This window comes from Urocitellus parryii, chromosome X (genome assembly GCF_045843805.1).
Source record: "Urocitellus parryii isolate mUroPar1 chromosome X, mUroPar1.hap1, whole genome shotgun sequence".
NCBI classification, from domain to species: Eukaryota; Metazoa; Chordata; class Mammalia; order Rodentia; family Sciuridae; genus Urocitellus; species Urocitellus parryii.
The window spans coordinates 71,185,303-71,329,481 of NC_135547.1; the positions used below are offsets into that span (position 1 = coordinate 71,185,303).

General features: G+C 37.9%; 1 protein-coding gene across 10 annotated transcripts; it reads left to right on the forward strand.

Annotated features, from left to right (window-relative positions):
• Positions 1 to 41,992: 41,992 nt before the first annotated feature.
• On the forward strand, positions 41,993 to 110,375 carry Heph (hephaestin). Of its 10 annotated transcripts, none has more exons than XM_026411923.2 (20): positions 41,993 to 42,159; positions 45,433 to 45,677; positions 48,313 to 48,525; positions 49,932 to 50,114; positions 51,278 to 51,532; positions 54,528 to 54,696; positions 56,482 to 56,618; positions 58,077 to 58,208; positions 62,165 to 62,376; positions 63,399 to 63,546; positions 66,432 to 66,644; positions 75,357 to 75,570; positions 77,458 to 77,597; positions 78,375 to 78,506; positions 97,960 to 98,066; positions 99,027 to 99,252; positions 101,998 to 102,137; positions 103,130 to 103,292; positions 107,361 to 107,405; positions 110,143 to 110,375. In XM_026411923.2, exons 1-20 carry the CDS (start codon positions 41,993 to 41,995, stop codon positions 110,373 to 110,375), a joined length of 3,474 nt encoding a protein of 1,157 aa, XP_026267708.2. The 10 variants fall into 10 exon arrangements, with proteins under 10 accessions (XP_026267708.2, XP_026267705.2, XP_077650036.1 ...); XM_026411920.2 differs by having other exon boundaries at positions 110,146 to 110,375; XM_077793910.1 differs by having other exon boundaries at positions 58,083 to 58,208.
• Positions 110,376 to 144,179: the final 33,804 nt, after the last annotated feature.

Below are 144,179 nucleotides of genomic sequence, written 5' to 3' on the forward strand. Positions count from 1 at the left end.
AGGATCTCATGAAAGGCAAAAGGAGATCAGTAGAGGAAATGGATTAAGGGATGATGAGTGGGAAGGGAGGGGGGAAGTGCTGGGATGTGATATAGGCCAGATTACATTGTTATGTTGTGTGCATGTATTAATATTTAACAACAAATTCCTTCATTACCTACAAACATAATACACCAATAAAGATGTGGAAGGAAAAAAAATCACATCTTTTTAGAGAATAATATCAATGAATATACAGAAGGGTTTAGCAAGAAATACAATTCTGAGACTTGTATCTTAGGATAAGTTGTATCTTTTCAGTTTTTCAAGTCTTCATTTATACTCGCTTGCTTGATTTTAAAAGTTTTCTTCATATAGGTACAAATGTTTATCTTTATATATCATAGAAAAAAGATATGTAAAGAGACTCAAATCCTGAAATCTTTAATTATTCTTATCTGGTCCAGACAGCTCTGTCATAAGCTGTCTGTAACAGTGATACCATCCTTGTGTGACTGAAATAAATGACTAGTGTGTGATGAAATTTTTTTTCTAGGTTACATACACATAGAGACTCGCCTTTAGTTTGCAGCTACAATTATTTGAAGAGGCTGTTGTTATTCATACCTTTTCTTATTAGTTTCACATTCTGTCATTCTTTCCTGTTATCCATGTTTACATGGACCATTCCTAACATGATATACTGATAAAGCATTTATTAACAGTGGGCTTTGGGGGAAATCTCTCGGGGCTCTAGCTTCCTCATCCATAAAGTGTTCTGTTTTATATCTAGGGATGTTGTGAAGATCCCATGAGTTAATATGGATAAGTGAATTTGATAAACAAAAGCATGATATCAAATTCCAGGAATTCTAATAAATTAAATTAACTGCATGCATGCATGCTCTCTCTGTAGCTGTCAATTTCCAGAAATTCATAACTATTCTGCGTCATTTGAAGTTATACTTCAATGTGTCTTTGAAATGTTTTCTTCTTTTCAAACTGTTCTCATCACTCCCACTTCCCCGCAGCACTCTGCTGCTGATTGCTCCACTTGCTTCCACCCACTGTTTCAACACCTACTCACAGTTTAACCTCTGCATCCAGATTTTATTTCTTCCATTTCCTGGAAATGGCTCTCTCTGGGCTCACCACTGGCATGCTAATAACCAAATCCAACCTCCTCTTTTGTTGTCTTCATTTTGCTTGCTGTCTGTTGCATCTGATTTTTCTGATCAACCCCTCCCTCTTCAAACTTTCTTCTGCCTGGCTTCATGATGCTGAAACTTTGTAGCTCCACCACTTTCCTTAGTGCTCTGTATCTCCTTCTCTGAGACAGGTGTGTTTGCTATTTTGTTTTTTTTTTTCCCCCATGATTCTTGACACCCCATCATTACTTAAAATTCAGCCTATGATCAGTCCCACAGCACTATCTGGACTGTCTCACTTAGTAACTTTATTCTTTGGATAACCAATTACTCAGATTTATAATTTTTCTTAGGGGAGTATGGGGGATTGAACTCAGGGGCACTCGACTTCTAAGCCACATCCCCAGTCCTATTTTGTATGTTTTTAAAAAATATAATTTTTTAGGTGAACACAATATCTTTATTTTGTTTCAATGTGGTGCTGAGAATCAAACCCAGTGCCTCATGCATGCTAGGCAAGCGTGCTACCACTTGAGCCACATCCCCAGCCCCTCTATTTTGTATTCCATTTAGAGACAGAATCTCACTGAATTGCTTAGCACCTCGCTTTTGCTGAGGCTAGCTTTGAATTCTTGAACTTCCTCCCTCAGCCTCCAGAGCTGCTGGGATTACAGGTGTGTGCCACCATACCCACTTCAGATTTGTAATTTTGAAGTTAAACCCTCCTTTCTTTTCCAATCATTTAGCTCTGTCAATTGTTTCTTTCTTTTTTTATTTACATATGACAGAAGAATGCATTACAATTCTTATTACACATATAGAGCACAATTTTTCATATCTTTGGTTGTATACAGAGTATATCCACACCAATTCGTGTCTTCATACATGTACCTTGGATAATAATGATCACCACATTCCACCATCTTTCATAATAACCCCATGTCCCCTCCCTTCCCCTCTAACCCCTCTGCCCTATCTAGAGTTCCTCTATTCCTCCCATGCTCCCTCTCCTTATCCCACTGTGAATTGGCCTCCTTATATCAAAGAAAACATTAGGCATTTGGATCCATTTACCTGCACATGCCATGATTTTATTCTCTTTTTGGTGCTGAGTAATATTCCATTGTGTATATATGCCACATTTTTTTATCCATTCATCTATTGAAGGGCATCTAGGTTGGTTCCACAGTTTCACTATTGTAAATTGTGCTGCTATAAACTGTCAATTGTTTCTTTAAAATCTTTTTTCTTAAAAAATTTTGTTACATGGGGCTGGGAGTGTGACTCAGTGCCAAAGCACTTGCCTAGCATTGGGAGACCATGGGGCGCATTGGGAGACCTTGGGGAACATTGGGAGACCATGGGTTTGATCCCCAGAAAAGAAAAATAATGTATTATATGATCTGTACAATATACAAAGAAGTACCAAGAACAGCTGGACATAGTGGAGCACACCTGTAATCCCAGCAGTTTGGGAGGCTGAGGCAGGAGGATTGCGAGTTCCAACCCAGCCTTAGCGCTAAGCAACTCAATGAGACCCTGTGTCCAAATAAAATACAGAATAGTGCTGGGGATTGGCTCAATGGTCAAGTGCACCTGAGTTCAATCCTTGGTACTCTCCGCAAAAAGTTCCCAAAACAATCAAGGAACACTTACCTCCCAGTTTAAGAAGTGTAACATAACTAGAACTGTCAAAAATATCTAAAATTTTAAAAAATCACTCTGATTTTATCTCTTTTCCTCACTAGAGGCAAATGTTATCCAGAATTTGATGCATATCGTCTCCATGAGTTTATTTATTCCTTTACTATCTAGAAGTACGCAATGTATGTAGTATTGCTTTACACGTCAGTAAATTTTAAATAAGTTATATTATACTATATGCATTCTTCTTCAACTTGCTTTAAATAAACAAAATATCATGTTTTTAAGATTCATTTATATTGATATGATTATATATGTATATAAGTACAAATAAAATTATAATTATTTCATTAATATGTGAGATTCCATTATGCTGTTCCATAGTCTAGTCTCCTGTTCATAGTAATTTGGGTTGTCTCTAGTTTTTGCTATTACAACATTGCTTGTATATGGGCAAGAGATTCTTTGGAGTCTATATCTAATAACTGAATTGCCAGATTGTACAATATGTGCACATGCAACCTGACTAGAATTTGCCAAACATTCTACAATGTTTATGCCAATTATCATACCACCAGTAGTGAAGAAGTGTTTTCTATTGTTTTGCATACTTGCCAATATTTATTATTGTCTGTTTTTTATTGTTTCCTTTTGACTTTAAAAAATATACCAAAGTGTATATGTAACAGCGTGTTAAACTTCTATGTAGAAATTACAGTATTTTAGGGCTGGGGTTGTGGCTCAGTGGCAGAGCACTCATCTAGCACATTTGAGGCACTGGGTTCGATCCTCAGCACCACATGAAAATAAACAAATAAAATAAAGTTAAAAAAAGAAATTATACTATTTTACCAATCATTAATACATCTATATGCCTTACCTACCACACCAATGACATTTATTTGTTTGTTTATTTATTTATTTGCATTGCTGTGGATTGAACCCAGAATCTTATGCATGCCAGGCAAGCACTCTACTACTCAGACAGTCACATGTATTTAAAAGCAAATCTTAGATGTCATATCAATTCATCTATAAATATTTCTATAAGCATCTTTAAATAATAAGGAATTTTTATTTATTTACATAGAATTTAAAAAATATATCATTATAGTTTCTTAAAATAAGCAGCACCCAGCCACTGAGCCCCCTCTCCAGCACTATTCTGCATTTTATTTAGAGACAGGGTCTCACTGAGTTGCTTAGTGCCTCACTGTTGCTGAGGCTGGCTTTGAACTCTCAATCCTCCTGCTTCAGACTCCTGAGCAGCTGGGATTACAGACATGCACTACCGCACCTCATACAACATTTTAATTATAATTTTTTATATCACAAAATATCTAGTCAGTATTCAGAATTCTGGATTTTTCAATTTTAAAGTACTTTTTATGATCAAATCAAAGTCAAAACAAAGTACAGTAGGTTGAATTGTCCCCTTTTAGTCTTAAATCTATAACCTCCTTTCTGTTTTCCTTTTCCAGTAATACATTTTTGAGTCTAGGTCTCACTATATATTAGGCAGGTTGGTCTTCAACTCTTGGTGATTCTTCAACTTCAGCCTCCCGAGTTGCTATGACTCTTGCTACCATCAGGATTGTTTTTGTTGTTGTTGTTGGTTGTTTTTCCGTACTGGGGATTGAATCCAGACTTTACCACCAAGCTGCATCCCTGGCCCTTTTTAAAATTTTGAGACAGGGTCTCCTTAATTTGCTTAGGGCTTCCCATAGTTGCTGAGGCTGAAGTCAAACTTGAAATCCTGTCTCAGCCTCTCAAGTCATTTCCATTACAAGTGTGAGCCACCATGCCAGGTTCCACGTGGTTTTTAAAAACCGGGTCTTTTGTAAAATTTTACATATCATGTATTTTATCATTTGCAGTGTGTGTGTGTGTGTGTGTGTGTGTGTGTGTGTGTGTGTGTGGTGCTGGGGAATGAACCCAGAGGCCTGCCACTTGCTAGGCAAATACTCTACTACTGAGCTATACCACCATCCCCTACTTAATGCTATTTTACATATTCATTTTTCTTCTGCCTTGCCACTGAACTGATTATTTAGGTCTAGAGGCTTATCATTCTGAGACAAACAAGTCACACAATATTTGATTGCTTTTTTTTGGTGATTAGAAGGTTCTTGTGTTTTGACAGACTTGAATATTTTTGCCAGGCTGCTGGGTGTGAAATAAAATATCACTGTGTTCTTTTTTTTTAATGGTGCTGGGGGATGGAACCCAGGGATCTGTGCATGCTAAGCACATACTTTACCACTCATCTACATCCCTAGGCCACCTCAGTCTTTTTTTTCTCTTTTCTAAGTGTACTTTTAAATGCAATATTTCTTGAATCCTTTTTGTCCATAATCACCTCTCATTAGATTTATAATTTTAATATTAGTATGTGGCTGTGGCATTATAAATCATTGTAAGACATCCAATATATCTGATTAAAATCATGTAGTTATGACATAAAAATATTAAAGGTTACCACATGCAATGGCACATACCTGCAATCCCAGTTATTCAGGAGACTGAGAAGTTTAAGGCCAATCTTGGCAATTTAGGGAGACCCTCTCTCAAAAAATAAAAAGGGCAGGGGTTGTAGCTCAGTGCTAGAGCAATCCCCAGTAGCACAAAAGTAAGTAAATAAGTAAATAAATAAATGCTAAAGATTTAGCAATTATATGCTTTTTAAACTAAAAGTAAATTTTATTATATTTATTTTCTGCTATAATATTTAGAGACTCACAACTTTGAACCAACTGACAAAGTTGAAATATTTAATATTTAATATATTTTAATATTCAAAGCCATTCAAATTTGTCCTCAATCTCACATGTCAAACTCACTTTTCTTCTTCTCCACCAAATCCCTTGGCCATTGGAATTCTCTGCATGTGTTAATTTCATCTCCTAATGCTTTCCTTCCCTTCACCATTTCCTTTACTAAACCCTAGTCCAAAATTTAGCCCATAGTTTTTGTTGTTGTTGTTTTACAGTACTGAAAATGGAACCTAGGGGCACTTTACAACTAAGTCACATTCCCAGTTCTTTTTATTACTATTATTATTTTGGTAGTAGGGATTGAATTGAGCGGCTTTCAACCCCCGAGCCACATCTCCAGGCATTTTTTTAATTTATTTTTTGTTTTGAGGCAGCGTGACCCTAAATTTCTGAAGATCATGCTATATTGCTGAATTTGACCTTGAACTTGTGATCTGCCTGTCTCAGCCTCCCAAGTCTCTGGGATTAGAGGCATATGACATCATGGCAGTCCTTACCACATATTTTAAACTTTCTCTAACAGTGATATACCACAGTGTTCTGACTCACTTATGTGGTTCCTGTTTACTAATTTTAGTCAGGAAATATTCATGAAACTGGGAGTGAGTCGCCACTCTCTTTCCTTTTAGAGGATCTTTTGTTAATTATTTGTTAAACAAGGTATTTTTTACTAAACCGTCACTATTTTTCAAAGGATATGTTTAAGTCTTAGTTAACAATCAATATAAAAGGCAATTTATTAGGTCATTATAAAATATTTGGTGAGTGTTTTGAAAACGAATGCAACCCGTCAATGAATCATAACCAGGGCATAAACTTGGGGAATCTATAAAGATGAGAGAATCCCATGGACTCTCATGTAAGGGCCAACAATTTTCAATGTGATATGAAGTTTATATCAACTCAATTCACAATAGTTAAACTATGGAACCAACCTAGAAGCCCTTCAACAGATGAATGAATAAAGAAAATGTGGTATATGTACACAATGGAATATTACTCAGCCTTAAAGAAGAATGAAATTATGGCATTTGCTGGTAAATGGATAAAGTTGGAGAATATCATGCTAAGTGAAATAAGCCAATCCCAAAAAACCAAAGGCTGAATGTTTTCTCTTATATTCAGATGCTAATCCATAATGGAGAAGTGGCTAGTGAAGAATGGAGGAATTTTGGATTGGGCAGAGCTTAGAAAGGGGAGGGGAGGGGTGTGGGGGTGGGAAAGAACGTGGAATGAGTGGGACATTATTACCCTATGAACATATATGATTGTATGACTGGTGGGATTGTGAAGCATATACATCCAGAGGAATGAGAAGTTGTGGTCTATTTGTGTACAATATGTCAAAATGTATTTTGCTGGCATGTATAAGTAATTAGAACAAAAATTTTAAAAGAAGAATAAAAAACAACAAAGTTTTAGTGTGAGAAACTTAGGGATTGGTGTTAGACCAGGACTCAAGAAAAGACCACTGACTCCAATCAAAATCAAATTAAAGCAAGCTTATTATTTCGACCCCTGGGCTGCCTCTCCCACCCAAAACCGCGGGGAAACAAGACAGCAGCATCTTTCCTGCAGCCCAGCTTTATAGCCCAGAAAGTTACACAAAGGGGGGTTACAGATAACAGAACTCTGACGAGCATAACACTAATGGTAGTTTACATTTTTTGCTGGCCCCGACATCAGAATTTATGAGGACCATTAGAGCCTCAGAGAAGGTCAGTATCTGGCCAGGGAAGGCCAAGATTTGTGAGGCATCACTAAAGTTTCAGAGAGAGCTGCTATCTGGCCAGAGAGCCAGGCATGGGTAAGTTCAAGGCACGGGCAGGCATTCCAAGCAGGTTCAGAATTTGCAGTAATTTATAGTAAAGCTGAAATCAGCTTTTCATGGCTTTGTGGCAAGATGGCTCCCAATTTTAAGAAAAGATCAGGTTGGGTCTATCAATTGGAATTAGCCTAGGACTTTTATCCTGGCTGACTCCTTCTTGGCTGTGTGACTTTGGGAAAGTCACTTGATTTTTCTGTCCCTAGTTCCTCAGCTCTTTAACTGGAACATTAATACATGCATGACTGGAATCTTCTGAGGATTCAAAATGCTGGCAATTGTGTGAGCTCTTGGCACAGGGTTCAGCATGTTGGGGACCCTCAAGAAATATTCTTCCCTTTCTCATCTTCCCTGCAGGGAAATTTTGAGACACTATCAGCACATGGTGCAAAGCAAAAGTCAGAGGCAGTGCCCTGGCATAGCTGGTGCCCTGCTTTATCTCAGGACCCTTGGATGAGCTTGGGCTTAGCAGATCTTGAAAAGAAGGCCTCTGGGGGGGAAAGGTGGCGGGGCATGGGGAAGGGGCTGTGCCCCAGAAACCTCACCTCAGACTCCACATGTCTGAAGCCACAGCCCTCCCTTTTCACGCCCCATCACCACTCCTAGCCAGCAACTCCACCACACTCTGAAAAGGCTGCTCTCCATGGCTGTGATGTGTGACTCTCCTGGGCTCCTCTGGGGACCCTGGGGACACTGTGTGGTGCTAGAATTCTACTTGCAGCTTCCTCCAGTCCTCTAAGGCAGTGGGTCTCAAACTTGAGGGTGCATCAGATTCCCTCCAGGCTTGTGAACACTCCAGGCTCTGCTTCAGTGGATCCTGGGTGGGGCCAAGCAATTGCATTCCTCACAAATTCCCAGGGGCTGCCTCAGCTGCTGTCTGAGGACCTTGCTTGAAAGGCCACTGCTCTAAGGGACCCTGGCTCTCAAGCTGCTCACTGCATCTGCAGACTGACCCTTGAGCTCCACTCTTCTGGCCTTCAGGTGTCCGTTCTTTGGGCTTGGGTCCAAAACACATTTTCTTCAGTCTCCTGGTTCTTCATTCACGGGGAGTCTCCCCAGGAGTCCTCCCTACCCCCTTTGGCCCAGCCCTTCTGGCCTGCCTGAGTGAACCCCTGTGAAGCCCTGCCTGTTCAGTGGCCATGTCTTCCTTTCCAGCTGCCTGCCTCTAGCAGCTCTCTGAATCCCTTCAGCTCCTCTTTCCAGCTCGCCTCCACTTTTTTATCTTGCTTCCCGATGGTGGGTTCTGGCCATGGCAAGCCTGCTTTGGAACTTGGCTCTGCCTCCCCCTAAAATGTGTGAAGTAGGGGAAGTCACAGGGTTCTCTGAGCTTTTGTTTTGTCATCTGTTGAATCCAGCTGTGAACATAAAATGGAAGAATGTCTGTAAATGGACTGGTAGGGCACATGTCACACAGTATGTGATCAACAAGTGCTGGTGTTTTTTCCTCTTCTTCCTCTAGTTCCCTTTCACCTGCTTACCCTCCCTCCCTCTGCCACACCACTAAAGAGTTCACAGCATGCACACATGATAAACAATGCACAGTACAGGGTTTAATTAGTATATGTAGACATGGAGGAAGAAGTCATTTAAAATGTACATTAGAATAAGTTTTTGGATGACTGAATCACATCAATATCACTCTAACTCCCATTTCAGAAACCTGTTACCGGAGATTACTGCCTTCTCTCACTCTCTCCCCATTTCATTGGCAAATCCTATCATATTTTATTCTAAATATCTTTTGAATCTACCTACTTCTCTCTGTCTCTGCTGCCATACCTTTGTTCCATCCACCATCATCTGTTAATTGGAGCATCATAATAGCCTCTTCACAGTTCTTTGTGAATCTACCCTTATTTCCTCCCATAATGTCTTTTTTTAAAAAAAATAATGACCAAAGCTATTTTCCCCAAAACACAGATGTAGTTGCAAATCCTTCTGGCTGAAATTCTCCAGCAGTACTTACCTTATTGACTGAAATGACAGTAACATTTTCTAGCAGGGTCCTTGGGTTAAGATAACATTCAAATTGGTGAGATATTCCTTTTGTGTGTACATGAGCACAAACATGGTAATATCAAGAAGTATTATTAAATGGGGGTGTTGCTCAGTGGTAGAGAACTTGCCTTACATGCTTAATGTCCTTGGTTCTGCTACTGACAGCCTAACTCAGGGACCCTGCCTGAATTCACCCTAGTTGTATTTTGTTTTCCATTGGCATAGCAAATAGATGGTAAAAAGAAAAATGAATATTTCTGCATATTTCATTGGTGCATTATAGTTGTACACAATGGTGGGATTTATTGTTAAAATTTGTACATGTACACATATATCAATAGCATTTGGCCCATTTCATTCCTCAGTATTTCCCCTTTCCCTACCCTTCCTCCTCCCTCAGGTGTGTTTCTCCTACTTTACTGATCTGCCTTTGATGAGAAGCAGTTAGGTTTTTTCTTTACAGGTTCCATAAAATTTATCAAAACAAAAGCCATGTGATATACATATGCAGATTTAACTAAACTGGGCTAGCCACCCTGGCAGAGAGCAACATGCACTGTCCTCCCCTAGGGGATGGGGGTGGAGGTTGGGGGGAGGGGGTGCAGAGAGGGCTTTTGTTCTTTACTCTGAGAAAGTTGCTGTCAATTTCAGAGGGGTTCTTAATTCCTGCCTGTTTGAGTTCCATCCCTAACCCTGTAAATAAATAAATAAATACATACATAAATAAATAAAGGCTTATCATTTCGCTAAAATAAAGATCAAACTTCTTAACATGATGTACATAACCCTTTGTGACCCTGTCCCTTCTGTTTTTCTAGATTTCTGCTTGCCCTTTACTCCACACTCTAATCTCTGCTCATACTAGAGGGTTGTCAATTTATTGGTTTCCGATGTGCTATGTGCTTTCTCTTACCACTACACCTTCTTACATGTTCTTCCTTCTGGCCCATTTATTCCCTAGTCCTCTTTCCACTCAGCTTATAAGTGTCAGTTTAGAAATCTCTTCTTCCATATTCCCTGATTTCCTGTGCTTCTGAGGTAAGTACTCTTTCTCTGTGTTCCTGAGGCACTCTATATCTAGAACCACAATTTTTAAAACTTGCTTTTTAGCTACCTCTAGCCATAAATTCTAATCAAAGCTCTGTGGGATCAGAGGTCATGACTTTCTTGCTTCCCACTGTAACCTCAGAACCTATCACAGCATTTGATACAGAGACAGTGCTCGTTAAGTATTTATCTGATGAACGAGTGCATGCATGATGCATGAAAAAATGAATCAGATTTTGAGCTGGTCTTCATGATTGGAAAAATCATACTAGAAAAGAAGCTGCATTTTTAACTGTCACCTTTGTAAAGATGGCTTAGGTGAGGTTTTTTTTTTTTTTCATTTTCAAGATTCACTTCATTGTAACTGATAGTTTTACTATTTTACCGAGTCCATTTCTAAAAAGCCACTATGTATGTCACAATGAGCCCCTGAATTGTTGAAATCAATCCATTATAATTGACCCAGTCTCTTTCTCTAAGCATCGAATCCCTGAAATCTTGTAGGCCATGTTGTTTAGAAGAATAGAGAGCAAGACTAGCCATGAGCATGGAGGCATTTCCTTTTAGATTAAGTTGCCTCACAGAGGCTGGATTTACCCATATTGCATTCTGGGTCAGGCAACCATGTAGTAAATTTTCATGTGAAGAAAGAGTTATTAGCAAAGTAAATCTAAAAACTACTAAATATAGGGCAGGGGTGTAGCTCAGTGGTAGCATACTTTCTTAGCATACAGGAGGCCCCAATTTGATCCCCTGAAATAGAAATAGCATTAATTTCCATGTACCTACATTGTTATAGTTACTGTTCTTGTCCCTGAGGCATTGGGGATTGAACCCACTGAATTACATTCCAGGACTTCTTAAAATTTTGAGATGGTCTTGCTAAATTGCCCAGGCTGATCTTAAAATTATAATCCTCCTCACATTACAGCATTTTCAAATGACTCTACAAACTCTGCTTGTATATCTCTAGTAACTGAGACTTCATTATCTCCCAAAGCAACTCATTTCACTTTCAGATGATTTTTCCTTATAGTAAGTATCCTAACACATGCCTTCTCTTACATTTTGTTCATTATACCTCCCTCTTTTTCAAGTTAACTCAACACTCCTCTGCAAAAATGCCAAGCAGTGTCACCTCACTCCTCCCTATTTTTTTTTCTTTTGGTATCAGGGATTGAACCCAGAGTACTTTTCCATTGAGCCACTTTCCCAGCCCTTTTTATTTTGACACAGGATTGCTTAGGCCCTTGCTAAATTGCTGAGGCTGGTCTTGAACTTTTGATCCTCCTGTCTCAGCCTGAGTTGCTGGGATTACAAGTGTGCACCACCATCCTCAGCATGGTGAGATTTTTTTAATTGTTCTTTTTTATTTGTTTTAATTAGTTATACATGGCATTACAATGACCTTCTTATATCATACATTTGAATCAGATGGGATATAATTTCTCATTTTTCTGAGTGTACAGGTTGCAGAATCATATTGGTCATGCAGTCACATATATACACACAGCAATAATAATGTCTGTTTCATTCTACTATCCTTCCTATCTCCCCAACCCCTCCCATCACTTCTTTCTACCTAATCTAAGGTAATGCTATTCTTTCTATTCTTTTTTTCTCACATGTTCATAAATGTATTTTGTATAACAATGAGGGTCTCCTTCCACCATCCAAGCAATTCCCCTTCTCCCTCCCTTTCCCTCCCACCTCTCTTCCCTATCTAGAGGTAAGATTTTTAACAGCAAAAGGAATAACTCTCTTGAGAAGTGTGTGTGTCTTCTTTGGGGCACCTACATTTTAGTGTTGGTTCCCAAACTTTTATAGGTAACCAAGCCCAGGAACCCTGCTTGGATCCCAGCTGGCTGGATCCAGACATCTGCCTGCATAAAAAATAAGCAAAAGATGGAAAAAGTTAAAAAAGGATTTTTACAGTTTAACCAAAATGGAGAGAAGCAGCTAGATTGCTTCCCAGACAGCCCCCCCCCCCACCAGCATTCGCAATTTACAGAAACAAAAGCCAGGTTATGTACATATGTAGATGGAGTTAGCCAGTGTCAGACAGGCCTCCCAAGGGCTGTTTCCATTCTCATCTTCCCTGTTGTTCCCCAGGCCAGAGGGGTAGGTCTTTAGCCTTTGCTCTCAGCATGAGGTAGTTGTCTTCAATTTCAGAGGGGTGCTTAATTTCAGTCTGTTTCAAAGCCTCTTCATTGTTTTGTGTTCAAGCCCAATTCTGTTTTCATTCCCAGAGAGATGTAGTAGAAAACACCATTACAGTGGCTGGCCTAACCACAGCATGGAGGAAGTGGTCATAGAGGAAGTAGCTATGATTTAAGAGGCAAACAACAACATCAAAAACCCCACAAACACACACCCACTTTCCTGTCAAACTGATAGTTTGCTTTGATAAAATTGTATCCAGTAGTGAGAAATTCATTCCAGTCAAACTTCTGGCACAAATCCTTGTGTGACCTGAGGTGGGCTGTATCTTTTTTGGGGGGGGGCGTGGGTCAGTCTTCCCACTGGTGAAATGAGATCCTTATATTAGCAGATCTTTGAGGCCCCTTCTAGCTCTACCACCCCATGATTCTATGACTCAGGCTTTTGGATTAGAGCCCACAAACATCCAGAAGGCATAGGCAGGTGTCTGAATAGAATTACAGGCTTCCTATGTTGCATGAGTGAATTTATGGCATGTTTACCATTTGAGAAATGAATTGTGCTGGATTTCAAACTCTGACTTTCTTTTTCATGTGCAGAAAACTCAGATAGTCTTACAACTGCTCTTCCATGAAATGAGAATACAATGAAAGCTCGGGACATGCCCCAGGCAGTGGAAGGTGTGTATCTTCTTAGCTTTATTTTCCAAACCAATTGATCTTAACTCTACTACTACTCTGGTAATAAGTCTGTTAAATGGAAAAAGAGAATGGATTGGAGAGTTGAACTAGGCAGAATAATGCCTCCCCCAAAGATTTTATGTCCTAATATCTGAAAGCTGTGAATATATTACATTACATGGCAAGGGAGAATTAAGACGCAGATGGAATTAAGATTGTTAATTAGCTGGCAGTAAAACAGGGAGAATACCCTAGATTAAATGGGAGGGTTCAATGCCATCACAAGGGTCCTATAAAGTGGAAGAGGGACACATGGGAGAAAATCAGTGAGGAATTGTGAAGGAATCAACTGATTATTGCTGCTTTTAAGATAAAGGAAGGGGCTGTGGTCGTGGTTCAGTGGTAGAGCACTTGCCTAGCATGTGTGAAGCACTGGGTTAGATCTCAGCACCACATAAAAATAAAGTAAAAGTATTGTGTTCATCTATAACTAAAAATATTTTTTAAAGAAGGTAAAGGAGAAGGGCTATGAACCAGAGAATTTAGATCTCTAAATTGCAAACAAACAAATAAATAAATAATTTTCTAGAGCTTCCAGAAGAAATAGACCCCTAATGACACATTGACATTAGAATGGTGAGACCCATTTAGACTTCTAACCTATTAAAATTGTAAAATGAGTAGTGGGGGGGGGCTGTGGTGCACCCCTGTAATCCTAGCTGCTCAGTAGGCTAAAGTGGGAGGATCCTGAAGTTCAAAGCCAGCTTCAGCAAAATCAAGGCATTAAGTAACTGAGTGAGAACCTGTCTACATAAAATACAAAATACAGCTGGGGATGTGGCTCAGTGGTCTAGTACCCGAGTTCAATCCCTACCCTCCCAAAATAGTAAGATGATAAATATGTGTTTTTTAAATTACTAAATTTTTGCTAATTTGTGATAGCAGCAATAAGAAAATAATCAGGGTCAATAGCCCTGATTCTACCTGCTGTTTTTTTTTTTTTTTTTGCTACCCAATAGGTTTCTTTACCTTTCTTAGATTTGGAGTCCTAATCTGTAAAATGGGCATAAAACCACCTTGTTTGCTAATATTACAGGTAGCTGGGAGGATTAACTAAAATAAAAGTGCCATATAAATGCAATATGGAATAATTCTCTATGACAAACATACCTAAAGTGGAAGAGTAACAATACACCAGGAAAACTATCTCCCATATAAATTACAGACAAGAAACTGGCTCTGGTGGCACACACCTATAATCTCAGTGACTTGGAGACTGAAACGGGAGGATTGCAAGTTTGAGGTCAGTATTGTAGCAATATCTTGCCACAAAATAAAAAAAAAAAACAGAGCTAAAAAGATAGACAGAGCTGGGAATATGGCTCAGTGGTTATACACCGTTGGAGGTTAAACCCCAGTACAAAAAAAAAAAAAAAAAAAACAGGTAAAAAAATGCTAATAAACCAATATTATGGGCTGGGTGCCATGGCGCATGCTTGTAATCCCAGTGGCTCCGGAGGCAGAGGCAGGAGGATCATGAGTTCAAAGCCATCCTTAGCAATTTAGCTAGGCGCTAAGCAACTCAGTGAGACCCTGTCTCTAACAAAATAACAAAATAAGGCTATGGGGATGTGGCTCAGTGGTTGAGTACTCCTGAATTCAATCCCTGGTACCCCAAAACAAAAATTTTTTAAAAAACAAAATTATGCCTTTTCTTTAAGCAAAACATATATACATACTTGTTCAATTATAAAACAATATATATTCAAATATATGTTCAAATATAAAACTGTATAATTACATATTCTGTCACAAAAGACAAATTATTTATGTAATACACACAAGCACACAGAGACAATGTAATAAAATCATATCAAGACCCTAAAGGGTATGGGACAGTGTATATATACTAGGATTGAGGTGGTAGTCAAAGAGGACATTGTCTCATCTGCAATGCTTTGATATTTTTTTTTCAAAAATAATGTTGTCAGAGATTACTTTAAAATAAAAATTAAAGGCTGGAGATGTATTCAGTGGTAGAGTGCTCACTTAGCATACAGGAAACCATGAGTTCTATCTCCTATAGTACAAATAAATTAAATGAATTAAATAAAAATTTAAAATATATTAAAATTATATTTATAAACATCATTCTCCCCTTTAAGAACCCAAGCTATCTGTGGCTGGTGTAATCTATGAATACTTGTTGCTCCCTAACACTGAGCCTTCCCTCAAGTATCCCTCTCCTTCTGAAGCCTAACACATGGTCTCTAGCCCTTAAAGATGAAAACTTTGTGCCTTGGTTAAGAGACACCAACCTGGAACTGAATCTTTTAATTTCACTTTGATGTTCTGCCACTTCCTAGGTGTGGACTTTATGCAGGTTTTTTACACCTCATTTTGTGCTTCAGTTTCTTCATCTATAAAATGGACATAGTAGTATTACCTATCTCAGAGGATTGTTGTGAGGATTACATGAAGAAATACTTAGAAGGGACATGTAATGTGTGCTAGCACACAGAAATTTCTCAACAATGTTAGCTGACATTATCTGTGAAATCTGCCATAATTTTGACTACTAGTTCTGACTGCTGTGTTTTAGTCAAAAGAAGCCATTGTTATTCATATGATTCATTTTGGTTTTATGAGAAATTTTAGCCAGGTGAGGTAACACATGCCTGTAATCCTAGTGGCTTGGGAGGCTGAGGTAGGAGGACTGAAAGTTCAGGGCCAGCCTCAGCAACTTGAGGAGGCCCTAAAAGACTTAGTGAGACACTGTCTCAAAAAAAAAAAAAAAAAAAAAATTTAAAAAGGGCTGGGAATGTGGCATAGTGGTTAAGCGTCCCCTAGGTTTAATCCCAGGAACCAAATTAAGAAAGGAAGGAAGGAAGGAAGGAAGGAAGGAAGGAAGGAAGGAAGGAAGGAAGGAAGGAAGGAAGGAAAAAAGGAAATTTTAGAACACTTTCTTTCTTAGACATTGTTTATATATAAAAATAGTGTAAGTAGTTCTGGATGTAGCTCAGTAGTAGAGTGCTTCCCCTGCATATGTGAGGCCTTGGGTTTAATTCCTAGTATCAAACACATATTAAAAAGTATAAGAAAATTTTATATATAAAATATAATTTTAATACTCAGATCTTAACTTAGTGGTGTAAATATCTTTGCCCTACTATATCCATCCCACCTGAAATGCTTTTCCCCTCAATTTCTACTAATCCAAATCCTTTTTTTTTTTCAAGAATAAATTGAAGTCCCACTTTTGTTCAGAAAATCTGATTCCAGTCTTCATTACATGTTTCCTTTGTCAAATTCCTAGAACAAGGCTGGGGATGTGGCTCAGCGGTAGCGCGCTCGCCTGGCATGCGTACGGCCCGGGTTGGATCCTCAGCACCACATACCAACAAAGATGTTGTGTCCGCCGAGAACTAAAAAATAAATATTAAAAATTCTCTCTCACTCTCTCTTTAAAAAAAAATTCCTAGAACATTGTGTTTTGTTTTGTTTTGTTTTGATGTGGGGTCTCACTATGTTGCCCATTCTGGTCTCAAACTTCTGGGGTCCTCTGGCTTTGACTCCCAAGTAACTGGTACTACAAGTCCAGGCCACTGGTCACTTCCTAGAGTATATTTATTTATTTATCTATCTTTGGGGTGCTGGGGATGAAACCCCAGGTCTTGAATGCAAGGCAAGTGCTCTACCTCTGAGCCACATTCTTAAACCTTTTTATTTTTATTTTGAGACAGGGTCTTGCTAAGTTGCTGAGACTGGTTTCGACTTGGAATACTCCTGCCTTAGCCTCCTGAGTAACTGTGATTACAGACATGTACTCCTGTGCCTGGTGCTTCAAGTCTTTAAAATAACAACTTTTTAGTAGGGCATGGTGGTGCACACCTATAATCCCAGCAGCTGGGGAGACTGAGGTGGGAGGAGTGAGAGTTCAAAGCCAGCTTCAGCAACATAGTGAGGTCCTAAGCAATTCAGGAAGACCCTGTCTCTAAATAAAATACAAAAAAAGGCTGGGGATGTTGCTTAGTGGTTAGGTGTCCCTGGGTCCAATCCCCGGTACTAAAAAAGCAAACAAACCTCCACCACCACCAACACCAACAAAAATACTTTTTAGTAAATAAATATTTATATAGAGAAGTTTTTGATCTATAGAGTGAAATTTCTATAAGTAAGGCTGAATCTCAACACAAGGATCAACACAAGGATCTTTCTGGAATGAAAGGACTTTTATATGAAATAGGAAGGATTATCAGTGTAAAATAGAGAATCCAAATTCCCATCATACACAGAAATGAAAATACTCAACAAAACACTTCATTTCATTAGAAGACTGGAGAGAAAAACACTGATGTAATGTATAAATACATATAACAATGACTTGCATTTTTATACTAGTTTTTCTTACAAATCCTCTGTGAATTCACTTTTTCTTTAAGAGCTTTCAACTGAAAATAACAAAAGGAAAAGGTTATAAACTCTCGGCACTTGAAGTAAGTAATTTCTATGAGATAATGTGTTTGCGGGACTTTGTAAATTTAAAAGTGATAACTTATAGTGATATATAGACTGAAGGGACTTTTGTTAGTATTTTTCCACTGTTCACTACCCCTAGTCACCTATATGCCCTTTTGTGGCCATGGTTATAAACAATAATTCAGTGCCTGATTACATAGCTCTATGTCTGAAATGCATTAAAAGATAAAAATAAAAAGGACCAAGATGACCTCCTTTTTAGTGTTTCATTTAATAAAAAAAAACTAGTAAGTAGTTCTCTTACTTAAAAACATATTTTCTTTTTTGATACTGGAGATTGAACCCAGGGTCACTCACTTAACCACTGAGCCATACCCCTAACACTTTTTATTTCTTATTTCGAGACAGTGTCTCCCTAAGTTGCTTAGGGTCTTGCTAAGTTGCTGAGGCTGGCTTTGAACCTGTAATCCTCCTGCCTTAGCCTCCCAAATCACTGGGATTATAGGTGTGTGCCATCACACCTGCCCCCATCTGCCTCTCTTTTTCCCCCCACTTATTCCTCTCTCTTACTTTTATTCCCTACAGCATTTTCTTTCTTTATTTGTTTTGGTACTGCAAATTACCAGTACAAAACCCTGGGGCATTTTACCACTGAGCTACATCCCCAATCCTTTTTGTTTATTTATTTTTTAAATTTTGAGGCAGTCTTTCTAAGTTACTAAGGCCAGCCTTGAATTTATAATCTTCCTATCTCATTGTCCTGAGTTGCTGAAATTACAGGCATTTGCTACTGTGCCTATATCCCTGTACCACTTTCTATGTACTTTTTCTTTTTTCTCCATTTTCTCTTTCTTTTCTCCCTGGATTCTTTGTGTGTGTGTGTGTGTGTGTGTGTGTGTGTGTGTGTGTGTGTGTGAGTGTGTGTGGGGTGGGGATACCGGGGATTGAACTCAGGGGCAGTCAACCACTGAGCCACATCCCCAGCCCTATTTTGTATTTTACTTAGAGACAAAGTCTCCCTGAGTTGCTCAGGGCCTCGCTAAGTTGCTGAGACTGGCTTTGAATTAGAGATCCTCCTTTCTCAGCCTCCCAAGCTGCTGGGAATACAGGCATGTGCCACTGCAACTGGATCTCCCCAGACTCTTTTTTAAAAATATTTATTCTTAACTTTTAGATGGACACAATATTTTTATTTTACATTTATGTGGTGCCGAGGATCAAACCCAGTGCCTCGTGCATGCTAAGCCAGCACTCTAACCACTGAGCCACAACCCCAGCCCCTCCCCGCACTCTTAATTCTCATTTTCTCTTTCTTCAACCTTGTTTGCTATCTCAGTTCATGCTATTCTGTCATCACACAACTCTCTTCTTTTTCTGTCTCCAGCTTTTGTGTGTATCTCTGCTTCAGTTTCTTTGTATCTCTCTTTGGTCTCTCTGCTCCAGTCTTTCTTTATCTGTCAATTTCTCTTTAACCAAACCAGTATTAATATCTCAAATACTAGAATACTTACTATGAAGTATGTACTGTTCAAGACTTTTAAAATTGTAATTTTTTTTCTAATATTCCACAGCAATGTCCACACCTTAATAGCCTACTTACTTTTACTTATGGTGATTTCATAAGGATTTCTCTCTAAAAAATTAGCTTTATATTTTTGCAAAGTTTGTGACACTAAATGGACTTGCTCTGGGTGTTGACATGGGAGGACAACAAATAGCTGCCCAAGATGCAACAAATCATTCGGGAAGGCTGCTTCAGGTGACTAAGCAGACTTGTTTCAGTAGTGCAAGCCTGTAATTCCAGTGACTCTGGAGGCTGAGGCAGGAGGACTGCCAGTTCAAGGCCAGCCTCAGCAAGTTGATGAGACCCTGTATCAAAATTAAAAGGGCTGGGCATATAGCTCAGTGGTAAAGCACCCCTGTGCTCAATCCCCAGTACTCTATCCCCTGTCCCCCCCCCCGCCAAGAACAAACACAATGAAACAATGATTTAAGGCATTTCTGCTTCATTTTCCATCTTTTGTGACATCACACTGAAGTAGAATGTTGTGGGTCTGTATTCACTTCCTGACTTTGGCATTTTTTTTCTCTTTCATTTTGACTTTTGAATTTTTTTTTTTAAATCAAGTGCAAACTTTTATTTATTTATTTTTTAGTGGTGCTGGGGTTTGAACCCAGTGCCTTGTACTGCAAGGCAAGCACTCTACCAACTGAGTTATGCCCCTAGCCCATGACTTTAGAATTGAATAGCAAGAGCCAATGAGGAATAACAAACCCTGGCTACCAGACACACATTCTAGGATGTCTTAAAGTCAAATGAAATGATGGATATGAAAGTGTTATGAGAAAACAGACTTTTATATAAAATTTCAAGATTCTTGTGAACTCGAACAATTTATAAAACTTAGAAAGTTCCTAGGATTCTTACCTAAAAACTTGAAGTTCAGAATGGAAATTTAGCTCAATGGTAGAGTGCTTGTCTGGCATGCGTGAGGCACTGGGTTTGACTCTCAGCACCACAAAACAGAAAAGAAAAAAATGAATGTTCACCATCTGTGAGACTATATGAAAGAATTTTGAAATAGAGAGAATGGTGAACTCTGAGCTGAGCATATTTCCAATCCTGAATCCACACCCACGGATGGAATGCTGAAAGTCTCCCTGGTGACTGACTTTGATGAATTAGCTGATGGTTAGCAAATGGCTTTCTTAAATAGATACTTGGAAAGTAAATAAGCCTTTGCTCTTTTTCCTTCATTTCCCTGAATGTGTGTCACCATCATCATCATTTAAAGGTAGCAATTGTATTACCTTGTTCTTCCTGGTGCTATATCAAGCCTAGTACAAATGAAAGTGTCCTTTGATTACTTATAACCTAAGAAAAAATGAGTTTTTGAAATTAATATATTTGCATTTTAAGATAATAAAGGGCAAAGATGAGAGAGGCAGAATATATTAGTGTAAAAGGGCTAGGAATTCAAATGCCTGGGTTCTAATCACAGGTATTGGGGAGGCAGCTCAGTACCATTCCTCTGGCATAGATAAGAGATTGATCCCCAGCACTGAAAAAACCAAAGAAATAATAATAATAATAGAAGGGAGCTCTGGAGAATAGAGCAAATGAGCACATGTGGATCACAGGGATAGAAGACAGGAGAGAAAGGCATGGTATTGGCAATGAGATTGAGCAATTATGTTATATACATGTATGAATATGGCATAATGAATATCACTATTATTATACTTTTAATGTACCAATAAAAATTAATGGCTTGATATTCTTTTTTTTTTTTTACAATACTGGGAACTGAACCTAGGAGAATTTATTACTGAGCAACATTCACAACTTTTTTTTAAAATATATATAGCTGTCAATGAACATTTATTTATTTATTTATATGTGGTGCTGAGAATCAAACCCAATGCCAAGCAAGTGCTCTACCACTGAGCCACAACCCCAGCCCTCCACAACTGTTTTTAATTTTTATTTTGAGAAAGGATCACACTAAATTCCCCAGGCTGGCCTTGAACTTGCCATATCAGGCCTCAGCCTCCAAAGTCTGGAAATTTGGGCCTTTTTGTGAAGGGGGATCTGGGGATTGAATCCAGGGTCACTTCACCACTGAGCCACATCCTCAGTCTTTTCTATTTATTTATATTTTAAAATTTCAGACAAGGTCTAGCTAAGTTGCTTAGGGTCCACTAAAATTGCTGAGGCTGGTTTCAAACCTGAAATCTTCTTACCTCATGTTCCTAAGCCTCTGGAATTATGAGGGTGCACTACCACATCAGGGTACTTTATTATTCTTTAAAAAAAAAAAGCAAAGGGAGATCTTGAGTCAGACCTTGGCCCAGATAAAGGATATTAATGAGACAGTTGACAAAATTTGAATATGATCTATTTATAGAATTATATCATTATTAATTCCTGGTTGGATAACTGTACTATGGTTATGCAAGATAATACCCTTAGGGAAAACTGGGTGGAAGGTACAGGTACATAGAAACTTCACTTAGTATTTTTGAAAATCTAAAAGTATTCTAAAATTAAAATAAAAAAGAAGAAAAAACAATTGAACAGATGAGGCATGTATGAGCCAAACAATACCAAAGACTGCCAGCAACCACCTGAAGCTTAAACACACAAAGGAGGATTATTCCCTGGAGCCTTCAGAGACTATATGGCCCTGTTAACATTTCATTTTCAGGTATCTAGCCTCCATAACTGTGAAAAATATATTTATATTATCTTAGGTCAACGATTTCATGCTACTTTGTTATGACATCCCTAGAAAACTAATATATGCCACTTTCTCAACCAACAACAGCGTGGAAAACAAATTTACTTAGTGTCCTTGGTAGTCTTAGTGTTGACAATAGTTTACTTCTTGACAATAGAATATTCAGTCAATTTTTCTTGCACTGGAAAGGAGAGAGAGAGAGAGAGAGAGAGAGAGAGAGAGAGAGGGAACACACATTTGTGTGGCTGTTTGTCACCTCAATCACTATTATGGAGAAATATTTGAAAAAATGATGATTAAATGCCTGAGAAATATTTTTGTGGTACTGGGGTTGAATGTAGGGCCTCCCACATAGTAGTCAATTGCTCTAGCACTAAGTCATATCCCCAGCTTAAGTACCTGAAAATAATTCAGACTATTGTAAAAGTGATTCTTAATTTTTGTCGTTATAGATGGACAGACAACATACCTTTTTTAAAAAAAATTATTTTTGTTTAATGTGGTGCTAAGGATCAGACCCAGTGCCTCACACGTTCCTGGCAAGTACTCTGCCACTGAGCTACATCCCCAGCCCATAAAAGTGATTCTTAAAAGATTTTTTAAAAATATTTCTTTTAGTTGTAGACAGGCACAGTACCTTTATTTATTTATCTGTTTTATGTGGTGCTGAGGAAAGAACCCAGTTCCTCCCACATGCAAGGCAAATGCTCTACCAACTGAGCTACAAGCCCAGCCCTATAAAAGTGATTCTTGATCATTACAAATGATCTGTATGAATGGTTCTACACATGTTCATGGGCTGAAATTTTATTGTTTAGCTATTCATTGCTTTTGCCAATAAAAATTAGGAAAACACGAATATTACAGGTGAAATTTGGGAAACTTTAGGCCAAATCTGAGTGAAAGCTATTAATTCATCTTGTTCCTCCTCCTCCACTTGCAAGTCCTGCTCTAACTTAAATCAGGGATAAAAGAAAGGACTGAGGGCTGCCTGTGACAGCTCTATGGTAGATGAGTTATTGTAAGAAATATCCAACTAAGGGACTCAATGATGACAAGTCAATTAAAATACTGATATAAAGACATTTATGTTTACTCTACAATAAATGTAAAAGGGAAGATCTCTAGACAAAAGCAGGATGAGGAAAATGAAGTGAGAAAAAACACCCTGTAATGTAAAGTTAGAGGAACTGTATCTAGCATGCAGGAGGTCCTGGGTTAAAACCCCAGTAGGGGGTAGGGGAAGGAAGTGGAATTTTGTTTAGTTTTTGTGTTTGCAAGGAATTAAACCCAGGGATTTATGCATGCAAGGAAAGTACTCTACCAACTGAGCTATATCCCCCACCAGGCAGTGGAATTTTTAAATCTTTGTTTTTGTTTTCAGTGCTGATGATGAAACTCAGTGCTTGAGGCATGTGAAGCAAGTGCTCTACCACTAAGCACTACCCCCATCCAGAAGTGGGATTAACATAAATAGAATGGGACACTTCTTTACTAAGGACCCAACAATAGGTAGTTGGCTTATCTGGAAATCAAACTATTTAGACATTAAAAGGACTTTTCTGAGAACTAAATACTGATGGATATTTGCAAATAGCAAATATATATACTGAATGTGTAAGATGAATGGATGGAAGGGTCATTGTACTGCAAGTGAATGAAAAAGTTCACTGGAGAATTTTATGAGGAGACATCAGGAGCACCTATGAAATGATTACATAAAGCTTACTAAAAAAGAGGAATGGAGGTGTAGCTCAGTGGTACAGGACCAGACTAGTGCTTAAGCAAGCCCTGGGTTTGATCCCCAGCAATAAACAAACAAAAAACGGATCCCTGGCTGGGTGATGTGGCACAGGCCTGTATTCCCAGCAACTCAGGTGGCTAAGGCAGAAAGATCACAAATTCCAGGCCAGCCTCTGCAATTTAGTGAGACTCTGTCTCAAAACAATAATAAAAAGCGCTAGGGATGTAGTTCAGTGGTAAAACACTCCTGGGTTCTATCCCCAGTAGTGGAGTTTGTGTGTGGCAGGGAATCTACAGGGAGAGGCCTTAACAGATTAGCCAGCTGGGATCCAGGCCCTATGCCTGTAATTCCAGGGGACACAGGTGCCTAAGGCAGGAAAATCACAAGTTCCAAGCCAGCTTCATCAATTTAGCTAGGCCCCTAAATAATGTAGTGAGTCAGGAGACCCTGTCTCAAAATAGAATACAAAAAAGGATATGGCAGGTATGGTGCTGCACGCCTGTAATTCCAGAGGCTCTGGAGGCTGAGGCAGGAGGATCAAGAGTTCAAAACCAGCCTCAGTAATTTAGCAAGGTCCTAAGAAATTTAGCAAGACCCTGTCTCTAAATAAAATCCAAAAATGGTCTGGGGATGTGGGTCAGTGGCTAAGCATCCCTGGTTCAATCCCTGTTACCAAAAAAAAAAAAAAAAAAAAAAGTATCAGGGAGCTCAGTGGTAAAATGCCCTGGGTTTAATCTGTAGTACCAAAACAAAACAATACAACCAAAACCATCCAAATGTAGGTTACCTATTGATCACAAACTCTTTGTACTTGGAAAAAGAAACAAGCCCCCCCCCCAAAGGAAAAGAAGTTGATCTCTATAGAATGAGAAGTAACCATAGGCTCTGGGTTTCCCATCCACTCTTTTTCACTCTGTATTCTGCCTCTCTCTGAAAAAAAGTAACTGCCAAAGCAAGTTGTTCTTATTTAAAAAGTCTTTTAATATGTCACATCTGTATTAAAGCATCCATTTAAAAATCAATTACCTACTTTCTTTTTTATTTTTACAATTTTTATTGGTACATTATAATTATACATACCAGTGGGATTCATTATGCCTTATTTGTACATTCATATATCTTTGTTTCTTTTTAGTTATATATAACATTAGGATTCATTTTTACATACTTAAAAGCATGAAAAATAATTTGATCAAATTCAGTCCCCTAGCCACACATGGTGGCACAAGTCTATAATCCAAGCAACTTGGTAGGCTGAGGCAGGAGGATCCCAAGTTCAAAACCAGCCTCAGCAACCTCGTGAGTTCCTAAGTAACTCAGCTAGACCCTGTCCCAAAATAAAAATAAAAAGGGTTGGGGATGTGGCTCAGTGGTTATGTGCCCTGGGTTTCATCCTTGGTACCCCCCCAAAAAAATTTAGTTCCCAGTACTTCACCTTTCCTACTCCTCTCCCTCTGTCTGTTCCCTTTCCTCTATTCTACTGATCTTTCTGCTATTTGCTTTAAGATTTTTTTTTTGTTTAGTGTCTTGTGGATGTATATGATGGTGAGATTAACTGTGGTATATTCATATATGTATACAAGAAAGTTAGATTAGATTCATTCCTCTGTTCTTTCCTTTCCCCATCCCCTCTCTCTACCTCGTTCCCCTTTATCTAGTCCACCAGTCTTTCTTCTTTTTGATAGTTTCTCCTTTCCTTTTTGTCATTATTCCTTACTTATTTTGGACTAGCATTCGCAAATCAGAGAGAACATCCAGCCTTTGATATTTTGAGATTGGCTTATTTCACTTAGCATGAAACTCTCCAGTTGTATACTTATACCAACAAATGCCATAATTCCATTCTTTCTTAAGGATGAGTAATACTTCATTAGTATATATACCATATTTTAAAATTTTCTGCATCATTTAAAAATTTTTGTAGTTGTAGATGGACAACATCCTTTATTTTATATTATTTTTTATGTTGTGCTAAGGATCCGAGTACCTCACAAGTGCTAAGCAAGTGCTCTACAAACTAAGTTACAGCCCCAGCCCTTTCTGCATCAATTAATTGCCTTGAAAACAGGTATCCTTCTTGATGATATTTTTTTTCTGCCTATAATTCACATACAACTTGAAAGTATCTATTGAAAGCAGTAAGGAATTATAAGTTGGCTATAACAATGCCAGTTGTTTGTCAAAAGGAACAGAATCCCAAAACACATATCTGACTTAGTAACCTTACTGTTATCCTTGCAATTTAAGTATTCAGAGTACACAAGAGATGTTTATATAAGGTAAAAGACCACCAGCACTTGTTGATCACATACTGTGTGACATGTGCCCTACCAGGCCATTTACAGACATTCTTCCATTTTATGTTCACAGCTGGATTCAACAGATGACAAAACAAAAGCTCAGAGAACCCTGTGACTTCCCCTACTTCACACATTTTAGGGGGAGGCAGAGCCAAGTTCCAAAGCAGGCTTGCCATGGCCAGAACCCACCATCGGGAAGCAAGATAAAAAAGTGGAGGCGAGCTGGAAAGAGGAGCTGAAGGGATTCAGAGAGCTGCTAGAGGCAGGCAGCTGGAAAGGAAGACATGGCCACTGAACAGGCAGGGCTTCACAGGGGTTCACTCAGGCAGGCCAGAAGGGCTGGGCCAAAGGGGGTAGGGAGGACTCCTGGGGAGACTCCCCGTGAATGAAGAACCAGGAGACTGAAGAAAATGTGATTTGGACCCAAGCCCAAAGAACGGACACCTGAAGGCCAGAAGAGTGGAGCTCAAGGGTCAGTCTGCAGATGCAGTGAGCAGCTTGAGAGCCAGGGTCCCTTAGAGCAGTGGCCTTTCAAGCAAGGTCCTCAGACAGCAGCTGAGGCAGCCCCTGGGAATTTGTGAGGAATGCAATTGCTTGGCCCCACCCAGGATCCACTGAAGCAGAGCCTGGAGTGTTCACAAGCCTGGAGGGAATCTGATGCACCCTCAAGTTTGAGACCCACTGCCTTAGAGGACTGGAGGAAGCTGCAAGTGGAATTCTAGCACCACACAGTGTCCCCAGGGTCCCCAGAGGAGCCCAGGAGAGTCACACATCACAGCCATGGAGAGCAGCCTTTTCAGAGTGTGGTGGAGTTGCTGGCTAGGAGTGGTGATGGGGCGTGAAAAGGGAGGGCTGTGGCTTCAGACATGTGGAGTCTGAGGTGAGGTTTCTGGGGCACAGCCCCTTCCCCATGCCCCGCCACCTTTCCCCCCCAGAGGCCTTCTTTTCAAGATCTGCTAAGCCCAAGCTCATCCAAGGGTCCTGAGATAAAGCAGGGCACCAGCTATGCCAGGGCACTGCCTCTGACTTTTGCTTTGCACCATGTGCTGATAGTGTCTCAAAATTTCCCTGCAGGGAAGATGAGAAAGGGAAGAATATTTCTTGAGGGTCCCCAACATGCTGAACCCTGTGCCAAGAGCTCACACAATTGCCAGCATTTTGAATCCTCAGAAGATTCCAGTCATGCATGTATTAATGTTCCAGTTAAAGAGCTGAGGAACTAGGGACAGAAAAATCAAGTGACTTTCCCAAAGTCACAGTTCAGGACACAGTCAGGATATAACCCCTGATTTTTCTGTGTGTGTGTGTGTGTGTGTGTGTGTGTGTGTGTGTGTATTTACACATAATAATATTTGTACATCAAATGTGGTATGTGGTGTAATATGATATTTGATACATTTATACAATGAGTAATTACCAAATAATGGTAATAAGCAATTTCCTCACTTTCAACATAATCATTTTTACATGTTGGGAATTTTGTACTCTCCTGTTATCATTTTCTTATATCTACTTTTTAGTTTTAGGTGGACAGAATATATTTATTTTTTTATGTGGTACTGAGGATCGAATCCAGTGCTTCATACTTGGCAAACTCTACCACTGAGCCACAACACACCCTCTTATCTTTTTTGATCCTTCTCCTTCTCCTTCTCCTTTTTCTTCTTCCCAGAAATTGAACCCAGGGGGCGCTAAAATACTGAGATACATCACTTCCCCATGCCTTGTTTTAAAATTTCATTTTAAAAATTTTGAGACAGGATACCTCTAAGTTGCTCAGGGTCTTACTAATTTGCTAGGCTAGCTTTGAACTTGCGATTCTCCTGCCTCAGACTCCCAAATCGCTGGGATTACAAGAGTGTGCCCCTTTGTCCAGTTTCCCCTGGTTATCTTGAAATAAATTACAAAAGGCCAGGCTTAGTGTTCCATGACTGTAATTCCAGCTACTTGTGAAACTGAGGCAAGAGGTTCACAAGTTCATCTGTCTCAAAAGAAAATATATTTAAATGACATTGAGATGTATCATAGATTGTTGTAACCAATAGTTACCTTACTATGTTATAGAAAATTAGAATTAATTCCTCTTCTCTGTGGTTTGATGCTGTTTATCTAACTTCTTTCTGTTCCATCTCCCCCTTGCCTTTTGCAGTCTCTAAAGACTATTATTGCTCTCTATTCTATGAGATCAACTTTTTAGTTTATATAAATGAGTGTGAACATATGGCAACCCTAGTCTTTCTAACTCCAAACCCCATACTTTTCTCACCAGTCAGTGTTGCCCTAATTATGAAGTTTCTGGGATCATCTTGTCTTTGAAGTTACCCTAGGGCCATGCCCTTCTGATGGTCCATACGGGAGTAACCTGGAAATGTTGATTAAATAGATGAATAAATGAAGGCATTGATTAGTGACAGACTTAAGACTTGAAGCCCCGTTAAGAACCTTCTGATCTTGTGCTTCTCATAATGTGCTTTCAGTGTCCTGGAGGTTTATTTTTGGTGCATCAAGTTTAACCACATTGTCTCGGAGTGCAGGCCTACCAAGTATGCTGCTTACCTGGGTCCTTTTGGTCATACCCATTTCCTCTCTCCCTCCCAGGTTACTAGAACAACCCTACTTTCATCTATTTTGTTTGTTTATTTACTTTTATTTTTATTTTTATTTTTAGTAGTGGAGATTGAACCCAGGGGCTATTTACCACTGAGCTACATCTATAGTCCTTTTTAATTTATATTTTGAGAAAGGATCTTTCTAAGTCACTGAGAGGCTTGCTAGTTTGTTGAGTCTGGCCTTGAATTTGTCATCTTCTTGCCTCAGCCTCTTTAGTTGTGGGGATTGCAGGCCTGTGCCATCACGTTCAGCTACTGTGGGCTCTTTAGTAGCATAAGTAGAATGCAAAGCCAACATTCTTAAATCATTCTTCCTTTTAGTCATAAATTACAATAACTTGCATTAATAAGGAAATGATAATTTAGATTTATTTATTTATCATCAAAAATTAAGCTGGGTGCGGTGGTGCACACCTGTAATCTCAGTGGCTCTGGGGGTTAAGGAGGAGGATCACAAATTCAAACCCAGCCAACGCAACTTATTGAGGCCCTCAGCAACTTAGTAAGACCCCATCTCCAAATAAAAAATAAAAAGGCTGAGAATGTGGCTCAGTGTTTAAGTACCCCTAGGCTCAATCCGTAGCAAACCCCCACAATATTAAAACAACTCCAATTTTTATCTCTTTATTGTGCCAGTCACTGTGTTAATATGTAATAGTATGTGTATAATTTTATTTGTTTCCTCAAAATATTCACATGAAATAGTTATTTTTATCCCCATTTTACAGAAGTTATAATTGAATTTAGAGAGATAAACTACTTTTCCAAGGTTGTAGATTCAGGAAATGCCAGAATTGGATTGCAATCCAAGATGTCTCATTCCATTTTATTTATTTATTTTAAAAAATATTTTTAGTTGTAGATTGACAAAATCCTTTCATTTTGTTTATTTATTTTTATGTGGTGCTGGGGATTGAACCCAGGGCCTCACATGTGCTAGGCAAGCGCTCTGCCACTGAGCCACAACCACAGCCCCCTCATTCCATTTTAATGATAGTGATGTCATATTTCAAATGGCTATATTATAAAAGAAGTCTATGAGGAGCTGTCAATTCTTGCCTGATGCTTGTTTTTTGTAGTGAATTTATTATTATTATACATATATACTTTATGGGTTACACTGCAGATTTGAGTAATTATGACATATAGAAACTTTATGTTCTCCAAATAAAATATTTACTAAACTACCTTCTACAAGAAAAATTTTCAACCCCTCATCTACTTAAAAATGCTTTTCAAGTGACTCCTGAGATCAGGCAACAGACATGTGCCTGGGATTTTCAGAAGAGGTGGGCACCATGTGTCCTTTCAATGAAATTGGTGAATAAATAATACAAGTCCGGAAATCTGGCCTAGCTGGCCTTCCGCAGTCTTCACTGTGTTGACTCAAGAGCGTCTATAATGACCTGTTTCTTGTTGTCTTTCATGAGTCAGAGGAGAGGCCTTATCCCTTCCCCTCCCTGTCATAAATGCCTTAGAGCCTGGACTTGGATCCCAGGTTAATGGGTTTGGTTCTCTCCTTCCCTCTTCAGCTTCAAGGTCCACATCTGTGCCAGGCAGAGATAATCCCAGGTGCTGCCGTGGCCTGATTCAGCTTCCTTTGACTGACCACTGAGCTTTTCTGAGGGCTGAGGCTAGTGGCTCCTCCCTTTTCTTTACTGGAGTGTTCACTTTATTTGGCCTGGGCTGCAATCCATGGGGCAGCTCCTAAGTGTCTGAGCACTCTTAAGAACTTCTAGAGTTTTATTACCCAGACTTTGCCCCACCAGCTCAGTCTTCTTTCTGAAAGTCCTTTTTCCCTGGACCCTGCTCCAGACTCTTTAAATCTGGGAGACGAAAATGTGTCGGCTTATCTGAAGAACAGCATCTGTTCCTAGCCAAGATCTCTTCATTACAAAGTAAGGATACGAGGTGGTAGGACTACCATTATACCTGTCATCTTCCTAGACCTGTGTCTGGTGAGTAAATGCTGTTCTTTCCAAGGAATGGGGTATTCCGGCTTATCTCCATGAATTATTCCCCACCCATTCTTTCCTTATACCTTGCATCTTTGTACACTGCTTTCTCTTCTACTCTTAATATTTAGAATGTGCCTTCTTTATGGAATCTGGGATATTTAATTTTACAGATCTGGGAGTCTCCATATCTAATTCAAAGCCTTCTTTATATAAATAGAAATAGGCTCAGAGAAGAGAAGGTCCTGGGCCAAAACCACATAGCAGTATTGCCAAAGCAAGATCCCAAAGCAAGCTGGGACCTAGGTCATTTTATTTCAGGCCAGTCATTTTTCACTAACTTTTCTTTCTAGCAGGAAGAGGGATGACCTCGGAGTTTAAATAAATTCAGATTTCAGTTTCACCCTAAAGTTTAAAAGCCTATTTTCTTTTTAAAATTATTTATAATTTTATTGGGATGTCTTAGTTTTCAGGCTGTTGGCAAACCTATTAATCTGGGATATCTTCTAGTTCCATCTGATTCCATCAGACAGAAAATGTTATTAAACAAATCCAGTGGTGACTGGTGGTCACTCAATAATTAAGTAAGCCACCTCAGTGGAGCTATTTCTCTCCCTAGTAGCACAGTATGGTAGTGCCAAACCTAAGAGTCTAGTCAGATTCAGTACAAGTTCCCCCTTTTACTTCTTAAATGTGTGACCTTGAACAAGTTACCTTTCCTCTACAAGCTTCATTTACCTCAGTTGTAAAACATGGAGACTTACAATACCTAGTTCACAAGATAATTGTGAGACTTAAATGAGACAATGCACATATATTGGACCAGCTGTTTGTTTTCTTGCTAGTTTTATTTGTATCTATTACTAACCAGCCATGACTATGGATAATAGACAGTGCTGTTAATTGTACTTCTGAGCAAAAGGGAGTTGAAGCTGATGGAGATTCTTCCCATATCTAGTAATTCTTATAAAGGACCCATTTCTCTTTTTCTATCTCTTCTTGTGTTAGCTGGGGCTTGAACCGAGGGCCTCCAGAATGCTAGGTAAGCACTCTCTCATTGAACTATATCCCCAGCACAGCCTACTTCTTAAATGGGACTGTTGGAATCTGCCTGCGGGCTTGGCTGTCCCCTCTGACTGTGCATTCCCTTCCTGGCTCAGCAAAAACCAACTAGTAAACTGCGATAACAGAATGCAGCCCACCTCCTTGTAATTCCTCTTGTTCAGATCCTAACCAGGATTTGGAAAACACCCGGATATGGTCAAAGAACCATCCCGGGTTTTGTACCAAACCAGGCCCCGGAACAGGACATTCCTGTAGTTTAGTTTCTGGAAAAGAGGGCACCCAGCTCTGTCCCCTCCCCCATTCCACACACCCCAGTAATCCCCGCCAAACTGGAGTCCCGGACTTAATTTATGAGAAAGGCCCTGTAACCCAGGATACTGAGTGAACAGGGCTGGCAGGCTCAGGCTGGGGTCTGCAGTTCAGCATCAATGGGCCGCTGACATGAATATGGAAGGGTTTTCTCTAGCAAAGGTAAGCTTTCTTTCCTCTTTCCAAACAACCTCATCCGTCTTCCTATGCAAAAATCCTTATTCAGCTGGGGTTAGGGAAGTCCTGGGCTGGTGGAAGAGAAAATCAGTTAGAAAGAAGTTAGAGGAAGTTTGGCTGGGTGCAGAGGGAAGTTACAGGAGACAATAGGCTCCTTTTGTCTCTCAAAAATGGCCAGGATCACACTGGTTTGACTGTTTCTGGGACAAGTCTGGAGTCATACAAAAGAGATAATTTTCCTGTCGAAACAGCTTGCTCATCTTTTGTCTCCTAGGTTGGGGAGACTTTTTTTTTAGGGGAAGAACCTAAAGACTACGTAAATGGGAGGTGCAAACCCTTGAAAGCATTCATGCTTGGTTTCATATTTTAAGACCAGTTAGTCACAGAGTAAGCCAATAACTGATAGTTGAACTAAATTAAAAGTCTGAATTAATTTTTCACTCTTACTGTCTAAATAGCAGGGATCTTTTAGTAAACATGGGTTCAAATTCTGGCTTTGCTAGTAACTGGCTGTGTGACTTTGAACAAACCCCTTTATCACTCAGTTTTCTATATATATCACCAAAAAAGATGGTTTCTAAAGATTTATTTGAATGTGTGGATCTATAATGCATTCAGTTTCTCATAACTGAGCGTCTATTATATGACAAACAAGTCCTTTGTTGGGGGCTCAAATATCCATTATTTTGTTTGAGCCTCAAAACTACCATTTTTGGGATGAGAAAACTGAGCCTCAGATAGATGAAAATAATTTATTGAAAGATCATATAGCTCTTATAGACAAGAGATGATATTTGAATTAAGGTCTTTAAATTCAGTATATTTTTTATCACAGGGTGAAGAAAGAGCAACAAAGAGTTAAGAAAGCAGAGAACCAAAAGGTGAAACTTTATTTAACTTTTTTAGTTGTAGATGGACACAATACCTTCATTTATTTATTTTTATGTGGTGCTGAGGATCCATCCTAGGGCCTCACACATGCGAGGCAAGTGCTCTACCACTGAACCACAACCCCAGCCCCCCAAAATAAATCTTGATGGAGAGTGTTATTAGGAAGACTTCTGAGAAATTGGAGACAGGGTCCCAAGGGTACCTCAGCCTTCTTATTTACTTGAGTGGTCTTTTGTCTGAGATGAGCCTGTTTAGTCCAGTGTACCCACCTTAGAAAGGGAAATGGAGAGAGAGGGAAAAGAGAATTGTCACATTAAAGGAACAACTTGCAAATTCTAGGGAAAACAGTGATGCAAATCATGATGAATGATGATGACCAGGTCCAGGTGACACTGAGGATGGATGACAGGAAGGAAAAGCTGGGAAAGGCTTGACTTATTGTGGTTGACCTTCTCTCCAGGTTGAAATAAGGTCTCAGTACACATTATTTAAACTTATGTCCTATTCCCAGAAGCCCAGAAATTCTCTTTAGCTTTTCCTTTCTTTGAATGTCTCTTCTTTCTGCCTTCATTTTGAGTTTAAAATTTTTCCTTTTACTTTTTCTGAGGATTCTTGCTCACCTTACCTATTTCATTTTTCCTTTTCTCTTGCCCTTTTCCTTTTCTAGGGGTTTAGAAAAGAATAGTATGCTTGCCCAAGTGAAAAGTTTGGACACAAATTTCTTTTTTAAAAATATTTATTTTTTTATTTGTAGTTGGACACAATACCTTTATTTACTTTTTAATTTATTTTTATGTGATGCTGAGAATCCAGGGCCTTGCACATGCAAGGTGAGTGCTCTACTGCTGAGCCACAATCCCAGCCCAAGGAATTTCATATCTTTCATCTCATTTGAACTTCATAACCTTCTAATGAGGGGCCTAAGGTAGATATTATCCCCATTTAAGAGATGAGGAAACTTAAGCTCAGAAAGTTAGATGACTTGCTCAAGGTCATATAATGAATAAACAGTGAATCCAGAACTGGCACCAGTATATTTTCTGGTACCTGAACTCTTTCCACTTTACTATGAAATAACCAAGTATTTCTCAAGGAGTTTATGTATTCTTTCTTTTTTCTGCTCTTAAAGTGTATGATTGTATCAAATTAAACAACAACAACAACAGCAGCAGCAGAAGCACCAGCAGCAGCAGCAACTATGACAAATTCAGCCTTGGGGAGAAGAAAGGAAGTCATTAATTAGAAGGAAGAAAAACCAATATTTATCAGGTGCCTACTAAGTCCTGGTTACTGTATAAAGTTACCACATATAAACACAACTGAAAACAGTACTCAAACCTAAGTTTGTCTGAATCAAAAGTTCTGGCTTTCCCTCCTCTTCCATACTGAGGATTGAACCCAGGGGTGTTCTACCACCAAGCTACTTCCCCAGCTCTTTTATTTTACTTTTGGTACCAGGAATTTAACCCAGGGGCACTTTATCACTGAACCACATCTCCAACCTTTTTTAGTTTGAAGACAGGGTCTCAGTAAGTTGCTTGGGGCCTTGCTAAATGGTTGAGGCTGGCTTTGAACTTGCAATCCTCCTTTCTCAGCCTCTGGAGCCTCTGGGATTACAGGAGTGCATCACTGCACCTGGATTAATTAATTTATTTATTTTTTTAATTTTGAGACAGGATCTTGCTAAGTTGCTGAGGCTTGCCTGGAACTTGTGGTCTCCTGCCTCAGCCTCACAAGGCACTGGAATTACAGGTATGAACCACAGTGCTTGGCTTGATTGTGTGTATTTTTATACCCATATTCATGTGCCTGTATGGCTAGAATGTTTCACTGTATATCATAAATTAAAGAGTATGTACATATTTGTGACTGTTCATAAAATGGCAAAGCTCTGGGCTAGGGTATATAGTTCATTGTCTAGCATGCACAGACCTTGAGATTGATTCCTAGCACCACAAACCAAACCAAAGCAAAACAAACAAAAAGGTAAAGTTTTTTTTTTTTTTTTTTTTTTTTTTTTTTAGCTGTGACAGGTTCCATTTCTATATCTGCTCTGTCTCTCTCTTCCTCTGTTTCCCTCTCTCCCTTTCCCCCACTCAACCCCATACTGGAGGGTGAATCTAAGTATGCTTTACCACTGGCTACATCCCTGTCTTTTTATTTTATTTTATTTTATTTTAATTTTAAGACAAGGTCTCTCTAGTAGCACAAACTGGCCTCAAACATAGAATTCTCCTGTCCCAGACTCCTGAGTAACTGAAATTATAGGCATGTGCCACTGTGCCTGGCTATTTTCTTATTTGTAATAGTAACAGCCACTAAAAATTTTTGGCCACTTGTGCACTTAAGCACTTATTTGTGTTTTGTGCCCTTAGAGGTATTAATTCATTTTATCCACACAACCTTATGAAACAGCTAATAGTATTAAAGATGAAGACTTCTATGGCTAGAGTAATAAACCATAACTAGGTCACAGTGCTAGGTAGTGTGATTTTCAAGCCTGTGTCCAGGATACAAATGTGGACTCCTTATCTCACAAGATTTTGAGAATTAAATAAGATGGCAAATATGAGGAACATTGTTAAGTGGAAACTGCTAGGTGAATGCTAGGTAGCATTTTCCCCAGGTTCTATTGCCTAAGCCCTTTGGACCCTTAGTCACCACCTATGAATGCTTTTCCATTGTATGCTGCAGGTCTGTACTAGTTTCTCCTGGGAATATTTCCAAGCTTACCATGTGCTTCTCCAATTGTGGAACTCTTACCTGGGCCAGTTTTCTCTCTAGATAAGTAAGTTCAATGCACAACTGTCTTGCTGATACCTTTCTGAAAAGGAAGCTTGAATATGGTCATGTTGCATTCAGATTTATAATGAACAAACAACACTCCTTCCTGTTGAAGGTTCCAAGGAATGGCTATTTGTGTGACCATATATGGTCCTGTATGTAGATGCATGTGAGTATATCTGTATTTTATTAGTGAATATGAGTATTGGCATCATGTGAGAGCTGGAATAACTCTGAGAACTCATTCTATATTATGTTATTTTTGTACTGGAGGTTATACCAGGGGTGCTTAATCACTGAGCCACATTGCCAGCCCTTTAAACATTTTTTTTTTTCTAATTTTGAGACAGGGCCCCAAAAGTTGATGAGGCTGGCCTCAGACTTGTAATACTCCTGCTTCAGCTTTCCTAGCCACTGGGATTACAGGCATGTGCCACTGTGCCTGACTAGACCACATTTTTTATATTTCTATATTTGTGCATTTTTTTGTGTGTGTGTGTGTGTCGGGGGGGTACTCGGGATTGAACCCAGGGCCTTGTGCATGTGAGGCAAGCTTTCTACCAACTGAGCTATATCCCCAGACCTCATTTGTGCATTTTTTTTTAGATTGTAAAATTTTGATAACTCTCAAAAAATAAGAACTATGTTATTTAGCTATATATATTCCATTATTTATTTATTTATTTAAATTTTGAGTCAGGATCTTACTAAGTTGCTGAGTCTGGACTCAGATTTATGATCTTTCTGCCTCAATCTCCTGAGTTGCTGGGATTATTGGCATACACCATCTCACTTGGCTATTGTATTATTATTATTATTATTATTATTAGTTTTGGTACCAGGGATTGACCTCAGGGGCACTTGACAACTGAGTCACATCCCCAACTCTATTTTGTGTTTTATTTAGACAGTGTCTCACTGAGTTGCTTAGGTCCTCACTTTTGCTGAAGCTGGTTTTAAACTCGTGATCCTCCTGCCTCAACCTGCTGAACTGCTGGGATTACAGGTGTGCACCACTGCACTTGGCTATTGTATTATTTTATAGATGGGAAACTTAGCTTCATTAAGGTGAAAAAACTTGCCTAAATTCACTCTTTAAACTAGTGGCAGAACTTGGACTAGAGCCAACATTAGCAATAGTTGTTATGGCCCACTACTGGGCCTTCATCACCACATCTGGCAATAAATACACAGAGATCTCTATGACATGATATCCACTCTCAAAGAGTTTGTAGGCCAATCTAGGAGATGAAGATATTTATCAGGCAGCTCAGAAATGTAATGATAGAAAGTCTGGTTTAATTCAGTTAAGTGCTATACAGAGTAAGTAGCTTTTCAAAGGGCAGTGATATGGATTGGAGAAGCTGGAGATGACCTTCTGGAATAGTTGAAAAATAAGTTAGCTCTTGAAGTAGAAATACAGAAATTATGGTTTGTGGGAGACAGTAAGGAAAAATTAATAGACTGTATCCAGGATTGAGAAGGTACAGAAGGAAACTAGTAGTGACTATCTTCCATGTTCCAAACTGATTTCACCAGGGGCCTTTCATGTAAGTTTTCTGATTTGTTTCTCCAAGGTTGATATTATTATACCAACTTCACAGATGAGAAAATAGTTTCAGAGTTGTAAAATAATACCCAAGGCTAGAAAAAAGAATCAGTTCAAGAGCCAGATTTTAGAAAGAATAACCCCAAAACAGATCCTCCCTTACATTAAGGGCTTCCCTCCTTCTCTTCCTCCTCCTCCTCCTCCTCCTCCTCCTCCTCCTCCTCTTCCTCCCTCTTCCTTCTCCTTCTTCTTTTTTTGGTACTGGGAATTGAACTCAGGGGCACTTTACCACTGAGCTACATTCCTGGCACTTTTTACTTTTTATTTTGAGAAAAGATCTTGCTAAGTCGTTTATGGCCTCGGGAAGTTGCTGAGGCTGGCCTTGAACTTGCAATCCTCCTATCTCAGCTTCCTGAGTTGCTGGGATTACAGGTGTGTGCTACTGTGTCTCGTTCATCAAGGACTTTCTGAAAAATGTAATTTGGAGACTATGGAATAATACTTGTATGATTGCTGTATATGGAGAGACCTGAGAGTTTGTAAGGAAGTCTATTTTTTTTTTTTAATCAAGGTAAATAAATGGGCCTAGCTGGGGTACATTTCTGGGACTTTCCTATCCATATGTAAATCAGTGCATAGCTTTTAATTTCTTTTTTTTTAAAGAGAGAGTGAGAGAGGAGAGAGAGAGAGAATTTTTAATATTTATTTTTTAGTTGGCGGACACAATATCTTTGTTGGTATGTGGTGCTGAGGATCGAACCCGGGCCGCACGCATGCCAGGCCAGTGCGCTACTGCTTGAGCCACATCCCCAGCTCCCAGCTTTTCATTTCTTATGGTGTATGTGTGTGGTGTTGGGGATTTAATTTCTATTTAATAGTCACTATTTCTGGGCTGGGCAGGTAGCTGACTCTCATGTATAAGGTCCTGAGTTCCATTCCCAGAGCCAGAAAAAAAAAAAGTCCCTCTTTCATGTGCTTGAAGATTTAGTGAAATAATTTTTATAATCCACTGAACATGGTATTTTGTATGTGGCAATCTTGCAATGAATGGTAACTATCATCATCATCATTATTATTATCTCTATGTATGTATGTCTCTTTCTAATGTGATCCCAATCACATGTAATTGTGTATTTTAGAGGGTGTGTATTTTTTCCTAGATATAGCTTGGATTTGGGCATATGCATGTTTTCTGTGCATATACATGAGTGTCCAACTATGTTTTAATGGAAGGTAGTATGGCATGGCAATTAAGATCATAGGTGCTGAAGTCATACTCCCTGGGATCAAATCCCAACTCTACTGATTGTTAACTAGATGGCCTTGGGCAAATTACTTTACACCTCTGTTCTGCAGTTCCTCCACTGTAATATGGGGATAATAATAGGCATCTATTTCATAGAGTGGTTGTGAGGATTAAGTGATTTAATCTATGCAAAACACCTAGAATTGTTGTACCATGAACACACAAAAATACTGATTTATTATTATTATTATTATTATTATTACTCTGAAGGTGACTAAGTCTCTGTGTGACTGTGGTTCTATATATGTATGCAAATGTCTTTATCTCTACCTTTAAGTAATACCACATATGCCTGTGTATGCAAATATGTGTATATGTGTGTTTATGTGATGTTGTTTTTGTTTCTGAGTTTGACTAGCTGTGAAATGATATGAAAGCTTTATTCAAATATAATATATAATTTTTTTCAAAATTTGGTTTTGAAAAAAACCAAAATATAATTTTCTGGTTTATAATGCTGAAATAAAGGGTTAGGAAGCTTGGGTCTAATTCTGAGTCTGAATTGGACCTGTGAAATGGGTTTATACATAGCCTTTGGGATCAGCAAAGAACATTTCTTCTGAAAAGTTCAATATATTTCCTGCATATACTCTTACTTTTTTGTACTAGGGATTGAGCCCAGGATTGCTCAACTGCTGAACCATATCCCCAGCCCTTTTCATTTTTTAATTTCAAGACAGGATCTCACTAAATTGATTCAGGGCTCACTAAATTGATGAGGCTAGTCTTAACTTTCGATCCTTTTGCTTCAGTCTCCAAAGTTGCTGGGATTACTGGTGCCACCATGCTCAGCTCTCTCTTTTGTTTTTTATTTCATTCTAAACTTTTAAAAATAACTTTATTTATTTTAATATTTATAATATTTTCTTCTATTATTTTTATTAATTAATTAATTTTAATTAGGTACATATGACAGCAGAATGCATTTTGATTAATTGTACAATTGCAGAACAACTTTTCATTTCTCTGGTTGTATACCATGTAGTATCACAGTATATGTGTAGTCATACATGTACCTAGAGTAATGATATCCATCTCATTCCACCATCTTTCCTGCCCCCATACCCTCACCCCTCTTTTCCCCCCTTTGCCCCATCAAAGTTCCTCCATTTTCCCCATGTCCCTCCCATTATTGAATCAGCATCCATTTATCAGAAAGAATAATTGGCCTTTGGCTTTTTGGTATATGCTTACTTTGCTTAGCATGATATTCTCCAACTTCATCCATTTACCTGCAAATGCCATAATTTTATTCTCTTTTAATGCTGAGTAACATTCTATTGTGTATATATACCACCATTTCTTTATCCATCATCTATTGAAGGGCATTTCGGTTGCTTCCACAGTTTAGCTATTGTGAAATGAGCTGCTACAAACATTAATGTGGCTGCGTTACTATAGTGGGCTCAGTCTTTTGGATATGGACCAAGGAGAGGGATAGCTGGGTCAAATGGTGGTTCCATTTCAGGTTTTCTTTTTTAAAATATTTTTTTAGTTGTTGATGGACCTTTATTTTATTTATTTGTTTATATGCAGTGCTGAGGATTGAACTCAGTGCCTCACACATGTGAGGCAAACACTCTACCACTGAGCCACCACTTCAGCCCCCCCCCATTTCAGGTTTTCTAAGGAATCTCCATACTGCTTTCCATATTGGCTGCAGCAATTTGCAGTCTCACCAGCAATGTATGACTGTGCCTTTTCCCCCACATTCTCACCAACATTTATTGTTGTCTGTATTATTGATAACTGACATTCTGACTGGAGTAAGATGAAATCTTAGAGTAGTTCTGATTTGCATTTCTGTAATTACTAGAGATCTTGAACATTTTTTTCATATATTTGTTGATCAAATGTGTATCTTCTTCTGAGAAGTGTGTGTTTAGCTCCTTAGCCCATTTATTGATTGGGTTGTTTGTTTTTTTGGTGTTACATTTTTTGAGACCTTTATATACCCTGGAGTTTAGTGCTCTATCTGACTTTTGTGTGGCAAAAATTTGCTCCCAAAATGTAGGCTCTCTCTTTACCTCATTGATTGTTTCTTTTGTTGAGAAGAAGTTTTTTAGTTTGAGTCCATCCCATTTATTAGTTCTTGATTTTATTTCTTGAGCTTTAGGAGACTTGTTAAGGAAGTCAGGGAAATGAATGAAATTTAAACAAAAGAAACAATTCAAAAAACTGACAAAACAAAAAGCTGGTTCTTTGAAAAAATATATTTATTTATTTTTATGGGGTGCTGAGGATCAAACCCAGTGCCTCACATTTGCTAGGCAAGTTCTCTACCACTGAGCCACAACTGCAGCCCTCATTTTAAACTTTTTTGAAGTTTGCATGTTAATGCATGCAAAATATGCACAAATCCTAACTTTATAGGTCAATATAGTTTTACCAAATTAATATACAATCTAACTGGCATATAGTTCATGAAACCAGATATTGGAAGCATTTACCCTCTTCCATGATGCTACCTCCTCTTCTTCCTCCTCCTCCTTTTTCTTTTGTGGTGCTGGGAATGGAACTCCAGGCCTCACATATGCTAGGCAAGTGCTCTGTCACTGAACTACCCTCCCCCTCTACCCCCATCCTTAATTCTAATAGCATAAATTACTTTTCTGTGATTTTGTATTTTATATCAAATAAACAATACAGTATTTATGCTTTTGTCTCTCATTTCTTTCTGCAACATTACATTTGTGAGAATTATCCATATTGCAAGCAGTTGTACTTTTGTTTATTATTATTGCCATATAGAATTCCATTGTACGAATAAAATGCAATTTACTCATCATTTTAGTATTCTTGGACATTTTGGCTGTTTCTATTTTGGGTCTTGTAAATGTCTTTTGATTAATTTTTATTTGTTTCTCAACACAATTTACAAATGATGAGAAGTGGCAGCAATGAGTCTTCCCTTTTTGCCTATGGGAAACAGGCAAAAGAAGAATTAGTGACTTGATATAAGTACCAAGTGAGTCTGTGACTTAATCAGACATTTGGTGCCTCTTTCCTGATCCCTGGGCCAGAGCATATTTTTCCTTCTATACTTTGAAGGAACAAAATCAAGATTTCTGTTCTGAAGGAAGTGATACATGACTTGCAGTACAGGTGACTTTTTAACTTTGTCCTCCAATATCCCATCTTTAGAGATCACTGAACATTTGTTGAATTGAAAGGAATCAGGTAAGATCAAGAAACTGGGCTAATTGGGATTTGCTCTTTTAGTCACTCCATCTGGCCTTTGTCTTTTCAGTTTTCCAGACATATGCAAAACCCTTTTCTTCTCTTTCTTTCATACCAGCAGCTTTCATTTGCCAGAATAATGTGGCCCATGGAGCCAGGTCACCTCCTTTGGGCTCTGTTGTTTATGCAATCCTTGTGGCCTCTACTGACGGATGGGGCCACTCGAGTCTACTACCTGGGCATCCACGATGTACAGTGGAACTATGCTCCCAAGGGAAGGAATGTTATTACAAACCAGACTCTGGACAGTGACTCGTAAGTTTAATCTCTTATGGTATTAGAGTTGGAGTTGGAGATGAAGGGGGACACCACTGATGTTAGGCAATGGCCTATTGTTTGTTTGTTTGTTTTTGCTGTGTGTGTGTGTGCGCGCGCGCGCACGTGGTGCTAGGAATCAAATCCAGGGCCTAACACTTGCTAGGCAGGTACTCTACCAGTGAGCTACATCCCCAGCCCTTTTTATTTGTTATTTTATGACAGGGTCTCCCTAAGTTGTCCAGCTGGTCTTGAATTTGTGATCCTGCTGCCTCAGCTTCCTGAGTAGCTGGGATTACAGTTGTGTAATACCATACCTGGCTAAGAGGTACCCTTTGTCGTTTTTTTTTTTTTTTTTTTTTTTTTTTTTTGTGGTACTGTGGATTAAACCCAAGAGGGGATTAACTACTGAGCCATATCCCCAGCCCTTTTTATTTTTTATTTTGAAACAAGTTCTCACTAAATTGCTTAGGACCTCACTAACTTTCTGAGGCTGGTTTTGAACTTTTGAACCTTCTGCCTTAGCTTCCTGAGTTGCTGGGATTATAGGTGTGTGCCACTACACCCGCCAGAGATGCTCTTTTGAGGATCCTTTCCCAGGATGTGGTAGCAGCCAGCTCCCAATTTCTCTAGGCCATACACAAAGAAGCTGGCTTCCTGGGAAGAGAGCTACTTAACTCAGGATTCAGCATGTCATTTGAAGTCTACTTTTCCATGCCAAGGTGCCTCAGCATTTTTAGACTCCTAAAGATAATTCCATATTTCCTTGATTCTAATAAACTTATTAAAAAACATGGAATACATATAGTTTTTGAGAGATGTATGTGGTGGAGTAATCCTCCCATAGTTTGTTGAAATTATTCTGATTTTAGATATGTGAAAATATGAAAAAAATAAGGTAAGTCTTTTTTTATGGTACTGGGGATTATAAGGTAAGTCTTATAAGGAAGGAAATGATAGTAATAGTTATCACTAATGTAACACTCTGTGGCAGGTACCATACTAGACATTTACAAACTCTGAGTCCTTTAATTTCTACAACAACTCTAGAAAGTAAGTATGAAAAAAGTATATATATATATATATATATATATATATGTATATATATATATATATATATACACACACACACACATACATACATATGTAAGTATGATATGTATATAGGTATATGTATGTATATATATTTATTCCAGTGTTAGGGATTGAATCTGGGGCTTTTCATATGCTAAGCATGTACTATATCACTGAGCCATATCCTCAACTCCAGTGTCCTCATTTTATAGATAAGAAAACTGAGGCTCATTGGGGTCAAGTGATTTGTCCAAGTCTTACAATAATAAAGACTTAGAATTTGAAACTAGGTAATGTAGTTTCGAGGCTGGTATTCTTCTCACTGTTCTGCCTCTCACAGGATTAATGACAGACCAACCTTTCTTTTACTTTTATTTTATGGTACTGAAGATTGAGCTCAGGGATGTTTTACCAATGGGCTACATCCCCATCCCAACACTTTTTTTAAAAAAATTGAGACAGGGTCTTTTTGAGTTGCTTAGGTCCTCACTAATCATGGCTGGACTTGAACTTGCATTACTTCTGCCTCAGTCTCCTGAGTCATTGGAATTACAGGCTTGTGCCACCAAACCCAGCCCTGGCTAATTTTTTTTTTCTGTGCAGGGGATCAAACCCAGGGCCTTGTATATACTAGGAAAACACTCTACCACTGAGCCATATCTCCAGCTCCTTGGCTAACTTTTCTTGATCTTAGAAACTTGCTGGTTTTCCACAAATATCTGTTGGAAAGTATTAATGAATGTTTTAAAGAATGTTTTGTTATCGTGATTCACTTTATTTCTCCAAAGCCTCAGAGTTTTTTAAACTTCACTATAACTTTTCTGAGCTCTCTTGAAGAATTATAGCAGGAATAGCAGCTCTGCATTTTTTTTCTTTTCTTACTTTACTTCTTTTTTATGATGCTGATTACTGAACCCAAGATCTCATGCATGCTAGGCAAGCACTCTGTGGTAACACCTGACCCAAGCATTGTCTTTTTTGACACAATCCACCCATTTAATTTTGGAGTCACAGTCATTGTATTAAAATTTTCCTTGAGGGAATAACTTTGCTGTCCTCATCCCTGAGGCAATAGAATTTATTGAGCTTTTGCAGTTTTCCAAGGACTGTCTGACTCTCTTTAGTATTTGTTGTTGTTATTATTATTATTATTATTATTATTATTTTGTGATACTGGGAACTGGACCCAAAGCCTTGCCAATGCCAGGCAAATACTCTATCAATCACTGAGCTACATCCCAGCCCTTTATTTTGTGAAGGGTCTGTCTAAATTTACCAAAGATGGCCTTGAATTTGTGATCCTCCTGCCTCAGGCTCCTGAGTGGCTGAGATTACAGATTTGCCACCATGTCCTGCTCCTAAATTCTTAGTTTTTAAAATATATTTTTAATACTAGGGATTGAATCCAAGGGAATGTAATCATTCAGTCACATCTCCAGCCCTTTTAAATTTTTAAAAAAATTTTGAGACAGAGTCTCACTAAATTGCTGAGGCTGGCCTTGAACTTGTAATCCTCCTGCCTCAGCCTCAGGAGTCACTAGGATTACAAGTGCGTCATCATGCCCTGCTCCATAAATTCTTTATGTATTTTAATTCTTTTTTTTCTTGTTGGGCTAGGAATCAAATCCAGGGTGCAAAGCATGCATTTAGCCACTGAGCTACACTCTTGGTCCTATATTTTAATCCTTTTGTCACCAATAACAATTGTCTGACTTAGATACAGTGATATTCTTCATTTTACAGATGGGGAAATTGAACACAGACAAATAACTTGTTCCACATCCCACAAATTTGGAAGTGGTAGAACTGGGATTTAATCCAAGTGGCCTGGCTCTAGAATTTGTGGTCATAACCACTATGCTCTAAGTAAGGCTCTCCAAATATAGCAAGATGATGCTAAAACCACATCAATGGGAAATTGATCACTCAAAAAGAGTCAGTGCAATAGTCTCCATGACTATATATCAGGTTGTTCCATATGAAATTGCCATTTGAGGTGGTTAGAAAATGGTCAAATATCATTAATTTCATATGCTTCAACTTATAACTTCGCATTTTTCTCACAGTTAAACCTAAAGGTTTCCTCTTGCTTGTCCTAAACAATGTTGGAAACATTTTTGTCAGCCTTATCTGGAAATGAAACCTCCAGCAGTTTGAAGATGGTGAAAAATATTGTAACTTTCTTTTCTTCTTTCCCAGAGTGGCTTCCAGTTTTCTCAAGTCAGATAAGAACCGGATTGGGAGCACTTACAAGAAGACCATCTATAGAGAATACAAGGATGACTCATACATGGAAGAAGTAGCCCAGCCTGACTGGTTGGGCTTCTTGGGGCCAGTGTTACATGGTGAGGTGGGGGATGTCATCCTTATCCACCTGAAGAATTTTGCAGCTCGTCCTTATACTATCCATCCCCATGGTGTTTTCTATGAGAAAGATTCAGAAGGTAAACCAGTTCATCCTTTGTTTCTCCCACTAGCAACAAATATTTTTCCTTTATTGCCATGTGAGAAGGAAGAGCTAGGAACAAGAATGAACTTTTCTTATTTATTTATCTGAAGTGGCAAAGACTTTGCTCATAGTAAACATTGCTGGAAACTGGCATCAGTTCTGTTATTCATATATTGTGTGACTTCAGCAAGTCATGCTCCTCTCTAGGCTTCAGATTCCTTATCAGCAATGTGAAGATACAATCTGAAGACAGAACCCAGAGGTGCTTTACCAGGAAGCTATATCCCCAAATCCTTTTCATTTTTCTGTTGAGACAGTCTCATTAAATTGCCCACTAGTCTTAAAAGGTATGATCTACCTGCCTCAGCCTGCTGAGCTTCTGGGAGTACAGGTGTGTGCCAAGTGCCCAGCTACAGTTTGTTTTGTTTTTAATCACAAATAGGTGCTTGAATAGCATTTCAGTAGAATATTTGAGTATACTTTGAAAAGTGAAGTGTGCTGTGAATATAGGGAGTGTTATTTTAATTACATAGTTTTCTAAAACGTCCAGATTCTTTTTTTCATAAGTATTTTTTTAGTTGTAGCTGACACAATACATTTATTAATTTATTATTTTAAAAAATTATATATTTATTTTAGTTGTAAATGGACCTATATTTTATTTATATGCGGTACTGAGACTCGAACCCAGAGCCTCACACATTCTAGGCAAGTGCTCTACCACTGAGCTACAACCCGAGCCCCTACTTATTTATTTTTATGTGCTGCTGAGGATTGAACCCAGGGCCTCACACATGCTAGGCGAGCGATTTACCGCTGAGCTGCAACTGCAGCCCCAAGGTCCAGTTTCTTTAAAGAGGGAATTTGGCTTATTTTTTGGCATAGTTTTTAATTTTTAAAATTATTTTTATTTATTTTTTGTTGTTACTAGGGATTGAACCCTGGGGTACTTCACCACTGAGCTGCCCCACCAGCCCTTTTTATTTTGAGATATGGGCTGCTTGTTAAGTTTCTGAGGCTGGCCTTGTTTGAACTTGAAATCCTCCTACCTCAGTCGGCCAAATTAATGGGATTATAGGCATGCACAACTGTACCCTGATGGTTTATTCTTCTGCTTCTCCCACTATTTAAGGCCTAGAGGCCTATAATACAGAAGTGAGTGAGGAGAATAAAGAGGTAAGTCAGAAGACCCTACTTACTTTGTGGTGAGGATGCAGAGAAGGGGAAACACATGTTCACTGTCAGTGAGAGTGTAAATTAATACAGGTATTATGTAAAAGTATGAAAGGCCCTCAAAAACTAAAAATAGACCAGGTGTGGTAGGGCTCATGTGTAAAATTCCAGCAACTTGGGAGGCTGAGGCAGGAGGAATGCAATTTTAAGGTCAGCCTCAGCAACTTAATGACCCTCAGCAACTTAGCGAGTCTGTGTCTCAAAAATTAAAAAAAAAGGATTGGGGATGTGACTCAGTGATAAAGCACTCCTAGATTTAATTCCAGTAACAAAAAACCAACCAACCAAAAAAAAAACCCACAAAAAAAATAAACCCTAAAAATAGAACTATCCTACTATCTAGCAATCCCATTACTGGGTATGTGCTTAAAGGAAATTAAATCAGCAGGATGTAGAGACACCTGCATTTCTATTTTTATAGCAGTACTTGTCACAATAGCCAGAGTATGAAATCATCGTAAATGGCTAACAACAGATGAATTTCTAAAGAAAATGTGGTATAGGGCTGTGGATGTGTCTAAGTGATAGAACGGTTACCCAGCAGGTATAAGGCCGTAAGTTTCATTGTCAGCAACACACACACACACACACACACACACACACACACACACACACACAAATTGTAGTATGTATATACAGTGGAATACTATTTGCCCCTAAAAAGGAGATCATGTCTTTTGTAACAACATGAATGGAACAAGTCATGCACAGAATTAGACCAGGCACAGAAAGACAAGTACCTCATGATTTCACTCATGTGGAATCTAAAACAGTTGATGTCATAGAAGTTGAGAGTAGACTATTAGTCACCATAGAATGGAAAGAGCAGCAGGATAGTGGAGTTCAGGAGAGGTTGCTAAATGGATACAATGTTACAGTTAGGAGAAAAAAGTTCTGGTTTTCTATGGTACAGCAGGGTGACTATGCTAACAATAATGAATTGTATATTTCAAGAGTTGCAAAGGAGAATTTTGAATGTACTCTCTATAAAGAAATGATAAGAATTTAAAGTAATTGATATGGAACAAAGACAGAAGATCCTAATTTGGCCATTAAATCTTTAGACTGAAATTCTGTTTATCTGCGTTTTGTTTTCCAAAGTGAATGCTTGAAGGGAGGGAATTCTGATTTCTCTCTTGCTTCCATGCTGGCCTCTGCTTTGTACTAGAGCACTACTAGACTAGGCCACGTAACACTTTGTCCTGCCACAGCTTCTTCCCCAATGGCTATCTCATCACGCATCCAGGATATGAAGACTGCTGTACTGGACCTTAGAATCTAATGTTCCTCAAGACTGGACCTATATGCCCTATATGTCTGCCTTCTCTTGGTTTCTGTATTTGCCATGCTCCCTCTCACTCACCTTGATACTAGGCATGTACACTTTCATTCTTTAGGTTCCTTGTATCCAGATGGTTCTTCTGGGCTGCTGAAAGCTGATGACTCTGTTCCCCCGGGAGGCAGCCATACCTACAACTGGACCATTCCAGAAGGTCATGCACCCACCAGTGCTGACCCAGCATGCCTCACTTGGATCTACCATTCTCATGTAGATGCTCCACGAGACATTGCCACTGGCCTCATTGGACCCCTTGTCACCTGTAAAAAAGGTACAAGCCCCTAGGATAAACTATGAGATACAGTTTGCGACATCTGAGAGAAGCAATGATGTGATTGAACTACCTTCATGTTGGGCAGTGGCCTGAGGAGTATTATATCATCACCCTTGTTTATTTGTAGAAACAACCCTGCCAAACTCATTTTCCATTATTTTTTCTATCCATTATGTTTTTAAATTGACTTATTTTTGTACCAGCAATTGAGCCCAGGGGGGCTTAAACTCTGAGCAACATCCTCAGGCCTTTTTATGTTTTAATTTGAAACAGGGTCTCGCTAAGTTTCTTAGGGCCTTGCTGAGTTTCTGAGACTGACTTTGAACTTGTAATCCTCCTGCCTCAGCCTTCTAGTAGCTGGGATTATAGGTGTGCACCACTACAACTGTATTTAAATTGATTTTTTAAATTGGTGAATTATAATTATGCACAATACTGGGATTCATTATGCCATATTTGCATGTAATATAATTTGATCAGTTTTGTTCCACATTACCTTACTTTTCCCTTCCTGCCTCCCTCCCCTGATCAATATCTATACTCCTATTATTTTTAATTAATGAATTATAATTATGTACATAAGTGGAAGTCATTGTGGCATATTCGTACATGAACATAGTGTAATTTGGAATATTTGGTTCTCCATTACTCCCTCATGAACTCCCTTCTTCCTTCTCTAAAACAAAACCAAAACTAAAACCAAACCCCCCAAACAAAAACAAGAACACAAATTTGTTTCTTATTTCATTCTTTTAATATTTATTTTTTAGAAGTAGTTGGACATAATACCTTAATTTTCTTTATTTATTTTTATGTGGTGCTGAGGATCAAACCCAGTGCCTCACACATGGTAGGCAAGCACTCTACCACTGAGCCACAATCCCAGCCCCTCTTATTTCACTTTTAAAACTCAAATTAGTGATGATGGGAGTCTAGTCACTTTGAAGTAAGAAATATGGTAAGAGTATAGGTGAGGACGGGATTGAAAGTGTGCCTGTCAGGGTCTGCTAAGGATTAAAAACTTGATTGGGCATAGGATATGCTCAAGGAATAGTCAGGCCTGGAGATTAGGGTATGGCAGGGTGTGGTCAGGTTTAAGCCTTGGGTTGAAAACATAGGCAAGGATGGTGGGAGGGAGTTTGGAAATGGAAATTAGCATCAGAAGGCTTTATTTTTGCTTTTCTGTTGCTAACAGAATTTGAAAGCCCCATTTCTTCTTATTCTTTTCTTCTGAATACTTTTTGGAGCTTACTTTTGCTAAGGAAAGGAGGTTCTTTTTTCTTTTTGTGTGTGTGCTGGGAACTGAACCCAGGGCCTTGTGCATGCAAGGCAAGCACTCTACCAACTGAGCTATATACCCAGCCTAAGGAGATTTTTAAGAGCACCTTTCATACTTGCCCTAGGAACCCTGGTTGGGAATGCCCCTCCTCGGCGGCAGGATGTGGACCATAGTTTCTTCCTGCTCTTCAGTGTGGTGGATGAGAACCTTAGTTGGCACCTTGATGAGAACATTGTCACTTACTGCTCAGACCCTGCCTCAGTGGACAAAGAAGATGAGGCCTTTCAAGACAGCAACAGGATGCATGGTGAGCTCCAGTGAAGTGGCTACCTTGTGACAGTAGACACTGATGGAGAGTCTCCATTGGGGGTTACACATACTTGGTTCTTCTTAATGCTCACAAGGACCAGGAGTAGATGGCTTCTCTGTTTTGCCTGGAAGACAGTGAGGTTTCCAGCATTATGAATCAGATCAAGGGCACAACTAAAATTCCATCCCTGATCTCTGTGTGGACTATGTTCCTGCTATTAGGCTACCCTGCCTCATAATGTGGAATAGCCAAAGCTATTGATTCCAAAGTCATATTCTGTGCCCTTATTTACTTTAGTGAGTGTTGCTCACTAATACAATTAATTAATATCACTCTGTTTTTTTTAGAAAATATAAGCTGGAAGAATTTTCCACTTGAGAAAAATGATTGCTTTCAAGATACTTGCTTATATTCCCCATCCTATTCTGGGCTTATGTTTATAAGGGAAGTGGCTCTATTAATTAAATTAAAAACAAAGTAAGGACACGAAAGCCCAGAGGCATGAGAAGAGAACTGATTTTAAGAATAGAAACATGTTGACTTTGCTTTTGTTAATTAAAGAAGTGTGTGTGTGTGTGTGTGTGTGTGTGTGTGTGTGTGTGTGTGTGTTTTACCTTTGGTGACAGGGGTGGGCTCAAAGCCAGACAGCCTCAAGAGGAGCTGAAAGCTCAGAGGAAAGATGTAAAGGATGGCTTAGGCAGTTCAGATTTCTCTTGGGCTTTATAAAAATTGATTATAATAGCCATGATAATTAGTCAGCTAATGTGACACTTGTCCTGTGGAAATTTCAAAAGGGTTGAAAGGAAAACCTGAAAGGAAGGAACAGCCAGGAAAATGACCCCATTCCCCAGAGAGCTTCCTCAGATTGCTGCTTTGGAATATTGGCTTTCCCACTTAATAGCTCTGTGGTCTTCAGAGAAAAGTAACTTCAACCTTTTTGAGTTTTGGTTTTCTCACTATTTTGAGTGACACTAATGATATTTGTGTACTTCCCAGAGCTCTTTGTAATATTTAAATGATATAATGCATGTATGGCCAGTACAGTGTGTTCTTCAAAACCTCATTTAAATGTTATCAATTGTTGTTGTCAGATGGAAAGGCTTCTCCCATTGGTTTGTCCTTTTCTAATACTGGTATTTCCTTTGGGTTTTCTTTTGCAGCAATCAATGGCTTTGTCTTTGGAAACTTACCAGAGCTGAGCATGTGTGCACAGAAGCATGTGGCCTGGCATTTATTTGGCATGGGCAATGAAGTGGATGTCCACACAGCTTTCTTCCATGGACAGATGCTGACCACCCGTGGACACCGCACTGATGTGGCTCACATCTTTCCAGCTACTTTTGTGACTGCTGAGATGGTTCCTCAGAAGCTTGGCACTTGGTTAATTAGCTGTCAAGTGAACAGTCACTTGCAAAGTGAGATCCACCATTTCCGATTCTTGGCATACAGGAATGAGGAGTCAATACTTGTTGATAGAAGGTTGGGCTTCTGGGTTGGGGCCATGAGATAGGTCTTCCAGGAGAGGCATTTTGGTATAAATGGTGAAACATTAAACTAGAAGTCAGGGTCCCTTGGTTCTTTCTTGGCTCTGCCATTAGCTTGCCAAGTAACCTGGACATATATCTCTTTGGGTTTAAGCTTCCCCTTCTTGAACAGAAGATGGCCCATGGTTGGATAGGTAGGCTTTCAAGCTGCTTTTCTTTTTTGCTAAGCATTGTAAAGGAACTAAGGTCTGGAATTGTTTTCAGTTGATTAAATGTGCTCAGAATGGCAGATTAAAGGAGAGTAAGGTTTCTGCAGGTCATCATGGAGTATTGAAATGAAGTTTCAGAGAGAAAGTAATGAATGGCACTCTAGTTTGGACCTAACAGCAAGAGGGCTATAAGGTTTTGTGTCAGAGGAAAATAGTTAAAGTAATGTTATTGTGCATCAAGGATCATCAGAGGGGAGAAAAAACACATGAGGCAATGTAAAGAGCACTAGATAAATGATTAGAAATTTTGAGTTGTAAACTCATTCTTTTTTTTAAGAGAGAGAGAGAATTTTAATATTTACTTTTTAGTTTCCGGCGGACACAACATTTTTGTTTGTATGTGGTGCTGAGGATAGAACCCAGGCCGCACGCATGCCAGGCAAGCGTGCTGCCACTTGAGCCACATCTCCAGCCCTGTAAACTCATTCTTATGAAAAATTTACTCTAATGATTTTGGTCAAGTTCCTTCCCATTTCTAATACTCATTCGCCCCTTTGTAAAATGGGAGAGTTGGTCTAACTAGCCTCTAAAATATTTAGCTATTACTCTCTAGAATTATTTGATGTATGATGAATTAGGAGGTTACTGGGAAAGTTCTATGTGAATATGTGAAATATTTGAGAAGGTGAGGAGTTACAGAATGGTAGGATAATGAAATCCTGGGTGTAGCTTAGAGAAAATAGAGGGCAGTTACATGTGCTCCATATATCTAGGATCTGTCCTTGGTCCAAAACGTACCTGGGTAAGAGGGCAAATATGGATTTGGGTTAGGGATGCAGCATAATAGTGGAACAGCATGGACCTAGGAATGAGAGATCTGGATTCAAATCCTAGTGACACCACTTGCTTACCCACCTTAATAAGTTTGGAAGATGGTAATAATGATTCATTCCATCCTCACAGAGCTGTAATTAGGTTACAGATATTAATATGATTTTAAATCTGACAGACTAGGGAAATTATGTGATGAAGATAGTGGATAGATATAAGAGAAGAAAAGGAGCATCCAGGATCTGTACTTAAAAGATGGGAGCTTAAGTCTAAACACTTCTACTGACTACCTATAGAGTCTGGGAAAGTTAATTAGCCTCTTTAATACTTAGCTTTATTCATGTGTAAAAGGAGACCATTAAAAGTATACAAAAAGTGGTTAAGAAGATTAATAGCAATAACATGTAAAGCACTTGACAGAGGACCTGATATATGTAGTCAACAAAAACAAATATCCTTTCCTTCTCTTTCTTCATATCTCAGATTTCTTTCTTTCCTTGCTTTCTTACTTCCTGGTACTGTGGATTGAACCCAGGGATACACTACCACTGGGCTACATTCCAAGCCCTTTTTAATTATTTTATTTTATTTTAAAAAATATTTTTAGTCATTCATGGACACAATACCTTTATTTTATTTCTTTATTTTTTAATATGATGCTGAGGTTCAAACCCAGTGCCTCTCACATGCTAGGCAAGTGCTCTACCATTGAGCTACAACTCCAGCCCCCTATTTTTTTTTTTTTTTAATTTAAGACAGGGTCTTGCTTGGCCTTGAACTTGTGATCCTTTGGACTCAGCCTCTGGAGCAGCCACTGAGTGGAGCCATGTGTTATATTTCTTTCTTTTTTTTTTCTTTACTTTCTTTTTGGTAGTATGTGGGTTTGAACCTAGTGGGCATTCTACCATTGAGCTATATCCCCATTCTATTTTATTTTTTACTTTGAGATAGGGCCTAATTAAGTTGCCCAGGCTAGCCATGAACTTGTGACTCTGTTGCTTCAGCCTTCCTAGTAGCTGGGACTAGAGTGTGTTCCATTGTACCTGGCTACATCTCAGAATTCTAATGTACATTTTAAAAATATTTTTACTTGAGGATGGACACAATACCTTTATTTTATTGATTTATTTTCATGTGGCTCTGAGGGTCAAACCCAGTGCCTCACACATTCTAGGCAAGCACTGTACCCCTGAACTACAACCCCAGCCCCCATATTTTTTTTTTTTTTGGTACTAGGAATTAAACCCAAGGGCACTTAACCACTGAACCACATCCAAGCCCTTTTTATTTATTTATTTTTAATTTTGAGACAGGGTCTTACTAAGTTTCTTAGGGCTTCACTGAATTGCTGAGGCTGGCCTTGAATTTATAATCCTCCTGCCTCAGCCTCCTCAGTCTCTGGGAGTACATGCATGAGCACGCACACCTGGTTCCCAGTCCCCCTTTTTTATTTATCCACTCATTGAATTTTATACCAGATATGTTTCAATGTAGTTAAAAAATGCTTCTGGTTTTCTTCTTTCACTTTATTCATATCATACTTGTATGTTTTTAATTTTTTTGAATTATAAAATTGAGTTTACATATTCTCCAGACTTTTAAAAATTTTTTATTTTGAGACAGGGTCTCACTAAGTTGTGGAGGCTCTCCTTGGACTTGTGATCCTTGTGACTTGGCCTCCAGAGAGCTGGGATTACAGGCATCAACCACCATGCTCAGCTTACCTCTCTTTTAAATTTGATGTGCCTAGGAGATAAAGTGGCCCATTTTGATTTGGGTAAAAAGATTAGTGCAGGGTGGGAGGAAAAAACAATTAGAGGAGCAAGCTGAGTGCTCTGGGTAGAAATCCTGGTAGAATGGGATCAGCCATGATGTTCTTCCTCCAGATGGCATGCAGGCACTCTACAAGGTCAACTCTTGCTCCACGGCTCCTCCTGTGGACCATCTTACAGGCAAAGTCCGGCGGTACTTCATTGAGGCCCATGAGATTCGATGGGACTATGGCCCAATGGGGCGTGATGGCAGTACTGGGAAAAGTTTGAGACAGCCAGGAAGGTAAGAGGCAGAGGGCTTTCTCTTCCTGTTCCTGCCTGAACATCTATTATCTCCCTTCCAGAAATATTTCACTTCACTTGGGGATCACAGTGATTGTCTGGCTAGGGTTGCTGTTAACCAATTTCTTTTTGGCCCCTGGGAGAGTTTGCTTTTGGGGAAGCTATAGGTAGCAAAGCTTTTGGTAAGGTTATGTCATATCTGCAGCAAAGGGTCCAAACATATTTTGAGACCATTCCTGCTGTAATCCCTGGAAATGTTCAGAAAGGAAAGCCCAGGTGGGACCAGTTCCTGCATGAGTTGAAATGACTTTTCTCTAGCTCTTCTTTACTTTATCCATTACTTACTTCCTTATTCCTTCCTTTTTTTTTGCATAATCCAAAGGAAGCATTTGAGGAGGGTTATAAAAATCACTCTATGATTTTGGGTATAGCTATTCCATACCATCCTTTTGGAGGGATTTCTCCAGGTTTTCTTGCCTCATCCATGACACAGATGTGGACAAATAGAGCAGGAAGTTAGTGTCCTATTTTGTAGCCAGGATGTCAGTTATACCAATTTACTAGGTAATTGGCGATGCCAGGTTTTTTTTTTTTCTTTTGTGGTACTGGGGATTGAGCCCAGGGCCTCACTCATGCTAGAAAAGCACATTATCAGTAACTACATCCCCAGCCCTTTTTATATTTTATTTTGAGCCAGGACTAATTTGCTTGATGTCTTGCTAAGTTACTGAAGCTGGCTTTGAACTTGTGATCCTCTTACCTCAGTTACATGAGTATCTGGGATTATAAGTGTATGCCATCACATTTGGTGACACCAGTTCTTTCACAGAACAGGCACATAGTATATTAATAGGAGAGGACATAGGGAAAACTCCTCGGGCATCCATTGTGTTTATTCTTTTTTTCATTTTAAATATTTTTTTTTAGTTGTCAATGGACATTTATTTTATTTATAGTACGTGGTGCTGAGAATCGAACTCAGTGCCTCACACATGCTAGGCAAGTGTTCCACCACTGAGCCACAACCCCAGCCCTAGTGTTTATTCTTTCAGGAGGAAATAATGAAGTGAGTCTGAAGAAAAGTAAGGCAAGTTGGCACTTGAGTTTCAGAATGTTATCTAGTCTCAACCTGGGCTTGCCCACTTAGTGGGCTTTCATTTTGGTGTGAAAGCCTATTAAACATTTTGAGATGGGATCTCACTATATTGTGCAGGCTCATCTTGAGCTCATGGGTAGAATTGATCCTGCCTCACATCTTCTTAGGTGCTGGTATGATAGGCACATGCTACCATTCCTGCCTAATTTTTGTGGTGCTAGGGAATTGAACCCAGGACCTCATGCATGCTAAGTAAGCCCTTTTACCACTGAATCACATCCCCAGACCCTGGACAGTGCTATTCTTGATTAAGGAGAGAAAATATTCAGAGTACCTGAGGATAATTAAGGACACTGATATAGGCTATGTAATTTGGGAGGGCAGAACTGATTCCAGTACTTACAAGGAATAATTTCCCAGATCCTGATAAATAATAACTTCCATAATTTAAATTATCTAATAGTAAAGGGTATTATATTTTCTGAAAATGAATTCTTTGTCTTTGGAAAGGTTAAAACAGAAGCCATATATCACTTATTGGTGGAGATACCTTCAATGGTGGGAATTAATCTGGAAGATCTCTGAGGTCCTTCTAATCATAAAGGTCCATAACTTGATAAGATTAAGGGTGAGGTGGGATCTATTTGATGGTCAGTGAAGTTGTGAGACATTTACCTCCTTATATGCCAGTGGTTCAGATAAGTTCTTCCAGAAGAACTCCACTCGAATTGGAGGTACTTACTGGAAAGTTCGATATGAAGCCTTCCAAGATGAGACATTCCAAGAGAAGTTGCAACTGGAAGAAGATAAGCATCTTGGAATCCTTGGTGAGCAATATTTTATTTATTTTTGTGAGCAAGATTTTAATTAATAAAGTTTATTGCCTAGGCCAGAGAAGTAAGAAGGATATGGGAACTAGAACCTGAGAGTGGTGAAAAAGGATTATGGATCTGAATTTGTTTGAAAAACACTAGGTTAAGCATAGTCAAATAGTGATCTTTGCTGTAGGATTTCCAAGAGCCTTGAATTTATTTTTGTTCATCATGAATCTCCAAGATAGACATAGAGTATGTAGAATTTCTCATACTTACTTTACTACTGATCGTTTCTTGGTAATATATTCTAGTACCATTTTTGTACAGACCATACTTTTAGAAATTGCTTCTCTAGGGTCATTCCTGAAAAGTATAAGGCAGTAAGCTTGTTCAGATATTTGGCAATCTTGGACCAGGAGCAGATTGGTATGACATACAGACGTGCTTGCTGTGGTGAAGGTTGCAGAAATAAGCTTAGAGTCTGACCTTGAAGAAAATATTCAGAAGGTTGATAGCATAGTATTGAAAGAGTTTATAGCAAGGTTATATGTGGTTTAGTCACTTGGTGGAACCAGGAAATAGAATTGGTCAGATGGGACAAAACTTTGGAAATGAAAGTACTGTAATGAGCCATACTCTGGAGACAAGCATGTGTCAAGTTGATTCTAGATCCTTAGGGTGGATAATAGTCCATATACCAGAAAGATAGAATAATATAAGGAAGAGAAATTCACTCTAAGGAAGAGAAGTAAGTAGAGTATGAAGGTGTTGTCTTGACTTGGGCTCAGGATGGGTCCCCAGTTTTTGAGCAGAGGTAGAGCTTCATGTATGGAAATTGAGTAGAAAACCAAGCCAGAGACTCTGACCTTGGGTTAGAGCCAGTATAAATGCTTACATGATTTCTTGGTACTTTTCGTTGGCTTTAAAAGTGACCCAAATATGTTAGAGGTGGGGTGAGTAGTGAAGCATAGAAAAGTTCAGAAGCTGTGACTAGACTAGCTAGTCCAGGACCTGGATACAGAATATAATAATTATCTTACCTCAGAATTGGTTTAAGACTGAGATAACCCACTCGGATAATAAAATTAGGGGAAACAGGTTTGGATCTGTCAGTGATTGGGAGAAAGACCTGGCATTAGATCTTGGCTCTGCAACTAACGTGCCATTTGAATTTGTGTAGGTCAATTCCACCTCTCTGAGCTGAAGTTTCCTCATCTGTAAAATGGAGATAATAACCTCTGCCCTGTATGCCTTAGAATGATATTTGAGGATAAAAATGAGATAGTGGATTTTACAGTGCTTTTTATAATTGTAAATTGCAGTATACTTGGAATGGATTATTCTTATTCTTTCCTATCAAGACTAGAGTTCTTTCTGCTTTCACTTACCTTTTCTTTTCCTTCATCTCTTTCAGTTTCTCTCCTTCATCTTTGTCTTCTTTCTCATTGTCTTCCCCTTCCTATTTTCCAGGGCCAGTGATCCGGGCTGAGGTGGGTGACATCATCCAGGTGGTCTTCTACAACCGTGCCTCCCAGCCATTCAGCATGCAGCCCCATGGGGTCTTTTATGAGAAAAAATATGAAGGCACTGTGTATAATGATGGTGAGCTAGCAAGGTTTTCAATAAATGTGGGCTGGCTGGTGGTAGCTGGTGGTTGTAGAGAGCGAATCAATGTCTCTTTTCCCATGCCATTATTTTGTTATAAACATTTTAATGAGTATATAATACTTTATCACATAGATATGTTATAATTTATTTAACTAATCTTCCATTGTTTCCACGTACAGGTTTTTTGTACTTTTGAACATTGTAAGTCAGATTACACTGTGTGAATATATACACCCTAGCTTAGATTTCTGAGAATCTAATATTTTAGATTCTTAGGAAAGAATCCTAGAAGTGGAATTATTGGGTAACATTTTTTTGTTTTATTTTGTTTTCATTTTTCTTTTTTGTAATAGATTTTTTTTAAAAATATTTTTTTAGTTGTAGGTGGACACAATACCGTTTTATTTTACTTTTGTGGTGCTGAGGATTGAACCCAGGGCCTCACACATGCAAGATGAGTACTCCACTGCTGAGCCACAGCCTCTATTTGTAGATTTTATTTGATACCAGGGATTAAACCCAAAGGCTCTCTACAACTTGGATATACCCCCAACCCCTTTTTCAAATTTCAAGACAGGGTTCTGACATGTTGCTAAGGTTGGCCTTAAACTTGACATTCTCCTTCCTCAGTCTCCTGAGTCATTGGTATTATAAGTATATGCCACAATGTCTGGCTTAATTTCTTTTTTTCTCTGAGAATGTTAGCACATTGCTGATTCTAACCCAAAATGCAAAAAGAGACACTGAAAGCATAAAGGGCAAATTTTCAGACAAGTCTAAAATAAAAGAACATCCTGCAAGGCAAATTTTCTAATCTTAAAGAAGGAAATACTGAGTGGGGCCACAATTAGGTATATGACAACTGAATGTGACCTACAAACCTTGCTTGGTCCTGGTTATAAAAATAGATTTAAGAGACATTTTGGTGATAATTGAAACATTTTTATATAGACTAGATATTAGATATTAGGAAATTTTCTTAGGTTTGGTTAAGATATTATAGGAACATAGGAGATACTTGCTTTGAGAATAAAATGTTGTGACATTTGCATTTGCTTCAAAATGATGCAACAAGCTGGGCACAGTGGCACATGCCTGTAATTCCAGCAGTTTGGGAAGCTGAGGCAGGAGGATCACAAGTTTGAGGCCAGTCTCAGCAAATTAGCAAGGCTCTAAGAAACTGAGTGAAACCATATCTCAAAATAAAAATTAAAAAGACTGGGGATGTGGCTCTTTGGTTAATTGCCTTTTGGGTTCAATCCCTGTATCCAAAAACAACACCAACAACAAAACAAAACAAAACAAAAAACTCAACAAAAGCAAACAAACAAAAAACATGTTTGTGTGTGGATTTTTGTACATAGATAAATTAGGATGGCAAAACATTAATAATAGAATTTAGGTGGTAAGCTGATCATTGTACCATTCTTTATATATATTTTTAGTTGTAGTTGGACACAATACCTTTATTTTGTTTATTGATTTTTATGTGGTGCTGAGGATCGAACCCAGGGACTCTCACATGCTAGGTGAGTGCTCTACTGCTGAGCCACAACCCCAGCCCCATTGTACCATTCTTTAAAGTGTCCAAAGCTTAGAAAATTTAAAGAATGAGGAACAATGGATGAATATGAAAAGTTGAAAATATACCAAATTATACTCCCTTGTTATAAGCTATACTACAAATATTGTTGTATATGCCTTTATGCCCACTTTTATGATTATTTTTCAGCATATATGTGTGTGTATGTATATATATATATATATATATATATATATATATATATATATAATTTTTAGCATGGGATCTCACTCTGTTCCCTAGCCTTTTTTCCAGCTTGGGACTTCAAGAGATCCTCTAGTTTCAGCCTCCTGAGAAACTGATACTAAGACATTCAGCTCCATGCCTGGCCCAAATATATTTCTAAGATTTAGACTTGATGAATTAGAGGATGCATATTAAAATTTTGCACCTATATCCAAATTGCTTTCTGAAGAGATTTGTAGTCTCATCAATTTGGAGTTCCATCAACGGTACTTGAGAGGGACCCATTCTTTATAACCTTATTAACACTGGGGCAGTTTTTGTTGTTGTTTGTTTGTTTTGGGGGGATTGAGCCCAGGGGTGCTTTACAACTGAGCTATATCCACAGCTCTTTTTATTTTTTGAGACAGGGTCTAATTTACTGAGCTTCTTGCTAAGTTGCTGAGGCTGGACTGGAACTTATAATCTTTTCTCAGTCTCCTAAGTCACTAGGTTTACAGGCATGCACCTGTAATCTTTGGCAAAATGAGAGCATTGTAGGCAGATAATTTAACAAAATCATTTTTTGGCAGGCGGATTAAACCCAGTGGTACTTTACCCCTGAACTACATCCCCAGGTTTTATTTTTATTTTTTTAAATTTTGAGACAGGATCTCACTCACTATGTTGTTCAGGGTCTTGCTAAATTGAAGTCACTATTGTTTTGATTTTTTGATTTACATTTTTTGATTATGTTGACATTCTTGTCAGTATTTAATACATATCTCTTGTTCTTTTTTAAATTACTACTATGGATTGAACCCAGGGTCGCTTAACCACTAAGCCACATCCCCAGCCCTTATATGTATCTTATTTATTTCTGAGCATGAAACTTTTTAAGGCTCTTTCTTTTCTTCTCTCTCTCTCTCTCTCTCTCTCTCTCTCTCTCTCTCTCTCTCTCTCTCTCCCTCAATACTGGGGATTGAACCTGGGGGTGGTGTACCACTCAGCTATATCCCCAGCCCTTTTTATTTTTTATTTTGAGAAAGGGTCTTGCTTAATTGTCCAGACTTGTTTGGAATTTGTGATCCTCCTGCTTCAGCCTCCAAAATTGCTGGGATTACTAGTATATACTACCATGCCTGGCTTTTAAGGCTCTTGATGCATTTTGTTAGCATATTTTCCAAAAGGGTTATTTGCATTTACACCTTAAAAAGATTTTTTTTAGTTGTCAATGTGCCTTTATTTTATTTATATGTGGTGCTGAGAATTGAACCCAGTGCCTCACATATGTCAGGCAAGTGCTCTACCACTGAGCCATAACCCCAGCCCTGAATTTACACTTATCCATTTTATAGGTGGGTGAGAAAGATAGGTGCCAACATTGATTATAATTTATAGAATATTTACTAATCTGACAAGCAAAAAAGTTATCTAGGTACTTTTCATTTGTACTTCTTTTATTATTTATTTATTTTGGTGCCAGGGATTGAATCCAGAGGCACTTTACCACTGAGCCACATCACTAGCCTTTTTAATTTTGTTTTGTTTTGAGATGGGCATCTCAGTAAGTTCCTGAGGCTGGCTTTGAACTTGCAATCTTTCTGCCTCATCCTCCTGAGCTGCTGGGATTAAAGGCATGTTCCACCTGTGGTGATTCTTTGATTAAATTTGATTTTTTAAAAAAATTTCAACCTGAGGGTATAGGTCTATGGTAGAACTATGCTTAGCATGTGGGTGGCCCTGGGCTTAGTCTCTAGCACCACTAAAGAAAAAAAAAATTCTGTGTGTTGCTTGATCATGTCCTGTGTTCACTGAAGGAATTATAGCCTTAGTGTTTTTTGTATATATACACATATACATATATAACTTATACATGCCCACACATGTATACCTGCATATTGAAAGGAAAAAGATATTCAACAATTAGAGTTGTTTAAAGATGAAATGAGCTATGATGATAGGTAGTGAGTCTCCTATAACTGGAGAGTTTGAAGCAGAAGTAGGAATATAAGAGTAGATAAATGTATATTTTCAAGTATGGGGTATTCAAAGAAGTCTTAAAGTCTCTTTTACAATATACTATTTTGCTGCTATTGCTGCTGCTGCTCCAAAATGCCTTTGTTTATGATCTTTATCCCTCTGTTTGGAACTGATGATCCTCACACTAATCAATGTGATTAATGAGTTCACAATTTCCCTGCAGGCTCATCTCATCCTGGCTTGGTGGCTAAACCTTTTGAGAAAGTAATATACCGCTGGACAGTGCCTCCCCATGCTGGTCCCACTGCTCAGGATCCTGCCTGTCTCACCTGGATGTACTTTTCTGCCGCAGATCCCATAAGAGATACAAACTCTGGCCTGGTGGGCCCCCTGCTGGTGTGCAAGGCTGGTGCCTTGGGTACAGATGGCAAGCAGGTATTGCCAGAGATGTCTGGCTGGGAAGCCTGGTGGGAGGAGGATGAAGCTGAATTGTTAATAGGAGTCCTACATGAAAGTAGGTTTTAGAGGTAATTGAATAGAAAGAAAATTACCAAGCTGTTGCATCAGAAATTAATAATTGGAGACTTCATGCTATCCTTGCATGTTATTTTTTTTAATTACAAACATACATCTTCCTTAACCTGTTTTTTCCTATTTCATATCCTCTCATCATCACTTCCTTTTTTCTGCTCCTCCTCCCTCTTCACCTCTTGCTCCCTCTCTTTATTCTGTCCTCTTCCCTTCACCTCTTCTTTCCCTATCCTTTCTCCTCCACCCTGTCCCTTTCCCTATCCCTTTCTCACTTCAATGGCCCCTAAAATTTGTCCCTAACCCCTAAATGTGCTGTAGTATTTGATAGTCTTCTTTGGTATCTAGCCCACCATTTCTAGCTATGCAACCTTAGACAAATTACTTAACCTCTCTGATTCACTTTCCTGTTCTCCAAAAACATAGGCTTAACAGTGGAGGAATCTCAAGATTCTGTAAGGATTAATGCAAATAATCCATATAAAGTCCTTAGCATAGTGTCTGGCACATAGTAAACACTTAGCAAATGTGAACTATAACAATTATTATTACTACTTTTATTTTCAAATTTCCCTCCAGAGCCTTCGCCTGCTCTCCTAGCTACTATCTGTCATTCCTCTCCCCAGGTGTCTCTAGGTTCTCGGCTATCACACTCTGTAATGCTGCTCCCTATGCCTCTTCCCAGCTCCTTTCATGCATTTCTCCCCTCAAGGCTTTTTATTCTGACCTTATTCTCCCATCTACAAGTTGAAGTTAACCTGAGGAATAACTGCCTAGCATTAATGTCAGCTCTGGGCAGGAGTTGTGGGCTTGACTCATCTGGAAAAGGAAATGGGAAAATGAGGGATTTTTGGATCTCCAGCTGCAAAGTACATACCTGCTGAAACCATTGCTATTCTTCCCTCTGCCTTCTTCCACTGGGCCTGCAGAAAGGGGTGGATAAAGAATTCTTTCTTCTCTTCACTGTGTTGGATGAGAACAAGAGCTGGTACAACGAAACCAATCAAGCAGCTGCTATGTTGGATACTCGACTGCTCTCAGAAGATGTTGGCTTCCAGGACTCCAATCGGATGCATGGTATGGGGAGTACTTTTGACTTAGGCTACAGCTGAGAAGTCCCAAGTAAAATCAAATAAGTCCAGTTCCCCAAATACTCACTCCATTGGTTAGATCCATCAAAGACACAAGTTGTATTGAGGGATTCAGTCTACAATAGGAGATCTTATTCTTAGTGCTTCCTTTTACTGTGCCCTGTGTTACACTGTATGGGGATATTTAAAGTCAGGTGAGGTGAGGATTATGTATAAGGAATATTCTAGAGAGTGTGAACTATATGCTGGGATGAAACCCTTACAGTTTTGATTTTCTTTTTTTTTTTTTTAAGTCTTTGGTACTGGGGATAGAATCAGAGACATTTTACCATGGAGCCATATCCCCAATCCCCCCCCCCTTTTTTTATTTTGAGACAGGGCCTCACTAAGTTGCTGAGACTGGCTTTGAACTTGCAATTCTCCTGACTCAGCCTTCTGCATTTCTGGGATTACAGGCATGCACCACCATGCCTGGCTTGTTTTTATTTTTACCTTTTGTGATGCTTGGGCTCAAACTCAGGGCTTTGTGTGTTAGAGGAATGCTTTACCATGGAGTTATTCCCCAGTTCCCTTTCCCGTCTTATCCCTCTCCCTTTTCTCTCATACCCTTGCTCCCATTTCCCATGCTCCAGCCCAGCTGGGTGTTTTTCTCCCCTTAAGCATCCTTTGTATCTTGCCGATTTCATGCCTTTGCAATGCTGTGCTCTGCATTTAAAAAAAATTTTTCATTCCTCACATATTTGCCTGCAGCCTATAGAAATTCTGTCCATTCTTTGAAGCCATTTTTTTTTGTGCTAAAAAAATATGTCTTCCACGTAACCACTTTTTTTGGGGGGGGGGCTGGGGAGGGACCTGTAATTCTGGACATTGTATCCAGGGACACTTTAACAATGAGCTACACCCCCAGCCCTTTTTATTTTTATTTTCAGAAAGAATCTCTCTAAGTTGCTGAGGGTTTCATTAAGTTGATAAGGCTGACTTTGAACTTTTGACCCTTTTGCCTCAACCCCCCCCCCGCCCCGAGTTGTTGGGATTACAGGCCTATGGTATTACATCCAGCTCATGTAACTGCTTTTTAGCACTCAAGTGAAGTGATGACACCCTCTTCTGAACTAGTATTGTATTTTGATTAGATAATTTTAATATAAAGTTCCACACACTTCTCATTATTATAGTTATTTGTTACATGACTTTGACTTCTGCTAGAGTATAGTCTTTAAAGGTGAGTATTGTATGTTGCTTATCTCTGCATACTCTATGTTATCTAACACATAGCAAATGTTAACTGAAATTAGTGAACTACCAAATGAAAGGGTGGGTGGCTGGGTGGGCCGGTGAGGGAATGAATGGGAAAACATGGTACCATTTTCCACGGAGCTCCCAGCAATTTGTAATGAGATGAGAATAATAACACCCATGAAACAATTATAGAACAATCCAAGACAGACTATAATTAAGTGGCTAAATTGTGTAGAACAGCTTTTAAGTTCAGAGGAGGAGAACATTAATGAGGAACAATCAAGTTAAAGGATTCCTGGAAGAAGGGAGCACTTGAGCTGGGTCTTGAAGACTGAATAGGTTTGCAATCAGAACATTACAGGCAAGGAATCAGGGGGTTAGCAATGTTCCCATCAGCATCCCAGGGGATTATCAAATAAGATGACTCATTAAGGCTGATTCCAGTGGAGGTGGTGATATAGAAAAGGGGTCAGCTTTAAGCAGGTCTTACTGTATTTTGTGTGTGTCTTGGGGGTGGGGAGAGTGTCCATGGTGGGAAGAGAATGAGCATGATTGTATTATCTTTTGGCTCTGTCTCTTGGTTCCCATTTCCGGTTATTTCCATCATCTGGCAAAAGCAAGTCAATTTTATAAGCCAAGTGCATTCCAGTTTGAATTTCCTGAGCACCTAATTGGTATAAACAACATGCCAGATGCTTATGCAGTTATATAGATTCAGAAAATGTGCTAGGTCAATCTAGTACAGGAGATAGATTTTCAAGTAAATCATTGGACTCTGTAGTAATTGGTATTATGCAAATTTTATGTTAAAATTTATGGAAATTAGGGGGAGGGAGAATAAACTCTTCTTCACAGAGGAGATGATATTTGAGGTAGACTATGATAGATGAGTAGTAGATTGCCATAGAACAACACTGGAAGGTGCAGTCTGTTGCAGGCAGAGGTTACAGTATGTGAAAAGTCAACCATCATTTTCTAAGCACCTACTATATCTAATGTCTTGGGGATGTAGAGACTAACAGAGCTTACAAGACAATGGTGTGTGTGTGAGAGGATAGGAGGACAGGACTCAGGTAAAGGTGTAGAAGGAGGTCTCACAAGAGTTTGGGTCAGAGAGGATAAGGGCCAGAACTTTGGCAATAGCAGTGAAGATACAGAGAAGAGGACATTTGGAGCTGCAGATGGAACCTTGGGGACATAAACACTCTGGAGGAGTGGAGAATCAGAAGAAGATGGAGAAGAAACAGTCAGAGAGGTGTCAGAGAACCAGAAAGCATAGTGCCACAGAAATCAAGAGAGGAGGGTTCCAGAGAGTGGGAGTAAGAGAGGTTAGGGTGTATATGTGTATGTGTGTGTGGTTGTTGTTCAGAGTAGCTTAGTGTTGCCAGTGTGTGGTGGTGAAGGAGGAGGGTTGGGAGGTGAGGCCAAAAAGTCCAACTGAGCTCCCATCCCAATGACAGATATTTATGAGTAGAACTAAACTGGTTTAGAGAAGAAGACAAAGGAATTGAGGGTGATCTGAAAGTTTCAAGCTGTAGGAAACCATAGTACAGAACTGATATCATACTTCTGGCCAGTGTTCAACTAGTCTGATCTCATCTCCCCATCTTGTCTTGTGTTTTTGTTTTCCAGCCATTAATGGGTTTCTGTTCTCTAACCTGCCCAGGCTGGACATGTGCAAGGGTGACACAGTGGCCTGGCACCTGCTTGGCCTGGGCACAGAGACTGATGTGCATGGGGTCATGTTCCAGGGCAACACCGTGCAGCTTCATGGCATGAGGAAAGGTGCAGCCATGCTATTTCCTCACTCTTTTGTTATGGCCATCATGCAGCCTGATAACCCTGGTAAGTACCTTAAGAGGTGGCCCTAGGCTTATAGGCTTTATTAAGTTGAGGACCTACCTGGGGATGCAAGGTGGGATGGTTTTTGATGAAAAAAGAAGTAGCATATTGAAGGTAGTATTTTCAGAATATTTTTCTCTTTTCCTTCTTCAGTGGGTCCTCCGTGTTTTAGTTATTTGGCTTCTCTTCTCAGCTGCAAGCAGAATACAGTGAGAAGGTTGAGGAAGGTCTTTCCTGGAATAGTGGGAGAGAAGTGAGGGTTCTGCCCAGCTTCAGGGCAGTTTCTTACATGGAAGAAGGTGAAGTAACCACATAGAAATTTTACAGATAAAGTCCTTGCAGTGGGAGAAAGGCCAATGACATATACCTGTAAGTGCTTTTATCCCTTCCGATATTCTGTGAGGATTTCTGCAAATTTTTCTATTTCTGGTGTGTATGTGAAAGAGAGAGAGAGAGAGAGAGAGAGAGAGAGAGAGAGAGAGAGAGAGAGAAGAGAGAGATGAGAGGGGGGAGAGAGAGAGAGAGAGAGAGAGAGAGAGAGAGAGAGAGAGAGAGAGAGAGAGAGAGGTGTGTTGTAAACAGTTTCAGCTCAGAAATCAGAACACAGAGACTCTTAGATTCCTTTCTTACTTATTTTTTCTTAATTACTTCCCACACTCCCTTTATCTATCCTTTCCTCCTTTTATCCATTTCTTCTTTAATGAAGAAATGTGACTAGAATGTTCCACCAGCTTCCATTTATTTCTGGCATTTCATAATGCGCAGTATTTTCTCAGTCCCTAGGGTGTATTCTTTTTACAACCAGTAGGTGGCGATAGTGTTTGCAAGAAAAAGCTGTCAGTTCTACGCAGTTCCTACTGAACTTATTTTAGTCATATGAATTCTATTCATGTTTGGAATAACAATTCTTAAAGAAAATAATTCCCTTCAACAATTTAATAATTACAGCCTGGCTCTGAGTTTGACAAAAACATGAAGCTTTTTCTTGAGTCCTCATTGGTTCTCATCTACTGGGATATTTTCTTAGTTAGGGAGAGTTGTTAGAAAATTAGAAATAGCATTAATGGAGCAGAAGGGAACAAGAGGAACACATGATTTTAGTGAGGTAGGAGTGGAGAGCTTCTGAATAAGAAAGCCAAATCCCAGATTTAATTGCCTTCCTGCAAAACCAGTCAAGCTCCCTAGTCAGGTCTACATGCTTTCTCAGGGCTCACTCTTACTTTAAATGAATGAAATTATTTTGGTGCCAAGGAAGGTGGCAGAGTACCTATAGCTACAGCTACTTGGAGGCTGATGTGGGAGAATCACTTTAACCCTCAAATTTGGGGCCAACCTGGGCAACATAGCAAGACTCCTTCTCAGTTAAACGACAACAACAACAAACCCCATTATAGAGGATAGTCTAGAGGGAAAGGAAGAAGATGAGTTTACAAGAGTAAAGGCTTGAAATGTTACTTTTGGTTAAGATCCCTGGATTTTGTTATTAGCAAAAGCACAAACCCTTTTATACCTTTCTTTATATTTTCAGACTTTTAAAACAGTTTCCTTTTTTTTCACAGAGATTCCAGGTCATAGAATATTGGAACTAGTAGAGTATCTTCTAGATCATCTTAATTCATTTATTTTACTAATAGGTACAAAGGACAGAGACCTGGAGGGGGAAAATTACTTGCTTAGATAAGAAATGTTGGCTATATTTTTTTCCTGCTTCTCCTCTCACTCCTCTTCCTTCAAATCTTGTTGATTCTTACTCCTAGATGATTTCTTGCATTGGAACTCTCCATTCATCTCATGGGAACTTGCTCTGTGATTAAGATAGAGACCATAGTGACTAGTTCTCCAAAAACAGGGCAAAAGAATCCAGTTTAATGGATGAGCCAGGACCAGAATCTGACATTGGTATTTTGGAGAGACAGGTAGTAATAGGCAACAGCAAATGTATATATGTGCCGAGGTGATTTAAAAACATCACTGTGACCAGATGTGGTGGTGTGTGCTTGTAGTCACCACTACTGAGAAGGCTGAGGTCAGAGGATGGCTTGAACCTAGGAGTTCTAAACCACCCTGTGCAAAATAGTGAGACCCAGCCTAAAAAAAATAGTCACTTTGGAGAATCAACCTGCTATGGGTTGAATGCTAATGAATATGTTTAAAAAACTAGAAAAATAAATGTCTTTAAAAATTTAGCAAAATATTAAGAGTTTGAGTTATGTGGGTTTGTTGGTAATTTTTAATCATATTTTTTGCTTAAATTTAATAAGCTTATACTACCTTTAATAAAAATGACATATTGTTTTTTAAAAATATCACCCTGCATACAATACCTCAGCTCTTCCTATACTGATAACTAGAGCTTTAATAGTCAGGGAAAGTGGCAGATAAAAAGGTCAAAGCTTGTAATATATTATTTTCCACTAACTTCTTGTTAGATTTCTCAGCAGAAAGAGACTATTTATTACTGCACAGGACCCTCATTAGAGTTTCTTTTTCTCTCTTTTGCTACTGGAGCTCTATTGCTTACTTTCTTCTTTCATTCACAGTGCTGAGGATTGAACCAGGGCCTGCTCACTTGCCAAGCAAGGGCTCTGCCACTGAGCTATATCTCCAAACCCTGGAACTCCTTCCTTATTCATTTTTTCTCTGCTTTACCACCCTCTTTTTTCCCCTATTCCTTTTTACTCTCTTCTTTTGTTTTCCCTTTCTTTTATCCATCTTTTTTTCCTTTTCATTTTTCTTTTCCTTTTAAAACCTTCTTCTTCTCTCCTCTATTTCTTTTTCTGTACTCATTTGTCTCAAATGTTGTCTTTTGTTTTTCCTTCTTTTTTATTTTGTCCTTCACTTCTTTTCATCTCTTTTCTTTTTCCTTTCTTATTTGTCCCAATTCCTTCTTCCCATATCTCACCTCTCTTTTATTTTCTTCCTTTGATTTCTCTCTCCTTCCTCTTTATATCCCTTCTCCGTTCTTCTCCCTTGTCTCTTTTTGTTCCTTTGCCTTCTTTTCTCCATTTTCTTTGTATCCTTATTTCTTTCACATTTGCCTACCTCTTTATTCTCTTTTCTTTCTTTTCCTTTACCTTCATTCTGTGTCTTTTCTTTCCTCTCCACTTGAATTTCTCTATATTTTCTCTGTTTTTCTTTCTCATTTCTTTTTATTTTCTCTTTCTTTTTCGGTTACATTTTCCCAAAGCACTGTAAACAACTATTCACTCATTGGCTTATATACTAAGGATGTGAGGATAAATTGGGCAGCTCACAGTTAATGTGAAAGGGAGATAGGAATGTAAACATTATTATTCAGAAGGCTATGATGATGCTATCTGCTAAGAATTATGGTAACACACGGGGAGCTGTGACAAATTTTTCTTGCAGAGTGAAGCTCTGCTTGGAAGGCAGACATTCAGACTGAGCTTTTTGTTTTCTTTCTGTTTTTGTGGTGCTGGGGATCTAACCCAGGGCCTTGCTGCCTGCTGGGTAGGCACTCTACCACTGAGCTACTCCCCTAGTCCCAGATTAAGCTCTTGAGGTTGAATAAATAGTTATCAGACAAAGAAAGGGGGTGGTTGATGAGGAGGACCTTACAGGCAGTAGGAAACTTATGGGCAATAGTTTGTAAGCATTACCTGTCTAGAGAAGATTGAATCAAGTGATTTGATTCAGTGAGCTTCAACTTGAGATAGTATGCTAAATAATATTTGTAAATGTGGAGGTACTTTTAGTTATCACAATGACTGGAAATGTGTAGGGGTGATATTGGTATATAGAAGATAGGAGTCCAAAAGTTGTCCTAAATATAGAATAGTGATTAGTGTAGGTTTGGGAAAGTGGGGAAGGGTGGATAAAGAGAGGCTGGATTTATTTATTTATTTTTGGTACCAGGGATTGAACCCAGGGGTGCTTTATCACTGAGCCACATCCCCAGACCTATTTTATTTAGACACAGGGTCTCATGGAATTGCTTAGGGCCTTGCTAAATTGCTGAGGCTGGCTTTGAACTAGCAATCCTCCTGCCTCAGCCTCCCAAGCTCCTGGGATTACAGATATGTTGCACCACATCCAGAAAGAGGCTGGATTTAATTAGTGCATGCTGTATGCATGTATAGAAATACTGCACCAATCCCCAATAATATATACAATTAATACACGTTAATCAAAATTAAAATAAAAAATGTTGAAAAAAAAAGCCTGAAATGTGTAAGACAGTCCTAAATAATGAAGAATAAATCCCACCCCAAATGCTAATAGCACCCCTGTTGAACATGTAGTGTATAAGAGAGATAGGAACTGACTAACGATGCAGTTAGGAAGAGGGAGGGCCTTGCTAAAGGAGCTACGACTTAATCTTCTACGCTATGTGAACCCATCAAAGATTTTATTTCTTTTATCAAGATAATGACTGACAGGATGTGATTTTCATTTTTATAAGTTTACTATAGAATACTATGTGTAATGGCTCTGAGTCAGAAGGAATCAGAACCAGTGCAGCACAGCAGAAGGCTCTTGAAAGAGATGATGACAGTCTGCCAACAGTCAGGGCCAATGGTAATGGAGAGAAGGTCAGAGTTAAGGGATATTTGGGAGCAAAATGACAGGACTGAGGGGATGAGCAAGACAAAAGAATGGCTGATTTTTTAAGCTTCTACATCATGTGGATGGTGATGGTAGCTAGATGAACAAATGCAGGAGCAGAGGAGGGATAATAAGGTGGTAAGATTTGGGTAAAAAGTATTCATCTGGGGGAATGTTAAATTTTAAGTTCTTGGTAAAAATCTATATTAGGTATTAGTGGATTGGAATCTAAAGGTAGAAGTGAAGCCTGGAGGGAGAGATTTGGGTGTTCTAATTGTTCAAGTCCTAGCATGGAGAATGATAGGAAAGGAAACTTAAGGCAGAAATCTACATTTGAGAGGAATGTAGGAAAACAGAAGCCAGAATAAAGGAAAAGCAAAGAATTGATTAACAGTAGGAGAACATTCAGAACTAAGAGCTCAAGAGTGTTGGGGGAAAAATGGCTTCAAGGAGTCAGCATGGTGGCACATGACTATAATCCCAGTGACTTGGGTAACTGGTGACTTGGGTAACAGGTTCAAGGCCAGCCTTAGTAGTTTAGTGAGACTGTGGTTGAGTGCCTGTGGGTTAATCCCCAGTACCACACAAAAAAAGTGGTTTGGACAGAAATACTCACATGAGAAAATTCATATAATGTGTCTAACCCAAGTCATATGACTCCGTCAGAATGTCCTCTACTTGTTTTTATCCCCACAGGTGATTATCAGACTTTCTTTTCACACTAGACCCTGACCCATAACGTTTGGACCATCTATATAATCACCTTTTGGCACACACATTAATTCACTCAGTATATATTTATGAGTAAACAAGATACATGATCTTTGCTCTTAGGGGATGGCCTCAGTAAACACAGAAGTAAAATAAGATAGTTTCAGATAGTGATATATGTCATGAAGGCAATAAAATACAGTGAGGTGATAAAATAATGGAAGTCTTACATTAGAGAACGGTGTTCAAGCCAGGCATGGTGGCAAATGCCCATAATCCCAGTGACTTGGGAGGCTGAGGCAGGAGGGTTGCAAGTTCAGGTCCAGCCTCAGAAATTTATCGAGGCCTTAAGCAACTTAGAGATTTCCTATCTCAAAATAAAATTAAAAAGGGCTGGAGATATGGCTCAGTGGTAAATCAACTCTGGGTTTAATCCTCAGTACCAAAAAAAAAAAAAAAAAAATCTGAGAAAAGCATTTTAAGCAAAGGGACCAGCAATTTCAAATATCCTACAGGGGGGACAATAATGGCTTGTTCAGGGATCAGAAAGAAGGCCAGTATGGTTGGAGATTAGTGAGCCAGGGGAAGACTGATGTGATGGAAGGTTATAAAGGTTGATGAAAGTCATACTATGTAAGGCCTTCTAAACACAGTCAGAAGCTTGGATTTTATCCTGAGTATGAGTAGAGCATTTAAAGAAAAGATGCAGTGTACTCTGAATTAAAGCAAAGATGCAATGTGCTCTGGATTATATTGTTAAAGAGCACCTGTGTAGATAATGGTTGTAGATGGCAGAAGAAGCAGAGATGATATTGAGAGATTATTGCAAATTTTCAGGTAAGACATAATGGTAGCTTGGACTATATATATATCTCCTTTCATACACACACATACACATATTTATTTATTTGTTTATTTTTTTGGTACTGGGGATTGAATTCAGGGGTGGTTAACCAATGAGCCACATCCCCAACCTTTTTTATTTGCATTTTTTTCAACTTTTTTTTTTTAAAGAGAGAGTGAGAGAGGAGAGAGAGAGAGAGAGAGAGAGAGAGAGAGAGAGAGAACTTTTAATATTTATTTCTTAGTTCTCGGCGGACACAACATCTTTGTTGGTATGTGGTGCTGAGGATCGAACCCCGGCCGCACGCATGCCAGGCAAGCGCGCTACCGCTGAGCCACATCCCCAGCCCTTTTTTCAACTTTTGAGACTGGGTCTCACTAAGTTACTTAGAGCCTTACTAGCTACAGCTGGCTTGCTGGCTTTGAACTTGTGATCCCCCTGACTCAGTCAGCCGAGTCATTGGGATTACAGGCATGCCCCGCTGCATCTGACTGAAAGGATGATTATTATTATTATTATTATTATTATTATTATTTACTGAAGATTGAACTCAGTGGTACTCAACCACTGAGCCACATCCCCAGCCCTATTTTTTTGTATTTTATTTAGAGTCAGGGTCTCACTGAGTTGCTTAGTGCTTCACCATTGGTGAGGCTGGCTTTGAACTCGCTATCCTCCTGCCTCAGCCTCCTGAGCTGCTGGGATTATAGGTGTGTGCCACCATGCCAAGCTTGAAAGGACAATTTTTGATGGAATAACTTATAGGATTTAGTGATAGAACAGATGGGAAAGGTCAAAATAAAAATAGAATTTGAAAGTAAGTATGGAAACAAAAGTGGGCACTCTTTTTCTTTCAAGGTGTATATAAAATAGTGTAATTGACTATTTTTTTCTAGTACTGGGGATGAAAGCCAGGGCCTCACACATATACCGCTGAGAAACATCCATAGCCCTTTTATTTTATTTTTATTTTTTTAATTTTTTTTGGTACCAAAGGTTGAATTCAGAGATACTTAACCACTGAGCCATGTCCCCAGCCCTTTTTTAATGTTTTATTTAGAGACAGGATCTCTCTAATGCTTTAGGGCTTCATTAAATTGCTGAGGCTGGTTTAGACTCATGACCCTCTACTCTCAGCCCTCCCAAGCTTCTAGGATTACAGGCATGTGCCACTGCTCCTGGACATAGGCCTTTTAAAAAATATATTTTATTTTGAAGCAGGGTTTTGCTAAGTTTCCAAGACTGGCCTCCAACTTGTGATCCTCATCCCTCATCCTCCTGAGTAGGTGGGATTATAGAATTGTATCACTATTCCTGGTATAAGGGAACATTTTAAAATACAGGATGACTGAGTCCTTAACTATGTTTTTTAGATATAAAGTATATTAGGAATGGAGAGGCCAATAATGTAGAGTCAGTTTGGGATGGAATAGTCAGGGAAGGCTTTCTGGAAGAGATGAAACATGAATTGGGTCTTAGAGAATAAATGAGTCCTCATAGCTTTTGAGGGTAGGGTGAACAGATGCCTTCCAGAAAGAGGGTAACAGCTTGAGTGAAAATTCCCAGATAGGAATGAGATATGGCAGAGGAATAGTCAGAGATTGATTTAACTGGAGCAATAGTTGACTTTGGAGCAGTGTTTGAAAAGTTGTACTGGATCAATAGTTTGGGGGCAGCTAATTAGAAAGCTTTGAAAGCCAGGAAGAAGAGTTTGTCATGATGGGATAGGCAATGGGCAGCAATATAAAGGAACAATGTGAATAAAATGTTCTAAGAAAGTTAGCTTCTTTTGATCAACATTGTCTGAGCCCAAGTGTGTCCTTGACATAAAAATCTTGAGATCAGGTCCAGACAACTCCACAACACAGACATTAAGACCAATATCTCAACATTCTATTATAAAAACCTAGGGAAGGGCCTTCCAAAGCTCTCTTATGTAATCATCCTTGTGGTTAAAAAGTTCCTTTATTAAATAGCTATTCAGACCCACCTTTATTTCTTTGGTACTTGGTAGAAAAAGGAGACAATCTGTGGTCAATGCCATCCTTGGAATCATAAGTATAAAACTTTGTTTACTTATTTGTAACTTTGCTTAATAAACATTTACTATACACTGTGCTAAGAACTGTACATACATTAATGTATTAATTTTATTTCTAAACAATCACATGAAATAAGCAAATTTATCCTAGTGAAGGTGTTGAAACACACATTTAGAAATTGCTGCAAGGTTATATAGATAATAAATGACAGATAGGGTTATTAATCACCCCACTTTGCCCAGAACTGAGGGGTTTACAGGGATATGGATATTTAAGTGCTAAAACTAGGAAAGCCCTCAGCAAACAGTGAGGAATTGGTATATCTAATGGCAGACTTTAGATTCTAACCCAGACAGTGTATATTTGGAGCTGGAGTTCTTAATATACGTGCTCATTTTTCTCAACAAACTTGTAATACACTTTTATCTAATGCATAGAAGATCTTTATCCTGCACTTCCCATTCTCTGCAGAACACTCAGGGAGAGGCAGGAAACCTCGCCCCCCCTGGGTACTTCTCAGGTGTCAGATTTTTCTCTCTGATCTTCCTTTAGGGACATTTGAAATTTACTGCGAGGCAGGCAGCCACCGAGAAGCAGGGATGAGGGCAATTTACAATGTCTCCCAGTGTCCTGGCCGCCATGTCAGCCCTCGTCAACGCTACCAAGCTGCAAGAATCTACTACATCATGGCAGAAGAGGTGGAGTGGGACTATTGCCCTGACAGGAGTTGGGAACTGGAATGGTATAACAAATCTGAGAAGGACAGGTAAGGTGTCAGAAAAGGAGAGATCATATTTTCTTAGTTTTTTTTTGTTTGTTGTTGTTTTGGTTGTAGATGCACACAATACCTTTATTTTATTGATTTATTGTTATGTGGTGCTCAGAATCAAACCCCGTGCCACACACATGATAAACAAGCATTCTATCACAGAGCTACAACCCCAGCCCCCATAATTTCTTGAGAAACATTTTTTTTTTCAGGTGAGGGTACTGAAGCTGAGAGGAAGAGGCACTTATCCAAGGTTACTAAAACAATAGCAATAGAATTGTGACTAGGGTGTAAAATGCAGGTTTTTTGAATTCCAGCTCAGTGCTTTTTTTTTTTTTTTAAAAAAAAAAAAACTTGGCTTATTATGGAGCTGAAGAGTAAAAGACCTTGCCCACACTCTCCCCCTCTAAGTCTTTGCTTCCATTCTTCTAGTTAGCTGTAAATACTTACTCTGGGACTTGAATTAAATTTTATGGAGAATTTCTTTGAGAAGTAAAATACCTCAAGCTCCTTCATTAAGGTAAAATCTAAGCTGTGTAGCAAAAAATGTCTAAAACAGAGCACGGTGGCACAGCCTGTAATCTCAGTGGCTTGGGAGGCTGAGATAGGAGGATTGTGAGTTCAAACCAGCCTCAGCAAAAGTGAGGCACTAAGCAACTCAGTGTTTCCATGTCTCAAAATAAAATACAAAAAGGGACTGGGTATGTGGCTCAGTGGTTGAGTGTCCCTGAATTTAATCCCTGGTACCCCCCCAAAAAAACCCCAGTATTTTATTTCTTGTTTATATAATAGTGTTGATATGAGCAGTCCAGGGCTGGTAGGCAAACTGTGTCACCCTCAGTACTTGTGTTCAACTCTAGGACCAAAGTGTCTCTTCTGCTTATAGACATTACTGACTATCAAGTCAGGGCAAGTAGCATTGGCTGTAAATAGAAGTTGCATACATAATTTTATTTCATGCCCCATTGTCTTGAACTTATTCCTATGGCCATACTTGTAAGAAAGCCATGTGCTCAGCTAGAACCTAGATGGTTCTATTACTAAAATGGAAGGAGGAGAGACTGGAAACTGAGGTACATATTAGCAATCTCTACTCATTGGTTCTTGTCACTCTTATTGCCCTTTGACAATTCTTGTCCATTATGTTGATTGTTTAAAATTTAAGTCTTTTTGCTAACCTGCTGTGGGAGTTAGTAAATTTCCTTTTCTGAACCTTGGTTTTCTCATCTATAATTTATAGTTAAAAGAACATGATGAGAAGTGGTGAGAGAAGGGGCAGCAGGCTTGATTCTAAGTCCTGGCTTTCTTTCTGGCTGACATTGTCTCTAGATATATCCTGTCACTTCCATACTACTGAGTGCACCTTTGAGACCACCTATTTCATAGGCCTATTTGGAATGTCAAATAATGACATGAATAATTAAGCTATTTATAAACTGGAAAGCATCCCATAAGGAGAAATATGTTAATATTTCATTTCCTTCCTATCTCTTCTCATTCTTTATCATTACCAGCAGCAGTAGCAGTAGTTAATTCTCTCCTGCCACCTTGTACCTTGTCCTTTGTCAAATTAATTCTATCTAAGACCTCATTAAGGCTGGAACTAGAGCCCAGGGCTTCTGATTCTTAGTCCAGTGTTTTTTGCCATATTAATTGTACTACAGATTTTTATCTGAATGATGGAAAACAAGGAACATAAATGATTCTGAAGCCTGCCATCTGTAATTTTGGTTATGCAGCCAATGTGGAGAACAATCTGATATTAGAAAGAATAGATCCACATCTTTCATTTGTGATATGAGAAAGGTTCTGACATAACTTCCCCATATCTGGCAATGAAGGGTTGAAGGTCAGATGCTGATAGCTGTCTTTGGATTCCTCTAGTTATGGTCACATTTTCCTGAGCAACAAGGATGGACTTCTGGGTTCCAGATACAAGAAAGCTGTATTCAGGGAATATACTGATGGCACATTCAGGATCCCTCGGCCAAGGTCTGGATCAGAGGAGCACTTAGGAATTTTGGGTAAGGAAATTGCATTTCCCTTCTAGTGTCTAGAAGCCTGAGCTCCTTCTAGGGGAGCTATGTCATATCAGAATGATATTCCTATTCTTCATTCTCAATTTTTCTTGGTAATATAAAAAAGTATGATAATATTTTATGATGTAGCCATGAAAACAAGCACTAAAGGTAAAGGGGAAGTATGAACTCTGCAGCAACTAGAACCGAGTTTTTCCAGGTTTTCTACAACTTTGAGGTATAGTGTGTCTCTGAGGGCGGTAGATTTTTAAAGATGCAATGGTGAGGGGAATTTAGGTATATTAAAAATGGAAAAACGGTATAAGGAACATTTATTCCCACTCATGCCATTTTAATTATTACAGTAATTTTTCTTATTCCACTTTTTTAGGGTCTAATGGGTTTCCTCATTCTTATCTTGGAACAGAAGGGGACCCACTGGCCTCTGAAGAGATCCCAGCTATTCAGCATTCTATGCCTAACTCTAAATCCTTATCATCGACTATTCCATAGAGTTCTGATTATCTAGAGCCTTGAGCTATTATTAGGTAGAGACATGGGGTGGGAAAAATGGGGGTAAATAGAAGCGTAATCTTGGCATTGAAGTATCCTTATGCTGTGGGTAGCAGTATCAGTTAAAGGGCTCTTAATTGAAGAATGGAGCCAACCATGACTTAAAGTCTCAGAAGATCCTTGCTCAGGGACTCCCAGATATCTTCCTTTTCTTAACATTTCCTATTCCACTTTCCACTAATGAAAATTTATTTCTTTTGCATGTACTAGGTCCACTTATCAGAGGAGAGGTTGGTGATATCCTGACTGTGGTGTTCAAGAATAATGCCAGCCGCCCTTACTCTATGCATGCTCATGGAGTGCTAGAATCTGGTACTGGCTGGCCACGGGCTGCTGAGCCTGGTGAGTGAGAACACTTAGTGAAGGGACAAAGGATATATAACACATATGCTTAAGTCTTTGGGCTTGATCCTTTAAAAAAATGACACTCTTGCAGGCTGGGGGTATATCTGAGTGGTACAATACTTGCTCAGTATGCATAAGGTTCTGGGTCTAATCCCTAGCACACATAATCACACACACCAAGACTGGGGATATAGCTCAGTGGTAGAATACATACTTCCCATGCATAAGGCATTGGGTTTGAACCCTAGCACTGAAAAAGAAAATACTCTTAGAGACCTGATCCAGGAATATTAACTGAAACTAGGCCATAGGCTGAATTTTTCTCTATGAAATACTCAGTGTAATTCCAGAACAGGGTATGGTATGGTTTTGGATAATATTCTTATTTCAGGTTTCTAACAGCATAGCTTTGGCTCCAGTGTGAGCTCCTGATTTAGAGAGTGACCTGGCCCCAACCACAGATTTATACTTAAACCCAACAACAGATAAAGTACATGCCCCTTTAAAGATTTAATTCTAACCCCAGTCACATACTAAACTCCTAATCTTGTAGAGTGACCATAATCATGGCCACATTCTCTTCATGAATTAATTCATTGAATAAATACTTACTGGAGTCCTACTAGATGATGTGAGCACCTTTAGAAGCTATGAATATAGTGGCAAGTATTATTTTTCCTACCTTAAAGAACTTAGGCTATTATGAGAGAAACAACTAAGCAGGTAATTATAATACAGTGTAATAAGTGAAAGATAGGAGGTTTTACATTGTGATAGTTAGGTGGAGAAAAGGGTACTTAATAGAATATTTGTATGATCAAGCATGGTTTCCCAATCAATCATGGTGGTGTATAACTATGTAATCCTGGTGACTCAGGAGGCTGTGGCAGGAGGATTGTAAGTTTGAGGCCAGCCTATGCAACTTAGGGAGAACTTGTCTCATGATAAATAAAAAAATGGTGGGGATATAGCTCAGTGATATCAGCAGTTGTTTTAAATGCATTAGGCCCTGGATTCAATCCCTATACAAAAAAATGTTTCCCAGAATAGATGGTATCACAGCTGAAATCTAAATTTCTAAATTGGTAGTTTTTAAACTTACTGTGTATCAGAATCATGCACTTGTTAAAACACATATTGCTGGAATCAATCCCCAAATTATTTGATTAGGTAGGTCTGTGATGAGACTCAAGAATTTGCTAGTTTAAACAAGTTTTCAGGTGATGCTCATGCTGCTAGTTGACTAACTGGACTTTGAAAACTGCTCACATAAAGAATAAGAGGCATATGGGTGAAGAGTAGTGTGGAAGAAAATCAAGGTAAAGGAAATTGTAGTTGTAGGCTATGCAATGTGTAAAATTCCAATGGTAAGAGAGATGAAAGTTGGAGTAGGGGAAAAGAGAGAAACGCTGGTGAAAAGATAGATTAAAAAGATCAATGAGGTAAATTAAACAGGATTTGTGATTATTTAGATATTGGAAGTAAGAAAGATAAGACTCCTTAAGGGCTGGGGTTGTGACTCAGTGGTAGAGCATTTGCCTTGCACGACGTGTGAGGCACTGGGTTCAATTTTCCACCCCGAACTTACATAAGTCAATAAATAAATAAATAAAATAAAGGTCCATCAATAAGTAAAACAAAGACTCCTTAAACAACACCCACATTTTGGAGGAAACCTTTTGAGTAACGTCCCAATTTTTTTGTGTGGACAGCAGGTATGCAGTGATATCATTCATCAAGGCAGGGAATCTGGGACCAAGCTGACTTGATTTACTTTTGAGTTTGTTGAATCTGAGATGTCTGTACTATGACCAAATACAGATACCAGACATAAAGATCTGGAGCTCAAGAGAATTGTATGCTCTTCAGGAATAGATGTGGGAGGCATTAATATTTAGGTAGTTGGAGTCATAGAATGAATGTAGTCACTGGTAAGACATGAGACAATAAGAATTCTAAGATGAGATCCTGAGGAAAACCAATTTTAAAGCAAAGTACTGATTGAAAAGTAAGCAAGATGCTAAGAGAAAAACCAGGAGAAAATAGTAACCATAGACATTAAAATGACTGTCATTTTAAGGAGGAAGTGGTCCAAAGATTTCAGCTGCTTCAGGGAGGTTAAGTATTGTAAAAAGAGAAAATATCCCATTTGATTTGGCAACCAGGGAGTAATTGGTAATTTTGATAAGTGGTAGAGAAAGAAGCTTTATTAGATTAGAGGAAAAGGTGATTGGGAGATGTGGGATTGGAAACAGTGAGTGTGGTTTAATGTTAAGACTTACGCTATTTAAGATTTACAAGTGGGGCTGGGGATGTGGCTCAAGCGGTAGCGCGCTCGCCTGGCATGCGTGCGGCCCAGGTTTGATCCTCAGCACCACATACAAAAAACAAAGATGTTGTGTCAGCTGAAAACTAAAAAATAAATATTAAAATTCTAAAAAAAAAAATGTGTGTGTTCCCAAACTCTTAAAAAAAAAAGATTTACAAATTAAGGTGATGAGAAGATCAGGAGTGTGATCAAGGGCTAAAGTGGAGGTGAAGCACACTGGACTTGAGATCAAGTGACTGATAGATTGGATTGTTGATTGAAGGCATCTACAGGAACCTTGAAGCCACTCAGAAGGATGGTAGGAATTTAGGTGCACAGGAAGATATTCAGGTACAAAAATCAACAACAAATGACTAAAACAAGAGAAAGGATACATTAGAAGCCAGGAAACCAGTTGGAACGTTGTTGTAGTAATCCATAGAAATGATGAAAATGGGGCTGGGGTGGTGGCTCAGTGGTAGAGCACTTGCCTAGCATGTCAGAGGCACTTGGGTTCAATTCTCAGCACCACATAAATATAAATAAAAAAGGTATTGTCCATCCATACCTAAAAAAATAAAGATATTAATAAAAGAAATGATGAACATGGCTTTAATAGAAGTGGTAGAAAAAGAGGATGGAGAGAATTAGATGGATTTGAGAAGATGTTATGATAAAATCGATAGGATATGATGATTGAACAGTGCTAAGGGAATAAAGGTGACAGTGGAGCCAAGGATAATGAGCAGGTTTTGGATTAAGCCCTCGGATAGGGGAAACTCCTGCAAAGATAAACACATAAGGAAGGAGGGAGCAGTTTTCTGTCTGTTTGGTATTTTGAGGGGGTTATTTGAAGTTATATTTGTATGGCTTAATATGAGGGATGTGTTAACATATTCTGGTGGGATTGAGAGAGCCAGAAGAACAGGAGGTTATACTCAGTTGCAGAAATGAGAACATAACTTCAGAGACACCTTGAGTAGATCTGGAGAATACTAGACATTAGTAACTATAATGGATGACAGTTGAAATGATGAAAATGTATGTGATCAACCAGTGAGGAGTGTGTAGAGGAAAATAACATTAAGCTGAGAGTGTTGAAAAATACCATTATCTAGGAGGAGGTAATCTATGCTAAATAATTTATAGATTTAAAGCAGTTATAATCACAGTCATAATTGGATATTTTTGCACTGAAATGCAATGACTGTATGTAAAATTCATTTGAAAAAATAAAGAATATCTTGGCAAGAAGAACCAAAACTTTTTAAAAAACTTATTTATGAGAGAAGACTAGCACATCCCGATCGTTTAGCATTATTATAAAAGTACAATAATTAAAGCAGCATGGTTCTGTAAAATAAATCAATAGAACAAAATAAAAATCCCTGAAACAGAACCAAGCTTCTGCCTTTGTCAATAGCAGTGGGAGTACTTCTGTTCCGTGACTAGCCCTTACTTTTGCTTCTGCCTCCTTCTGTACTAGCTCCTCACTGGGAGAGGTTATTAATCAGAACCCAGGATATTTGCTGGACAGTGTCTCTGTTTCTTTTATCTTACTACCTATTCTGCCTACTTCCATATGGTAGGTTTATCTGAGTCTGCAACTGGGTGAGCTGGATATGTGAATCAGGGCAGCACTTGCATTGCAGATCTTAGCAATGCAGCTAGAAAGAGGAAGCCTTGCTCAGACCTTTAAGTCAAAGCCTTATTCTTCAATTCATGGCTTCTCAGAGTTCTACAATAGGGGTTAGTGGACACTGACTAAGCTGTTATATAAGTGATACTTCAATTTTCATTTCACTACTATTCTTTTTTGTTGTTCACTACTATTCTTTATAGTTTTCTCAGTTAACACCCAAATAGAAGGAATGAGTAAGGAAAAACAGGTTTCTTATAGTCCTGGATTAATACCCACATGATAGCATTGAAATCTTGACTCTTACCTTTAACACTGAGTATATATAAAAGAATCATATTAGAAAAAGCTAGTACTTCAGTGAAAGAAAGGAAAAGTTGATGAATAAATGGTTTTAGGATGAGTCATTATCGTTTGGGGAAAAATAAAATTCGATTGCTGTCTATTACCACATGCTAAAGTAAATTACAGGTGGATTAAAGGTAAGAGAACTAAAAGAAAACGTAAGTGAACATTTATCTGGACTCAGGGTGAGATAGCCTTTTTGACTTTAAAGGCAAAAGAGGAGATATACATATTTTTTTTTCTTTTCGTTACCAGGGATTTAACTCAGGGGCATTCAACCACTGAGCCACATCCCCAGACCTATTTTGTATTTTATTGAGAGATAGGGTCTCATTGAGTTGCTTACTGCCTCACTGTTGCTAAGGCTGGCTTTGAACTTCTGATCCTCCAGCCTCAGCCTCCTGAGCTGTTGTGATAATAGGTGTGCACCATCATGCCCAGTGAAATACATAATATATTGTTACTATATGAAATGTTCTTACAAAATAAGTGACTATTGTAAAAGTGAAAATAAGTGAAGTATGTAGGCAGGAAGTGTATAAAAGAATAAATATAAATATCGAATAGAACATGAAGGAATTTTGGGGTCACTAATAATATATTGTGCTGGGGATGTGGCTCAAGTGGTAGTGCGCTCGCCTGACATGTGCGGGGCACTGGGTTCGATCCTCAGCACCACATAAAAATAAAATAAAGATGTAAATAAAAATAAACAAAAATGTAAAATAAAATAAATAGAGAACTAAAAAATAAATATTAAAAAATTCTTTCTCTCTCTCTCTTTAAAAAAATAATATATTGAAAATCGGTGAATAAAACCAATGTAGTCCCTGTCCTCATAAATTATACAGTCTATGTTGTAAAGGCAGGTAATAAGCAAGAAAACAAGTACAGACATGTATACTTTGGGAATAAGTGCTATAAGTGTGGCAGAAGGGAATAATGGGTCTATATATATATATATATATATATATATATATATATATTTTTTTTTTTTTTTTTTTTGAGGTAGTGCCATTTAATGTGTGACCTGAGGCCTGAGAGTGAGCTAGTGCAGCATCAGTGAGAAAAGTATCAGAGGAAGGAGTGAACATTTCAAGAAACAGGAATAGCAAGGATAAACACCCTGAAGCAAGAATGTATTTAGCCATATCAAAAGAGAGAGGCAGCCAGGTAAGGCAGTATAAGCCTGTAATCCCAGAGGCTTTGGAGGCTGAGGCAGGAGGATCATGAGTTCAAAGCCAGCCTCAGTAATTTAGTGAGGCCCTAAGCAACTTAGCAAGACCCTGTCTCAAAATAAAATAGGGTGGGGATGTGGCTCAGGGGTTAAGTACCCTTGGGTTCAATCCCTGGTACCAAAAACCAACCAACCAAACAAACAAAACAAAACTCTAAAACAAACAAAATCAACCTAAAACAAACAAACAAAAACCAGTGAGGCAGTTAGTATGGCTTGACAGAAAAAAAAGGTCAGAAATTAAAAGTGGAATGACAGAAGGGAGTAGATTATGTTGGGCTTTATAGACAATTGTAGGGGTTTCAAGTGGATTGGCAAGCTATTCAAGGATTGTGACATGATGATCTGACTTACATTTTAGTGTGATCAATCTGTTTGTTTTTGATGGTGCTGATGCTTGAACCTAGGGTCTCAGCCATGGCAAATACTTTATCACTTAGCCCCAGCTCTAGCCCCTAACATTATCAGCCTAGTTGTTGTGTTGAGAAGAGACTAAGAAAGCAGGGAGGTATCTACAAATAATGCAGTAATCCTGTGAGAAATGATGGTAGCTTGGACCAGGATGGGATGATTAGAAATGGTGAACAGTGGTTAGATTCTGGATATATTTTAAAGATCCAGTAGGACTGGTGGATGGTCAAGATGTAGGTAGAAAAACAAAGAACAGTGAAAGATAGTTTCAAGGTTTTGGTCTAAACCCGTAGAAAAATAGTTGGCATTTAATGAAATGGAAAGATTTAAAGCAGCAGGTCATGCATGGAAGATAGAGTTTCACTTTGGGGCATGTGAAGTTTCAGGTATCAGATATTCAGATGCACATATCCAGAAGGTAGTTGGCTATTCAAGTGTAGAAATTAAAGGAGACATGTGGACTGAGTATAAATATTTGAGAGTCATCACCATGTAATTGATCTTTAAAGTCATATTACATATGAAATCAATCAAGGAGTGAGTTCTACAGTAAAGAGCAACGAAGAGGATTGTATTAATCTAGGTAAGAGATGACAGCAGCTCAGATCAGCCTCATAGAGTGAAAAGAGTAAGAAATATTCTAATTCTGGATGTATTTTACAAGAAGAGGCAATTGGCTTTTTTAGTTTGTTTGTTTTTGTTGCAGTCCTGGGGATAGAACCCAGGCAGTTAGACGTTGAATTGAGATTTCTAGGTAGCTTTTTGTTTATTTTTTCCTTTTTAGTAGTTTCTATATTTTAGTAATTAATACTTGTATGTTTTACACATTGCAGATATCTTTTCTGAGTTTATCAACCACCTGTTAACTTTAATTGCAGTATCATTTCTTGTATAGAAGTCCTTGATTTGATATGATCAAATCCATGAATTTTTAGGCCTTATGGTTTGTGCTTTCAGAGGTTTGTTATGAGGTCCTTCCCCACACTTGGCCACAAAATATTCTGTTGCATTATTTTTTATTAACTTTGTAATTTTCTTTTTTTTTTCAAATTCAGATCTTTAATCAGGCCAGAGTTTATTTTTCTATGTTCAGTTAGCTGAGGATCTTTTTTACATTTTTTTAGCAAATTTTCTCAATACCATCTTTTAAACAATTCAGCTCTTTCCCCTTAGAATTGTTTTGCCACATTTATTTTTTGCTTAGTTTCTCTAAATATATGGATCAGAATTTAAGCTGTTTATTCTGTAGCATTTGTCTATTATTCTATTCTTGCAATAATATACTAATTTTATTGTAGTTTTGAAATTTGCCTTAATGTTTAAGGATAGGTCTCCTATATTGAATTTAGGTTTTTGCTCTTGTTCCATATAAATTTTAGAGTAAGTTTATCAATTTGCTCAGTTGAGTCCAACTATAATTTTTTTTTTTTTGGTACCAGGGATTGAACGTAGTTGAACGTAGGGATACTCGACCACTGAACCACATCCTCAGCCCTATTTTCTATTTTATTTAGAGATAAGGTCTCACTGAGTTGCTTAGCATCTCGCCATTGTTGAGGCTGGCTTTGAACTCATGATTCTCCTGCCTCAACCTCCTTAGCTGCTAGGATTACTGGCGTGCACCACTGTGCCTGGCTCTAACTATAATTTTGATGGAAATTGTTTTGAATGTCTCACAATAATAAAATATGACACATTAAAAATTGTGCATTCCTCATTCTACCACATGTTAACCAATCCTGTAACTCACAATACAGACAACAAAGTAAGATTTAATAAGGGCTCTAATACACAAACTGCTCATGTCAGAATTCTGAAGTAATTATTCCAACTTTTCAAAAGTAGTATGGTTAACCTCATAACTAGGTCTTTTTTTTCTAGTTCAAGGAAGCTGTATTGAATATAGGAGAAATTCTATACCTCCTGGAGTATGCGCTATAATACTCTTAGAATAAATTATCTTTGGCCTGGCATTGTAGCACATGCCTATAATCCCAGCAGCTCGGGAGGCTGAGACAAGAGGATTGCAAGTTCAAAGCCAGCATCAACAAATTAGTGAGGCCCTATGTAACTTAGCAAGACCCTGTCTCAAAATTAAACAAATAAATAAAAAGGGCTGGCAATGTGGCTCAGTGGTTAATTGCCTCTGGGATCAATCCCTGTTTTTTTTTTTTTTTTTTTTTTTTTAAGAATAAGTTATCTTGGGAGTACAAGAAGGTACAAATTCCAAACTTATTAGAACCTATGTCATTTAAGATGCTTGTTGATTAGGATATGTCTGGTATCATCATCTTGGAAAAATCACTTTATAGAAGTTAGTCTTCAAAGTGGTTTTAGAATTTTCCTTCCACTGGAGGACTATTTCTGTTAGTTATGATGACTAAATATTTAAACAGATTTATCTCCCTCTTCCAAAAAGTACCCATAGCAAACAGAAAAAAAAAATTTAGATGCATTCCCTTAGAATTAGGATTAAGTCAAGAATGACCACCACCATAACTAGTATTAGAGATAATGGAAAACACAAATGGTGAGGGAGAAAAAAAGAGTCTTGAAAAAGAAAAAAAAAGAAGTTCTAACACTTACTAGTGTAATTATCAAGAGACAACATATGCTGGGGTGGGGGTGGATCTTGCCTGTAATCCCAGTGATTTTGGACGCTGAGACAGAAGGATTGCAAGTTCTAGGCCAGCCTTGGCAATTTAGTGAGATCTTGCCTCAAAAAATAACGAAAGGGTTGTGGGTGTAACTTGATGGTGGAGTGCCCCAGGTTTAATTCCCAGTATCAAAGCAAACAATCAAATCTATACATCCTTAAATATACAATATAAGATTACTGACCCCCCCAATGCTGAAAATAGCCAGAAAAAATCACATATAAAGGAATAGAGATAAAAATTAGAATAGATTTCTTATCAGAAAACAGAAGCCAGAAGACAATTGTATATTTTTAAAGTTCTGAAATAAAAACACTGAATTCTAGGGGCTGGGATTATGGCTCAGTGGTAGAGCACTTGCCTAGCATGCTTGAGGTGCTGGGTTGGATCCTCAGCACCACGTAAAGTAAAATAAGGATATTGTCTTCAGTTAAAATTAAAAACATAAGTATTTTTTAAAAAACACTGAATTCTGTGCACAGAGTTCTATACATAGGAAAAATAAGAATAAACACATTCTCAGAAAAAAAAATCTATGAGAATACATTTCCCCCAGACCGATATTAAAAGCAATGTCAAAAGTGTTTGGGGGGGCTGGGATTGTGGCTCAGTGATAGAGCACTCACCTAGCTCGGGTGGGACCTGGGTTTGATCCTCAGCACCACATAAAAATAAATGCATTGTGTTGTGTGCATCTACACCTAAAAAATAAATATTAAAAAAAGTGTTTTAGGAAGAAGTGACACGACAAAGCAGGATGCATACAATGAAATGATGAGAGTTGGAAATAGAATAAACAAAGGTAAAACTCAAATTAATTGTATAGATTGTTCTAAAAGAAAATAATAGAGTAAATATCAGCAATGTGTATTCAAAAGTAAAGCGTATGACCAAAAATAGAATAGATGAAAGGGATATGATTGTATACAGTATAATATGAATTGAAACTGGATTCTTGGGCTGGGGATGTGGTTCAAGTGGTAGCACGCTCTCCTAGCATGCGTGCGGCCCGGGTTCGATCCTCAGCACCACATACAAACAAAGATGTTGTGTCCGCCGAGAACTAAAAAATAAATATTAAAAAAATAAAAGAAACTGGATTCTTACTAATAGATGTTGTAATATATTGTAAACTGTAGAACAACTTGTAAATTTTTTGAAAGATCTATGAAGAATAAATCAGTGGTAAAAATAAAATTGAATCATCTAAAATGATCATTTAATGCAAAAATAGGCTGAAAAAGAGGGTAAGAAAGAACAAATGGAAAAATAGAAAAAAAATGAATTGCTATGATTGATTTTGTTCGAACCACAAAAATAATCATATAAACTTTAGACAGTCTAAACACACCAATGAAAAGACATTGCCATATTGAATTAAAAGACCCAACTATATATTATTTAAAAGGAAATTGCTTTAAATATAAAAACATAAGAATTGAAAAATATGAAATATGTAAACATTAACATAGCTATACTACTATTAGGAAAGTAGATTTCAGATTAAGGAAATTCCTGTGTATACAGTTATAAGATAATAAAGCAATTGGTTTTCAAAAAGAAAACAAAACAAAATCACAAAAAATTTTTGGTACTGGGGTTTGAACCCAGGGTGCTTAACCACTGAGTCACATCTCTAGCCCTTTTTTACTTTTTATTTAGAAATAGAGTCTCACTAAGTTGCTTAGGGCTTTGCTGAGGCTATCCTCTAACTTGTGATCCACATGCCTCAGCCTCCCACGTCTCTGGGATTATAGGCATGCTTGTAGTTACCATTAATAGAAGAATTTATTTCTTCATATGACTTCAAGTTAGTAATGTTCTTTCAACCTCAGGATCTCCCTGTAACATTTCTTGTAGGACAGATCTAATGGTAAGGAACTTTCTCAACTTTTAAATATGTAAGCTATTGATTGTCCTTCTTACTGATCTTCATGGTCTTGGATGAAAAATTAATGGTTAATCTTGGGCTGGAGATGTAGCTCAGTAGTAGAATACTTGTCTAACATGTATAAGACACTGGGTTAGATCCCTAGTACAGTAAAACAAGCAGACACAAAGCAACTGTTAATTTTATTTGAGGATCTCCTTTATGGGATAGATCTCTTGTCACTTTCAAGATTCTCCCTTTTTATTTTTGTACAGTTTGATTGTAATTAGCCTTGGTGTAGATGTCTTTTAGTTTATCCTACTTGGACTTAGTTGATTTAGATTTTTTTTTATCAAATTTGGGAAAATTCTCGCCATTATATCTTCAGATATTTTTCCCCTTTTATTTTTTATTTGACTCTTATAATGTATACATTAATCTGGCTAATGTCAAACAGATTCCTTATTTTCTATTCACTTCTTTTTATTAAATTTTCCTTCTGCTCCTTACACAGAATACTTTTTTTCCATTTTATTCTCATCAAATTCACTGATTCTGTTTTTTGCCTATTCAAATCTGCCATTGAACCCCTGCAGTGAAATTTTAATTTTATTTCTTCTGTTCCCTCCCTCCCTCCCTTCTTTCCTTCCTTCCTTCATTCTTTTTTTTACTTTCTTCTTTTTATGGTACTAGGGATTAAACCCAGAGGCACTTAACCAGTGAGGCACATCCCCAGCCCTTTTTAATTGTTTTTATTTTGATACAGAGTCTCATTAAATTGCTGAGGCTGGCTTTGAGATTTTGATCCTCCTGCTTTAACCTTCAGAGCAGCTGGAATTACAGGAGTGTCATGACCCCTGGCTCATTTATAATTTTTAATTCTGGAAATTCATTTTTATTTCTATATTTCCTTATTGGTGTTATAATTTTGTACATTCATAGCTTTTAAAAAGTTTTAAAATTGTTTTTTGCCAACCTGTAATCCCAGTGGCTCAGGAGGTTGAGGCAAGAGGATTGCAAGTTTGAGGCTAGCCTCAGCAATTTAGGAAGGCCCTGTCTTAAAATAAAAATGGTCTGGGGATGTGATTCAATGGTTAAGCATTCCTGGGTTCAATCCCTGGTACCTGGTACCTTTACTTTTATCCATATTTTGCTTTACCTCTGTGTGTGTGTGTGTGTGTGTGTGTGTGTGTGTGTGTGTGTGTAACTTATATACTATATATATTAATGTGTGTGTGTATATATATAATTTTTTTTGGTACCAAGAACTGAACCCAGGGTACTTCTGAGCCACATCCCCAGACCTCTTTCTTTCTTTCTTTCTTTCTTTCTTTCTTTCTTTCTTTCTTTCTTTCTTTCTTTTCTTTCTTTCTTTCTTTCTTTCTTTCTTTTGGTGGTGGTTCTGGGGATTGAACTCAGGGCCTTATTAATGCTAAGCAAGCACTCTACCAAATAAGCTATATCCCCAGCTCCAGCCCTTTTTATATTTTATTTTGAGACAGGGTCTCTTTAAGTTGCTTAGGGCTTTACTAAGTTGCTGAGGCTGGCTTATGACTTACAATCTCCTGCCTCAGCCTTCCAATCCAATGGGATTACAGGCATTCACCAGTATACCTGGCTCTTTGTATTTATTTAAACAGCTGAAGCATTTATTTCAGTGGACTGGTGGGAACAGAAGTCAGATTAAATGGATGAAAGAGTAAAAAGGAGGTGTGGACATGAAAATTGGGAGTATCAACAGCTTTTATGGGAGCCTTATCTTTGAATGCTCGGAAGAAAATGGGATTTTGTAGTTGGAGAGGAATGTGGGATCCAGGGAAGATTTTTAAATAGGATATTCTCTTGCTGAATTATTCAATACCATAGCCATTAGTCACATGGGACTATTCAAATCTAAATTAATTAAAATTAAACTAAATTAAAAAATCAGGTCCTTAATTGCACTAACCACACATGGTTATTATATTTTATAGCACTGCAAGCCTCTCTGATTGGCACCAAACTTCTATTTATTTTCTCTGGTTGCAAATGATAAGACATCTCTGCTCTCATCAAATATTAATTCCTCTCATTCATGCTCTGGATGCCATACCCTCTCCATTTTTTAATTACTTTAATCTTTTTGCTATTGTGTATGTGTGTGTGTCTGTCTCTAACTCCCCTAATAGTCAGTCTTTCTCTCTTGGCTGAATCATTGCCATTAGCATACAAACATGCCTGGTACAGTGAGAGAGGTTTGCATATTTTTACAGTTGATAAAAGTTCTCTTCTGGTGGCTTCAGTTTTCTGATTCATGTCTGAGGCAAGGCCATCAGTGCTGTGGCTATGGCTATATTGGGGTGGGAGGAATGAAGCAAAAGAGAAAAATATAAAATTACTGATTCAGAGTGTAGAAAAGCAGGCTTTTATTTTTTATTATTTATTGACGCAATAATTGCACATATTTATGGGGTACAATGTGTTACTTTGATACATATAGATATTATGTGATGATTGAATCAGTGTAATTAGCATATACATCACTTCAAATATTCATAATTTCTTTGTGATGAGAGCATTCAAAATCCACTCTTCTAGCTATTTTGAACTGTTTGTTACATTATTATTCGAAGTTACAATTAGATAGGAGGAATAAATTCTGATGTTCTATTACACAGTAGAGTGACCATAATTAAAACAAGCTTTTAGGGCTTGGGGTGTAGCTCAGCAGCAGAACCCTTGCCTGGCATGCTCAAGGGTGACCATAATTAAAACAAGCTTTTTTGAGAAACAGAATAAGACTGCCAAACAGTGTAGAGGACCCATTTGAGGTTTCACATAATGAATTCCAAGTCAAACCAATCTTCCTGTTTCTTTTTTGAATCGTTGTTTTTTATGTTTTAATTTTTGAAATGGCAAAGATTTTTTAAAAAATATACTACTTAATGTTACTGGGAATTCAGTATAATGTACATTACTGTGAGGATTTAAATTGTGTAACCTTTCAGAAGGGAAATTTGGCAATGTAAGATTGCTACACGTTTTTACTCTTTTTGACTCATTAATTCCACATTTAGAAATTAATTCTAAGGAAATAGTCATATATGTTTTTAAAATCTCATGTGCAAGGCTGTATCCTATAGCATTATCCATAATAGCAAAAAAGTGGATGTACACCAAATGCCCAGGAAGATACAAATATCTTTAATGGGCAGGGTTATATAGTCATTAAAATCATGTTTTTGATATAGTTTAATAATATTGAAAGTGCTAATGATATAAAGTTAAATAAAAGTCAAGCTGTGTATTAAAATGATTCTAATTTTCTAAAATGAGAGAATATAAATATGTATCCATACATATGTATATCCCCACATACATTTAGTTATTTATTTTTCACTTTTTTGTGGTGCTGAGGATTAAACCCAGGGCCTTGTGCATGTGAGGCAAGCACTCTACCAACTGAGCTATATCCCCAGCCCCATATATTTATTCATATGTAGCAAAATGCAGTTTAATCTAAGAGAGTACTGATTTCTAAATAATTGGATTATAGTGATTTTAATGTTCTTTTTATACATTTCATAGATTCTGCAATATTCAGCATTGAACATGTTTTATTTGTATATATTTTTAAAAATTTATTTTTAATCATAGAAGTAATACATGAATGCATTCTCATTATAAAATATTCAGATAGCACAGATAAACAAAATTCCCCATGGCTGTACTGTCAACCTCAGCTCTCTTCCTAGAGGTAGCCCATATTACTAGTTTTGTTTGTTTCCTTGTAAATATTTTTTTCTCTGTATTTTATACACTTATATTTACATGTATTACTTAACAACAATAGTTATTTGTTACTATTATTTTAGACAAAAAAGAGATGGGTAGAGAAAGATACACTAGTGAAAGGAACCACAGGGGCATGTCCAATTAATAAGTGGTATATAGATGGTCAAAATAGAAGAGAGTGATCTAAGATGTCAGCTACTTCAAAGGATAAAGATAATGTATGAATGCCACCCTTATCTTCACCCCAACCCCTCATCCTTGGGAAGCCAGTCAGTATTCACCTAGGGGGCTAACTTGACAGGTTGGCTTTGGAAATTATTTTAAGATAATGAATCTAGAAGGTCCTATTGTAGACTGGAAGGCAGTCCAGTGTGGTAAATGCCAGAAGGAACTGTGTTGGAATTCACTATCTCTAATTCTTTCAAGTACTAACAAAACAGTAATTTGATCTATAAGAACACCATAGCTGTAGCAGTTACTCTAATATAGTCAGACCCACAGTATCTCATTGGCTTACACGTTTTAGACATATTTTCTTGAGATGGATGCTTGACATTACTGCAAGTGGATCATAAGTGTCATATGGTTATTTTTCTCAACATTTTACACATTAAATGAAAAAGTAACTCAGGGCAGAAAAATGGATGAAGTCAGGTTTGGGAACTTCAGTGAAGATGAGAGATGTCAGACATTGCCAGTTTCATTCATTCAGCTGTCAAAGCTGTATTCCAAGGGTGGGCCTCTAACAGCAATGGGAGACAAATTTAATAGGCAGAAGTGAAGAAGAAAAAGAGGCCTGGTTTAGGATAAGAGGGTATCAGGAAATAAGTAAGGAAGTTAACTTCTGAGATGCTTCTGGGGATACCATCAGGGTGTGAAACCTTTGCATTTTTGAGGGTTTTTGTTAGCATATTGGTTCGGCTTAAGCTTTGAGGCATGAGGTCAGGACAGACACATAGGCCTCTAAATTATTTATTGACTCTTCTAGTATGGAAGTTGTTGGAGATTGTGTTTGCTACTGCTGCTATAAGGAAATATTACAAACTGGGTGATATAAACAAAATGAATTTACTGTCTGAATGTTTTGGAAGCTAGAAAATCAAAATCAAGGTATTGGTGGTTTTGTTCCCTCTGGGGGCTGTGAGGGAAGGCTGTATTTCAGTCCTCTCTGGATTTTTGCAGAAGATTATTTTTCCCGTGTCCCTTCACATCATTTCCTTCTATTGGTCTCTGTATGCAAAGTTCCTCTTTTTTTTTTGTAAAGACATTAGTCATATAGGACTAGGACCTACCCTAATGACCTCATTTAAAATAAATTACTCCTTTAAAGACTCTTTTCTAAATGAGGTCAAATTCTGAGCTACTAGGAGTTAAGACTTCAATATATATATATATATATATATATATATATATATATTTTTTTTTTATGGGGACTCAATTCAACCCACACCAGTTATGACAAGAACAATTCTGATGGAGTGGTACAAAAAGAAGCTCGATTGTAGAGGATTAAGGAGTGAACAGGAAATGAGAATAATAAATATTGACAAAACTTTAAAAAAGCTTAGCTGTGAAGGAAGATAGGGTGGAGAAAGGGGTCACAGAAGAAAAGGGGGTCACAGAAGAAAGATGAGACTTGAGCATGGTTTAAGTGGGGAGAGGAACCAGCAAAGTAGAGGTTGAAGATCCAGGTGGGAGAGGGAATCTGAGTGTGAAAAGTGAGATTAAGAACTCTCATGGAGTTGGAGGAGGGCATTTCTCTCCTTGAGCCTGGAGAGCTTGATGGATATGAATATAGATATGTTGGGGATGGGAAATGGGAGTATGAGGCAATAGAGCCTTTATAGAGTGGTGGTTAAGAGCAGGTTTCAGGAACCACACAGAATAATTTCAAATTTCAGCTATGATGTCTGATTTTTGGAAATTGATTAATAGCCACAAGCTTCAATTATTTGACCAAAACAATGGAATTAATAATCATATTTAGGCTGGGCTTGGTGGTACATGACTGTAATCTCAGCGGCTTGAGAAGTTGAGGCAGGAGGATCCCAAGTTCAAAGCCAGTCTCAGCAATTTAGCAAGGTCCTTAGCAACTTAGTGAGACTGTCTTAAAACATAAAAAAGACTGGCAGTGGGTCTTTCTAACCTACATGTGCCTCAATTGTTCTTGTGGTTTTTGCCTTTATAAACTCTGTACTTTCAAAATTCAGGTGCTGGGGAGTTCTTTGAGGCACTAGCTTGCTCCCAGCTGCTTGCCTGGCATGCTCATAAAAGACCTTTTTTCCATTAAAAAAAAAGATTGGGGTCTGACTCAGTGGGTAAGCGCCCCTAGGTTCAAACCCCAATACCAAAATCATCATCATCATCATCATCATCATCATCATCATCATCATCTCAGGGATTTTGTGAAGATTGACTTGTTATGTTTCAACTTTGTCAGTTGTTTTCTTTAAAACAAGTCCATTATTCAATCAGTCATGTGGCACATGCCTGTAATCCCAGACACTCGGGAGGTTGAAACAGGAGGTTCACAGTTTAAAGGCCAGCCTTGGCAATTTACCAAGGCCCAAAACAACTTAGAGAGACCCTAGTTAAAAAAAAAGGGGGCTGGAGATGTGGTTCAGTAGTTAAGCACCCCTTGGTTCAATCCCTGGTACCAAAATAATTAGCTAACTAACTAAATATCCATCATTAATAGTTCTTTACTGAGGACCAAATCTTATCTACCAATGGTTCACTGTGTCCAGTAGTATGCTTGAGTGTTTCAACTTACTTACCCTTCCCTTTCCTGTGCCAGAAGTGTGATTTTGATTTGTATTTTCTTAATGGTTGATGGTGATGAATACCATTCATACGCCTTTCATATGCATATTTGTCTTTTTTTTTCTTTTGGTATGGGAATTGAATCCAGGGGCATTTAACCACTGAGCCACATTCCTAGTCCTTTTTTCAAACTCTATTTAGAGTCTGGGTCTTGCTAAGTTGCTGAAGCTTACTTTGAATTTACAATCCTCCTGCTTCAGCCTCCAGAACCACTGGGATTATAGTCATGAACTACTGCACCTGGCATATTTGTCATTCTTACAGTATCTTTTTTTTTGTGGTACCGGTTGTTGCAAAAACCCAGGGCCTTGCATGTGCAAGGTAAGCACTCTATCACTGAGCTACATTCCTAGGCCTTATAGCATCTATAATGAAGTATTTGTTCAAATTTTTGCTCATTTTAAATTGGGTGGTTTGTTTTCATTCTGTTAAGTTTTAAGTTACTTATCATTTTATTGTCTAAAAACAAATAACCCAATTAAGAGTGAGGAAAGGATTTGAATAGACATTTCTCCAAAGAAGATAATAAAAATGGCCAATAAGCACAAGAGACAATGCTCAACATCATTAGTTGTCAGAAAAAAAGAAAATCAAAATTGCAATAAGATAACATTTCTCATTTACCAGGATGGCTAAAGTAAAATTATGAAAAAAAGACAATAATTATTTTTTAATGAGGATGTAGAGAAATTGGCACCATAATAGTGCTGTTTGTTGGAATATAAAATGATGCAGCTGCTTTGGAAAGCAGTTTGGCAATTCCTCAAATGGTTAAGCATATTGTTACTATATAAGTCGGTAATTTTGCCACAAGGTTTTCATCCAAGAGAAATGAAATCACAGGTTCACTCAAAAAATATACACAAATGGTGATAGCAGTATTATTTATGGGGGTGCTGAGGGTTGAATCCAGCGCTTCCTGCATGTTAGGCATGTATTCTACTAATGAGTTACAACTGTAGTCATTTTTACTTTTCATTTTGAGACAGGGTCTCACTAAATTGCTGAGGCTGGCCTCAAACATATATTCCTCCTGTCTTAGCCTCTTGAGAAGCTGGGATTATAGGTGTGCAGTATCAGGGCCAGCTTCTTATTTTAATTATACATATTTATGTGTTACACTATGATAATTCACTATATGTATTAATCTATAATGATCAAATTAGAGTAATTAGCAATGGGTGAATTATATGGCATGCAAATTCAATAAAGCTGTTAAAAACATTAATATAGGAGCAATTGGAAGTTGGGTTGGTGAAAGCGAGACTAGAAGCAAAGAGACTTGTTAGATTTTGTAACAGTCAAATTGAGAAAATAGGGCAGGAAATGGAAAGAAGAGAGGTGGCTATAACACATTGTAGAGGCAGACTCAATAAGACGTGCTATTTGGTTGGTATTTTGTTGGATGTTGAATGTTGAAGATGTTGGATGTTGAAGGTTTAAGTAGGCAAGGAAGACTAAAGTTTTTTTTTTTTTTTCTGGTTAACTAAGAAAGTTATGATGTTATTTCTAGACATTGGAGGTGCAATTTGCAGAAAAAAGGTTGTAAGTTCATATGAGTTCATAACATTTTTTTTTTTGGTGCTGGGGATTATGCTAAACAAATGCTTTTACTACTGAGCTACACTACCAGCACTTTTTTTTTTTTTTTTTGTACTGGGGATCAAACTCAGGGAAACTTTACCATTGATGTACATTCCCAGTCCTTTTTAGTTTATTTTGTTTTTAATTTTGAAATAAGGTCTCTCTTAATTGCCCAGACAGACCTTAAACTTGTGGTTCTCCTGCCTCAGATTCCTGAATATTTGAGACTACAGATGTGCAGCACTGCACCTGGTTCATTTTCAGTTTTTGACATAATATCAGTACAATCATCAAATCATTACCAGTATTTATCTGAGAAATTGGGGTTGGAGCTTGGTAATAAGAAAGGTCTGGCTAGTTGTAGTATTTAAATTTTATGAAAACATAGATCACAGTTTATGTCAGAAATTTACCTGAAAGCATCCATAGAGAGTATGGGGGAAAAAAAGGGAGAAGAGGGATAGAGTTGGAGTTTCATGGAAACAGGTGCACTTAGGAGGTAGCAGCAGGAAGAATAGACCTAAACAGAACCCAAAAAGCAGGTATACTACAAGCTTAGAGATAAAGTAAGGATATTTTATAAGAGAATTAGACTAGGGCCTTTAAAGAAGGGGAGAGTAGAAGAGAACTGTTGAGGGTTTCCAATAAGGAAGAAAAATAAAGTCATGATAAAAATGGATACTGTTATAGAAATGATGGAGAAATATTTTAAAAGGTCCTGTGACTCATCCACAACAGCCTTTTGGGGAGACATTAAAATTGAGAGAAATTTCTGATCTGGTCCCCTATTTGTTCTTCCTAGGTGAGGTGCTTACTTACCAGTGGAAAGTTCCAGAGAGATCTGGCCCTGGACCCAATGATTCTGCTTGTGTTTCCTGGATATATTATTCTGCAGTAGATCCCATAAAGGTAAAAACAAGATTGGCTGGCTAGAGGTGGGTCTTAGAAATGGGGAATTGCCTTTGAAAATGAAGTCACTGGGCTGGGGTTGTAGCTCAGTGGCAGAGCATTCACCTAGCAAGACATGAATTCAGTCCCCAGTTCCTGCAAAAGCAACTACAAAAGAAACTGTTAAATAGGTGTAGTGATAAGCCCAGGCCTAAGATTCTAGAGCCTAGGATTTTAGATTTTCCTCAAATGTTGGGTTTACTTTAAAAATCAGGTGAAGGAAAAAGGCAGCTCCAGCTATTTGTCCTGAGGAATTTCTTCTTGCCTTTTCTTTTGGATCCTGTAAGGCAATATGCTCTCATTCACAAAACCTGACAATGCTTGCCAGGAGATAAGGATTCTAGTCAAATATTTAGCTCTAGCTTGCTTTGAAGTTACTTTTAGAAAAGTCATTCTGTCTCTATTTCCTCATCTGGAAAATGGGTTTTTCTGTCTACCCAATCACTCATAGCAAGCCATCAGCAATCATTTATTGTCTGCTACATTTTGGACGTTTTACTTGGTGCTTTGGATGATAAAAAAAAATGTAAGATATAATTCCCCACCTTCGAAGAACATGGCCTAGCTGAGCAAGAGATAAGTGAAGAAGGCATTACAATGGAGGTACTTGTGCTCTGACCCTTGAAAGCTGAATAAAATCATGTCATCAGACAAGGAATGTGTTGGAGGGGAAGGCATTGCAGGCAGAGGAAACAGCATGTAAAGGCATTGGGTTGTGAAAGTTGCTTGGTGGATTTGAAGACCTACAAATAGTAAAGCATAGGTTAGATAAATAAAATAGGGTGCTTACAAATGTAAGACATTATGATGAAGTTTTGAGTACAATGGGCTCACATGTAAGCCATCTCCCTGCAGAGTATGGCCACACAGGAATAACCAATAACCTGATTTTTCTCCCTTTCCCTCTTATTCCCTTATCAGGACATGTACAGTGGCTTGGTGGGGCCTTTAGCCATCTGCCGGAAGGGTACCCTGGAGCCCAATGGAGGACGAAATGACATGGACCGTGAATTTGCCTTGTTATTTTTGATCTTTGATGAAAATCAGTCTTGGTATTTGAAGGAGAATGTGGCAACCTATGGGCCCCAAGAGCCAGGCCACATTAACCTACAGGATGAGACTTTCTTGGAGAGCAATAAAATGCATGGTCTGTAGAAAAGAGGCTACTTCTGTTCCAAAGAAGTTTCCAATAATTGCTTGAGGGTATCTGATAGTCCCATCACTAAATAAGAGAGCATAATTCCAGAAGAAATGGGAAGGTTAGAAGGCAGAATGAGGATGAATTAGAAAAAATATTTCCTATTACACTTATATGCACAGAGAAGATATGTGATCTAGATGAGCTCAGGTGCCCAGAAAACAGCAAGCTAATGCTATAAGGTTGCCATGGTGACACAAGCAAATTTTAACATATTAAAGAAGGCAAGATGGACATTTGCGACCCTCTGTGTACCTTGTGAGCTAACTGCCTGGGGCCTCTTTGTTTTAAAATTCTGACTTAAGTCTCTCGATATCATGTTATTTCATTAGGTTTCTTAATTTGGAATCTGCTTTCTCAATATAGATAAATGAAGGATAGTTTGTCTTTTAGTATGTTTATTTTTTAATTTGTATTTTTGGCACTGGGAATTAAAACCAGCAGGCCTCTACCTCTGAGCTATATCCCCATCCCTTTTTTTATTTATTTATTTATTTTAAAATTTTGAGACAGGGTCTTTATAAATTGCTGAAGCTAGCCTCAGATTTGTCATCTTCCTGCTTCAGCCTCCCAAGTCGCTGGAATTATAGGGGTGCACCACCATGCCTGGCTGGTCTGTTTTTAAAACAAAGTTTCAATCTACAGATGAAACAATTGGGACTGGGGGTGTAGCTCACTGCTTGCTTAGCATGCACCAAGCCCTGAATTCAATTTCCAGCACCACAAATAAACATACAGATGAAATAATTGGAGAGAAATAATTGAGGAGAGCCTCAGGGAGTAGTGTACTGGGTTTATAATAGATATAGGAAGAACATTTTGATTCTTGAATGGATTTGGTGGGAAAATTGTGCATCAAAGCCTTCCCTTGCTCTAGAGACTGGGGTAGCTTTTCAAAAACAGGAGAAAGTCTCAAATAAGAAGGAAAGCTTAAGTGCAGTGGAATGTATGAAGTGATCTCTTACCACCCCATCTAGCCCAAGATTTCTTTGATCTGAGAATGAGGTGCACCTTTAATAACGACTCTAATGGAACTCAAAAGGAGTATCTCATTGTCCCACAGATTTTAGCTATTTCCTCTTGATGGAGAGATGAGTGATTCACATTAGAACAGATGATTCACAAACTTCACAAAGTGAACTTTTTAGTTCTCTCAAATCAGAGAAATAAATGGTCCAGGGCAAAAAGTGAATGAGGGCAAGTTTAGGTCGTGCTAATAGCAGGAGTTTGTCTAATGCCCACTTTCATCTGTTTGTTTATATGTCAATTCATCTAAACTCTTCAGATCAATCTACCTAGCAGGTATATTTGAGCAATTTCTGAGTGCTGGCATTAGAAATATAAAGATAAATGATTTGGGGGTCCAAGAACACAAATAAATAATATTCTTCCCTTCCATTCTGGATTTTTGAACTGAGAAAGAGAGATATTGAAGATTGCATGTAAGCTTTATTACTGAGAAGGTTAATTAGAAAAATGAATTTAGTTCTACACTTAAGTGTGCCTGCTGATACTCCTCTTGCAATAGACAGATTTTTCTACCTTGTCATTGGCATAGATGGACAACAATAGCTCTCCCTCTTGACAGAGGCAGAATCTTACCAACAATGAGACAGTGAATCAATTTGCACCCTTTTTTGTGATCAGACTGATCAGAGAAAGAAAAGATCTAGAAGGGCCTTACTTGAGCATGCTTAGTCCCTTCTGTCAAATTCAGTTTGGTGGGGGTATACAAAGAGATAGACTATAAATAATCCTTCCATTATTTCCCCTCTTGAGGAGTAAAATAAAAATTACCTTCCCTCAGTGAGAACATAAGAAGTGGGAGGAAATTGTTCTGGGCAAAGTCCTGCCAGTGTGAATTATATAGCAATGAGTAGTTTGTGAGTGCAGCGTAGGACATGGCCTGGGAAGAAAGAGATGATAAGGCCCATGTATTAATATTATTACTAATTACATGAAAATGACAAATTAAAAAATCATTTGTTGTAGGACAAGGTAGCTTGCTGGTTGTTCTGAAAAAAAAATATATATATAAGGAACCTATAATACTGTAGTATATACAATTATTTTCTGCTCACTAGTAACCTAAGTCTAGTTGAAGATGTAAGCTTCTATAATTTAAAAGATTGGCAAACCTAGAAGACAGCTTTTATCAAGTTCCAATGAGATTAAAAATAGTACTGGTGGAGTTTGGAGGAGGAAAGAATGAACAGTATGGAGAGAAGTTAGGAGGTCAGGGAAGTTATCTTGAGGGAAAACATGGAGGTTGAGCTTATGGGAGGGAAGCTCAGAGATACAAAATCACAAAGCACATACATGGATCATATGGGGGATGGAGAAGAAATGACCCTAATTGGAATAAATGTGTTGAGTAGTGGTAGATACGTCTGGCAAGGTACTCTGGAGTTGGACTTTGAAAGACCTTTTTAGCTGGACTATGGAGCCATAGGCTTGCTTTTTTGGGAAAGGGGGAACTATTAAAATATTTTACATAGCAGAATGACATGAACAAATTAACTATTTAGAGAGATAACAACAATGTGGAAAATAAATTAAGAGGAGGTATATGGGATAGAGATGAGGAAAACAAGGAGCCTATTGCTATTATCCGAGATGGTAAGGACCAGACCTAGGACAGGGGCAAAGGAGAATCAAGATGAGGAATATAAGAGACATTTTCTTATTTTACAGCCATCAATGGGAAACTGTATGCCAACCTCAGGGGTCTTACCATGTACCAAGGAGAACGGGTGGCCTGGTACATGCTGGCCATGGGCCAAGATATTGACGTACACACAGTCCACTTCCATGCTGAGAGCTTCCTTTATCAGGTGAGCTGGAAAAGAGGGCTGAGACCCTCAGGAGTGATCAAAGGAGTTTCTTGACAGCCATTGAGGAAGAAGGGAATAGCAAGGAATAAGGTATTAATCAGTTGAAAGATCAGAGCTAGAAATTATCATTCAGCTGTTAGTCTGAGGATCTGATACTTCCATTTAGACTTTAACTTCCCTTTGGAAATGGAAGAGAATGGCTCACTTATTGGGTAAGGAGATTGAAGGAAGCCATGTCACTGAGTCTCAGTCAATGACTTGAAAGTAAACAAGGATTCTAAGAGCAAGTAATTTCAGAGTAGCATCTCAGAGTCTATGAAAGTCAGCAATCCATTATAAGGAAAGTTTCAATTTAGTAACTACATGGAACAATATGTAGATTTTTGAATATTTAGCCTAGGAAAAGAGCAGAGATTTGAAGATTTAATCCAGACTTAGAAATCTAGAGTACAGATACAGGTGATAAGGAGGAGAAATTAAGTTGAATTCATTTCTAAGGAAAACATATGGCTCCTTTCTAGGTGTCAAGGCTTAATATAAGTTTTCCAGATTTCAGCGTGCTAAAAGACATGAGAATACTAGTTTTGAGTCTTTTAAAGGAATCTAGAAGATCTTTTACATTGGTACACTTTAAAAAAGAGTAGGAGGAGAGAGTCCTTTGTTGATTTAGTTTGTGTGGGTGGATTCAAGAAAGATGAGTAAAGTGGACTTTTAAAGCAGCTTTCTGGTCTAGGAATTTTGGAGTCTCATGTCACTGATGTGAACATCATGCACTTTATTTTGTATTTTTTAATTTGTTCATTTAGTTATACGTGACAGCAGAATGCATTTCAGCTCATTGTACACAAATGGTGCACAACTTTTCATTTCTGTGGTTGTACATGATGTAATGTTGTATCATATATGCAACATCATAGACTTAATTCCTGTAAGCTCTGAGATGGTTCCTTTACCCTTCATTTTCTCTCCTTCACCCCCAATCTCTCTTTCAGAATGGACAGAGCTACAGGGCAGATGTGGTGGATCTGTTCCCAGGGACCTTTGAGGTTGTGGAGATGGTGGCCAGCAACCCTGGGACATGGCTGATGCACTGCCATGTGGCTGACCATGTCCATGCTGGCATGGAGACCCTCTTTACTGTCTTGTCCCCAAAAGGTAAATCCTAACTCCATAAGATGTATCATTTTCTAACACTTTAGCCTATAGGAATCAGTTTATCCCCTACAAAACCCTTTGTATCTCCACTTTTGATCCCAGAAGAAACACATTTTTTTTTAAGAACCACATCTCAGCAGAACATTCTCCCCCTCTAGGCTATTCCTTAATCAATATACTCACCCTCCACTGAAACCTTGAAACCTATATCTCTTCTAATTACTTTGACACCTTTTGAACTCACATGGGTTGGACCAGCTTGAATCTTGTTGAGCTCTAGGCTTAGTGCAAGTTTGCATCCTTTGAAATTAATTTATATGTAACCTTATTAATTAGAGTGCACTAGAAGAACTGGCAGTTAACAAGGAATATTACTAATGGCTACTTTTTGGTCATACTGGGGATTGAATGCAGGGCTTTGCACATGCTAAGCATGCACTTTACCACTGAGCCACACCTCCAGCCCTGTGAATCTGTTTTTAATGAAAAGAAAAAGAATTCTAATCTCACTTCTTAATTTATTTGTTTTGTGAGGATTGTGAAAGGCAGTTCTTTCTATCCTGTCAAAAGGTAGAAATAGATATTGACCTTCAATTCTGCTTATTCCAGACAGAGTTGCTACTAAGGATGGAAGAAAATTTTTTCCTCAGGTTGGGAATGCAGCTTAGTGGTAGTGTACTTGTCTGGCATGTGTGCCTGGTTTTGATCCTCAGCACTGCCAACAAAACAAAACAAATCAAAAACAAAACACCCCCCCAAAAAAAAACTAAAACAAAGCATGTTTTTCTTTTAAAAAATTTTTGGTAGTTGTAGATGTAGTTATAGATGCCTTTATTTTATTTATTTATATGTGGTGTTAAGGATCAAACCCAGTGCCTCACATATGCTAGGCAAGTGCTCTGCCACTGAACTACAGCTCCAGCCCCTGAAGCACATTTTTCTCATATTTTTTTGTTATATTGAGAGGGACTAGCTTAGCAATTTCTTTTCCAATCACTCTTGTTCTTCACTCAGGATATAGAAGGAAGGATAGGCTTTGTTGGCTTTTTTTGTTGTTAGAGCATTTGAAAGTTCAGGATTTCACTTCTGTTTTTGAGGAGAGAGGTTACTGGAAATTGAACTCTAGGTGCCTTACCATTGAGCCACATCTCTACTCCTTTTTTCTTTTATATTGAGACAGGGTCTTGCTAAGTTGCTGAGGCTGGGCTTGAACTTGTGATACTCCTCCCTCAGCCTCCAGAATCACTGGGATTATAGGTGTGTGTCACTGTACTTGGTAATGTCTCACTTCCTGACTATTTGACTTGAGTCCAACCACCAGCATTATCCCCTTTGCAAGAAGTCCTATAGAGCCTTCTGGGGATGAGAGAACAAAGTTGTTTTAAAAACAATGTCATACTGCTTTGAAACATGATGACATCGAAGTGAATATTCTAAGGTTGTCAGCCACTGACACTTTATCAGAAGAATTAGAGAGTGGGAAAATGCCTTTGGAAATTCAAACAGACTTAGCAAACCAGAGTAGAAAATTTAACTCTGCTCTTTACCCCAGGGAGAGAGACAAATTACAGTACATTGTGATTTCTGGAATCATTAAAATACTTTGTTTTCTGCAAGCCATAATGCTGGAATGTGACTTCCAATTATTAACTCTAATACTATTCCCTAGGACCCAGATGTTGTTGTTGTGTTCTTTTAGTTCCTAGAACAATAATAGTACAGTGGTCAGTTGATTTGTCATCAAGGTGCTATGGTTCGAGGACAACAGTGTGTGTGTGTGTGTGTGTGTGTGTGTGTGTGTGTGTGGGTGTTTATGTAAAATATATTTGTTATACATAAATATTTACATATATATATCCCCCACAGGCACATTATCACTGAGCACCATCCCCAGTCCTTTTTAATTTTTATTTTGAGACAGTGTCTTGCTAAGTTGATAAGGGCCTTGCTAACTTGTTGAGGCTGGCCTCAAACTTGTGATCCTCCTATCTCAGCCTCCTGAGATGCTGGAATTATAGTGATGTCTGAAGTCTTCATATATTATAATATGTCATCCCAAATGGGACCAATTCTAAATGTAAGAGAGCATCTTAATATATTGTCACTGGGGTGCTTTTATTTTTTTTTAAATAATGTGGATATAAAACAATATATTTATTTATTTATCTATTTTTTTAATGGTGCTGAGGATTAAGCCCAGTGCCTTATGCATGCTAGGCAAGCAATCTACCACTAAGCCACAACTCCAGCCCCCTCACTGGGGTACTTTTATGAAGATAGTTCATATCTTCCTATGACAATCAGCCAGCCTTATTATGGTCTGATTCAATATTGCTCTAATCTCATATATGCTAACAGGACAATCAGAAGGAAGAGTTGAAGTTAGATAGGGAGGAAAGGACTAATTGTTGAAATAAAGTTCCTGATAAGGCAGCAGGGGATGAGAGCCAGAGATAAAATGAAAGATTAGTGCAAGGCTGGAGGATAATCATTTTTGTACTGTAAAAAGACAGAAGGCTTTAAATTAAGGATCAATGAATAGGTTGGGAGGAGGGTCTTGACAGACATGTAGAGGATTTTTACTGTAAGATCTTTGTTTCCACTGTAATGGAGTACATAGAATCGTCTGCTGAGAGTGAAGGGAAGATGTCCAAATAAAGGACTTGACAGAAGTGGGCAAAGGTTTGGAATAGCCACTCTGGGGGATTGGAAATAAAATAATTATTGCCAGGCAGCTTTGGAGGCAGTTGAACATAAACAATACTACTCTTTATAATTGTGTAACTTTTTTCTGGCAGCATTCAGCATATCAGACAAAATACAAGGAGGGTGTAGTTATTGTGGTTTCACTCGATTATTATAGCACTCTTTTTTTAAGTTAGCATTTGGAATGATAGACTGGAGTCTAAACTGACCAGGAATGGAAAGGAAGAGAGGATGAAGCTGGTACGTTGGGAAGAAATGGAAAGGTTCAGGAAGTAGAGGTCTAATGAGGGGAGAATAACAGAGTTTTTAAATAAAAGGTAATAGAGCACTGAAAATTAGCAAATTATTGTTAGATTTTGAATTTCTGAGGTGGAACAAGTCTGGATAACAAGATCAGGTGACCATGTGAGTGGTTGGTAAAATTGGAATGGAAATGAAAGTCATTAGAGTTCAGAGGTACATCCAGGTGCAGTGGCACATGCCTGTGATCAGCTCAGCAGGCTGAGGCAGGAGGGATGTGAGTTCAAAGCCAGCCTCAGCAAAAGTGAGGTGTCAAGGAACTCAGTGAGACCCTGTCTCTAAATAAAATACAAAATAGGGCTGGGGATGGGGCTCAGTGGTCGGTTGCCCCTGAGTTGAATCTCTGGTAACCCCCACTCCAAAAAAACAAAATCTCCCCCAAAAACAAAAAGGTCCAGAAAATATGAGGGTTCAGTGTTGGATGGAAACTGAGGAAGACTGACAAGGTACCAAAGACTTCCATGAATGAAGAGAACTTCTGGGTAACAGTAACAAGAAGTGCTTGTGTTTTTTTTTTTTTCTAGTCAAATAATATGAGCCTCAGAAAAGATAAATCTTTACTAAAAGGAGAGGAATAATGGTTGCCAAGCAGTATTGTGAGAATGTAAATGAAGCACATACCTTAGAGAAGAGCTCAGCTTCACAAGATCAAAATGAAAAACAAGTTTTCTGAGAAAAGATTGAATCTGTAGGGAAGTACATTTGGCAAGGGGCAGGAGCTTCCCAAAGGGAGGGTGGGAAATTGTGGAAAAGAAAGAAATAATGGGAACAGAGGAGTTACCAAGAAATGTGAATAATGCCAGAGGAGTCATTTAGATTTTAGACTTTAGATTTTAGAATTTAGATTTTAGACTTAGTCTCCTAAGTCTCCATATTTTTTCACCACTCATAATCAAATTGGCATACCAATATTGATTTTGACTATGAAGTAGTTGATTTTACCTTTCTCTTACTTAGTATATATCACATAGAAATTCCCTCAACCAATGCCAGACTCCCACAGGAAACCTATACATTGATAGAAAGAATAACAGGACTAACCTTTTGTCTTTTTTCCTTTAGATCATTTAAGCACTATCACTGCTATCACCAGAGAGATTGGAAAAGGTACGTAGAAGGGTTCATAGACTGGTTAGATACATGTGGGAAGCGGGGAAAGGGAAAGAGGGTATGTGTGGAGGGGTACCTCTGACATTGGGAATTACATGACAGAAAGTTGGGTACCAATGAGTGTCCTGAGATCTGTTTTAAGATTTCAGAAGCCAGGGAACCAAGGTTTGTCTTCCCTCAACATGTTGATTCTCTCTGGCTCCCATCCCCAACTTATGGAGTCAGGGAAAATAACCTCATTCCCAGTTGGAGGTTGCTGTCTTAGCTTCCTACTTAATGTGTGAAGGAGAAGAAAATTGTAAGTCCTGCTGGGTTAGGCATGAAAGACTTGTAGCACAGACATGGATTCCCACAGGGACAATGTAAGACTAGAACAAACACCAGACGGTCTTCAATAACTATTTTAATTCTTGCCTCTTTACCCTTCATCTGTGAAATACCAAGCAGTTGAACTTTTGGAACCAGTCATTTCTGTTGTTTGAGAAAGTAGAGATTGTTGACTGTACAGTGTATATCCAAATATCTCATTCTCTATCCCATTGGTCGCTGGGCTAGGAAATATTCAGAGAAGTTATGTGAGTTAAAAGGGACATTGTAGAACATCAGTTTACTCAGGAGGTTTTAAGCTGTGCTTGGAGAATTCCTAATGATCTGACTAAACATCTCATGAACTATTAACCAAGGAACTAGGGTATGTCCTGGAGGGGTTGGAGAGAGGTAAGGTAAGGTTGAGTGGAGGGGGCTTAGAGACCACATCTTCCAACTGAGCACTCATATATTTTATATACCTACATTTATATCTATATATAAACATGCTTGTGTACATGCATATTTGTATTTATTTATTTATTTATTTATGATACTCAGAATTGAACCCAGGGACACTCAACCACTGAGCTATATCCCTAGTCCTTTTTCATATATATATATATATATATATATATATATATATATATATATATAAATTAGAATCTCACTGTTGTCTAGAATGACTTTTTAGAGTATTAGGGATTGAACCCAGGAATATTCTACCACTGAGCCACATACCCAGACTTTTTTCTTTCTTTCTTTTTTTTTTGAGATAACTTCTCCCTAAGTTCCAAAACTGCCCTCTAACTTGTGATACTCCTGCCTCAGACTCCTGAATCAATGGGAGTACAGGTGTGCACCATGCACAGTCTGGTTTTGAATTTGCAATCTTCCTGCCTCAGCTTCCCAAAGTCATGAGGATTATAAGTGTGCCCCACCACAGCCAACTACATAGATATTTGAAGTTTATATTTGTATATACATACATACATATTTTACATGTATACACATATTCCTTATAAGGTCTCACTTATTAAAAATATTCTACAATGGGGGAAAAAATCCTCAAAAATGTTGGTCTAATAAAACTCAATAATTTTCTACATGAGAAGCTGAGAAATGGAAAGTGATTTATCCGAGGTTACAAAATAAGTGGTAGAGGACTGGGGATACAGCTAAGTTGGTAGAGTGCTTGCCTCATATGCAATCCGAGAGAGAGAGAGAGAGAGAGAGAGAGAGAGAAATGGTAGAATGTTAACTCAGAACCAGGATGTTCTTCAGCATCTGTTTGAACTCTTTACATCTTCTTTCCGTTCTGTTAGAACATTCATTCATCTAATTATACATTCATCAAACAGGTTTCAAGTATCAGGGATACTAAAATAAATAACATATAGTTGCTACTTTCCAGTGTCTAAAAATGGAATGAAACATAGAAACAATAATTGCAATGCTGGATGCTAAGCACAAAAAGGGCAAGTGAAGATAACACCTAACATTTATTGTACACTTGCTATCTCCAAGGTGCCAAGCTAAATATGTTTTAAGTATTAACTCAGTTAAACCTAAGAACAATCTCTGTTAGATGTGGCCATTATCCCCATCTTATAAAAGAGGAAACTGAGATCCTTATGGGAAGGGGGGATTAGGTTTCTTTTCCCAGGGTCACACAGTAAGTATATTGTGGTAGTATAGACTACAGGTACTATGAGAACATAGCACAGGAAATTGTTGCCATGAGCAAGAAAGATCACTTGTTATTGGGAATGAAGATTGAGTTGCTGTGGCTGATAGAAGCATGCAAGAATAGAAAAGTAGGTGAGAGCCTGATTGTGAGGGTAAGCATGTCTGGCTTAAGATTTTGAGCTTTACTTTGTTGGTCGATTGAGGAGCATCACAAGTTTGTTTGTTAGGAACTAATACAATCAAGTATTTTGCTTGTAAAGATCTAAGTGACATTACTCTTAGTACTACCCACATAGGTGAAAGATTGGATAGCATAGTGGCATTTTGTTGTCATATTCTAATGGTCAAAATGAACATTGATAAACTGGATTATTGAGTTGGTCTTCTTTCTGGAGTTTCCTCTATTGCCCCTAATTTTACACTCAGGGACCATGCAGATCAAGTCTAATCTTTTTTTTTCTCTAAAAGGAAATGTATTAAGGATTTCCCAATCTCAGTCTTACCTCTTTGCCTGAGTGGACTATGGTCTCAGTGATTCTAAAGGACCCTTCCAGCTGTGACATCTTGTATCTGTGATTCTTTGTAACCTTTGAATCTGTCTTTATCAGCTAGTATTTCGAAGGATAGGGACAGGTGTGCTGACCTATTTGGACTTGTTTCTCCAAGAGATGACAACCAAAGGTAACCCTTTAGAGTACTCCCCATCCTTGGGTACCCATTTTCTCTTCCTCCATTTCAGCAGTGAGCCTAAAAGATATTGGAGAAGGCAATGTGAGGATGCTGGGCATGCAGATACCCATAAAGGATGTCGAGATACTGGCTTCTGTTTTGATTATCATGGGCATCATCCTTCTGCTTGCTTCTCTGGCTCTTGGTGGTGTGGTCTGGTACCAGCATCGACAAAGAAAGCTACGCCGCAACAGGAGGTCCATCCTGGATGATAGCTTCAAGCTTCTGTCTCTCAAACAGTAATAATTGGAGCCTGAGGATATCCTCAGGAAGAACATCTGGTTTGTACTCCCAGAACCCCAGGAGGCCATGGACTAACAGCTAACTGTACTGTCAAATGGGCATGGGTGGTGAAGGAGGAGAGGAGGAGATCAAAATTACCTGCATATTTCTTCATTTATTTATTTACATGGAAATGATATGCACTCAACTTTTTTGAGTTTCTTTTCTATACTTTGGCACCCAGGACTAGGTAAGTCCCCTCGAATCTTACAGCATAAATTGCAACAACTAATCAACCTCCAACTTTTGGAAGGCTTGGAAATTCCTAAAAAGTAATCCTCTTCAGAAAGTAGATATCAAAAGAAAAACTCATCAGTTGGGTTTCTGTTGCTTTCTACGATGCAGGCAAGTACACTTTGAACTGAGCTAAGTGAGCTATGAAGAAAACCCACAATTAAACTAAGAACTAAGAAACATAGGCATGATGGGGAATTGGAGGTAGGGTGGTAGGGATTGGGGATCCAAATTATATTTTTATTCTCCTTGGCAGTGGACTATTTTGGATAAATGAGTGGATGGTTGGTTGTTGCCATGATTACCAAGAACTGCTGGAGTCAGAAGCACCCTAGAAAGCCAGTCCTTCAAATTTCTACACAGTGGAACTGAAAGAAATATTGAGGGGCTTCTTTGTGTTTTAGGCCATACATTGTGTCCATTAAAGTACTTGTTAGAACACTTACAGATTGAATTTGATTGTTTTGATGGTCCCTGTGGATTCTGGGAGGCGACTGGGGAGGTATAGAATGGGTCTGTCCATCTTATGTGGATCCTATAGGTTTTTATTTTGGAAGCTGCTCCAGAAGAAGCCTCAAGTCAGAATGTTGGGCAACATTCTAGAAATGGAAAAATCCCATCGATGACAATGTTTAAAAGGCCAATTAAAAACTTTAAATGTTAGTGGTAGATTCAAGACTGAAACCAGACTCCAACTTGGACACTAGGCAAGGAGAGGTGGGCATATAACTGCAGGACCTTTGTGGATAAGGTACCATGAGAAGTCAACTTGCATTTTGGGGGGGTCTCTATTTTTTAAATTTTTATTTGTTCTTTTTAGTTATACATGGCAGTGGAGTCTATTTTGGCATATTTAAATAAACATGGTATATCTTAGGATCCCAGTCTTGTAGAATATTAATTAGAATTGGGATTTTAATCATAGAGTCTCAATAAAATGTTGAGATTCACTGTGGTGTATTTATATATGTACATAGGAAATTTTGTCAGATTCATTTCATTGTCTTTCCTATTCCTATCTTCCTCCTTTCCATTTATTCACCTTTGTCTAATCCACTGAACTTCCCCTTCACTCCTTTGTTGTGTGCTAGCACTCACATATCAGAGAGAACATTCGACCTTTGTTTTTTGTTTTTTTTTTGGCGGGGGGATTGGCTTATTTCATTTAGCATAATAGTCTTTAGTTCCAGCCATTTACTGGCAAATGTCATAAAGTCATTCTTCCTTATGGCTGCATAATATTCTATTGTGTATGCAAATAGTATTTTCTTTGTTCATCTGTTAATGTGCACCTATGTTGGTTCCATAGGTTAGCTATTGTGAATTGTGCTGCTATAAACATTGATATGGCTGAGTGTTGTGATGCACATGTATAATTACAGAGGCTTGGGAGGCTGAGGCAGGAGGATTGTAAATTCAAAGTCAGCCTCAACAACTTAGTGAGGTCCTAAGCAACTCAGTGAGACTGTGTCTCTAAATAAAATATAGATATAAAGGGCTAAGTATGTGCCTCACTGGTTAAGCACCTATGGGTTCAATCCCTGGTACAAAGAACATAAATCAAAAAATTGAAACATTGATGTGACTTTGTCACTGTAATATGCTGATTTTAAATTCTTTGAATATATACTGAGGAGTGGGATAACTGGGTGAAAGAGTGGTCGTACTAATTTGCAGTCCCACTAGCTATGTATGAGTGTATCCTTTTCCCCACATCCTTGCCAACATTTATTGTTACTTGTATTCTTTTTTTTTTTTTTTGGTACCAAGGATTGAACTCAGAGGCAGTTTACCACTGAGCCACATCCCCAGCTCTATTGGGTATTTTATTTAGAGACAGGGTCTCACTGATTTGCTTAAAGCCTCACCATTTCTGAAGCTGGCTTTGAACTCTCGATCCTCCTGCCTCAGCCTCCCGAGCTGCTGGGATTACAGGTGTGCACCACCACTCTTGGCTTTATTACTTGTATTCCCGATAATTTATATTCTGACTGAAATGACATGAAATCTCATTTTAGTATTTTTTGGTGCTATTTTATTTTTCATTTTAGTTTTAATTTGCATTTCTCTAATTGCTAGAGATGTTAAACATTTTTTCATATGTTTGTTGACCATTCATAAATTCTTCTTTTGAGAAGTATCTGTTTAGTTCCTTTGCCCATTTATTGATTGGGTTATTTTTATTTTTCATGTTAAGCTTTTTGAGTTCTTTGTATATCCTGGAAATATGCCTTTTCTGAGGTGTGGGTAGCAAAGATTTTCTCCCATTCTTTAGGCTCTGTCTTCACACTCTTGTTTTCTTTACTGTGAAATGGGGGTCTCTTTATAGGACAAAATCATTTATAGCGCAACATTCCCTTTTTACCTGCAGGTTTTAGCATCTGTGAAACTTTGGTCAGAGAGCACATACAAGAGAGACTGGGGAAAGTGTAAAATGGCCCACCCCAATGGTGTATCCATAATACTATACATAGCAAATGCAAAACAGAAGAGGCATCAAAGAAAATAATGTTTTACACATTACAAAGCATTCTAATACCTAATGGAAATTGACTTACCTCAACTCTATTTGGGTGCTTTCCCATTTTATATTTGAGTAAACAAAGCTCATGGAGATGATCACTCAGTTAGAAGCTGAGCTGAGATTCAAGTAATCATCTATTTAATTCCAAAAACCTGTTCCATTCTTCTTTATCACAGAAATAATCATGAATCTTCATCCTTCTTACCAATATTGATTTCAACTTTCCTGTCTGGCCAGCAAATTGTATGCCTACTTAGCAACCCCATTGCAGATCAATTGTAGAAACATACAGGATTGGTGTTTAGTTGCCATGTGATGTTGAAGGTTGGAAGGGGAAACACAGGCCAGAACCTATCATTCATCTTGAATCATCATAGTTGATGGCTTTCTGAAAATCTTTTTTTGAGAGAGAGAGAGAGAGAGAGAGAGAGAGAGAGAGAGAGAGAGAGAGACAGAAAATTTTTTAACATTTATTTTTCAGTTTTCAGTGGACCCCAACATCTTTATTTTATTTGTATGTGGTGCTGAGGATCGAACCCAGCACCAGGCGAGCACGTTACCGCTTGAGCCACCTCCCTAGCCCTCTGGAAATCTTTACTAGAAATTTTAGAAACATAGTTGGGGTGGCAGGACATTTAAATTGCTAATTACTCAAGTGTTAGTAGACTATTTAAGCCTTTGTAGAATCAATATATATAGCAACAGCAGAACCCTTTTGGCCTGTTGTTAATTGTGGAGGTTAATGATAATCTGATGTTCTCTGGAGACTCCAGTCACTTCATGGTTATCATTTACTTGCAACTGAAAGATCCTTAGCTTGGTTCCAGTTATGAATCTGAGAGAATAGGAGTGGTAGATGGGATGGGATGCATTTTATTTCTGATTGTGTAATTATGATTCACATCAAGGAATGGAAATTCAGAGCCTATGTATTTCTTTTTTTTAAGAGAGAGAGAGAGAGAGAGAGAGAGAGAGAGAGAGAGAGAGAGACAGAGAGAGAGAGAATTTTAATATTTATTCTTTAGTTATCGGCGGGCACAACATCTTTGTTTATATGGAACCGGGCTACACGCATGCCAGGCGATCGCGCTACCACTTGAGCCACATCCCCAGACCAAGCCTATGTATTTCATAAAGGAATGAATTTGTGTGTGTGTGTGTGGGGGGGGTTTGGTCAAACTGTGGATGTAAAGGGTTACAGTTAAGTGACATGTTTACTCAGTTACTCAATTTGAAAATTCCCAGGATAAATGCATCAGTGAGTCTTGTTTATTTTATCCCCTAAATATCTTTAATCTATTTGTTTCTGTCTCCATTGCTACAACCCCTGTTTACAATGCAACCATTTAGTAGTCTCCTATTTATTTTCTTCATATTCTCTCTAGCTCCTTATGACTGTTTTTTACATAGAAAAGTGATGTTTGGAACAATAGAGGAACATCAATTTGAATGACAGTGGGTGTCCATCTGAAACCCTTAAAAGCCAGAAGAGAGTGGCATGATATTTTTCAAGTGATGAAAGAAACAGACTAAGAATCACAAATTCTATATCCAGTGAAAGTATCCATCAAGAATGAAAGAGAAATAAAGACATTCTTAGACTAAGGAATTCTCAGAGATTTTTTTTGTTGTTGTTGTTATCAGACCTAGCCCTAAAGAATGGCTTATAAAAGTAAGTTATTCAAAAAGAAAGCACACAATAAAATAAGGAATATTGAAATGTCTGAAAGAATGAGGTAAATCAGGTAAAGGAAAAATAAAGGGTAGGGGCTAGGATTGTGGCTCAGTGGTAGAGCACTCACATAGCATGTGTGAGGCCTTCGGTTCGATCCTGAGCACCACATATAAATAAATAAGATAAAGGTATTGTGTCCATCTACAACTAAAAAAAATTAAAAAGGGTAAATTAGGATATAGAAATATTCAAACAGTACAACCAATCAACAGGATACAAATGACATAAGAACAGCAGATCATATATTTTCAAACAACCCTGGAGCATCAATATAGATAATATTATGATCCATAAAACAAACATCAGCAAATTTAAAAGAATTGAAATTATACAGTATATGTTCTCTAGCTGTCACAGTACAAAAGTAAAAATCAGCAACAGAAAGACAGCAGAAATTCAAAAACACTTTATTTTTTATTTTATTTTTGAAGTATACTTTTTGTTTAATTCCATGCATTTAAAAGATTTTATTTAAAAAATTGGTACCAGTGATTGAAGTGAGGGGTGCTTAACCACTGAGCCACATCCTCAGCTTTTTTTTAATTTTTAATTTTGAGACAGGGCCTTGGTAAGTTGTTGAGGCTGGCCTTGAACTTGAAATTCTCCTGCTTCAGCCTTCTGAGCTGCTGAGATTACAGGCATGTTCCTCTGTACCTGGCTTAAAAACATATTAAGATAATTCATTTTACAAGAGGAAGTCTCAAAGGAAATTAAAAAAAATACGTGGAACTTATTGAAAATGAAAATATGACATACCAAAATTTGTGGGATTCAGCCATATGAGGAAATTTATTTTGTAGTTATAGATGAACACAATACTTTTATTTTATTTATTTTTGTATGGTGCTAAGGATAGAACCCAGTGCCTCACATGTGCTAATCAAGCACTCTACCACTGAGCTACAACCTCAACCCTAATGAATTTTTTTTTCTAGTAGGGATTGAAGTCAGGAGGGTGCTCGCCCAAGGAGCCCCAGCCCTAGCCCTATTTTGTATTTTACTTAGAGACAGAGTCTCTTGGAATTGCTTAGTGCCTTGCTTTTGCTGAAGCTGGCTTCCTGCCCCAGCCTCCCAAGTCGCTGGGATTACAGGTGTGTGGTGGAGCACCTGGTCCTAATGAGAAAAAAATTATAAAACAAAAAAATGTTTACATTTAAAAAGACCAAGCAGGGAGCATTAGTGGATACCCATAATCCCAATTAATTGGGAGACTGTCACAGGATGATCAGAAGTTCCAGGCCAGCCTGGGCAACTTAGTAAAACCCTATTTAGCTAAATAAATAAATAAATAAATAAATAAATAAATAAATAAAAGAAAAAGGGAAAGACCAAGACAGGGCTGTCCCCTCCATATCCTCCATAAAGCCATCATGACCATTCCATTCTACAGTGGTGGAAACTATCTAAAAGTAGGTAGTAGGTATTATTCATTCATGATTCACTTATTGGGATTATATAAATACTAACAAATTTCATTTTGCCTGATGGGGAAAGAGACTCAAAGAGATTAGAAATCTGCCTCAGGCCACAAAGCCAGAATGGGTTTTAAATTGAAGTCTTTTGGCACTGTTGAGGGTTCTTTCTACATTCTACATTGCTTTTGATAAGGCCAAATATAAATCTATTGCTTGGTGTGACACAGGAAAAGCAGTGCTTACTTAAAGCACTAAACAGATATATTAGAAAATTTAAAAAAAATACTTATCAAACTCTCCACTCTAGGGAACTAGAAAAATTTTAAAAAATTAAATCAAAGGTAAGCCATAGAAAATAAATAATAAAATTAGAGCAGAGATCAATGAAATTGAAAACAGAAAATCCATAGAGAAAATCAACAAAACCACAATTAAATAGCCAGGCTAAGAATAGAAAGAATATACAAAGCACCAATATCAGAAAGGAATGAGGAGATATCACTGCAGATAAGAAGGGTAATAAATGAATACTGTGAATCATTGTCCATAAAGTTGATAACATAAATGAAATGAAATAATTCCTCAAATGCAAAATCTGGCAAAATTTTCAAAGGAAGAAATACACAAGCCAGGCATGGTTTATGCATGCCTGTAATTCCATAAACAGAAGATCTCAAGTTCAAAGCCAGCCTCAGGAATTTAGTGAGACCCAAACAACTTAGCAAGTCCCTGTCTTAAAATAAAAGATAAAATGGGCTGGGGATGTAGCTCAGTGGTTAAGCACCCTGGGTTCAATCCCTGGTACCAAATAAATAAGTAGAAATAAAAGAAGAAATAAAAATCTGAATAGTCCTATACTTATTAAACTAATCAATAATTAGTAACCTTTCAAAATAGGCCCAGGTAGCTTCACTAGTGAATTCTATCAAACATTTAAGAAATAAATTATACCTATTTACCACACTCTCTTTGATTTACACATTCTATATTGCTAGCATTACCCTAGTACCAAAAACAGATAAAGATATTGCAAGGAAATAAAACTGCTGACCATGCTGTCTCATGAATATAGATTTAAAAATCCTCAACAAAATATTAGCAAATCAAATCTAATAATGCATAACAAGGAAACACTATGACTAAATGGGATTTGTTCTAGATACATAAGTCTGGTTCAAAATTTGAAAGTCTGTCCATGTAATCCTTCACATTTCTATGCTAAGAAGAAAATTCACACAATTGTGTTAATAGATGAAGAAAAAAACATTTGAACAATAATTGAAATTCATGATAAATATTTAATCAAACTTGGAATAGAGGGATCATCTTTAACTTCATTAACATCTACAAAAACACGAAGCTAACATCACACTTGATGAGATACTAGAACTGTTTCCACTAAGATCACAAATAAGGCAAGAATGTCTCCTCTCACCAATCCTTTCATGCAATAAGATGCAATAAGACAAGAAAAAATAGTGATATAGACTTGGAAGGAAGAAACAAAACTGTCTGTTCACACATGGCATAATTGTCTTTAGGATCTGAAAGTATATACCAAAAATCAAACAAAAAACCCAAATCAATCCTATAACTAATAAGTGATTATAGCAAGGTTGCAGGATAGAAGAATAATAGTCAATTACTTTCCTATTACCAGCAATAAAGAAGTGAATTTTGAAATTAAAACACACATGCCCATGTATATTAACACACCTTCATATGAAATGCTTAGCTATAAATCTAACAAAACATGTACAAAATCTATATTGTAAAAACTATAAAACTCTGATGAAAGCAATTAAAGAAGAACTAAATAATTTGAGAGACAGATAAGAATATTGATACTGTGAAGGTGTCAGTTCTTAAAATTTGATATATAGAGTAAGTACAATCCAGTCCAAATCCCAACAACTAGGGGCTGGGATCATAGAGCACTCAGTGGTAGAGTGTTTGCCTAGCATGTGTGAGGCACTGGGTTTGATCTTCAGCACTGCATAAAAATAAATAAAATAAAGTTATTTTGTCCATCTAAAAGTTAAACAAAATATCCAATTATTTTGTTGATATCAACAGACTGATTATAAATTTTAAATGGAAAGGAAAAGGATGCAATAGATAGTATGGCATTGATGGGATAGAACAAAATAGGAGATTGATAGTAGCTGACTTAAAGACTTACTATAAAGTTATGTTAATCAAGGCAGTGTGTTATCAGAAAGAATAGACAAATAGATAAATGGAGCAGAATAGAAAGATCATGAATAGACTCACATGAATATATCAGATTATCTCTGACAAAGGAGCAAAGAAAATACATAAATAGTGCTGAAACAAATACTGAAAAAAAAAGAAAAATAACATTTCCTATCAAAGAATCAGGGAGATGAATTCTTACTGCAATGCAGGTTTCTTCTGCATGATTGTTGCTGCTCTTAGCAAATGGGAGCCCAAAGATGCAATAATATCTCCTTTTCTTTGCCTCATTGGTATACACAAGGATTATTAAGTCTTTTTTTTTCTTCCTGCTGCATCTACTCTCAGGAGCATCCTGGCCCTATAGGAGAAATGCCTGATACCCGAGTGTCTTCTTCCAGGACCTGGACCAGCCCTGGGATCAGACATGTTTCTTTTTTCTTGCTAGGGGAAAGCCCAACCATATTTGACTGACATTCAGAAAATCCTGTCCATGAACATATGTGACACATTAACAAAGGCCAGGGTTTTCAGGATCCAGGTTTTCAGGATCAGATTATAAATTGTACTTAAAAGTCCTCCTTGGCAGAAGAGAGCCCTACTTTGGGTCTGGGTTACACCTGGAACCTTTGTAAAGGAAAGGGATTACTCAGAGTCACTATGCAATTCATCTGGCCTTTATGAGATGTATCTAGAGGATGGTATTGAAAATAACTAACAGGATACAAAATCAATGCCCATAAAATAATTGTGTTCCTATATTCCAATGATGAATCTACTGAAAGAGAAATTAGGAAAACTATCCCATTCACAATAATCTAAAGCAACAACAACAACAACAACAACAACAACAGCAAACCTTGGGAATCAATCTAACCAAAGAGGTAAAGGAAGTCTACAATGAAAACTATAGAACTCTAAAGAAAGAAATTGAAGAAGACTGTAGAAGATGGAAAGATCCCCCATGTTCTTGGATAGGCAGAATTAATATTTTCAAAATGACCATACTACCCAAAGTGCTATGCATATTCAATGAAATTCTCATCAAAATTTCAAAGACATTTTTCACAGAAATACAAAAAGCATTCATGAAATTAATTTGGAAAAATAGGAGACCAAGAATAGCCAAAGCAATCCTTAGTGAGAAAAGTGAAGCAAGAGCCTCTCAATAGCAGACTTCAAATTATACTATTGAGCTATAGTAACAAAAACAGCATGGTACTGGCACCAAAACAGGCATGAAGACCAATGTAATAGAATAGAAGACACGATGACAAACTCACATAAATACATTTATCTCATACTAGAAAAAGGTGACACAATGGAGAAAAGATTGTCTTCAAAAAATAAAAAAAACAGGGGCTGGGGATGTGGCTCAAGCAATAGCATGCTCGCCTGGCATGTGTGTGGCCCGGGTTTGATCCTCAGCACCACATACAAAACAAACAAACAAACAAAAAAACCCAAAACAAAGATGTTGTGTCTGCCTAAAACTAAAAAATAATAATAAAAAAAAACCAAAAAGCAGAAAATTGTGCTGGGAAAACTGGAGACCCATATATAGCAGAATCAGATTTAACCCTTATCTCTCACTGTGCAAATAAGTCAACTGTAAATGGATTAAACACTTGGAAAATAGAACAGAATCCCTGCACTGGCTAGAAGAAAATGTAACATTCAAACATGTTGGCTCAGGAACTGACTTCCTTAACAAGAAGTAAAATTTAAAAAAATTCAATAAATGGAATGACATCAAATTATAAAAAGCTTCCCAGCAAAGGAAACAATCAAAAGCATGAAGAAAGAGCCTACAGAATAGTAGAAAATCTTTACCACTTGCTCCTCAGATATGACATTGATATCCATATACAAAGAACTCAAAAAACTTGACAAAACAATAACAATAACAAATAACCCAATCAATAAATGGGCAAAGGAATTAAACAGACACTTCTCAAAAGAAGAAATATGGTCAACAAACATGCAAAAATGTCCAACATCTCTAGCAATTAGAGAAATGCAAATTAAAACTACATTTAGATTTCATGTCTCTCCAATCAGAATGGTAATTATCAAAAATACAAGTAACAATAAATGTTGGCAAGGAAGTGGGGAAAAGGGTACAGTCAAACATTGTTGGTGGGACTGCAAATTGATGCAACAACTCTGGAAAGCAGCAGGGGGATTCCTCAAAAAAACTGGGAATGGGCTGGGCACGGTGGCACACTTTCATAATCCCAGCAGCTCAGGAGGCTGAGGCAGGAGGATTATAAATTCAAAGCTAGCCTCAGCAAAAGCAAGGTGCTAAGGAACTCAGTTAGATTCTGTCTGTAAATCAAATAAAAAATAGGGCTGGGGATGTGGCTCAATGATTTAGTGCCCCTGAATTCAATCTCCTGTACCAAACAAACAAACAAACAAAAACACCAAAACTAGGAATGGAACCGCCATTTGACCTAGTTACCCCACTTCTCCATATATATTAAAAGGATTTCAAATCAGCACACTATAGTCACACAAACACATCAGTGTTTGTAGCAGATCAATTCAAATCTATGGAGTGAATCTAGTTGCCCTTCAACAGATGAATGGATAAAAAATGTGGCATATATACACAATGAAGTATTACTCAGCAGTTATGAAAAATGAGTTTATGACATTTGCTGGTAAATGGATGGAACTGGAGACTATCATGCTAAGAGAAATAAGCTAGTCATGAAAAGTCAAAGTTTGAATATTTTCTCTAAGATGGGGAAGTTAATCCAAAATGGGAGTGGGTTAAAAAAAGAATAAAAGAAAAGTTAGTGAAGTGGACTAAGTGGAATGAAGGGAAGAGGGGAGGAATGGGATAGGATTAGGCAGTGGATCTACTATGTACATATATGGATATACCATAATGAATCTCACCATCATGTCCATCCACAAGACACTATGTAAAGAAAAACTAAATATATAGCAGAAAGATCAGTAGATTAGTGGAAAGGGAATAAGCGCAAGGAAAAAAGGAAGGGAAGGGGAAGTATTTCAGACTGAAATGGAAAAAAAAATTCCATGCTTTTATAATCATGTGAAAATGAACTCTATTGTCATGTATAACTAAAAAGAACCAATAAAAAAGAAAAGCAAGGGCTGGGGTTGTGGCTCAGTGGTAAAGTGCTTGCCTAGCACGTGCAGGACACTGGGTTTGATCCCTGGCACCACATAAAAAAGCTAAATAAACAATAAAGTCATTTGTCCATCTACAACTGAAAATATTTTTTAAAAAGCAAAGCAAAAAAAATATAACAAAAATACTTCTAGGTGCAAGCTAGAAGCTGTTCAGGATGATGGAAGATACTGGCCAGGCTAGGTATTAAGCTGTTAGCTGCCAGTCCTGTTGAACCTGGGGAGGATCCTTGGATGAGCTGAAGGCAGTGATTGTTTACCACCAAGATTGGATACGCTTCGGTATTTAATTGATAAGGTTGTATTCATGTCCATGTACTGACAGTCTTGGTGGCATCCCACTGCAACTCCCTTGTCACATCTTTCAATACTCCCCACAGGAGAGGTTCAAACCACCCCAAGTCATAACCAAAGCACAAACCTGGATAGAGATCACAGCTGCTTGTGGTGTGGGGCCTGCATCCTCTAACACCTAATGTCCTAATTACCCTTTAGAACAAGCCAGTACCAATCCAGTTGTGTCTATAAGCTAGTGATTGCCCTAGACTTTGGACTTTAGAAACACATGACCCTGAACTTCACCTTGGCCTGTAAGGAAGAACATGAGAGGCCCTGTGCTGGTAAATGATAGTAACTTTCTCCTGACAAACTAAATCTGACCCTGGATTCATTAGGCTTTAGCCAGGAAGGAGTTGTCATGATGTGTCTGAGAGAAGTTGGGGACATTCTAGGTCATTTCTAGGTTAAAATATTTGTGCAAGGAATTTCAGGGGTGCTCTAAATCCTATTTCAAAAGTAGCAGGAAAGCAAAAGGAATGAGGCCCAATTTTAGCCATAAATGGTCAGGACAAACTCTTTCTCTGGACAGAAACATAAGGGAAAGAAATGGTGAGATCAGAAAGAAAGCTTTCAGGAAGATTCAAATATTACGTAAAGGGTTAACCCCTTAAGAGGAATATTGGGGAAGTAAATTTCTGCCTCACCTTAATTTACTGGCCAGTAATTTTCCTTAGTCTTTCCTTTCCCCATTGTTATGTTTGATGTTCACAGTTTTTCCCTACTAGGTGCTGATGGAATCCCATAGGTTGACCTTGAAATATACAGGTTTCTAATTGGTGGTCAAGAAAAAACTTCAGCAAGGTAAGTAGAAACAGTTTCTTTTCCTTTAAAATTGTAAAAAGGCATCCATCATCCTGGGACAGAAAACGGTTCTTGATTGTTAGAATTCAAGACATTCAAACTTCAGAGGTTGCTGTTATGTTCTATGAAAACTCCACCAACCTCAATCCCTTAAGTCCCAAGTTTTCATTTCTGTGAATGTTTCAATGGAATTGACACAGAGTATTAAAATAGATTGGAAATCACGATCTAGAGCTTCTATAGCCTTTATTTATTTATATATGTATATGAAATATATATTCATACATGTATATATGTATATATGTGTATATATATTGCTCTAATTTTTACCTGCCTACAAGAATAGAACTCTGAATATAATAATTATTTTCAAGTTACCATAAGTGGTATATTTGTTGTTTAGTTTAAGTTTTTAAAATGTTTTCTTAGTGAATTATCATTATATATAATATTGGGGCTCATCAATTTAAGTTTTTATTAGTTGTTCCATACTTGGGATGATGGGACAAAATGAGTTAATTCTTGGAATTATGAAGGACTGTCTCAGAAACTTGCCTAGGTTAAGAATACTGAAATATTCTTATGAAATTATTTAATGGTTTAAAAATATCTAAAAATCCTTTTAGATTTTTTAAAATGAATACAGATTGAGGGAGTCTGTATTTCATTTAAATTCACATAAAAAAGAACAAATCTGCTATCCCTAGGCTATAGAGAAACAGGACCTTAACATAATTTTCAAGTGTAGCCTTTCTATTTATACAAATATATATATTGCCCCTCCTTAAATGGTTTACAAACTATACATTATCAAGAAATGAGAAGTCAACTGCAGACTGGGAGAAATTATACAAATTATGCAAAGAACTCTTAAAACTCAATAAAAGAAAAAAATTAAAATGAGAACAAGAATTGAACAGACATATTATCAGAGAAGATGTGCAGATTGCAAATAAGCAAAAGAAAACATATTCAACTTCCCATGTCATTAGGGAATTGAAAATTAAAATAACAATGAGATACCAGTACATACTTTTTGAGTGGCCAAAATCCAAAACACCAACACCACCAAGTGCTAGTGAGGATGGTCAGCAATGAGAACTTGCTAGTGGAAAATCAAAATGGCACAGCCACATGGGAAGACTGTTTGACAGATTCTTACAAAATGAAGCATACTCTGACCATATGATCCAGTGATCATGCTCCTTGGTATTTACTAAAATGAGTTGATGATTTATGTCCACACAAAAGCCTGCACATGGATGTTTATGCCAGCTTTATTCATAATTGCCAAAGTTTGGAAGCAACTAAAATGTTATCAGTAGTTTAATGGCTAAATGACCCGTGGTAAATTCAGAAAATGAATTATTATTCAGCACTAAAAAGAAATAGCTATCAAATCATAAAAAGACATGGAGGAACCATAAGTTCATATTATTAACTAAAAGTAACCAATGTGAAAATGCTACATACTGTATGATTTCAGATATTCTGAAAGAGGCAAAACTACAGAGTCTTTGAAAATATCAGTGTTTGCCAAGAGTTAGTGGGGAAGGAGAGAAAAATAGGTAGAGCACAGAGGACTTTATTTTTTTTAAAAAATTTGTTGGTTCATTATAATTATACATATTAGTCAGAGTATGTTTCATTTCATAAGAATCTGTCAAACAGTTTTCCCATGTGGCTGTGCCATTTTTATTTTCCACTAGCAAGTTTTCATTGCTGCCCATCCTCACTAGCACTTGGTGGTGTTGGTGTTTTGGATTTTGGCCACTCAAAAAGTATTATGCTATACTTGTACATGTGCATAACATTATTTGATCAGTCTCATTCTCCAGTATCTTCCCTTTTCCTCCCCTTCTCTCTATCCATGATCCTCTTGCACTACTTTGCTGATTTCCCTTCTATTATTATTTTTAATTCTATAATTAGTATAATATATATGCATATATGTATACACATGCACACATATATGCAGTATACATGAAAATGGCATAATTTTGTAGATTTCATTCCCCAGTATGTTCTCCCTTCTTCCCTCCCTCTTGATCTCCTTTCTCTACTCTATTTGTCTCCATTTTATTTTCTGAGATTCTTTTTTTTTTTTCTTTTTTGGTACTGGGGATTGAACCCAGGGGTGTTTAATAACTGAACCACACCCCCAGGCCTTTTGAAAATTTTATTTGGAGACAGGGTCTCACTGAGTTTCTTAGGGCCTTACTAAGTTGCTGAGCCTTGCTTTGAACTCACAATCCTCCTGCCTCAGCCTCCCAAACCACTGGGATTACAGGCGTGATCCACCACATCTGGCCATGAGATTCTTTTTTAAAAATTATTCCTTTTTCCCTATCTTTCTCCAGCTTCCCCATATTAGAGAAAACATTCAACCCTTGGATTTTTGAAACTGGCTTATTCTACTTAGCATGAAATTGTCTAGTTCCATCCGTTTACCAGCAAATAATATAATTTAATTCTTTATGGCTGAGTTAAGACTCCATTGCAGGTATATTCCATATTTCTTTATCCATTTGTTTGTTGATTGGTTCCTAGGTTGGTTCCATAACTTGGTATTGTGAATTGTGCTACTGAAAAGATTGATATGCATGTATCTCTCTAGTATACTCATTTTTTTTTGATAAATACCAAGGAGTGGGATAGCTGAGTCAAATGATGGTTCCATTCCTAGTTTTTTGAGAAATCTTTATACTGCTTGGCAAAGTGGTCGCACTAATTTGCAGTCTCACCAATAATGTGTGGGCGTACCCTTTTCCACCACATCCTTACCAGCAATTGTTATTTGAATTCTTGATGATTGCCATTCTGAGTGGGATGAAATCTCAGTGTAATTTTGTTTTGCATATCCCTAATTGCTGAAGATTTTGAACATTTGTTTATGTATTTGTTGGTCATCTGTGTTTCTTCTTTTGAGAAATGTCTGTTTCATTCATTTACCCATTTATTGATTGAAATTTTTATGCTATTAAGTTTTTTGAATTCTTTATATATTCTGGATATTAACCACTTGTTGGAAGAGTATCTGGCAAATATTTTTTTTCCTATTCTATAGGATCTTTCTTCATGTTCTTCTTTACTTTGCTGTGCAGAACCATTTTAATTTGATGCCATTTTTATTCATTCTTGGTTTTATTTCTTGAGCTTTAGAAGTCTTATTAAGGAAGTTGGTGCCAATGCCAATATGTTGGAGTATCTATCCTGTTCTTCCAAAAGTTGCAGTGTTTCTGGTCGAATACCTAGGTCTATGATCTCCTTTGAGTTGATTTTTAGAGCACAGAGGATTTTTAATTCACTAAACTATTCTGTAAGATACTGTAACTCTGTATGTATGCATTATACATTTGTCAAAACCCGCAGACTATAAAACATCGAGAATGAACCCTAGTGAAAAATATGGAATTTGGGTGATAACGATGTATCAATATAAGCTCATCAACTGTGAAAAATGCACCATGTCAGTGTGGGATATTGATAAGGTAAGAGGCTGTGCATGTGAGAAGATGGGAGGTATATGGGAACTCTCTGTACTTTGTGCTGAATTTTGCTCTGAACCTAAAACTGCTTTAAAAATAAATTCCACTGAAAAAAAGGATGTTTCCTAGAGACTTCAGAGGAAGATGTTCACTCTTGATTAGAAGAGAAGTGAGCAAGGAGACATCCCATTCTAGCCTTCTTCCTCTTTGCTTTGCATATTGTTCCAAGGAAATTGTTGCTTGGAGCTGCCACTGCTATTAAGAGGAAGACCAGTTTTAAAGATGCTGACTCAGAGGCCTGACATTGTTCAGCCTCTGAACCAACTCCTGCAACCACATACTCATGGGCTTTTTGCTATGAGAGAAAAAATAAATTACAATGGTTTAAGGCCAATTTTAATTGTATATTCTTAACCATGTAACGGAAAGTGTCCCAAGTACTGTGCAGCAGACATTCTTTTTCTGGATAGCTCTAAAATATACCACAAAACTACTGTCACACTGAGAATATTTTCTTGATTCTGAAAAAGTGTGGATTGCCTCCCATTCATTAACCAAGTTTCCCTACCATGTGCCTGTTCCATCCAAGTGGGATAATTTATTTCCTGTTTTAGCATTAATGCTTTACTGCCCAGTGATGTTGCAAAAGGCACTATTCATCAGTTTTTATATTCCTTTGTTCTGATCAGTGTTCCTAGTTGCAAATAATGGAAACTTTCTCTATTTAAATTATAAGAAAGATAACTTGTTGACATGATTTGGATGGTTAAAATGATTGATGAGAAGAGTCACTGTAGGATATGCCAAATAACTGAATGTGATTTTTGCCATCACTGGTTGAGTGAATTCTAAATTGTTCCCTGTGTCTTTGGCTATCATTCCATTTTTAACATTCTGGATAAGAACATCTAATTAGCCAAGGCTTTCTACCTTCTGAGACTCACACAATGATGGACTCCCTAAACATAAGAAGGAAGTTTCAAGACTGAGCATCCCCCCTACAAAGGTAAAATAAAGACAAATACCCATTACACACTTCCTGATGCTTTCCCTACTCTCTCTCAAGATTCGCATGCTTCTTTTTTAATGGTGCCCCTAGATGGTGCTCTCCTAGAGTGATGACCCATGTTTCAAATGAATCCTTCCCTCTCCTCATCAGCATTCTTATTCCAACAGGGCACTGATCTCTGCTTTCCGATTACTAATTCACAGTTTAGAATTAATGACTGTTAGCAGCTGAAGGCATGATCTGACTCAGAAATATTTTCCATTTTGAAAAATAAAGCTTGTTGTGATCACACTATAACCAAAGGGAATGGAACCCTAAAAATGAAAGACAAGTGACATAAAAATTTGATTATTTCCTATTGTCTGACTCCCCTTTGATTCTCTTTCCTGCCAAGGCCTAGAGTAGGATCCAAGTATCTGGAGTATAGGTCTAAGAGCTGAAATTGAGCCAGAGTGGAATGAAATTTTGAGAATGATTGTGTGGAGCTGAGCCTGAGAATTATAAAGAAGTAATGCCAGGTCCAATGATTTGATTGAGGTTCAGAGAAGGGACTTTGAGGAATTCTGGCCCCAGTAACGCTCTGAAGATTTTTAGAGAGAATCTGCAGCAGCAATCAACATAGTTCCAAGATCTCTTTTGGGAGTTGCCTATGTGCAAGATTTTGTTGTTAACTACCAGAAGGTTCTCAACAGATACCACATCCTCAGAACCCTCTGCTATAAAGAAGATACCAGGTTTATTAATTATATAGTGTAAGTGTTGACTAGATTGTTTATTTAGTTGTGAGGTATAAGCCAGCTGCCTGATTTCATGGAGTCAGGGGACAGGACTCTTTTGGAAAGTAAGTGGGAGCTAGAAAGGGAGCCTTGACCTGAAGATAGGAATCATACATTGCTGGAGGAAGAGTAATGCTCATTTTTTCCTGCACCTTCTTCCATGTAGAATGTCCTCTTGCCGTTGGCATCCTTCTGTCTATCCAGAATAACCCCAGCCTTGGAAGCAGTCCTTCCTGATTACACCAGTCTTCAGCATTGTTTTTTTAAAGAGAGAGAGAGAGAGAGAGAGAGAGAGAGAGAGAGAGAGAGAGACAGAGAGAATGAATCTTTTTTGTAGATGGACATAACACAATGCCTTTATTTTTAGGTGGTGCTGAGAATCGAACCCAGATCCCACCCTAGCTAGGTGAGCGCTCTACTGCTGAGCCACAATCCCAGCTCCAAAGCATTTTTTTTCCTATTATCTGAGCTTCCCACACTTATATACCTAAAAAAAAATCTGTGCCATATCACCGATCACTTTGTCTACAGTGTTGAGTGCTGCTTATGAATTCTGTCCAGCTTGGCATTAGGAGAATAGTAAAGATGAAACTTTTATTCAGGCAGATCTGTAATTAATTCCAACCCAACATTAGGAGTTTCAATTAGGGTTGCATTTGACTGTAAGTAAAATAAACTCAACTATAGTAGTTTAAACAAATAGTTTTCTCATATATCAAGAAATATGAAGTGTTACTAGTGATTCAGTAACTCAGTGATTTCAGGATTGAAGTCACTGGCATTTTCCTTACAAACTCAAAATGATTACTTCTGCTATAGCCATCATAACTGTATTTAAAGTAGAAAGAGGGAGGAAGAGGTAGTGTTCACTCATCTGTCTGCTTTAATAAGCAAATAGATTATTAGATTTCCTAGACTCTCCAGCACCCTTTCCCTTAGGTCTCGTTGTCAAGAACTGTTTTAAATACTAGCTTTAGCTGCAGGAAGTGTAGAAAGCAGATACTCAGCTTTCTAGTCCCTGTGGAAGGAAAAAGTTGTGGAGAATTAGTGTATATTCTTTATGTTCCATTGTTGACTTTTCCCCACCAAACTCTCTGCCTATGTTTCTCCAGTTCTCCATCTTTCAGAGATACCAAGGTATGAATTGACATTATCTTTTATAAGCAGAAACTGACCCTGGAGTAAATACGTCATCCAATATCCATCTCTCAGCTTCATCCTGATAACTGAGCTAAAGAACTCTTATTTATTATAACCTTTAATAAACTGGAGTTCCCAGAGAGTACCCAGTATTTACTATCTGCCCCCCAATGAATGTCAGGACAAAAGCTTTTCTGTTGCTAAGTGCCTTATGTCTATAGTTGTTCTAAATACCTTCAAGAACTTAACTTTATTTCTAGCAAATGAGGCAGCCACCCTCTTTTCCATTTCTGTCATTCCTCACTATATTTTTTCCAGGAAGACTGTTGCCTTTTGGTTTCAGTCTTGAGACTGATATCAATATCCAACTTTGAGAACAACTGATGATTAAACAGTACATTTTTAATTTTTGCTTTCCTATGGAGAAACTAAGGAAGTATGAGACATAAAGTGAGCAGCAGAAAAGAGATTATATATGGAGAAGTGAATATTTCCACTGAACCAATATTTGCATATGTAACTGTCTACTTATTACTTCTAGTTAAAGATCTATGAGATACATCAAACTCAATAGGACCTGAGTTTTACCCATTTCCATGAAGTCTCCATCAAGCACTCAGTTTCTTAGGCCAGAAACCAAGAGGTCATCTGGGCATTTAATCTACTGGCCTTCATCAACCATTTCTAAACCAAATATATATTCAGTTACTTTTTAAAATTTCCATCACTGCTGCAATTATTTATTACTGAATAGTACAACAATTTCCTACCTTGTCTTTTCTTTCTGCTTTTTTTGCCATCATTTAATAGCAGCAAAAGTCATCTTCTTAAATTTTAGATCAGATCATATTAACTTCTTGCTTAAAATACTCCAATGAGTTTCTGCTATATTTATTTTCATGGATTAAAGACCCTGGATGATTTGATCTGTGCCAATCTAACTATTGATCTCTAACTTCATCTTCTACCTATCTTCTCCTCATTCACTCTTCATTCTCACTAGCCTTTCTTTTCCTCTAGCATTCCAAGATAATTATTGCATTTGAATTTTACATTCTCTGTTTCTTCTGCCTGGGATGTTCTGTATTCCAATATCCATATGGCTATTCCTTTGTACCCTTCAGATCTCAGCTCAAATATCACCTGCACAAGCTTTCTTTGTCTATCTTGATAGACTGTTTGATCTTCAATAAGAGCATATCACAAATTGGGTGACTTATACAACAGAAGTCTATTTCTCATAGTCCTGGAGGTTGTGAAGTCAAAGGTCAATGTGTCTGTGTGGTAGGATTCTGGTGAAGGCTCTCTGCTTGACTTATAGATGACCACCTTACTGCTGTGTTCTCACATGACCTTTCCTCTGTGCATGAGTAGAGAGAACAAGAGCAAGCTCTCTGGTGTCATAAGAACTTATGACACCAATTTCATTGAATGAGGGTTTCTCCCTCATGACCTAATCTTACCCAAATAACTTCCCCCAAACCTCATTTTCAAATACCATCACATTGGGATTTAGGGCTTCAACATATGAATTTTGGAGGGTACACAAATACTGCATCCATAACACTGCCTTAAGTAGTTCCTGGACCACTAATCAACCCATTCTTAGTCACGTTAACAAATTTAGTATTGTTTTTTTTTTTTATTTTGTATCACTTCTGACATGATCTCAATCCTATATCTGTTTACTTATTTATTGTCTGTTTCCCTCTGCTGGAATATAAGTTCTGTTAAAATAGGGACCACATCTCTTTTCCTTGGTCCCTGGAAATATCCTCAGTGCTTAGAATGGTGCCTGACAAATTGATAAGGGTTTAATAAATAGTTGTTGAATTAATCAATTAATTAGTTCCAAGCATCACCTCCATCTGTTACCTGATAATCACTGTGATCATCATGACTCCAGTAAAGGAAAGTGAGTAATGTTAAAGTTTGTACTTTGTTGTGTTTGGACTTCCTGATACAACAGTTTCCTCAGAAGCTCCAGGGAGCTTTTATATGGTTATTTGGGAATTAACTTTATTCTGCTTCCTCCATGCCAAGGTTAGGCAGATGCTGTCCCTACTTCTCTAATTTCTCTCAAAAAAATCAGCCTACAATTGTTACCAACAAATGGCTTCATCTTTTTTCCCCCCATGGGAACACAGTGTCTCTGAAAATCCAACGTGCTAATAATCTTCCTGGAAAAAGAATTAAGTGCTTAATGTAGACAATAAGACTGGAGGTGTTTAGAGGTGGGAGGGATCATGGTGTGGACAGAAAGTTTCCTGGAATTAGGGAGATTTCATTTCAACCTTAAAAATTGATGAAAATGTAGGTAGGCTAGGAGGAGTAGAGAGAAATCTCCATTGCTGGAGAAGGGGAAATGGCATTACAAAAAGGCCTGGAGTTTTGCAATACATTTGCATTTGCTGGGGACATGTTAGCAACCGGCCCTGTGATTCAAAGTTCAGTTGGCTTCTGCAGCCACAGAGCTGGCTCATGGCTATTCCACTGAGTGTCTCCTATGGTGAGGAGCTAATCACTGATCAGGGAAAAGGAATGTTTGTTTCATGTTGATGTATGGGATCACTATTTTTCCCTCAGCTTTAGGACAAGATTTGTGTCTTTGAAGCTTCACATATGAAGGAACATTTTGGAATGTATGGTTATCTCAGCTCTGCAGCTCAGTTCAAAATTAGTAGGTGGCTGGAGCATGATGACTCACAAATGTCATCTTCAGTTGCTCCCACCCTCCTAGGCCCCCTCCAATTTGTCCCGAATGTACCTACCTCCCTTTTCTCTCTCCATCAATCTTTTTTCTCATTTTTATAACCTGAGAGTTCCTCATTGTGTTTCCTTAGCAAACACCCAGTGACCCTCCACCACTACCCTGAAGGAGAAAGAAGAGAGGCATCTTTCTCCCTGATGCTCTTACTGGCCTTCCCTGAGGCCTTAGGCCCTGAGGTTTATACTACTTTTCAAGGTTACCTTAAGATTATTTATATGACATGCTTTTAAATATATCCACTTTCCTGGCGACACTAATTTATTGAATGGAACATTAAGCTAATTATTTTTGTCAAAAGCTCCACAGTGTTTAGATGCTAAATTCAATGTATGCATGGACATACTTGCACATATGTGTTTACACTTATGTGTGTCCACATACTTGCATTCTCATTAATTTTCTTATTGCATAGTAATTGTGCAATAGTGTTCTGTCCAATGCCTAAAACAATTCCCATGATTAAATAGTATGCTGCTACAAGAACTGCCTGTGCATTTTTCTCAGTCCTGTAAGTCAGCCACTACTTCACTTTTTTTTTTTTTTTTTTTTTTTTTTGTGGAGTAGAGGCCAGGTTCATCAGCTTGCAATGCCCATAGACCTGAGGAATCCAAGCCAATTCAGGCATAATTTTCAGTGCTTCTATTATAAGCAAATGCAGCTTCAGTAGCTTCAGGTGATGGAAGGAGGACAAGAATGAGATGAAGACTGAGATGTTCAAGAATGCTTATTCTTTGAAGAGAGCCAGAAAAGGCTTGGGAGTTCCACAAGGATACAGAGAAAGATGACAACCACATGGGAATTATGACAAATTTCAGGAAGGAGGTGACATTTCATAGGTATTGAATTTCATTAATATTTTTACAGTCAGTTTCCAATTACAGGTGATATAATTACATGGTTCACAATTCTAAAACTACAATAGGGTAAGCAATGAAAATTCTCCCTTTTACCTCTATCCTCCAAACATGTAGTTCCCTTCCAGAGTGGCAGTCAATGTGTCTACTTTTCTAAATAACTTTCCAATAATATAAATATACAAATAAACATGCATACATGTTTATATATCTATGTTAACTTCCTTTTTCTCTATAATGAAAGAACAGCTACCATACAAACTATTCTATATCATTGCTTTTTCCCCTATTTACTATAGCTTTGGAGATTGCTCTAATTCAGTACATACAGAAAATTCTCATTCATTTTGTGGTTTACAATAAGATGCAGAAAAATATAATTTTGAATGCAAGTTATAATTAGTCAGATTGAACATGTCTCTGTGTTCTGGAGTCATTTCTGTTTCTTTTCTGTGGGCCATTGGATACAATTTTTAACTCAGAGTATGAAATGGTAGAACTGAAATGGTTTGGGAATCAGGAGACCTTTCTGAACATGAGTGTATATCTGAGCAATAAAAATGTTAGATTGAATTTCCTCTAAGGATCTTTAGTTGCTGAGATATTGTAGAAGTGTAGGAGGAGGAAGTGCTGCAGCAGCCATCCAAGACAAAGAGAGCAATAGGTAAACAGAATTTTACAGGAGAAAATGTAGAGCACTTTCGAAGAGCAAAAGTATCCATTTGGTGGAAAGGCAAAAATCTATTACCCTGATGGTTTGGCATCATTATAGAGTAAATCATTCCTACTGGCTGAATGTTTGGACACTCATCTAGGAATTTTAGAGGGTATGAGTAAGGCCCTTCTGAACCAAATAATCTCAAAACTAACAATTCACCATCACTGAGACATTCACACATTTGTAGAATCTCACAATTGAAAAGGTCCTTAAAGGCCATCTAGGCCAATGCCCATGCAATGTTTGCATCACTGCTATAATATTGTGACAATTACACATGTAAGCTCACATAACCTATAGTAATGGTGATTTTATAATTTCATATTCTACCACATGACTGATGGATCCTTCTCAATGGTTGGAAGTTGGAAAGGTTTCCCTTGCATTGAGCATTAATATTTTGTCTGCTCATTCAATCAACTAACGTCTCGCAAGCCTTTTTTTATGCCCCACACGGTGCTCTGTCCTAGTATGTGGCACTTAACAGGTCTTTTACTTGTAATCCTAGTTCTGCATGAATGTAGGAATTATTTGAAGTGCTTTTTTCATAAATGGCATCTGACATTTTAAGACAGTATCCATGTTTCTTCTCTCCCCACTCCACCAAGTCCAAGCTAAAGTGCTGCAGAATAAAGTTCGGCGTGTCCTGACTTCTCCAATTCACACTCCTCTTAACAAACTCCTATTTATTTGTGTGTTCCATAACAGAACCCAAACTCCAGGTGTAGTTTAAGAGGTACAGAGTAGAGAGCAGCAATTGCCATCAATGATGGTAGAACTCTTTTTTTGTTAATTAAAATTTATTTTTTAGTTATAGGTGGATAACATATATTTATTTTTATGTGGTTATAAGGGTCAAACCCAGTGCCTCTCACACGCTAGGCAAGCACTCTACCTCTGAGCCACAACCCCAGCCTGTTAGAACATAGTCTAAGATGATATTATCCTTTTTAGCACTCCTGGCTTATAGCCAGCTTTGTAGCCAACTAAACTCCCAACTAAACTCCCATGTTCACATGAACATTTTTTTTAAAGAGAGAGAGAGAGAGAGAGAGAGAGAGAGAGAGAGAGAGAGAGAGAGAGAGAGAGAGAGAGAGAGAGAGAGAGAGAGAGAGAGAGAGAGAGAAGAGGTTTTTAATATTTATTTTTTAGTTTTTGGTGGACACAACATCTTTATTTTATTTTTATGTGGTGCTGAGGATCGAACCCAGTGCCCCGCGCGTGCCAGGCGAGCGCGCTACCGCTTGAGCCACATCCCCAGCCCCACATGAGCATTTTAAGCCATAAACCACATCTTACCCTCCCTGTACTTGTGTAGTTGATTTTTAAAATTAAAGTACATGATTTTATATTTATTCCTATTAAATTATGGGGCATGGAATGTAGTTCAGTGGTAAAGCACTTACCTAGCAGGCAGTGAGTTTGACCCCCAGCATGGCAAGAAATAAAATGCAACCTATTAAATTTTATCTTGCAAAAATTGGTCCATCATTTCAGTCAAGATCTCTTTGAACACCAATTTGTCTTACCTTTGATTACTTCTTTTCCCATCTCTCTGTCAGATGCAAATTTGTTCAGCAAGTCTTCAGCATCTTTATCCAAACTGATGATACAAATTGAGGTTGGATTAAGCCAGAATCTAAACTATGTCTTGGCAAGTCATAAGCTATACCTTTTGGTGTTCTCAGCAGGCTTACAGATTCACTAAGCGGGGCCATTATCTAATCCACTTGAAATTCAAGTTTATCCACTAGTCTGCCACAACAAACTTTGTCAAATACTTTTCTGAAACCCTGAAGCCCCAAAGTTTTAATCATTCCTCTCATTTACCAGTGTAGGAACCCCATCAACAAAGAAAATTTGATTGTTTTGGCATGGCTTGTTCCTAGTGAAACCATTTGAATCTCTGGCGATCATTGCTTATCCAAGTACTCACAAACCATCTGTTTAATAATCTGTTCTGGAGTTTTGCAGGCAATTGACATCAAGCTCACTGGGCTTTAGCTTCTGGAATTATCATTTTTCCACTTTGGAAAAAAGAAGCAACATTTGCTCAGTTCCAATCTTTTGGCATCTCTCCCTTTCTCTACAGTTTCTCAAAGATGATCAATTGTTGTGCCATGATTACTTGTTCAAGCTCATTGAAAGCGGTTGGTGATGTGATTCATAAAATTCTAGACTGTTTGAGTTTGAAGGAGCCTTAGAGATTATGTAGTTCAAGCTTCTTATTGAAAGGAGGGAAACCTGAGTTCCAGAGAGGGTATAAAATAAGTAAGTTAGAGGCCCAGTTACACAGCAAGGTGAGATGGAGAACATGGAAGATGTATGTTCCTAATATCACCACTTTTCTAGGGAACAACTTTGTCTGAAACAGTCGTTCACCACTACCACTTTGAGCAAAGTCTCCTAAATTTAAGGTCCCAGAACATTGGAGGTAATGTTGTGGTGCAGGCAGAAACTTGTGACAAGTATTGATCCCTCACTTTTTCCCCATAGTATAGTATAGTGAGAAAAACACTGGACAGAAAGTCAAGAGCCCTGGATATAATCCTTACTCTGTTAGGAACCTGCTGTATGAAGTTACAAAGTTACTTGCCCTCTCTTGGCTTCAGTGTTCTCATTTTTTAGGGGTTCTTCAGATTTTATGTCTGTTCATTCACTCAATAAATATTTCAGTCTCTGTGCTTAATTATTTCAACCCAAATAGTAAAGTTTAACAAGAATATGGTAGGAGGGAAAGAAAGGTCTTCTTTACAATCATTTGCTCTGAGATAGATAGACTTGAATAAGGCCCACAGTGAAACTATTACAAGGATGTCAAACAACTCACCAGTCAAGGTAGCCTGAAATGAGGAATAGACTGTGGAGGAGGTATCAAACCAAGATCATGGGGCTGGGATTGTGACTCAGTTGTAGAGTGCTTGCCTAGCATGCATGAGGCAGTGAGTTGGATCCTCAGCACCACATAAATGTAAAATAAAGAGATTGTGTCCACCTAAAACTAAAAAAAAAAAATTTTAAAAACCTCCTCCCTCTTCTAGGTCTTCTGGTAATTAAAAAAAAAACAAGATCAGGATCTTTCTGCACTTTCAAAACCTTAGGACCTTAATTGTATAGTCTATCTTCTATTTTTCTTTCTAATCCCATTCCCTCCATTCACCTCTATTTTCCCCCTTTCTTCTACTTGTCTCTCTCTCTTTTCTTTTAAATTAAATATTTATTTGAATAACATTGCCTTTCTTTTTGTCTCTGATGTCAGTATTTCCCTCCCTTGTGTTTCACATCCACACTCCATGCTTAACACCCATTATGTTCTGCTGCTCCAATTGCTCCTCTCCCTTCTCCACCAGAACACTCAGAAAAATGCCCATTGGTATAAATGCATCCATTTTCTTTCTCTCCTCCAGGTAAGGTGTCTAAAAATAGCTGTGATAGCAGGATGGAAAGAGAGCAGCTAAATGTTCACAGAACATTAGCTTAGGTAAAAGTATTCTTGGCCTTGAAAGTGGGCAGCACCAAGGCTCTATTCATCCTCTCCTCCCATGCAGTCCCTCAACTCCCAATATTTAAGCTTGCAGGGCTAGATTTCTAGTCCGGGATGAATAGGAGAAATTCCTTTATTTACTCATCCGAGTTGGGCAGTATAGTCTCTGGGAAAAGGTTTATCAACCTTCATGTTTGTATAGTATTCAAGGCCTCACAAAGAGCCTTCTGGTCTGCTACTTCATTTCATTATCCTACAATCTAGATAATGAAGGGAGGTATGACATAGATTTTAAGTTTTTGGTTTATTTTTCTCAATGAATAAAGCAAGGCTTAGAGAGGGGAAATAAGTTATCTGAGGTCTCATATCCACGAGTTAGTGGCAGAGAATCAAGGTCCTTGATATTGATCTGTTGTTCTTAACTTTATGCTACAGGCTTTGGAGAGGCTATGTGCACATTTTCTCTGAAGCTCATCTCTTTCCATCAATAGTGAAGGAGTCGAGAATATAGACTTTGGAGTGAGATTTCTTGAGATGGTATCTCAGCGATTTAACAGCTAGCTGTGTGACCTTAGGAAAGTTAATTAACCTCTTTGTGCTTCAATTTTTCTCATATGTAAAATGAGGACAAAAAGGATCTTTTCTCTAGGACTTTGGTGAGAATTAGATAAATTAAATGAACTCATATTTGTAAAAGACATAGAGCAATGTCTGGTCAGAGTAAGACTCCTATAACAAAATGTTACATTAATCATTAAATGGCCTTATGAGTCTTCTACTCACAAGCTACCAGAATCTTAATGCATTCCTTTCTGTCATTATTGCCTTCATCCAATAAGCTTTCAGGTTTGGTCAAATGTACAACATAGTTTTATGGTAAGCACACTGTGTCTGGAGATTGGACTTGTGAATTTCATTGTTGGTTTGATTGTTTATAAGTATGGGACAAAGAGTAAATGATTTTCCCAAAATTAGCCTTGATTTTCTCTTCTGTACAATGGGATGTATATTGTATGTGTATAGCAGATAATGTATATGTTATTATATATGATATTTTATATATATGTACATATATAATATCACATAGTGATAAGTGCTGTGAATAAAATAAAAAAGAATACAGGAACAATGGATGTCATATTGTAGTTGTTCTTTTGGATAGTATGGTTAGGGAAGGCATTTTCAAAGAACTATCATTTGAGCAGAGAACTGATGGGTCAGAAGGAGACAGACATGGGCAAATGTAGGTCAAGAACATTCCAGGCAAATGGAAAAGAAGATTCGAAGGTCCTGAGACAGTCATATACTTAGAGTATGGAAAAACCAGCAAAGGAGGCTTAGTAAAGCCTGAGAATTGATACAGAAACCACATCTTGCAAAACCACATTGTGAATCACAAAATAGATAAACTATACCAAATCAAACCACGATTACTTGCTCCTCAAGCTCAAACTCTTTATTTATTTATATTATTATTTTTTATTTATATATGACAGCAGAATGCATCACAATTCATATTATACATATAGAGCACAATTTTTCATATCTCTGGTTGTATATAAAGTATGTTGACACCAATTCGTGTCTTCATACATGTACTTTGGATAATGATGTCCATCACATTTCACCACCCTTGCTAACCCTTTGCCCCCTCCCTTTCCCTCCCACCCCTCTGCCCTATCTATAGTTTGCCTATTCCTCCCATTCTCTCTCTCCCTATTCCACTATGAATCAGCTTCCTTATATCAAACAAAACATTCAGCATTTGAATTTTTGGGATTGGCTAACTTAGCATTATCTCCTCTAACTCCATCCATTTACCTACAAATGCCATGATTTTATTTTCTTCTATTGCTGAGTAAAATTCCACTGTGTATATATGCCACATTTTTTAAATCCATTCATCCACTGAAGGGCATCTAGATTGGTTCCACAGTTTAGCTATTGTGAATTGTGCTGCTATAAACATTGATGTGTCTGTGTCTCTGTAGTGTGCTGTTTTTAAGTCCTTTGGGTATAGACCTAGGAGAGGGATAGTGGGTCAAATGGTGGTTCCATTCCCAGTTTTCCAAGGAATCTCCATACTGCTTTCCATATTGGCTGTACCAATTTGCAGTCCCTTCAGCAGTGTATGAGTGTACATTTTTCTCTACATCCTCGCCAACATTTATTGTTGCTTATACTCTTGATAATTGCTGTGTCATTGTATGCTGATTTTATGTCCTTTGGGTCTAAACTGAGGAGTAGTATAACTGGGTCAAATGGTGGTTCCATTCCAAGTTTTCTGAGGAATCTCCATACTGCTTTTCAATTTGCAGTCCTACCTTGACTGGAGAACTTTAATTGGCTAGACTGCAATGAGTATTAGTAGATTATAGTCAGAGAAGTATTGGAATCCAGATCATGTGGGCTCTTGTAGGCTTTAATAATGATTTCAGATTTATTCTAAATGTGATGGGGCTATTGAAGGGTTGTAAAGATGAAAGTGATATAATCTTATTCATATTTTGATGAATCATCCTGGTTTCTGTGTGTAAATCAAATGAGATAAAGAATATGAAAGTGTTTTATAAAAACTAACATTCTGTACATATCTGAGATATTATTAATAACAAGGTTATAAGTCCAAAAGATGATCTATCTATCTATCTATCTATCTATCTATCTATCTATCTATATATCAGTCAGAGTACTGTTAGGAAGCCCAAAAGCACATTAAAAAATTTGCAACCAGTTTAATGAAGGGATATCCATAGAGGTCAGAGAAGAATTAAAGGAATCAAGGAACTGAAAAGTGATGGTGAAGAATCCAGGTTATCACCCATAAGCCTGAAAGAATAAAGGGAGGAAATGTGGATACTAGAATGCAGAGGAAGTTTTTAATTGTGGGAGAGGGGTTGCCTAAGAGCAGCTGTAGCTGTTAGTAGAAAAATGCAGTGACAGGGAGACAGTGAAAAGGGTGGATTTATACATTAACTTCTCTCTTCTATTATTTTCCAGCCCTTAGCCAGTGTCTCTCATAGACTGAAAACAACCAGGAAATAGAAAGCAAGAAAGCTTGAGTGATGCAGTCCATAGATGTCAGCCTTCAGGGACACAGTGCAGGAAGAAAAGGGTTGGAAATTGATCTAAAGGAATATACAGAGGAAAACAAGCATAAAGTGGTTATAAATAATTAGCTACAACACTGATTTTCTAGCCATTTCTTCCTTAGATGACTGCAATAGTTATAAGATTTTTTCTGTTTTTAATCTCTTTTTTACGCACAAGCAGCTTTCAGAGATATTTTTCTAAAGCACAATTCTCATCAAGTCACTTACCTGCTCAGAATTTTTATAGCTCACTTCTGTTCTGTACAAATCCATAGCCTGGCTTTATGAAGTACTGAGTATAGTGTGTAGTGGGACACTCAGCAGATGCTCATTAAGTGTCAATTCTGCCAATCTCGTACTTGACCACAAACTAAGTTAGTCAATAATTTTGTTTTGTCTACCATATCCTACCTTGAAAACAAAGCTCTAGCTGATGAGTTCATATCCCCCCAAATATATTGTCCTCTCATACTTTTGTGCCTTTGCATGTGCTGTACTCCTCATCTGGAATACCCTCCCTCTCTTCTCCACCTAAAGAAATCTGATCTTGACTGTAAGAGCCAGCTTAAACCATAAAAAAATCCCCTGACATTCCTCCAAGCATAAATAAAACTCCACTAGTCTTACTTCTGTTCTCTCAGGGATCTATTCTATGCTGTTCTTACAGCATTCAGCACAGTCTCTTTTGAGCAAGGCATTATCTGCATAAATGCCTATCTGCTTGGTTAAACTGTGAGCTCTTTGAAATGAGAAGTTATTGTCTACTTCCGTTTCTTTGTACTGTGTTGTTAGCTAGCTCAGTGCCTACTTCCCAAAAAGTATTTGCTGAATTAAAAGCGAATGAAACTTTTCTTGCAATCTTGTGTCCCCATAGCTAATGTTCATCACAATAAACCAGGAGACTTTACACGACCTCAAAATGCCTTCTGACTCACCAAAGCAAAATTCAATTAGCTTCCATATTGTTCAAGTGTTTTGTGTATGCCATTGTATCTCATTTTCCGAGATGTGGTCACCCGGCTTTGTTAGACATAGCAACCCTCAGTCTGAACATTCATTATTAAGCTCCGCTCCCTAGGCCCTGTCCCGGTCTCTTGTCATCAGGGCCCAGTTCACATTTGTCCACCTCCACATTAATTTTCAGTTTTTAAAAATGTTGTTTTGTTTCTCTGCCTCAGTACAAAGTTCACAGTATGAGTAGTCTAAGTACTCTATACACAGTAGGCACTCCTTAGAAACTTCTGAGACACAGTTCTCTAGTATACCTACTGGGTGCCTAAGCAAATGCTAGATTACATAAAGTAGAAACAGGCATAAGAGGCAAGAAGATCCTGAGCCTTGGCTTCTTATGGTTACAGACAGGGTTCATCTTCCCAAGTAGATCACGGCTTTAGTTATGGGTACCTTCCTACCTTCCCTATTGGGAATCTGTTACACACTTTTCCTTCCACAAGTAGGGAATGCTCTTTGTTAGAATTACTAGCACCTACCCCATAGACAGATAATATGCCCAATATTGGATTGGTGCAGAAAGGTACGCAGGGATGGTGGAAGTGGGAACAGAGATGTGCAGCAATGGATAAAGCACTATTGTTGTGTCATCTTTCATATGGGTAGATTGGACTTTTTTTTTTAATTTTTTACTATTTATTTTTTTAGTTCTCTGCGGACACAACATCTTTGTTTGTATGTGGTGCTGAGGATTGAACCCGGGCCGCACGCATGCCAGGCGAGCACGCTACCGCTTGAGCCATATCCCCAGCCCTAGATTGGACTTTTAAATGGAGAAATCTCACCTGAATCCAAGTATTCCTGCCACAAGCTCGCTCCAGACCCTTAGATTCTAATTAGTAATTTTTGTGGTAGTAAAATGAAAACCCTATATCCAGAATGGATCTGTTAAATGTACTGACTCTTGATTCCTGGGAATAGCTTATTCTTATTCTTAGCTTACTCACTGTTTTTAGCCCTCATAGGACATTCTCAGTTCAAAACACATCTAGAATTCATTCACCTCTAGTACTCTATACCACGATTTTCACTTCCCTGGATTATATCAGTAGTCCTTCAACTAACTTTCTTGGTTCTACTTTTGACAAGTATTCTCCACATAACAGCCAGGTTAATATTTTTGAATAAATCCATCATTGAAATCTCCTTGAATCAAATAAAATAGTTGTCCATTTATTTAAAAAAACAAATAAATCCATCATATTATATCACTTTCCAGTTCAAAACCCTGTCTCAGAATAAAATCTAAGTCCCTATACTGGGTTCAAAGGTCATATATGATCTGGTACTTCATCTCCTTATCTCCTACTACTCTTTATTCCAACTATACTTATTTCCTGGTATTTGTAGGAAGCTTGTCCCTGTAGGGACTTTATATTTCCTGCTTTCTATGCTCAGAATACTCTTTCCCCAATACTTCCCTGTTTCACTCTTTAACTTCATTCATTTTTCTTTCAGATGTTATTGCCTCAGAGAGGTCTACCATGGCTACTCTATTAAAAACAGCTATTCTCAGCAGGTTGTGGTAGTGAACATCTTTACCCCCAGCTACTTAGCAGGCTGACACAGGAGAATAATAATTTTGTAACCAGTTTGGGCAATTTTGGGAGACTCTATCTCAAAATAAATTTTAAAGGGGGCTGAAGATGTACTTGAGTGGTACAGTGCCCCTGAGTTTGATTTCAGTACCAAAAAATGAATAAATAAATAAAAGCTATTCTTGTGGCAATCATCAAGAATACCAATAACAGTAATTGCTAGTGAGGATATCCAGGGAGGCTGTACAATTACACAATTTTGCACAATAACTTTGGAAAACAGTATGGACATTCTCAAAAAAGTGTAGGAGTGGGACTGGGCATGGTGGTGCATTCCTGTAATCCCAGCAATCTGGAGACTGGAGCAAGTTCAAAGCTGCCTCAGCAATTTAGCAATATCTAAAGCAACTTAGTGAGACCCTGTGTCAAAATAATAAAAAAGGGATGAGGATGTGGCACAATGGTTAAGCACTCCTGTGTTCAGTCCCTTATACAAAAAAGTAGAAATAGAACTAATGTATGACACAGCTATCCCACTCCTCAGTGTTTATCCAAAAGAACTAAAATCAGCATCTATTATAGTGCTTCATGAATACCTATGTTTATAGCAATACGATTCACGATAGACAAGTTATCGAACCAGCCCAGTTGTCCATCAACAGGTGAATGGATAATGAAAATGTGATATATATACACAATGGAGAGAATATGTGATACACACACACACACACACACACACACACACTAGAGAGTCATCCATAAAGAACAAGAAACTAGAGAACATTGTAGGAGAACATTGTAGTAAGTGAAATAAACCAGACTCAGAAAGTCAAAGTTCAAATGTTTACTCTCATATGGGGAAGCTAAAGAGAGAAAAAGAAAGAAAAAATGAATAAATAAATAAAAGAAAAAATAAATAAAAAGGAATAATATAAAAAGGGATCTCATAGAAGAGACACCAATAGAGAAAGGGAACCAAGAAGGAGGGAAGAACGGAGGGCATGGGGGAAGCCCTAGGAAACAATATCTACCAAATTATGCTTTATCCATATATGAATATACCACAATGTATCCTGCTTATATGCATAATTTACTAATTAAAATAATAATAATAATGAAAGGGAGATCAATAGAATAGGGTAAGCAGATAAGGAGGGGGACAGGGAAAGGAAAAATATTGGGGAATGAGATTGATCAAGTTATGTTATGTAGTGCATGTATGGACATGCCATAATGAATCTCACTCTTATGTATAACTATAATGTACCAATTAAAGAAAGAATAGCCATTCTTGGATGATTCTCTGTCTCCTTATCCTCTTATTCATTTTGATTTTTACTGATTTTATGGAATTTTAATTTTTTTGGATCCAGGGACTGAACTCAGGGGTACTTGACCACGGAGCCACATCCCCAGTCCTATTTTGTATTTTATTTAGAGACAGGGTTGCACTGAGTTGCTTAGTGCCTTGCTTTT

What these genes read in the sequence shown, in the direction of transcription:
- Heph (XM_026411923.2), top strand. Translation starts at nt 41,993, where the DNA reads ATGGAGCCAGGTCACCTCCTTTGGGCTCTGTTGTTTATGCAATCCTTG. An exon ending in CCTTGTCACCTGTAAAAAAG is followed by an intron (nt 48,526 to 49,931) that starts GTACAAGCCCCT and finishes TACTTGCCCTAG; the next exon opens with GAACCCTGGTTGGGAATGCC. An exon ending in CTGCAGTAGATCCCATAAAG is followed by an intron (nt 98,067 to 99,026) that starts GTAAAAACAAGA and finishes TTCCCTTATCAG; the next exon opens with GACATGTACAGTGGCTTGGT.